We start from the raw sequence: 144,179 nt of genomic DNA, 5'->3' as shown, positions 1-144,179 counted from the left end.
TATTCTCAAGAATCCATAGACAAGTTGAAGTGATAAGAATCCATATCAATGCACACGAGCATCCAACAAAGAGAAGAACATCCCAATGGAAGAAGGCATCAAACCACCTGACCACGTTGAACCATAAGGAGCCACCCCCCATGCTATGGAGAATGACACAAGATACCACACACACTCTAGATCTAGGGTGAAACCTAACAACCCAAAGACAAAACCAATAGCCAACATTAAAAATTGATTCACATGAATAATATTCCAAATCACTTCACAAGGCTTAAATCAAAAGCACAAAACATCTAGAGGCTTTCTAACAAATCAAGGCATAAGGAACTAGGACCTACATGTAGGGAAGAGTGTCATCGCATGTTATCACCACATAACCACAAAGGGGAACTCTGGAACTTTGTCCCAACATTCAGTGATACTCATGCAAAATCATCTCAACCTTGAGGATATCAAGGGATTTTGATTTACCTAGGTCACTAGGGCCTTCCAAAAACCCATCCCAGGTCTGTACTAGCATTCTAGAGCCAAGAGTTGGGGCACCACAAATCCATTTCTTATCTTATTATGGTGAATTACTACTACCCATCCGACCTAGGTTTAATTCATTAAGTTATCGCTTGATTACACAATAAACTCCTAATGAGTTATCCTAGCGGTCTAGACCCCAGGTAATCTAGCTATCTAATCCTCACAACCCCAATCACTCACTTGGAAGCCCACTCCCCCTAATCATGCTCCTATACCTTAGGATAACAACATATACATATGCAAGACAAAATATCTCAATTAAAACATAACCTGGATTGCCAAGGTTCTCAACCAAATGATAATCAATAATTACATGTACAAAAAATGCCAAAATCATTGCCTTACACATGCATCGAGGAAATCACGTAGAATCAAAAAGATTCAATATAATGACATAATCACATATCCAACATGAGATCCAATGAATAATATCGAGGCATAACATCTTGATCAAATCCAATCAAGAACACAATCATTTGATTTTGATCAATAAATCAATCTTGAAACATCTTAGGAACTTGGACAATCCAAAAAGATAGCCTCTAGACAAACAAAATACAAAGCAAAATGCCAAAAATGACCTAGAAAATCAAATACAGTAGTCTGCCACATTCATAGACTATTTTAACAGATTCAATAACTAGTACAATGCATGTATATAACAGATTAGCACATCTAAGCCACAGTTTAGCGTATATAACCACTAGATTTGTGCATCTGAGTACCATACTAGCGCTTTTGCACATTAGAGCAGTGCATATACACATCACTTCAATGCATTCAAAACATGAAGTAGTGCATATAGAGAATTCTGCAACGCATATGGATAATATGACAGTGCATATAAAAGACAGATTAGCAAGTGTATGAAATTAATCAACATGTCTAGGGTAAAGTCTAGTGCATTTACTCAGAGAACTAGCACATATGAAATGGAGCAATAAAAATACTTAGAGACAGAACAGATAAAATCAACTAAGCCATAAAATCGCGCTTAAACCAAAAACATAATTCAACATGAGTTTCCAAGGCACAAAAATGGCCTTACACGAGTCCATAACATTAAAATCACAAATCCAACTCTCAAAACCAAGATGCATATCAATCCAAACACAACACAAAAGATTTACAAAGCATATACTCAGATTGCCAAAACTCATTTCCATTATTACATATAGTATTATAAAATACAAATAATGATAAGCAAATAGTTTCCCTGCATGGGAATGGTAATCAATAGTTCTCAAAGACAATCAATTCAACAAGCCAAAGACTCATGACAATACTCATCCAAAAAAAACTCCAAAATTCCAAATTAATAAAATTATGCCAACATAATAATTTCCCTAAATCATATTATATTACACAGCCATTCCCAAAATTTCTTATCCCACAGACTATCTCTCCAAAATCAAATACAAAGAATGTTAAAAATCCTCCAAATTGGACAATAGAAGTTATGGAATGCAAAATTTGAAGAAGCACAGTCCACTACCAGCAAGAACACAAGCCAAGCTCCCAAGCTAAATCAATTCGTAGAAAATATTCAAAACAATAGAGTATTGAGAAATTTTTCCGCTAAGCAACCCCCTAGCAATCTCAGAAACCCAAATAAATAGATAATTAAACCCAAAACTATAAATCTCCCGACCAATAAAAATAATCCATAATAATATATTTCTTACCTTCCATGTCAAATATTAGGCAAAATAGGATGGCATGCGAGTGCGGGATTCACAAGGGTCGAGCTAGGGCATTTGTGCTCTAGTTTGTGTTTGAGCCTTTCAGCGTGTGCGCGGGGAGGGGGGGGGGGTATGTTCAGTGATGTAGGGTGAGGCATGGATTCGGTGGTGTCATGTGCCAAAGGAGGTGGCTCGGGGGTGGCAGTAGTTATTGCTCCCTAGTTCCGCTTTCTTTGTTCTATTCCGTTTTTCTGCTACGTTTGGTGGTGTCGGCGTGGTTGGGGGGGCTTGCGTTTGGGAGGTGAGTGGGGTGGGTGTTTTTGGGGAGAGAACTTTCTTTCCCTTATACACTTAGGGTGTGGGTTTTATCTCAAGTATAAAGGATGGCTCACGAGAAGTGGCTTCTGAGGCTTCTCCTAGCTTGGATTTTTGAGTAGCTTTGGGTTCACATTCTCTAAATCATGGTGTTAAAACTTTTGATAATAATCTCTTTGCTCCTGACTCGAAGGTTGCTGGTGCTGGGGTGTCCAATCGATCCCATATTTTGAAGTTTAATGATTGTCTTGAGAGATGCAAAGAGAGGTTGAAACTGGTAATTCTACCTAAGATCATTGCTAAGGATGTTGAATATTTTTTAAAGTATTCGCTTTAGTGCAAATTTTTTGGGATGAGGGTTTCTTCACAGTTTCTGTAGAATTGGGCTCAGAGGATTTGGGTGTCAGAAAGGGAAATGGAGATTATGTTGTTGGCAAACAAATACTTCATGGTTACATTCAATTGCATGGAGGATTGCAATAGGGTCTTTGAAGGAGGCCCGTATTTTTATAACCAAGTGGGGTTGTTCATCAAACCTTGGCATGTAGTATTTAACCTTTTGGAGGAGCTCCCGAATAGTGTCCCAGTGTGGTTTCGATTACCTCATTTTTTGGTGGAATCTTGTTAAGAGGATGTGTTGCGGATGCTCGCTTCATTGCTTGGGAAGTCAGTTAGATCTTCAATGCAAACCTTGGGGAGAAAGTTAATGACTTTCACTCGTATTTGTGTTGAAATTGATCTTAGTAAGCATTTGCCAGATGTTATAGATATGTGTGCAAGCTCTTATTCTTGGGTCCAACAGCTGGATTATGAGACTTTACCATTTTGGTGTCGTCCATGTCATGAGTATGGTCATTTGCAATGCAAGTGCCCCAGGTCTAAACTGGTTGTGCATCAACCTCAATAGCCTTCCCGTAACCTAGATGGGGTTGATAAAGGAAAAGATTCCAAGTCTGATGAGGTTGTGGGTGTTGATGGTTTTGTCCCAATTAAGACAAAGAACAGGAATCGAGGTCAAAAGAGGTCTTTACAAGAGAGACATGAGGAGAATACCTTTAACAAATTTGAAGCCTTGGATGATCTTAGCCAACATGAGGTGAATCTAGGGTTGATTCCTTTGGATCAAAGTGCAACAAGGTTGGTTCCTGATAGTGTGAATTAGGATACTACCCAGGTTTAGCAGGTGGTTGGGAGTCAACAAATGGAGATGGATCAGCAAGTAGTGGCTTAGTTGGAACCCATCTCTAGTGTTGAAGTGAAGTTGGGTGGTGGGGATGTTTCTCCTACAGCACAAAAATTGGAATCTGCTAGGGTCAAAAGTAATAAGATCTCCTTACATCTGGGTCTTCTTCAGAAAGACATTTAAAAAGGAGCAACAGAGAAGATTTTGAAGGTTGGCAGAAAGAAGGACTTGGATAAGATCAAATTGATGGGGGAGAATTTGGTTGAGTCAGGGTCAATAAAGACTCTGGATTCTCATTTTTCCAATCCCCCAAAATGATTGTGTTATCATGGAATGTGAGGGGCTTGAACAGTGGCCCTAGATAAAAAGTTGTTCAGGATTTGATAAGGAGTCATTCTCCTGATGTCCTTCTCTTGCAGGAAACTAAATTATCTATGGAAAGTATGTTGGGTCTAGTGTCGAAGCTTTGGGGTAGAGGCGAATGTCAGTGTATTGGGGCATTTAGCTCCTCTGGAGGGGTGGCCTGTCTTTGGAACCCCTTGAGGATTCATCCTATATGGTGGGTTTCTTCCAGATCTTCTTGAGACTGGGGAATATGTCTTGTTTACTAACATTTACACCCCCATTGATCTTTAGGGTAAGCAAAATTTGTGGTCTCATATTTCTTTTATGCGAGGGTTGTTTCCTTTTCATCTGTGGATTATGGCAATTGATTTCAATGCCATCTTAGAGTTGAGTGAGAAGAAGGGTGGTTTCAGGATAGTATATCAACCTTGAAACTTGTTGACATCAAGACCGGTAATGGTCTGTTCACTTGGAACAATAGGAGGGTAGGGGAGAATTGGATTGCGGAGAAGCTGGATCACTTTCTGGTTTCTATTTTTTGGCTTGGTGGGGGGTGGTCCACATGCTCTGAGATTTTAGATTGGAGAGGTTCAGACCACTGGCCCATCAAATTGGTGTCTTCTTCTACTGAGGTCACTCACTTTCCTTCATTCAAAATCCAGCTTATGTGGTTACAGGATCCTTCTTTGCAGGATCATTTTGCAGAGTGGTGGAGGAAAGGGAGGCCAACCTTTGGCACTGCTATGTACACTTTTGCCAAGTAGCTGCAATTTGTTAAGTTTCAACTTAAACGGTGGAATCGTCAGAGTTTCGGTAATATTTTTATGCTAGGATAGCTGCTCAATTAGAGTTGAATGGCATTACCAGAGAAATAAGAGAGCATTGATTGTTAGAAGCCTTGCTTAGGGAGGAAGACAGGGTAGTCAAGGCTTTAGAGGAGTGGGAGCTTAGGGAGGAAATCTACTGGAAACAAAGAGCTCATATTGATTGGCTCCAAGGAGGGGATAAGAATACTATTTTCTTCTTCAATTCGGTGAAAGCAAGAAGACATGGCAATTCCATCCCTGTTCTATCTAATGATAGAGGTGAGTAGTGTATATCCTTGCGGGAGATTTCTAGGGAGTCTATGCAGTATTTCTAATCCCTTTTTAGTGAGGATTCTCTGGGGGAATCTGAAGAGGAGAATCAGGTTCTTGCTTGTATTCCTTCTCTAGTTACTAGGGAGATGAATGAGCAGCTTATGGGTCCTATTTTGCTAGAAGAACTTGAGAGGATTATTTTCCATATGAAGAAGGGGAAAGCTCCTGGACCAGATGGGTTTCCGATTGAGTTCTATCAAGATTTTTGGGATATTATCAAATTGGACTTATTAGAGGTGATCCAAGAGTCTCAGAGGAATAAGTAGATGCCTCAAGCTTTGAATGTGACTTTCATTACGCTCATCCCCAAGTGTGATGGGGCTGACCGGTTAGGCCAGTTCCGTCCTATTTCTTTCTGTAATGTGATTTATAAGATAATTTCTAAGCTGATAGTGGAAAGGTTGAAGAATTGGCTTGGGGATGTCATTTCTGAGGAGCAGAGTGGGTTTGTGGAGGGTCATCAAATCTTAGATGGTGTGGTCATTGCTACTGAGACCATTCATTCTATGGAAACCTCCAAGGAAAAAGCTATGTTTATCAAGTTGGATATGGCAAAAGCTTAAGATAGAGTCCATTGGTCCTTTCTCCAGAAGATTCTTAGGGCTTTTGGTTTTGTTGATGAATGGATCCAATGGGTAATGAGTTGTGTTTTGTCTACCCCATTCTCTATGATAATTAATGAAGATCATACTGAGTTGTTTGGTGAGTCTAGGGGTCTTCGTCAGGGGGACCCTCTTTCCTCGTACTTATTCATTCTTTTAGTTGAGGGTCTAGGGAGGCTAATTAAGTATAATGTGGGTCTGGGTATTATTCATGGTTGGATTTGGGGTAATGACATGTCTCCTCAATCACATTTGTAGTTTGTGGATGATACGGCCCTGACGGGACTAGCTCGGATCAGAGAAGCTATAAATCTGTGTAAAGTCTTGGATGTTTAACTTGCTACTTCTGGCCAATTGATCAATGAGGATAAATCTTCCATTCTCTTCTTCAACACACCTAGAACTATTTAGATGAGGATTGTTCATATCTTGAGATTCCAGGTTGGTTCTCTTCCCTTGACTTGCCAGGGTATTCCTATCTCTACTGGTAATCCTCCTAGGGACTCTTGGTAGGGTATTCTAGATAAATTTCACATGAAGGTTGAACATTGGACACACAGATGGTTATCCTTTGTTGGGCGGGTTCATCTGATCCAACTGGTGGTTCAGGCTCTTCTGATTTATAGGTGTATGCTCCAAGTGGTTTGTGAAGGGATTGGATTCTTTGGCAAGGCAATTCTTATGGGTAGGCAACTTGTCCTCCTATAAATGGTGTCTTGTCAAATGGGACTTGGTGTGCAGCCCGAAACAATCAGGTGGGCTTGGCTTAAGGCAGTCTACTTTATTTGGGGAGGCTTTGGTGGCAAAATTGTACTGGAGGTGGTGTGTTGAATAGGATTGATGTTGGGCTAGGATTTTGTCTTACAAGTATATGCAGAGGATCCCGAAGGAGGAAATCCCAAAATATCCGGTTGTGGGAAAAGGCTATGCGATCTGGAGTACTCTGAAGAAAGGGGTTGCACTCATAAAAGGAATTTTTTGGATCTGTAAGAGGGGGGAAGATGTATTTTTCTGGTTCGATTCTTGGGATGGCTACCCCCCATTATTGATCTATTTCCTAACTTAGGGAATCTTTGTCAGAGGTTCCTGGAGGCAGGGTGGTCTAGAGTGAGGGAATTTAAGTCTGTTTATAGGCATGGGCAATTGGAGATGGTGTGGTGGAAGGTTCCTAATGAATGGTTGGTTGTTGGTATGGTTGAAGACTGCACTGAGTTGCATGGCATTTTGGCGAGTAGACATTATAGCTCCCTTAAGGATAGTGATAGAATTGCTTAGTCCCAAAATCTTAAGGGTGTTTTTACTATTGCCACTGGGTACCAAGAACTGTTGTCCCATAGATTGGAGGGGAGGGAGGTGCACTAGTGAAAATATGTCTGGAACAATTTCTCTTGCCCGAAGTGTAACTATTTTCTTGGACTTTGGCTTTGAATACATGTCTAACCTGGGACAATATTTGCAAGTGTGGGTTCCATGGGCCTTCCATCTATGTTTTGTGTGGTAATGGGGAGGAGAATTCTTCAAACATGTTCTTCAGATGCCCTTTCTCACTGCTAATCTGGTATTACTGGTGGGGGGTGTGGAAGCACCCTTGTGTTCACGTGGATTCTTTGGTGGAGTTTTGGAGCAGTTTGGGCGGGCCTCCTATTTTGTCCTCTTTTCTCCAGACTATCTGGCACATTGGACCCATTTTCATACTTTGGCAGATCTAGCTAGAGAAGAATAGGAGGATCTTTAGGGAAATCAAACTATTAGTTCAGCAAGTGTCGAATAGAATCATTGGAATGATCTAGGAGACAGTGGAAGCTAAATGTGAGGTGAATTTTTCTCTAGATAGAGGAGAGGTTGATATTGTGAGTAGGTTGGGTTTGTAGGAGATGTCTCCTATCTCATCTTATGTTAGGAGAGGTAGATGTGCTATGAAGAAGGTTCAAAGGGTGGGAAGGTGTTTTCCCCCTCGGGATGAGTCCATCAAGATTAACACTGATGGCTCCTCTAAGGGTAATCTACGTCCTACTGGGATTGGTGGTGTTGGTAGGGATCGTATGGGGGATGTTGTTTTCTTCTTTTTAGTGCATAAAGGGCAGAAATCTAATAATTTTATGGAGGGATTAGAAATTTTCTATGCCCTAGAGCATGCTTTGGAGTTGGGGTGGCGTAAGGTTATCTGCGAATCAGATTCGTAGATTATTGTTAAGATGTTGATTGAGCAGAAGGTGAGTGGGATTAATTGGCAGCTGACAGGGATTGTTCACCAGATTTTGCAAATTAGTGCTATGATGGAGAAGGTGTCTTTCATCCACATTCCTCGTGAATGAAATAGAGTAGTTGATTGTTTGGCTAAGTGGGACTCAGAACATGGTGATGATTGAAAAGTTAAGGGTTGGGAGCATCTTTCCCTGGATTACTATCAAGTTTTTTGTAAGATCTTGGCTAAAGATATGGATAGTTATGAAGGTGGTTGATCTTTGGTTGGGCTTGTTGTTCTCTTTTGGAGCTTCGAGGTTTCTTGTTTTCTTATGTAATTCTTGGTTCTGATTATTAATAAAGTTTTTACCCCTATATTCAAAAAAAAAAATTAGGCAAAATATGTCACAACCAATAATGAGAGAGGGTAAGCAAGGTAAATATGTCACAACCCTCCTTTATCACTTTTGATTTGATACAATTCTATTATATTTTTTTTTTTGAGCTATTGAATATGGTTGAATAAATATTATAGAAGGATAGATAATGGACCCACATACACACTTGGAGAATATAATTCAAAAGGCATTATTTATTTTTAATTCCCAATTATGGCACATGTTGTAGGAGAAATTAGAAGCTTCTAGAGGAATCTTCATTCTTTAACCCCTTTGCATGTAACTCCCCCACTAGGATATTAATCAATTTTGCATGGATCCAATATTGGAAAAAGAATCTCATTTTCAATTAATTCCTCTAGATAGTGGAGTTAAGGGGTTTTTCCTATATATTGTATGCAATTTTCAAAAGAAAGGAGTTGATTATTTTTTTGAAGAAAAGTTTTCTCAAGTAATTTTTTTTTGGTAGTCACATTCTTCATTTGGAGAATTGTTAAGTTTGTTTTGAAGAATTTTTTTCCAAGCTTGCAAGGAAGGATCAAGGAAGGCTAGGCTTGAAGATTTGGAGAAGATTCAACATCAAAGGCTTCTCCAGGTTCCCTCCCTTTTTGCATTTTTGCTTATGTAATTTTTTTTTTATTTTCAAAAGGAAACATCTCCTCTTAGATTCTTCTATTCGAATATAATTTTATGAAGGAAATTATTTCTTAATTGTTAGATAGGTTAATTAGAAAGGAAAAATCTATTTTTCATTAAAGAAATGCATTGACAAAAGTTTTCTTTTAAAAAAAGAATGTAAAATGCAGATTTCTCTTTTATTTGTTAATCTATTTAAAAGAAAGAAATCAGATTCTATTTTTTTTTGAAATCTAGAGAAAATCTTAAATTTGGAAAAAAATCATGCTTTTCACCATCTCTATTTTTTTTTTTAAGAACTCAAATTCTTTTATCTCTATAAATAATTTCTTTCTCTATGCATATAATCATTTGTATTAAGAAATCTCGCTATGTAATATAGTATTTCAAATATGAATTCTTCTCAAATTTGTTGTATAAAATCCCTGTGGAAAATATTATCTTGTTATCCATTTCTTTTGAGAATCTCATAAAAAAAAAATTTATCTCAACATAAGGCAAAATTGTTGGATATGATCACTATGAAATCAAAATTTAAACACTTACCTATCTCTGAGGTAATTTAGTTCTCTGTTGTATTACTGAAACAAATTTCTCTATTACCTTTCATTCTTGTGATTAAATTCTTATTCTTATTTTTTTATAATAACATATATATATATATATATATATATATATATATATATATATATATATATATATATATATATATATATATATATATATATATATATATATATATATATATATATATATATATATATATATATATTGCATTATTAAATTTATTCGAAACAAAAAAATATAATAATAAATAAATAAACTAAAGTAAGTTGTAATTTTTTTTTTTGAATGAAATAATTATCAGTCAACACATAGGGGGGAGGCGGAGTTAATGTAACCGCCGGGGAGTGGTACCCTCCACTACCCCTGCAGTCACTGTTACGGCAGTGGCCACAGGGGGAGTGGAGGGGCCCACGATGTCCCCTCATCTCTGCGGGCCTGCACCTGCAGGTCCGCAGGGGTGATGGGACCCATGGCCCCCACTCCCCATTGACATTAAAACTAAATTTCGTATCTTTTTTTATATATTAATTTGCAAATTAGAAATTGTTAATATTTTCTTTAATTTAAATTTTAAGTTAGTAAAATTGAAATTAGAAAAATTTATAAATAATTGGGATCATTGTGTAGTAAATTTATAATTGTAAATTAAAGTATATCAAATTTTATAATTGGAATCTCTCAATCCATTTGAGATTTATTGGGTTACTTAGTTGATAATTTTAGGTTCATTAAAAACAATTAATTCATATTATTATGATTTGATCCAAAATTGTCTAATGTCTAAACTAATTGCTATTTTTGAACTAGTGACTCTATAATTAATTATTCTCGTGGTAGAAATAAAACATTGCTTAATCTTGCATGTAAACTACATTATTTTTGCATCATGTGAATTACTTATACATTATTTGCATTTATTGATGAGTGAGTTACACCTTCATCATCTTCATGCAAGTTACACATTTTAATTATCAATATGTGAGTTTCATAATTGTCATTATTGTCCAAGTTATATTTCAAGTTTGCAATATTAAATAGTTTAGTTGCAGAAGGATGGTATTTTATCAAGTGGCACATGAATCCCATAGAAGTAGTTATTTCAATTAATTAAACTTTGCAATGCCTAATTATGCACGTTCATTTCATAATTGTTCAAGCATGATGCTAATTAAAAGTTTTCATAGCCTCTTAGTTAGAAAACTAAACAAAGGAAGTCAGAAAACCAAAACCTAGCAGCGTTCGGTATTTACGATGCCTCTGGGTCACGCTTACGGGTAATGTTGTCATGTTGAACTACTGCACTTAACGCCTAATAAAGCTGCATCAACGACGTTTGTGGCATCGTCCCTATAAATCGTCCGGGAGTAATAAGGGACACTTGGAAGTTAAAATCCAAGGGGCGGGTAATCCCCCTTGGATCGATAATATAATAAGATAATCCTTAAATGATTTTACATCCGCTGAGTTAAACCATAGTAAACCCCCTTTAGGGTTGATTGAGTGAAATGCTTTTATGAAATTGATTTAATTTTGTAGAGTTGTTGACGATTGACAATTGGGTCAAGGGTGATGCATATGATAGGTATTAGGATCTAGTTGTTTTAGGCCACAAGCAATAGGCCATCTTGAGCCTTTGCTTAAGTGCTACCATCATGGGCAGCAACCGCAGAGAAACTGTCTGGGACATTGACCCTAGAAAGGGTTGCGTACCCACCAAACAGTTTACATTAGACCATAGATTAGAAAATAGAACTACATACTTTACGCCTTGATCCCGTGCCGAAACGGGTATGTAGGCAATCTAGGGATGGAGTTGTCCCTAGTACTTAGGCGTTCGTGGATGGGGTATAGGTTTTGGTAAGAAGAAGGATTGCGAAGAATCCTAATTTGAACTTAAGTGTAATAAAAGAAAAAAGATAATTCAATGCATACTCAGAAGGAATCTCGTATGGATTCGCTTGACTTCCCGAGGCTTTAAGCCAAATTCCAAGGCGGAATTCAAGCTTGTATTATGTTATTTTGATTTCTCCTAAGGACGGCGACCTTGGTGCACTCATATTAGAGGAGTGTAGTACTTAGTGAGTGACTCAGGACGCGAATGGTCCCGATGAGTCTAAGTCTCTAGCCAGAGCACCTCCTATCCCAATTGGATAGATGCCTATCCCGTATTGGATAGATGAAACCTTCTGTTCCGTATGGACATATGCCTAACCCGTATGGTTAGATGCTCATCCCAGATGGATGAATGCCTAATCCAAATGGATGGATGCCCAGAGTATGCGATTGAATCAAACGCAAATGATTAAATTAAGAATTACATAGAAAAAAAAAGAGGTCAAAATTTTGTTGGGTTAAGTATAGTGGATTATTACATGTGGTATTAGAGCAAAGGTTCAAATCTAGGCCTTGTGCTCACTTCAATTTATGCAACTAAGGGAATGTCTTGCAATGGTAGAGATTAAATTATAAAATCTCAAATCAAGAACTAACTACATAATTTAAATTTCAGGTAAAACTTAGATGGCTAGAGGAAGAGGAAGAGGAAGAGGAAGGGGAAGTGGAAGACATGCTACCACTAGGAGACAAAGGGAAGCTAACCATGAGGAAAATCATGAAGAAAACCATGAAGAAAACCATGAGGAAGACCATGAAGGGAACCAACATAACCAAGGGAATAACGAAGATGGGGTCGAGGCTATAATCAACCTGCTAACCGAACAAAGAGATAAGATCAACTTCTTGGAGCAATCAATGCAGGACCTTAGGGTAAGGCAGAATGACATTGAAAATCAAAGTGGAATTGAAAATGGGAACCCTAGTAGCAATCAAGGGAATGTGATGGACTATAGAAAAGAAAATAACATATTGGAACTCTCTACGAATTTGAAAAAAATCACCCCCCCTAAGTTCGATGGGAGGCAAATTGGTGAAGGAGCTGAAAATTTGTTAAATGAAATGGAAAAGTATTTTGAACTAAGAGATTTTAGCGAAACAACCAAGGCCTTATGGGGTTCCTATCAACTCATAGGGGACGCAGCTAGTTGGTGGACCAACACCAAGGAGCAAAATGGGTATAGTAGGGATACGATCACATGGGATCAATTTGTTCACCACTTTCGTAAAAGGTGGCTCCCTCAATTGTTCTTTGATGAGAAGGTGACATAGTTCCATAATCTATGACAAGGGCCCCTATCAGTCCAACAATATTGGGATAAGTTTGCCAAATTGCTTAAGTACGTACCTATGTACCAGAAAGATGAAGAAGGTCAAGCTCGGAAGTTCATTTTGGGACTAAATACCAACATAGGGGCCGAGGTTGACATGCATGGACCCAAAAACATGAATGAAGTACTTGAAAAGTCCCTAAGGCAGGAGAGAAAGATTCAAGCCCTAACAGCAGCAAGGCAAAACTATAATGGGAACCACTCTTTTAAAAGGAAGCAGGAATTCAAGGGGAACACTAACTTCAACAAAAGTCAAAGGAATAATTCTTCTGAAAGAAGGCCACCCCCTAATCAATATCAGAGGAATGGAAATAATAATAATAATAGGGGCAATAATAACAGAGGCAACTATAATAGGAATGACCAATAGAACGGGATAACTTATCCACCCAGGGCCAATGAAACAAGGAATGATCCCCCTAGGAATCAAGGCAGGAGGGGTCCTCCAGGTGGATGTTTTATGTGTGGGGGAAACCATTTTGCTAGAGAATGTCCTAGGATGCAAGGTCAGATTAGGGCCAATCAACCACAACAAGGGCCCCAACAAAGGATTCATGCAGTAGTTAGGAATCGAAGAGCAAGATTCCATAATGTTCCCGTGGAAACTACAGGTACATTATTTGAACAAGCGATTTCAATTATAATTGACACTGGGTCATCTGAATGTTTCATCTCACCTAAATTAGTAAGCAAATATGCATTAAAAGTTAATCAAATGGAGTCATCATGGATGGTGCAATATGGGGATAAGGCAACTAGGGAAGTAACTAAGTGTTTGCCGAGGGCAAGGGTACAATTTCCTGAGTTTGAAACAAGGGTAGATCTCTATGTGGCACCCCTAGGGTCATATGATGTAATTATTGGAATGAGTTGGTTAACAGATCATCAAGATAATGTAGATTGCTATAACAAAGTTGTTGAATGTTTGTATGATGGGGGGAAAAGGGTCAAAATCCAAGTAAAGTTTAACCCTATTAATATAGAAACCATATCAGCCATGCAATTAAAGAAGGAAAGAAGAAGAGGAGGCCTAATCTATATGGTTGAAATTGATGAAGGAGAAGAGGAAAATACCCCAACCTTTGAAAATACCCCTTTCTTACGAGAATTCAAGGATGTATTTCCAGAAGAATTACCTGACTTACCCCATAAAAGGAAGTTTGACTTTTCTATCGACTTACTACTAGGAGCTGAACTAGTATCAAGGGCACCTTACCGAATGAACACAACTAAATTACAAGAGCTCAAAATGCAATTAGAGGAACTCTTAGCTAAGGGATTAATAAGGCCAAGTGTATCACCATGGGGAGCACCAGTATTATTCGTTAAGAAGAAGGATGGAACCTTAAGCCTATGCATCGACTATATGATGTTGAACAAGGTCACAATAAAGAATAGGTATCCCTTACCTCGAATAGAAGATCTTTTTGACCAAATGAAAGGAGCAGCAGTTTTCTCGAAGATAGACCTTCGATCAGGATATCATCAACTCAGAATTAAAGAGGAGGACATTCTGAAGATAGCCTTCAGAACTAGATATGGGCATTATGAATTCACAGTAGTACCTTTTGGTGTAACCAATGCCCCAGCCGCATTTATGAACCTAATGAAAAGTGTACTCCATGACTACTTGGACAAATTTGTTTTGGTATTTATGGATGACATCTTGATTTACTCTAAGAATGAGGAGGAACATTTAGTACACCTACAAATGGTTTTGCAAAGGTTGAGGGAACATAAGTTATATGGGAAACTATCAAAATGTGCCTTCTTCGAGGAAAAGATCACTACCTTGGGCATATAATATCAAAGGAAGGAATAGCAGTTGATCCAGATAAGATAAAGGCAATAGTAGAATGGTCAATCCCTAAAAAAATTTCAGAGGTAAGAAGCTTTATGGGGCTAGCAGGGTACTATAGGAGGTTTGTGGAAGGATTCTCTAAGATAGCAAACCCCATCACCTCATTGCAGAGGAAGGCTAAAAGGTTTGTGTGGACAGAGCAAAGTGATAAGACATTTTAAATTTTGAAGGGGAAACTAACTTTAGCACCCATTCTAAAAGTACCAGATCCGAATGGACACTTCACAGTCATAACAGACACTTCTATTGAAGGTTTAGGAGGAGTACTTATCCAAGATGAAGGGGTAGTAGCTTATGAATCTAGGAAGATGAAGAATCATGAAGTTAATTATGCACCCCATGACTTAGAGTTAGCAGCGATTGTGCATGCCCTACATAAATGGAGACACTTCTTACTAGGGAAGCCCTTTGAGTTAAAGTCAGATAACCAAGGACTAAAGTACATGTTTACCCAACCCCACTTAAATGCTAGACAAAGAAGGTGGTTAGAGTTTCTAAGTGAATATGATTTTGAAATTGAATATATTAAGGGGAAGGAAAATAGGGTGGCAGATGCTTTAAGTAGGAGGAGACACTTGATGATTATAGCAACATTCAAAACTTCTTTCAAAAGGCAAGTAATGGATGAGCAGGGACATGACCCATGGTATGAGCAAGTCAAATTGACTTTAGAATATGATCCAACCAATCCTAAGGTTGAAGGGTATACATTAGATGAAGATGGGTTGCTCTGATACAATAATAGAATCTATGTCCCTAATTCAGGAGGCTTAAGGAAGGTAGTCTTGTCAAAGGCTCATAATGCCCCTTACTCAGGGCACTCGGGGGTTAACAAACTTTATGCAGATCTAAAGAAGTTATACTTTTGGCAAGGGATGAAGAATGACATAGTCAAGTATATGGCTAAATGTTTGGAGTGTCAAAGAGTAAAGGCAGAGCATAGACATCCAACTGGATTATTACAGTTACATGATGTACCTCAACACAAGTGGCAAGTTATTAGCATGGATTTTGTGCATGGGTTTCCCATGTCACCTTCTACGCATGATACAATAATGGTGGTAATTGACAAACTCACTAAGGTGGCATACTTTATACCAGGAAATCTAACGGATGATGCACCTACCTTGGCAAGGCGCTTTGTTAAGGAAATATTTAGGTTGCATGGAATGCCAGAGAAAATCATATCAGATAGAGATGCTAGATTCACTTCAAGGTTTTGGACAACTCTGCAATCAGCTCTAGGAACTCAACTAAATTTTAGTACTGCATACCATCCTGAAACTGACGGTCAAACAGAGAGGACAAATCATATTTTGGAAGACCTACTTCGCATGTGCTGCATGGACCAACAGAAGAAATGGGAAGATTACCTACCTCTGGTAGAGTTTGCTTACAATAATACATATCAAACATCTTTGGGGATGGCACCTTTCGAAGCATTGTATGGTAGGCCATGTCGAACACCTTTGAGTTGGGATAGTCTTGGAGACAGAGTAATTGTTGGACCAGATATGTTGAAGGAAATGGAAAGGAAAACTAAGGAAATTAGGCAAAGATTGAAGGAAGCCTCAGATAGGCAGTAAAGTTATGCAGACAAGAACAGGACACCAAGGGAGTTTGAGGTGGGAGAGAAAGTCTTCCTAAGGGTTAGGCCACACAAGAGTTCCATAAGGTTTGGGAAAAAGACTAAGCTTGCACCTTGTTATGTTGGGCCTTTTGAGATATTGGAAAGGATTAATCGAATTGCATACCGGTTGGCCTTACCTCCCCAGTTCAGCCGAATCCATGATGTCTTCCATGTATCTCTTCTTAAAAAGTATGTACCTGATGAGAAACAAATCTTGAATTGGGATGCTTTACAGGTCCAGGAAATGGGGGGAATACTGATAGAGCCATTCAGAATCTTGGAGAGGTGCCAGTGCCAATTGCCCAACAAAGAGGTTGATCAATGCAAAGTACAATGGAATCAGTATGATGAAAAGAATGCCACATTGGAAGATACCAGGGAAATGCAACAGTTGTTTCCTTTTTTTTTTAAACTAATCATGAACTATAGACTCTGTTTGGATACATTCAATAAGTGCATCGGGACGATGCACAATTTAAGGGGGAGAGGATGTCACAACCCTCCTTTATCACTTTTGATTTGATACAATTCTATTATATCTTTTTTTTGAGCTATTGAATATGGTTGAATAAATATTATAAAAGGATAGATAATGGACCCACATACACACTTGGAGAATATAATTTAAAAGGCATTATTTATTTTTAATTCCCAATTATGGCACATGTTGTAGGAGAAATTAGAAGCTTCTAGAGGAATCTTCATTCTTTAACCCCTTTGCATGTAACTCCCCCACTCGGATATTAATCAATTTTGCATGGATCCAATATTGGAAAAAGAATCTCATTTTCAATTAATTCCTCTAGATGGTGGAGTTAAGGGGTTTTTCCTATATATTGTATGCAATTTTCAAAAGAAAGGAGTTGATTATTTTTTTGAAGAAAAGTTTTCTCAAGTAATTTTTTTTTGGTAGTCACATTCTTCATTTGGAGAATTGTTAAGTTTGTTTTGAAGAATTTTTTTCCAAGCTTGCAAGGAAGGATCAAGGAAGGCTAGGCTTGAAGATTTGGAGAGGATTCAACATCAAAGGCTTCTCCAGGTTCCCTCCCTTTTTGCATTTTTGCTTATGTAATTTTTTTTTTAATTTTCAAAAGGAAATATCTCCTCTTAGATTCTTCTATTCGAATATAATTTTCTGAAGAAAATTATTTCTTAATTGTTAGATAGGTTAATTAGAAAGGAAAAATCTATTTTTCATTAAAGAAATGCATTGACAAAAGTTTTCTTTTAAAAAAAGAATGCAAAATGCAGATTTCTCTTTTATTTGTTAATCTATTTAAAAGAAAGAAATCAGATTCTGTTTTTTTTTAAATCTAGAGAAAATCTTAAATCTGGAAAAAAATCATGCTTTTCACCATCTCTATTTTTTTTTTAAGAACTCAAATTCTTTTATCTCTGTAAATAATTTCTTTCTCTACGCATATAATCATTTGTATTAAGAAATCTCGATATGTGATATAGTATTTCAAATATGAATCCTTCTCAAATTTGTTGTATAAAATCCATGTGGAAAATATTATCTTGTTATCCATTTCTTTTGAGAATCTCAAAAAATTGTTTATCTCAACATAAGGCAAAATTGTTGGATATGATCACTGTGAAATCAAAATTTAAACACTTACCTATCTCTGAGGTAATTTAATTCTCTGTTGTATTGCTGAAACAAATTTCTCTATTACCTTTCATTCCCATGATTAAATTCTTATTCTTATATATATATATATATATATATATATATATATATATATATATATTGCATTATTCAATTTATTCGAAACAAAAAAATATAATAATAAATAAAAAAAATAAAGTAAGTTGTAAATTTTTTTTTGTTGCATGAAATAATTATTGGTCAACGCATAGGGGGGAGGCAGAGTTAATGTAACCATCGGGGAGTGGTACCCTCCACTACCCCTGCGGTCATTGTTACGGCAGTGGCCGCAGGGGGAGTGGAGGGGCCCACGGTGTCCCCTGATCTCTGCGGGCCTGCACCTGCAGGTCTGCAGGGGTGATGGGACCCATGGCCCCCACTACCCATTGACATTAAAACTAAATTTCGCATCTTTTTTTATTTAGATTTTTTTTATATATTGATTTGCAAATTAGAAATTGTTAATATTTTCTTTAATTTAAATTTTAAGTTAGTAAAATTGAACTTAGAAAAATTTATAAATAATTGGGATCATTGTGTAGTAAATTTATAATTGTAAATTAAAGTATATCAAATTTTATAATTGGAATCTCTCAATCCATTTGAGATTTATCAGGTTACTTAGTTGGTAATTTTAGGTTCATTAAAAACAATTAATTCATATTATTATGATTTGATCCAAAATTGTCTAATGTCTAAACTAATTGCTATTTTTGAACTAGTGACTCCATAATTAATTAATCTCGTGGTAGAAATAAAACATTGCTTAATCTTGCATGCAAACTACATTATTTTTGCATCATGCGAATTACTTATACAGTATTTGCATTTATTGATGAGCGAGTTACACCTTCATCATCTTCATGCAAGTTACACGTTTTAATTATCAATATGTGAGTTTCATAATTGTCATTATTGTGCAAGTTATATTTCAAGTTTGCAATATTAAATAGTTTAGTTGCAGAAGGATGGTATTTTTATCAAGTGGCACATGAATCCCATAGAAGTAGTTATTTCAATTAATTAAACTTTATAATGCCTAATTATGCACGTTCATTTCATAATTGTTCAAGCATGATGCTAATTAAAAGTTTTCATAGCCTCTTAGTTAGAAAACTAAACAAAGGAAGTCGGAAAACCAAAACCTAGCAGCGTTCGATATTCACGGTGCCTCTGGGTCACGCTTACGGGTAATGTCATCATGTTGAACTACTGCACTTAACACCTAATAAAGATGCATCAACGACTTTTGTGGCATCGCCCCTATAAATCATCGGGGAGTAATAAGGGACACTTGGAAGTTAAAATCCAAGGGGCTGGTAATCCCCCTTGGATGGATCGATAATCTAATAAGATAATCCTTAAATGATTTTACATCCACTGAGTTAAACCATAGTAAACCCCCTTTAGGGTTGATTGAGTGAAATGCTTTTATGAAATTTATTTAATTTCATAGAGTTGTTGACGATTGACAATTGGGTCAAAGGTGATGCTTATGATAGGTATTAGGATCTAGTTGTTTTAGGCCACAAGCAATAGGCCATCTTGAGCCTTTGCTTAAGTGCTACCATCGTGGGTAGCAACTGCAGAGAAACTATCTGGGACATTGACCCTAGAAAGGGTTGTGTACCCACCAAACAGTTTACATTAAACCATAGATTAGAAAATAGAACTACATACTTTACGCCTTGATCTCGTGCCGAAATGGGTATGTAGGCAGTCTAGGGACGGAGTTGTCCCTAGTACTCAGGTGTTCGTGGATGGGGTCTAGGTTTTGGTAAGAAGAAGGATTACGAAGAATCCTAATTTGAAAGATAAGTGTAATAAAAGAAAAAAAGTAATTCAACGCATACTCGAAAGGAATCCCGTATGGATTCGCTTGACTTCCCGAGGCTTTAAGCCAAATTTCGAGGTAGAATTCAAGCTTGTATTATGTTATTTTGATTTCTCCTAAGGACTGGGACCTCGGTGCACTCCTATTAGAGGAGTGTAGTACTTAGTGAGTGACTCAGGACCCGAATGGTCCCTATGAGTCTAAGTCTTTGGCCAGAGCACCTCCTATCCCAATTGGATAGATGGCTACCCCATTTGGGTAGATGCCTATCCCGTATTGGATAGATGAAACCTTATGTTCCATATGGACAGATGCCTAACCTATATGGTTAGATGCTCATCCCAGATGGATGAATGCCTAATCGAAATGGATGGATGCCCAAAGTATGGGATTGAATCAAACACAAATGATTAAATTAAGAATTAAATAGAAAAAAAAAGAGGTCAAAATTTTGTTGGGTTAAGTATAGTGGGTTATTACAGAATAATTAAATAATAAATAAATGAATTAACCAAATGGGTAAATGGGAAATAAATAAAATAGGAAATCTTTTTAATAAAATAGATAAATCAAAAGCCCAAAAATATAAATGCTCAAATAAATATTAAACCATAAGATAATATAAATAAATAATAACCCTCAACAATTAAATCTATAATAAATATAAATATTAATACCAACCATTAATTTAATTTAACATTATTAAACTATTTAAGTCTGTTAATTAAATAATAATATAATAACCAATAATCTCAACTCCTCAAGACAACCCAACATAGGGTAACATAAAATACCACTTGACGCCACAAGGCAACTATAGCCAAGACACCAAGTTGACAAGATACTAGTTGAACCTAGAGTGTAGAATGGGATCTCATGTTACCTCTAATCAACTTGCAATTGGGATAAAGATGCGCTTAGACCTATAAAACCAGGTGGAGTCGATGTCTAGTACCTGCAAACTTGTCACCACCAATGTACACACAATATACATACATACATACATACACATGCACATGCACATACATATACATACATATATATATATATGCACACACAGATATGTGTGTGTGTGTGTGTGTGCGTGCGTGTATAAGAGAATCGCAACATCATATAATTCTCACGATAAGTGGTATGACATGGTCTCTTCCACAAATGTGGTAATAAAGAATCATGACAACTACTACACCATCATTATCATCATATCTGATATAACCATGAGGTGGGGTTAGTACTATCAAAATACCATCACATCGCCACAAGAAAATATAAACCTCACATATATATAATGAGTACATATAGATCGCCAAATATTTCCATCATCATAATAGTCCCAAATGTATAATCATCCATATAAAACCATAAGGTATCATATGTAGGCATGAGATGTCTAGCATCAACTATAAGCATCGAAATGTAATAGGTCCATAAACATCCATAAAAAGCACCATAATGGAATCTAAGCATAATCCATAAGTCTATCCAAGCATGAAAGAAAAGATGAATTAGGGAGGGGCACTACATCCTCCCCCCCTTGGCCTAGGCTTACTCCTAGAAGCCTCAAAACAAGCAGGGAAACAACTCTCTCATCTGTGCTACATCCTCCCAAGTCATCGAACTCATCATTCGGCTCCCTTTTCACCTTTACTTACTCTATGTCATGACCCCTAAGGGTCAGCCCCCGACATTGCAGAATGTGCACGAGCTCCAAAGAAAACTACCCTTTCTTTACTTGCAATGCATTCCAATCCACATCAGGAAAATATGGCCTCAAAATAGGTACATAAAATACATCATGGATGTGAGACAATCTAGGTGGCAAGGCAAGGTGATAAGCCACATGACCAATCCTCTCCAAAGCCTCAAATGGTCCAAAAAAACAATGTGCCAACTTAGAGCGTTTTTCATGATGGATAGGACTCTTTCATGGAAGAACCATCAAAAACACCTAGTCACCCACTAAAAACTATCAATCCTTACGATGAACATTCACATACTTCTTATGCCTGTCCTACACTACTACCAAATTCTCATGAATGAGAGTCACCTGTTGCTCCATCTCCTACAACATCTCTGATCCCAAGAACACTCTATCCTCCAAATGATCCCAACTCAAGGGCATGCGATAAGGTTTCCCATACAAAGCCTGAAAAGGGGGCATACCAATCGAACTGTAATACACATTATTATAGGAAAACTCCACCAAATATAGATAGTCCTCCCATCAATATTGTTGATCCATAACAGACATCAGAAGCATATCCTCTAAAACCTGATTAACTGTCTCAGTATGCCCATCTGTCTATACATGATATGCTAAACAGAAGTTCAAATAAGCTCCTAAATCATACTAAAAAGAAGTCCACAATGTTGAAGTTAACATTGGATCACGATCTAATATGATTCAATGAGGAATACCATGCAATCTCATTATATCCTGCATGAAAAATCGAGCCACTGTTGCTGTTGTATAGGAAGATCGAATAAGAGAAAAGTGTATCACCTTAGTCAACCTCTCTATGGTGACCATGATAGCATCATGACAACGAGAAGGCATCAACAAGCCAATAATAAAATCCATAGATATGATATCCCATTTCCAATCTAGAACCAAGTTCGAATGCAATAAACCTGCGAGATGTTGATGTTTTGCCTTCACGCTAACACTCCAAACATCGAGACACAAAATTTGTTTTATCATACCTCATACTTGCCCAATGATACAACTGTCGAAGATATGTGTGCATCTTCTTGACACCTGGATGTGTCGAGTAAGGTGCACGATGTGCCTCTGTCAAAATCAAAACTCAAAGTCCATCTGAAGGTGGAATATAAATATGTCCCAAATGATGAAGAAGACCATCTGACTCCAGAGAATAGCCTACAAATATTCCCTCAAGATCTCTTCTTGAAGCAATCTCCACACTAACCTCCTAGTACCAAGCATCTGAAGGAATCGCATTAAGAATCTGACTTTTCAAATCCACAATAAGAGTCATCATTGATACCTCATGCCTCCTACAACTCAAAGCATCGACCATTACATTCTCCTTCCCTTGGATATACTTCACCTCAAAATCATACTCACAAAGGAACTCCATCCATCGTCATTGTCTAGCATTCAAATTCGACTGAGTATAGATTACTGCAAACTACAATATGCAACTCGAATCGATGCCCAAGAAGAAAATGCCTCAATCTCACCAAAGCATGAACAACTGCTACTAACTCCAAGTCATGAGTGGGATAGTTCAGCTCATGGTCCTTGATCTTACATGACTCACATGCAATCATGTGACCATCCTGCATAAGAACTACTCCTAATCCCTCCAAAGAAGCATCCATGCACACAGCAAAATCTTCCAAAGGATCTGGCATTGCTAAAATAGGTGCACTAGCTAGACACTCCTTAAGGATCTAAAAAATTGTCTCACAGTGATCTGACCAAGAAAAATTCTTTTCTTTCCTCTAAAGAGAAGTGATAGGATGAGCAATCTTCAAAAATATCTAAACAAACTAACGATAATAACCTACAAGGCCCATAAAATTGCAAACCTCGCCCACATTAGTAGGCGTTGGCTAATCCACAATTTCCTGAATCTTAGAGGGATCCACTGTGATACCCTTTCCTGAAATAAAATAGCCTAGATACTTAACTCCAGTCTGAAAGAACTCACATGGCGAAAATCATGCTAAGAGAAATAGGTCACTGCACACCCACTATCTCCACATTCTTACCACTATCATCGAGACACCACACCCTCTTACCATGGCAATCAATTTTAGCCTAATGAGCCTCAAGCCAATCCATGCCCAACACAACACCATAGGACCCTAAAGAAAGAACATGAAGGTACGCAATGGTGGAACAAGCTCCTAAACCCAACACACAACCATTCACAAGGGAATCCACTACCACCTTGGAACCCATTGCTAACTCAACCTGCCACCTATCATCTTGTTTTGCCATCGTGAGCCTGCATCACTCTACTAAAGATGGAGAAAATAATTAAGAGTTATAAGCACTAGAATCAAACAATACTGAGCAATAGATACCACCTATCTTACATGTGATCTCTACAACTGTACCCTGATGCTCAACCTAATGGTTATCAACCACTGCAAATACATGATGATGATCTCCCTACATATCCTTCTATAGACTCTGAAGCTATTGGCCTCTGAATAGATATCTAAGTAGATCTCTGAGGACAATTCACTGTAATATGACCTTGTTGGCCACAAGTGAAACAACCTCCTTTGCTAAAGCCACAACTAATTGAAGGTGCACTGGATTGCTAAAAATTGCCTCTATTAGAGTTCAGCTGAGAACTCTGCACTAACTGAGTGACCTAAAAATGAATAACACGTTGCCTGCTATGCTCTCTATCACCCTGTGATCTATATCTGCAAGCAAAACTCTAACTCTGAGAACTCTTCTTCTCCTGAAAACATCCACCCTTAAATGATGGAGGGTAGCTCCTAGAAAATCTCGATGTCTGCGACTGCATACCTCTCACAACTGAAACTTGATATTGGAGCACTAACAATCTACACATCGGGCATACCTCCTAAAGCCAAAGTCAGATTCTCCTCAAACAAGAACGTCTTCTCCATGGCTACCTCCATAGTCTTAGGTTAAAAGACCTAAACTCCTCCACTGATACGGTTATTAAGACCCCTAACAAAATACTACACAAGCATACCTCATCATCCACAATCCCTGCATACTGCTTAACCTTAAAGAACTTACACTCATACTGCTCAACTGTCATGGTCAATTATCGAAATTCATGGAATTCATAAGCCTTCCTCTTCCTCCAAAGATCTAATAAGAAACAAGCACAAAATCACTCTAAGAATAGCTCCCATGAGACCCTTGCACTATCCAAGTGCAGTTTCTGCTCCTCCATACGCCACCAAGAGGAAGCAAAATTGCAAAGATGTGTGATAGAACACCTAGCCTTGGTGTTACTACTATATGGATGCATAGAAAAATAGCTACTCATACCTAAGAGCCAAGTCTCTACCTCCAAACCATTGCTAGATCCATCAAAAGTGGGAGGACGAGATCTAAGAAGATCCCTCATGTGACCTACTACAATTGCATCCTAATTTGGTACTACATCAATTCCCCTCCAAGGTGAACACAAACACTCTCTCTCTCACTCCTGATACTCAACTCTATCTTGATGACCAAAATGACGAGATTCCTCCTACTAATTCTCCTCCTGTCTCGGCCCCAAACAACTAAGAATCTCTTGAAGGACATTAACTAACTGTGGAATTGCATCACCACCCTATTTAACTACTTCTCCTCTTGGTGAGTCTCTTCAAAAACCTATGAATGAGGGTTTTGTCTAGTACCCACACAATGACCACCTCACCCACAGCCTCTACCTCTATGAGGCATCTAGACTAGACAAGATGCAAAACATCTAGAAGATAAAATCTAGGGCTACTACTAACAAGAAAACATACTAGCCAAGGAAGCATAAAACTACTCTACTGATATGCACAATGGGATCACACATGGAACTAGAGGACCCAGTGTATGAACACGGGCTCTGATACCTAATGTAATGCCCACCAATACCCTAGAGAAATATAACCAACTAACATGCAAATAAAGATTTTTTTATTTTTTAAAGATAACTAATGCAACACATATAACTCGAATAACCATAACATTATCTAGCCATGCACATATTTAATTATAAACATGAACATAAGTATGCAAGAGAACATAATAATCATCACATAGATCATCTTTTCCCTAGAGTATCTCAACACCATTACTTAACATATCAATAAGAATGTAACAACATCATATAACTCAATCATGTCATCTTCTACAATATTCCTACAATCATTTCCTCTTAAGAACATAAATTCATTCATTTACTAATCACTATGCAAACACCCTTATTACCCAATTTACTTCTAAGCCATAGGTTCATTTCAATACTCCAAATCCAAATGTTCCTATCACTTATTCCCAATCATTAAATGTCATAATGCTTCCCAGATAACATTTCTAATACATTAATCTTTTCTCATTCTCTAATAAAAGGATCCATACAAGCCTAGAGCATAATTCCCTTTTCAATTACATGTGAAACACATATTACTATACCAATTAACATCTCTATCTAACCATGAATCTCAACCATTAGTTATGAGAATAGGGGAATAACCAAGATATGTTATACTTCTCTCAAGAGTGCTACTACATATGAATATAATGATGTCATCAATGTTACAATATCCTTTTTACATCAAGATACATAGTTCACAAATATACATTTATGATTTCCTCATGATACATATTACATCATTATCTCTAATCCACATAGTACATAACATTTGCTAAAGAATCCATAGACATAATGAAGTGATAAGAATCCATATCCACGCACATGAGCATCCAACAAAGAGAAGAACATCCCAATGGAAGAAGACATCAAACCACCCGACCATGTGGAACCATACGAAACCATCCCTCGTGCTATGGAGAAGGACACAAGGTCCCACACACACTCTAGATCTAGGCTGAAACCTAACAACCCAAGGACATAACCAATAGCCACCATTGAAAACCAATCTACATGAACGATATTCTAAATCACTTCACAAAGCTTAAATCAAAAGCACAAAACATCTAGAGGCTTTCCAACAAATCAAGGCATAAGGAACTAGGACCTACATGTAGGGAAGAGTGTCATCGCATGCTATCACCACATAACCACAAAGGGGAACCTGGGAACTTTGTCCCAACATTCAGTGATACTCATGCAAAATCATCTCAACCTTGAGGATATCAAGGGATTTTGATTTACCTAGGTCACTAGGGCCTTCCAAAAACCCATCCCAGGTCTGTACTAGAATTCCAAGGCCAAGAGTTGGGGCACCACAAATCCTTTTCTTATCTTATTATGGTGAATTAATACTACCCATCCCACCTAGGTTTAATTCATTAGGTTATCAATTGATTACACAATAAACTCCAAATGAGTTATCCTAGTGGTCTAGACCATGGGTAACCAGACTATTTAATCCTCATGACCTTGGTTGCTCACTTGGAAGCCCACTCCCGCTAATCATGCTCCTAGTCCTTAGGGTAACAACATATAAATATGCAAGACAAGGGATCTCAACTAAAACATAACCTATATTGGCAAGGTTCTCAACCAAATCATAATAAACAATTACATGTACAATAAATACCAAAAGCATAGCTTTACACAGGTAATGAGAAAATCACATAGAATCCAAAAGATTCAATATAATGGCATAATCACATATCTAACATGAGCCCCAATGAATAATAGCAAAGCATAACATCTTGATCAAATCTAATCAATAACACAATCATTTGATTTTGATCAATAAATCAATCCTAGAACATGTCAGGAACTCGGACAATCTAAAAAGATAGCCTCTAGAATGACAATATACAAAACAAAATGCCAAAAACAAGCCAAAAAATCAAATACAATAGTCTGGCACATTCACAAACTATTTTAGTGCATTCAATAACTAGTAAAATGCATGTATTTAACAAATTAGCGCATCTAACCCATAGTTTAGTGCATATAACCACTAGATTTGTGCATTTGAGCACCAAACTAGCGCTTTTGCACTTCAGAAACAACACATATACACATTACTTCAACGCATTCAAGGTATGAAGTAGCGCATATAAATATTTCTATAGCGCATACGGATAATGAGACGGTGCATATAAAAGACAAATTAGCGCATGTATGAAATTGAGCAACACATCTAGGATAAAGTCTAGCAAATTTACTCAAAGGACTAGTGCATATGAAACAGAAGTGATACAAATACTCAGAGACAGAATGTAGAAAATAGACTAAGGCATACAATCACTCTTAAACCAAAAAAATCATTCAACATGATTTTCCAAGGCGCAAAAATGGACTTACACAAGTCCATAACATTAAATTCACAAATCCAACTCCCAAAACCAAGACACATATCAATATGACCACATCACAAAAGACTTACACTAGAGAATATACTCGGATTTTCAAAACTCATTTCTAGTATTACATAAAGGATTACAAAATACAAATAAAAGTAAGCAAATAGTTTCCCCGCATGGGAATGGTAATCAATAGTTCCCAAAGATAATCAATTCAATAGGCCAAAGGCTCACGACAATACTCATCTGAAATAAAACTCCAGAATTTCAAATTAATAAAATTATGCCAACATAATAATTTACCCAAATCATATTATATTACACAGTCATTCAAAAAATTATTTTGCCATAGACAATCTTTCCAAAATCAAATACAAAGAAGGTTAAAAAACCTCCAACTTGAACAATAGAAGTTGTGGAATGCAAAATTTGAAGAAGCGCAGTCCACTGCCAGCAAGAACTCAAACCATTCTCTCAAGCCAAATCAATTCGCGGAAAATATTTAAAACAATAGAGTTCGGAGAAATTATTTCGCCAAGCAATCCCCCGACAATCTCAGAAATCCAAATAAATAGAAAATTAAAATAATCCATAATAATATGTTTCTTACCATCCATGCCAAATATTGAGGCAAAATATAATAAAAATAATATTATTTCATTCTCTAAACTCACAGCCCATTAATGAGAGAGGGTAAGTAAGGTGAATAATTAAATAATAAATAAATGAATAAACCAAATGAGTAAATGGTCAATAAATAATAATAACCAATAAATAAAATAGGAAAGGTTATCAATAAAATAGACAAATCAAATAAATCAAAAGCCAAAAAATATAAATGCTCAAATAAATATTAAACAACGAGATAATATAAATAAATAATAACCCTCAGCAATTAAATCCATAATAGATATAAATATTAATACCAACCATTATTTTAATTTAATATTATTATACAATATAAGCCAATTAATTAATTAATAATTTAATTAACCAATAATCTCAACTCCTCAAGACAACCCAACATAGGGTAACATAAAATACCACATGACTCCACAAGGCAACTCTAACCAAGACACCAAACTGACAGGATACTAGTTGAACCTAGAGTGTAGAATGGGATCTCATGTCACCTCCGATCAATTTGCCATTGGGATAAAACATGCTCAAACCTATGAAACCAGATGGAGTCGATGTCTAGTACCTACAAACTTGTCACCACCAATATGCATACAACAACATATAATATGAAGTGATCAAGCAGGTGAAAGAGAATTGCAACGTCATATCATCATGCCCACGATGAGTGGTATGACATCGTCTCTTCCACAAAACGCAGTAATAAACAATCATGACAGCCACATCACCATCATTATGATCATATCCGATATAACCATGAGGTGGGGTTAGTACAATCAAAATACCATCACATCACTACAAGCAAATATAAACCTCACATATATATAATGAGTGCATATAGATCACCAAAAATTAGTCCATCATCATAATATTCCCAAATGTATATTCATCCATATAAAACCATAAGGTATCAAATATAGGCATGATATGTCTAGTATCAACTATAAGCATCAAAACATAATAGGTCCATAAAATCCATCAAAAACACAATTAAAGAGTCTAAGCATAATTCATAAGTCTATCCAAGTATGAAAGAAAAGATGAATCAGGGAGGGGCACTACACATAATTTATGATTTACATGTTCAAATGTAATTTTTACTACAAATCATTGTCATATTTAAAAGCATTAATTGTTCAAAACTATCATTTATATAGCTCATTTGGCTTAAATAAGTAGTTAATTGATCATTCTATTCGTAAATTACATTGTTTAATCACTTTTTTCTATAATTTTTTGCATTATCAATTGTATAAAAGGTATTGTGAGTATCAATCTATTTCATTAGCTTTGCCCTCTTTGTCTGTGAGGTTCATTACCCTTTGCCCCAAATCCAATATCTTGGTGAGAAGAAGTTATAGACTTATGTCTTCCCAAAGTTTAAATACTAAAGGTATTGAAGTTGAGTTGACTAACCTATTCCCCGGGAGCTTGGGTGAATCCTCCTTTCCTACACATGACATGCCTAACACTATTGAGAATCCTTCCCTTCATGCTTCTCATGATGAGGATAGATCTTAACTCAATTGACTATTGAACAATTGAGGAAGCTTGAAAAGCAATTGGAGGATCTTCAACAATTTGTGAGTCAAGAAAACTTAGATGTAGAGGCAATCCCCTTGTTTGAAGCTTAAAGAGGTTGATTCAAAGTGATGACCAAGGTGGGAATGTGTTGCGTAGTATAACTCATATTGTGGATGACAATGTTTTGACATGACAAGTTGTGCTGACGTGCTTAGTCATTCAAATCCTTCAAATCAAGTTATGACTTTCATTCATATTCTTACATATTTTCCTGAATATTCTATCATGGCTACCTCTACACAAAATGTTAATGCTACACATGTTAGTAATGGGGGGGGGTATCCTATCAATCAATACTCCTATATACCTCCTTCAACCAATATTTCATTTGTTTCTCAACCATCTCCTTTACCCACCTATCATAATACTACACCTTCTAATTCTCCATCTCAATCTCACATTTCTCCATCTAATTCATCCACCAAAGCCACCATAAACCATTTGATCCAAAATGTTTAATCTTACAACAACATTTGGCTTCCATAAACCAATCTAAATCCAATAACCTACATGTTTTATTGCTACCCCACTTTCTCATAAAATCCTTCATACTTCTCTCCCACAATGCATTGAGTTTCCCCGTTTGGAGAAATATAATGGACAAGGTGATCCCCAAACTCATGTGAAAACATTTTCAATTTTGTGTAGTGATTTTAATATGACCACAAACTTATGGCAAAACTATTCACTTGTACCTTAAGAGAAGAATCTTTGCAATAGTTTGGCTACTTACCTTCTTATTAAATTAATTCTTTTCAAAAATTGACTAATGCATTTGCTCAACATTTTTTAAATAATATTGGTCCACAAATTACTTTGACTGATTTGATGTATTTTAAACAAGGTGTTAAGGAAAAAGTGATTGACTTAATTGGTAAATATAAAAAATTGCATGCACAAATTGCTTATCATGTGCCTGATGGTGATGTTCAAAGAATTTTCAATAATAATTTGTAAAAGGACATTAGGGATAAGCTTCTTTTCTGATTATGTATCTTTCACACAATTGTGCACAATGCTTCATAATTATCAACTTCAAGTGAGTCAATGTGAACCTTCTTCATTGTTAACTTCGGTTGATAAGAGTGAAGATGCTCATAAAAAAAAGAAAATTAAAATAAATAACTTCATCAAGATCAATACCAACAAAAATTCTTCCAATCATATTGATTCTCAATTGGTATTCACAACCCCCATTGCAGCTTCCTTCTCATCAAAATTTAGACATCGCAACTTCACTCCTCTTGCTGAGTCATTGTATAACATTCATTCTAAAATTGATTAATTCTAATGTGACAAAGCTTCTTCCCATCCATCCCATAGATACTCCCAAGCCTTTGCCACCATCTTTTGATCCTAAAGTCTATTGCTAATACCATCATCAATTTGGCCATGATATTAAGTGTGATATAGATTGAAGCATGGAATTCAAGATTTTATTGATTCTAATACTATAGTAGTGGATGGTATGAATGATAAAGGAAATAAATCCATGGCACCATTATACATCACTACGAAGATTAAAGGAAAGCTCTCACGTGGAATGCTCATAGATCTGATATGTATAGTGAATGTTATCATGGAAGAACATTTCTATACACAACAATTATATCAAGATACATATATAAATTTCATGTTATGATTAAGGTGTGTGATGGTTTCACTTGTCTCACTATAGGCTCCATCACCCTTCTGGTTGAAGTTGGTACTAAGTGCTTAGATGTTACCTTTGTTGTTATCCCTACCATAAACCAATTCCATGTGAAGTTGGGACACCCTTGGCTTGATTCTATGAAGGCTATCCCTTCTACCATTCATAAGTGTTTGAAATTCCTTCACAATGGGCATGTTTTAACACTCAATAATAGTATTAATCAGCCCTTAGCAAAACATGGAAAATTCACCCTTGATTTCTTTTGGCCTCAAATAACTCAACCTTTGCAAACTCATTGAGATGTCCTTTTCTTATCTTATTAAAAGTACAAATCTGAAAGGATATCATCCTTAAGTAAATCAAATGATGATTCACCTATGGATATGGATATTCCGCCTCCACATCTTAGACCTAGATTTCTTTCTACACCTCCCATTTATTCTATATATGTTGTGGCTCCATCTCCTAAATCTTATAAAGGTCTAAGAGAAAAACACCCAACATCTTGTATCTCTCAACCTAGTAAGGTTTTTTTTGTTCCTCCTCCTACAAGGGAAGAAACAAAGTTTATGTTGAGCGATCCCCAACCTTCACAAGATTCAAGTTGTAACAAGAGAAATTGTAGTGAGAGATAACATTGATGAAAACGTTGTGTTGAGGCTCATGAGCATGATTCTAAAAGAATTTCCTAGCCTAACCAGTCAAAGGTTGACTTGGTACCAGATTTCAAACCTTCACCTAATCCTAGGGAGGAGCTTTATCTCGATCATCATCATAAAAATTTTGAGATTTCTATGCAAAATGATTGTTCTTCTTCATCTCCTCCATTCATGATATCTCCCATTGTGATTAATTTGGATGATGATGTTGATATGAATAATATGGATATTAATTATTATGATGATATGTATGAACTTGTTGAGATTAATCATGATATATCTTTGAGATCTTCAAAATCTTTAACTTTAGCTCCTAGTGACACACATAATGATTCATCATTAGAGAATGGTTCTTTTTTGGCACTTGCGATAGCTCCATCTACCATATTTGTTGTGGCTCCTCTTGCATCTTGTCCACAATCTCTAAAAGATGTTAAGCAAGATTGGGAGGTGGATGATTTGCTAGACTAGCTTCACTTGTGTAGTAGATTATTTTCTATATTTTCTTACATGTTATGTGCTCCCTATGAAGTGATGCTTGGCATGTATTTGTGTTATGTTGAGATCTTTTTTGATGATCCTTGTTTCTCTATTAGCACAGGGCAATGAAGGGATCAGATCTATTGTGACATACCTCTATTTGTATCTCACTTATTCTATATGTCCTATTCATGTTGAGTCAAAAATGTTCTCTTGTTGCGAATGTGATTTTGTATTATCTACTTTGTGATGATACAAAGTGTTGAGATCTCTCGTTTTGGTCTCTTCGATGTTGAACCAAAAGGACTTGTATTGATAATCTTATGTTCTCTTCTTCCATTGTGATCGTAGTTCATCTTGGGGCATGAGGTCAATTCAATAAAAATATATTTGATATACATGATTTAGTTGATGCACATACTAACCCTAGATAGTGGATCCCTTGTGTTCTCTCTTTGTGTCTTGTGAACCATCACCTTTAATTTTCCTATGCTTTGGGGCATTTCACTATTGTGATGTGCTAAATGTAGTGTCATAAATTGTATCCTCAAACAATTTCATGCTCATTTGGGCCTCACTTTAGTGTTTTTGCCTTCTATGCACTGATTATGCCTAATTCTACTCAAACTAGTGTCAAATCTTGCTTCTTGACCTTTTTGGAGTCCAAAAGGACTAGACTAGGGTGTTAGGTGCCATATTATAAGCCATAAGGGCCTAAATTTGAATCCTTCAACGATCAGAAAAAGTTCAACAGAAAATGATGTGGTGTCGGTCTTCTTCATAATTTTCAACACATTTCATGAGGATAGGTACAAAAGAAATTATTATCCCCTCATTTGAAATATCTCTCCACAAGTTTCCAATTCAATTCCATTGAGGAACCAATCAAGCATCATAAATAAAGTGAAGGAGAGGTCAAGTAATCAAGTTTTCAAGAATTCAAGATGGCATCCATGATTAAATTTATGTGAAGACATGCATGAGATCCTACATAGCAGCACCAATCTTTCATAAAGGCTTCAAGGAAGGGGAGATTTATTAATGAAGGTATAACATTTCAATTTAGCATTTTATTATAGATCTAGCCTCTACCCTCTAAGGGTAAGTTCTCTTTTCTATGTATTCATCATTATAGGGTTAATTTCAAACCTAGGATTTGACCTAGGCAAACCCCTATCAACTCAACACCATTTTTCCTCTCTTGTGTCTGTAGGTTGCATATTCAATGGAGAAGGAATATAGATTCAAATAGCACAAACTAAGGTAAAGAGAACTAGACTTAGAAGAAGCAGAAAATTCTAGATGCTAGGGAACCCTAGTGTTTGACACTTTTTCTAAGGAAATTTCAGGGAGATATTCAAAGCAACATGCTAGCCTTGAATCTATTTTCAATATTAGCATTTGACACCTTTAGGAATAGGATTCCTATTGGCATAGTCTATCACTCGGGCTCAAATTGTAGACATAGGTTCCTCTCTATTCCTTATTCCCAGATTTTTACTTAGAGTTTGCATATCTAGTCTGTAGCTTACCACTTATGCTTATTACTCTCAATTTTGCATCATTAGCTCTAGTTATTGCATTTAATCATTCTAACTTATCCAATTTACTATTGGTCATTTCCTTAATGTGTATTGATGTGAATGGGTTTGAGTCCTAGTTTACATGCTTAGAGTAGTTAACCCAATTTCCACCATATACACTAACTTATTGATTTTAGATAGTAGAGTACCCACAATAGGTTACCTAAATAATCAAATTCAAGACATATTGAGGGCACTAAATGATAGTTTGTAGGGAGTATAGATTCAACAAAGGACTTATGTAGCTCAAAAAAGGACAAAGGGGACTTTTGAGGTGTGATACTTTGTATTATTGAGATTGTATCCATATATGCATGCTTCTATTAAAAAGAGTGGAGTTGAAAATTTTAAAAAACAATATTATGGACCTTACAAGGATATGAAGAGGATAGATGAAGTAGCCTATGATTTGGAGCTTCTACAAAATATCAAGATTCATGATGTGTTCCAAGTGTCTTTCTTGAAGAAAGCTCTTGGTCAACATATTATGCCCTTAGGAGTTTCCATCCTTATATGAGGAGAGTAGTTTTATTATGATCTTAGAAGAAGTGATGGATACTTGAGTAAAACACTAGATAAATAGGAGTATTACAAATTATATAATTTAATGGTAAATCCTACTTGTTGAAGAAGCCACATGGGAAGGACCTAAGATACTCGAGCATCTTGACTTGCATTACTAGAGGACAAACAATCTTGAGGAGGGAGGACATGTCAAGTCCCCCTTCCAAAAATATATAGAATTATTAAAATGAACTCAAGGAAATATTGTGGATAGGGGATTGGGGATATTTCTTGACATATGGTAGGGAGATGTTGGGAATCAAGGATCACATGTGCTTCTTGATACACGTCCAAGAAATGTTGAGCATTAAGGATTGAAGCTACTACTTCACATAAGTGATAAAAATGTTAAGAATCAAGGATCAAAGATACAATGTAACCTATACCAACTTTAAATATTGGAGAGGACTCATAGAATTGTAGGAGATTAGTTATCAAAAATATCATGTGATCAGTGACAGAGTGGTAGGAAAGAACAAGAAACCCTAAAAAATTGGAAAAAAGACAGACAAGGATTTTGTTGGGCTTTTGAGATTAAAGGCACCAAAGGAAGATGAATCAACTTGGTATTACAGAAGGATAAACCTCAAAACTTTGAATTTTGTAAGGCCTATAGGATAGACATGATATGTAATTTGTAAAATTTGAATTTGGACATTATTACCAATGTAGGATTAGGCTAACTTGTTTTATCTTTCATGTGTAAAATATAAAACTTGGAAAACTTTTCATTTTCAAATCATCCATTAATACATCATTTTGTGTTTGAGATTCCTTTTATGTACAAAAAACCATATGATATTGTGATTAATGGATGAAAATGCATTGGTTATTAAAACCAGAGTATGAAAAAATATATGGTTATTAAGGGAATTCTCACTCAAGGATTGCATTGGAGCTTAATAGATTTGCAAGAAAGTTCATTTGTTCAACATGTTCATTGTTTATTGTAGATTTATAATTGTAATGATTTTCATAATAGTGCATCTTGTTGTACAAATAAAAATTATATCAATAGGAAGTTGTGGGAAATTTTTTAGTCATTTGTGCAAGTTGTCCATGTTATTTTATTTGGTGTTGTTTGACATGTAATTTGCTCAAGTTTATCATTGGTGTTTTCAAATATGTCATTATCATTGAAAATTTTGAGATAAGAAAGTATACTTAATCTCTTGTTATTTTTCACATATGTTCCTCTTATTTGAGATTTGACCAGCTAAGGCTCCATTTATTCCTAATAACAAAGAATTGTACTCCACTATTTTATTTGTGCATTACAATTTTAATTTGAAAGAGAATTAAATGATATTTTTTCTAATGACAGAAGCACAATGCTTTCCTTGGATCCTTCTTTAGAGAAGACATCATAAAAAATAATTTCCCACATGTTATTAGAATAAGGTTCCTCATTTATAAGCATTTCATTGTGATCTATTTTATGTTATCCATGTCATAAGTCCAATAAATTATTTAAATTTGTTATCTATATTGAAATTTTCATTGATTTTACTTGTCGGGTCTTCTGCTACATGCAACCTTTTATGTTCTCCCACAAGCTTGAATCCTTTTGTATTTATTATGATAGTAGCTTAAGAAGAATCCATTTGAATGCTACCCTCAATAGTAGAAAATCGGTTCCTTGACAAGAGCATCCCATATTTAGATGGGTAAACTACAAATGTTATACTATTGTATATGTCATGCTAAGAAAATATGTAAGCTTGAAATCAACTTCACCTACAATCTTGATGTTGGGATATCTCTAAAGTCCATCAAATTTGTTTTCTAAAATATCTTAATATCTTCAATCTCAATTCATTCATAACTTATAATTTAATGGCATTGATACAAGCACTTGAGTCGACCATAAAATTATGAAGCAATTATCCACTTATTCATAAAGACAAATAAGTAAACTTGAATGTCAGTAGTCATCTCTATTGGACCAATTTTTTACTTTCATTTGTGTTCAAAGTATCTATCCACTATGTAGTATGATCACTTAACATTTGAGCTCCATTAGTAAAAGATAGTGTCATGTGCACATGATCTAGAATTCTCATAGCCTATAGCACAAAGGGATCAATATTTTAATTTGACTAGGAACCTAGACCATGTCAAGTGTGGTGTACTTTGGTATTAGAGAATTCAAAGGCATAATAATTACATTTACAATAAGGATAATGAGCTAAGGGATCATGAAAAGATAACTTTTCTTTGTGTTGAGACAATCCATTTTTTAGACTCATCATTCCTAGCTTTTTTTTCATGTTTAGGCATTCAACCTATACTTCTTGGATAATTCTTGCAAGTAGGGTCTAGATAAACTACCTTGACCCCCATGATATACTTATTAACTAGATTGGGAGATTCCATCGCAACAAACTTCTTGTTCTTTAACATTTCTATTGCAAGTTCTTATGGAGCTACACTAGGTTTTATCTTATAATCTTTTATTTCCAGAAAGATCCCTCCAAATTTCTCATTTTTGGGGATCTTTCTACCTTTCTTATTTCTCAAATTACAATCACTTAACCCAAGTGACAATTTTGAAAGTGAGAGCTTTGACTTCCTCATCAATAGGCCTTCCTAATCTATATCTTTAAAAAAAAACAAAAAATAATTGTGAGAAATTAAGATTATTAACATATGGATCTTCCTAATCACTATTAGAGATTTTTTTTAAATGATGATAAGGTTCTTTCAACCTTCTATTGTCACATGAGAATTTTTTTTTATCTAGATGATTATATGTGTGGATCATGTTTATGTCTTGACCATCATGACCATTGTTTTATGTTTCTTCTTTGGCACAATCCTCATAATCTATTTCCCCTTCCGCCATAACTAAATCAACAACGAACTTGAGTAGAATAATGGTATTTGACATGCTTCACACCAAGGAATTTCTTCAATAGAGTTTACATTATATCCTTTTAATTAATAAAGAGCCTTTGGTAAAAAAAATCAGATCAAGTCTTCTTTGACCCAAATTGCTTATGTCTTTAACTGTTTTATCATTTATTATAAGATATATATTTTAAATTTATTGGCCTCTCTTGTCTTGAATGAACTTGACTATCAAGAGAGATTCATCTCTCATTTTTGGCCACTTTATAGTTCAACTCTTTTGAAAGTTTCATTAAATTTATCCAACTTATCTTCGATATGAAGCCTACTTTTTCAAGCCCTTTGCATTAGTCTCAATTTTTTTGGCCATCTAATATTGTTCTTTGATGGTGAGAGGATTTTTATCCCTCAATAATTATTTATCCTATTTTATCATTCTATGCATTTTAATATACACTAAACACAACTTCATTTGGTCATATATTCTAGAGAATTATTAATATTGATCTTAATAAGCTAGCATTTAAGTCAAATATCATCTCTTTACTCCCTTGGTATTGTTGGTGAATTCATATATTATGAACCTTAGGTGTACTATGTCTCTATATTGTTTCTTAAAGATATTTAATTTTTTTCCACATGACAATACTTTGCTTAGTTAAACCTTTATACCACTCTCTAGTGGTATAACCTATGAAATACATGAACCACTTCATCATAATATCTGCATATACATAATTGTGTTGTGGGTGTCTGTGATAAGTACATTCTATCTGTCAATACTGCACATACCTCAACTCCCAACATAATTTCCGAAATGGAGGGTTCATTCCTTTTTTTCTATGTGTTTGTTTCTTGCAATGATATATCTATACATCTTGGTTCCTCATACCCTGGTGTAATAAGTTCCATTGTTACATAATAAGGCTCAATGATGATAATGTATTGCACTAAGCAACAAAGACTTTCTAATCAACGTTTAATCAATCGAGTTGATTTTATCAATTCTATTTCTAGAAAAAATAAAGGTTGGTTCAATTAGTTCATCATTTATTATCTATTTCCATCTAACCACTAACATTTCTTCCAAAATTCACAAATTTTCAACACCTATTTTGACACAACAAAAACATCACAATGTATTTTTATTTAAATCATTTCACATCTACATATAATGTTGCATTAGACCATTTTTGCACATTCACATTTTGCATAACATTTGCATTGTCACAAGCATTTCACTTAGGCAATTTTAGATCATTATCGCACATAGATTCATTCCTCATAAAATAAAGACACATTACATATACCGCATCATATCACATTCACATTAGTCGCATCATCAAATAAGCATAAAAAACAAAAACATTATATCATAGAATGCACCATCAAATAAGGCATAACTCATCACAAAGAATGCATCTCATATATCTCATCAATGTGTCAAAATACATCGTATCTATGATACACCATCAATAACAAAGCATCTCAACCAATGTTGCCCCTATCAGTAGGCATGTCTCACCTAGCACTAGTCTGTCCTGATGACACCCTAGGTGGACCCATCACTCCTCCACTGTTATTCTATCGAGAGGTAGACCTACTCAATCTCCTCCCCATGAAAGCGCTAAAACTAGGCTCTCTTTGGCCTTATGGAATGGCTCTCTCATAAGCCTGCCTATAGTATATAGCCTCCTATGTAGTAGCAAAATATCTATCTGCCTGGCTCCGTGCCTCTATCACTGGCCCAAATAACTTATCATATGCATCCATGGTGATTTGAGTCCGCCCGACTTCCTAGCTCATCCCTCTCTCTATAGTCGATCTCTCTTAGCGGCTATCTGGTCCCTCTCTGTAGTCAACTCCTCCATCGCCCGCCAATACTGATCTCTATCCTCCATCCTTCGTTGCCACAAGGTAGTTACTAAGTCGTCCAAACTCCTAACTAGAGCCCTCATTCCCTCCTCATCATCGTCTCCTTCCTCATCGCCTCCCTCCACACCTCCTATCTCCATGGCCTGGGGCATATCAATATCATGTCCACCATCCCCATCACTGCTTGATGAACCTAATACTGACTCATCACTCCCACTCTCACCAAAACTACTCATAGATGCAGTGTCTCCACCGACATCCACATCCTCCTCTCCACTCTCAACCTTCTCTGCAACTGCTACTATCAGATCTATCTGGCCCCTATCCTGACCTCCATCTCTACCTCCTCTATCCCATCCTCCTCAACCTCCATCTCTCCCTCCTCCATCTATCCCTCCTCCATCTCTACCTCATCCTCTCCCTCTCCCCCTGGGACTCCTGTAATACTTAATCTATTGGGCTCTAATCAGAACTGTATAATATGTTAAAGGTATGAACCTATAGTGTATCTACCATACGCTATATTGTGTTGTAGTCCCTAGATCTACAAAACCAACTAACCAACCCCACTAAACAAGAGAAAGAGCTTCAAACTCTACAGTGGCAACATGAGGTTGCACACATGCACCCCAATCACCAATCTCATGAGTAGTACAAGCAAAAGAGGCTGTGACATTTGGAACACCCTATATCTCCCCAAATTGTCAGAGTACACAGCTAAGAATATACATATCAATAACCCTGTGACCACCAACATCTCGCCCAATAAGGTATCTCTGTTGTCAGCAAAAAGGAAGATGTTGGGCATCATCAGCCCAATGAGGAAAAGTAAGATAAGGTCTCCATGAGAAGCATTGTAATGTATCAATCTAATGAAGCCAATACAAAATGTTACTCGACGCCCTATGTCTCATTCCAATAGTATAGCTATAAGCATATGGTTGCTCTAGCTGTAAATCAACATGTATCATAGGCCAAAATATAGAAATGTGCTCCCATGCCCATATGTGGAGCAAAGTAACACCACATCCAATGGATTTCTGCTGTAAATATACAATCCCATGCATCTGATGATATAAAGTGGCAAGAAGACGGGGACCCCAAGCAAACACTTGTCTATCAATAACCATATCATGAATCACTCGTCCCCATCTAATAGAGAAACCATGGGTACGTCTATCGAGGATCAATAATCCAGCAATAGTGCAACAAAGAATAACAGTGAGATCATCATAATATAAATCATCCCAATGAATCTCATACTGACCTTAGATATGAAGATCATCCTAAAAACACTCAAACAAAGCGCACAAGGCAGATACTCCATCACTACGATCAAATGTAACGTGTGCACCAAATATGGGAATGTATAGAATACACAACACATCCTCAAGTGTGATGGATGCCTCACCTATCGAAAGATGAAATGAGTAAGTCTCTAAATGCCATTGCTCAATCAATGCAGTCATCATGGCCCTGTTGGTCATAACCTCAGGCAAGGGCACTATATGGTATAATACAACCTGTCAAAGCAGAGTTGTATCCTCGACATCTAACTCATGACGTCGATCAAGACCATCTAGCCTCATCTGTCTTGCAACCAAGACTAGATAATTATCCTGCATTTAACAAAGAGGAAAATGAATTAGATACATCATTCGCATCATGAGAAAAAACACAAAGAAATTCACATTACTGCCAATTGCGAATCAAAAATAACAATTGTGAACTATTTAATGCAAGTACATACTGTTAAAAGCAATTGTGAACTAAAAGTTGCAATTGCGAATCAATATTATCAAATGCGAGATAAAAAAGCAATTGTGAATTATTACTATCAAATGCGAACTAATATTATCAATTGCGAATAAAACGACACTCAATTGCGAATTAGCTAATTTTTGCACATTTACACATCGATGAATTTTTTTGGAAAAAACAAACAAAAATGTGCAAAATTTTTGACTCACCATGTTGCCAATGTTGGGAGGTCTCTGATATGGTCACACTCGCTCAAACAAATGCAACCTCACTCTATGACCTGCCATCTCGATCCAAGGACGTTGAAAGCACTAAAATCTCAAAGGACCTACAATGCAAATGAGTACAAATGAGCTAAAATCAAAACCAATTTTCAATTTATAGCTCACAATTAGGGTTTTTGCCACCTTGAAAGTTGTGATCCCCTCCAAATTCAATGCAGTCGTAGCCATATCAAATGAGATCAAAACCTCGCCAAACTTCACACAAACGATAACTATCATATTTTCAAAAAATGGTCTTAATTTCAAAAAAAATCGACCACTTTTTTCAAGGGGGAATATTTACACCCTAAGTGTCAATGGGGCATACGAGCAAATTTTTTTCGTTTTCTTTGAAACAACATTGTTTTGACATTGTGTCAAAGAGGGGCAAATGTAGACACCTAAAAAATGTCTCATTGATCACATACTAATTATTCATCTACTTAATAAGTAATTCTTTAATTATTTGATTAAACTAATTAGTTCTTCTGATTATCACATTCAACATTGCTAATTATTCAATTTTCTATTCTCAAATCAATTTAATCAATTAATACTCTTCTATATATTAATTAAATATTAATTATTTAATTAATGGCGACATTTTCCTTACTAAAATAATCTTTATTATTTAATTAAATTCCATTTCTAATGTTTAAATAATTTCATTTAAATTATTTAAATTAATTAATTATTCCTCTAATTCCCAAAATTCTAATTCCAATTAATTTCATTTCATTTTCCCCAAATTCGAATTTCATATCATTCCAATTAATTTCATTTCTTCCAAATTAACATTTCACCAAATGTGAATTTCAGTTAATTTTATGTGCATTTCAGCATTCGAAAGTCCAAATTCAAATCCAAATTGAAAATGAAAATCAAATTCAATTTCAAAATCCTACAACACATGTTGAAATCAAACTGATTGATAAAATCAATTAACTCCTCAATTTCTCATTTTCACTCAAAATCAGCTTTTTATAACTAATCAATCATTTAAGTCTTCTAATCCATCTAATCAGTTCTCTCTCAATCAATTTAGTCAAGTGACTAGTCTATTCAGTCTACTAGTTAATCAATTGAGTTCACTCTTCAATCAATTGAGTTCACTCTCCAATCAAATGAGTTAACAAATAAATCGATTATGTTAACAGATCAATCTATTGAGTTCACCGATCAATCAATTTCACAACAACTAAGGAGAAGAGCAGTGGAAGCTACAATGCAATTGAGGGGGTTTTCAATTATGTTAATTGTTTAATTATTTCATTTATGCATTTCAATCAATTATGTTAACAGATCAATCTATTGATTTCACCGAGCAATCAATTTTAGTTCACTATCAATCAACACTTGAGTTCAAATGCTCACCTCCTTTGTGTTGAAAATCTATAAATTCAATCCCTTTTCTCATTTTCAAGCAAGATCACAGTCTTCAAAATAGTTGCTAATCTATGCAAGAAATCAGTGCAATACCTGACAGCCATTCAACAACAACTAAGGAGAAGAGCAATGGAAGATACAATGCAATTGAGGGGGTTTTCAATTATGTTAATTGTTTAATTCTTTCGTTTATGTATTTCAATTCATTGATTTGTGTTTGGAATTGCTTTGATAGTTAAGGATCTTGTGATCGTCCTTATTCCCTATTTCAACATTTACGAAATTCAAGCATGGAAACATGGGGTCTACAAATTATTCTTGTGTTTCCGTGATCCATCATATTCATTCTTTCATGACCTATTTTTTTAATTTATCACTTAGTTCAATACTTGAATATGGCTTCTTCTAGTTTGAAGTCTTCTACTACTTCTAATCCAATCTCTTCTTCAAGCAGATTAAGCTCTGTTTCCACCTCAAGCTAGGCATTCTAATACAACAATTCAATATCACACAATCCTTCTTCCTCATTGACATCATTTTCTTCTTAGTTCATAAGGTTTTGACTTTTAAGGTTAACCCTAAGGATAGGGGCAAAAGGTCTAGAATGAGATTGAGGAGAACTAGGTAATTCCAAGACTTATGTTCTCTATCATTTTTAAAATTCCCATCCCTAGATTTGATTCTTTTATAAATTAATCTTTGGAAATTAGAACCACCCACTTAATCATTTATATGTGATTTATCAAAAAAAATATACATCATCAACTAAGTAATATGTTATTCTAGATGTACTTGCCTCAAAGTTATTTTGACAAGGTTTAAGAGGATTACTTGCATCCTATGTCATTATCTTGTATTTTTCACTTCCACCTTTGAGGTCAATTTCAAGTCAAAATTTTCCTTGATTACCTCTTCGATGCATCTTTTTAGTTTTTCTAAGTTATTTTCATAGAGCCACCAACCCACTTATAAATAAGGACAAAATTTTAATACATTGTAAATTTGGTTCCACAAAATATCACCAAAGCAAAAGTGTGCTCCAAAACTTGTAAGTGAATATAAAGATAGAAGAAAACTAAGAACTTGACTAGAACTTGCCAAGATTTATAACCTAACTCCCTCCTTAATTTTTTTGTTTGTTTGTCTACAATTGTCACAAATTTGAGAAGAGATTTTTTGAAATTGAAAGAACCCTTTACATAAATTTTCAAGATGGTGGAAGGGCACTCAAATGGGTTGTGGTTGTTCTCCTTCACCCAAAACACTCTTACACTTTAAGGTCAACTAAGGTTAAAAATCTAACATTTCTTTCTTCCATTTTGTGTTTACTATCATTATTATTGTTACTCATATTGTTTTGTGAAAAGAAAATTGTAAGTACAAATTGCAAATTAAAAAAATCAAATATTTCTTCCTTAAACCTTTGAAAAGAAAAGAAAAAAAACAAAGGAAAGAACTACTTACCTTTAATACTTGTTTTGCTATCTCAATAGTCACTATTCACTAATATTGTCATAGTTTTGATCTATCCATCTACACCTTGAAACCTTGTTCAAAAATTATTTTTTTCTCCAACTTGACAACAATTTATATCTGCATGTAAAAATAAATTGGAATGAAAAAGTGACTGTTCTTATACTAATTGAGTGTTGAGTGTGGTGTGAAGGCCCACAAAAGAAAACAATGAAATACTTTTTAATTCATTTTAATTTTTAAAAAAAATTGAATTTGATTGCACCAATACAACTAGCCATCCTTATGTAGAAGCTTAAGAAGATCACTGACGCCATGATTGAGAGTGAAAAAGAGATGGCTCAGTCTATGAAACTGTTGGACTAGTGTTGGTATTTTGTTGTCCATGTGTAGGTTCTGATTCTGGTTTTGTTGTCTAATTTTATATGTTGGTTTCTGGTTGTTGTTATTCTAGTTTGTTTAGCTCATGCTCCTTCATTGTATTGAGTCTTAATGATGTTCTATGAGGTTGTTTGGATTTTGTGGTCTTTACGGCTTAATGCCTTGTTAAGTCTAGACTTATCTGTGCTTTATTGTTAAAGGGTTTTGAGTCCCTTCAAAACCTGTTTTTGCCTTAATAAAAAACTAGCCATCCTTACACAGTCCCCACATTTATAAAACATTAGCGCAAAAAAATAGTTGATTCAAGACAATGAGGAACAATTCCAAGATGTTGAGACAAAAAATATTAATAAAGGATAATAGAGGACATTTTCTAGGATTCACCAGTATAAGTACGTGTTAAAGAATGTCAACGACATGACTTTGTGGCACATAATTTTGGTACTTACCAATTATCTACAAGTATAAACAAAGATATCTCAAGTGAATTTGACTCTATATTCACTATCCAAGACTCTAAAGGCACCTTTGATTATATTCTTATTAGTTAAAAATCATGTTATATCTAAATTACAATCGGTTAATAAATATGATCAAATGTGCATTTCAATTAATTAATAAACGCATTCAAATTTGAATCCGTTCCATAAATTGTCTTTCTCATAGCATACAATATACGATCTCACATCTCCATATTTCCAATATAAGTATTCTCCAAATAGAAAATTGTCAAGCCTTTCTCCATGGGTTTATTTCCCCCAAATTAACTCTCTTTGAAGACAACTCGTTGGAAGTAGTGGATGAGTACGAATATCTCAAGCTTGATTTCCACAAGAAGCTCAATTGAGAAACATGCAAAGCAAAAATAATTCAAATAGGTTGAAAAGCATTATACACCCTACAAAATAGATGTAGAAATGCAAAGTTATGAGAATGAAAACCAAGAGACCTTTTTAGCTTACTTGTTACTCTAATGGTTTTCTACATATGTGAATTTAGGACAACAACATGTCAAATTAGAAATGGAGACAAGTTGAAAGAATCTAGAAGCATCTAATCATAAGTAGCCTCAAAATTAAGACTGCTATTTCGTATAAAATTTTATTGATTGAGATGGGTACTTTCCCCTTGGGATGCACTAGCAATGGTCCAACTATTAAGTTATCTATAAAAGATTCAAAGTGTGGAAAACCATGGTTGGCCCAAACTAATTATGAAGGAATAGAGCTACTAGAATAAAAATTATATAGATGAAACATAATGACAAATGGATGAACTGGGGAGAAAAACTAGACAAACTGCAAACATCATTATCAAAATTCCTTGCAAAGATAAGATCATAAATTTTATAAGACTTCAAAGCCATGATTGCATTGCAAAGGGCTTTTTCATTCTGGTTAGTCTCTAAAAATGCTTGTGTTTTACCAAAATAAACCAAGTGCAAATGGAAGTGATGCATGAGAATCCCCGGTTCTTGGCAATCTTGCATCAACCAAAAACATTTCCTTTTCAGTTTGTTCATGTTTTGTAGTTTCAACATTTCTTTCTACATTTTCGTGCATTTGCTCACCGAATCTTGCGGAGCTAGATTTTGCTTGTTAACATGATTATCTTCCTTATTCCAAAATTGCAGGACGTTTGGATCATTTTCTGGCAAGTTATCACTTTCGGATTCCGAGATAGTTTTCTGGCTTAGAACCCCAGAACCGCTTGGACCTATTTTCTATTGGAGAACCTTGCCCATCCTTTCCGTAGCTTGAAAAGACCCAGTTCATGGATTCCAATGTTCCTTGGCATATGGCTAACCTTCCCTTTGATCTGCACCTCATCCTTTGGATTTTCTGGAGGACTCTCTTTGGCAGGGGCTAACCTGGTGCTTTTACACATTTTATCATGTTCATCGTTGTTTGATTCTTCTTGGGCCAACTAGATCCCTCTAGACCATATAAATCAATGTAATATAGCATCCTAAATCATCAGAAAGAAAATAGAAGACATATCTTGGGATTTAGAGCTCTGATGTTGACCAATTATGTAATTGAGCATGTTTGTAGTAGGCCAATGAGTCAAATCTTGTAGTGCGGATGTTACTGGCCACTTGTAATCAGTTTTCATGATTTAATTCATTCAGTTTTGCATTGCCTCCATCATCTTGTCTTGATTTCATTGTGTTTACTCTTGCTGACTGGTCCAGATTGATCTCTTTGAGGTCCCTCCTAACTGGTGACTACACCAAGTGGTATCAGAGCGATATTTCATTCTGGATATTGTGTTGTCCTGAAGATTTTGTTGTGGGGTGGCAGATTATGGATCTGACCTAGAGCTGCATGATGGTATGATGAAAGAATAAGTATCTGGTCAACTACTGAGAGGGGGGATGAATCAGTAGATAGAAAAACTAATACAAACTTCACCAATCTCAAAAATCAATCTCTCAAAGTAAACTTAGAACTAACAATGTAATACCTCTGTCAAGATAAAAACTCAAAAGATAAACCGGTTGACTATTACAACCAATTAACAATAAACAACTTCTTCATTTCTCAATACTTCCGGTTATCATGACTTATCAAAGTAGTTAAGTAGTTAAGTAAATCAACCATGAAAACATAACCACAAAAAAAATACACCACTTGACACATATTTTTTGACGTGGAAACCCAAATAGGTAAAAACCATGGTGAGATAAGACTCACAAGATAACTATCTGAACTCTTATGAAGTTCACCCTGTTAGGAGCCTAGATTGTTAAAGCTTTAAAAAAAGTCCTGTTAAGAACTGATCCCGTTAGGAATCACCCAGTTAAGGGATTGACTACAAATGCCTTGTTAGAAGCAATACCCAGTAAGGAGTAACTTCAATAGAGTATTTGAAAATCCAAGCTAATGGATCACCTTGTTAGAGGATTTGAATAGCACCAAGCTTGTTAGAGCTTACCCAGTTAGGGGATTTCAATTATGTTGTAATTGTTAGAAAACAAAAGGAGTGTGTTGATCTGTCTGAATAGCACTACACTTTCTTGATCAGATCCATTTCATGCTCCTATCTGCCTTTACTCAAACTGCAGATACATCATATGGTTCAACAACCACACACTCAACTGATTTGTGTTCACTCTTTGCCAACTCATTAAAATAAACAACTTCATCGACCTTATAAACAAATCAATCAGGTCGGTAACACAACAAAAACCTAATTCTCATAGAGATTACAAACAAATTGGTTCAAGTATGACCATTGGATTACATAGCAATATTTGCACATCAACCAAGAAAACCTTGATCGCTCCTTGATCACCGCTTCATCAAACTTAGTAACTCATTACGCACTTTGCATTAGATGCAATACATTTGCTCATTCCCTAGACAAAAATTGTTACACCAACTCGCCAAAATCTCTTAAAATTATCTTCATACAATAATCATACATATCATAATCATTACCGCTCATCATCAGATCATAAACCAATATAACCAATTCACCAAACTTAATCGGTTAGGGTTTATCAAAAACAACAGGTAGGGTTTACCAGTTACATCAATAGATAAGGTTTACACCGGTTACCGGTTCACTCCACAAATTCTTCCTACCAGTTACAGTAAAAATATTACAACAATATCATCAATATCATTACCGGTTAATTGACATCAATGACAAGATAACATATCATTAATGCAATCTTCATGCAAATGCCAACACTACAGAGGACTAGCATAAAGATGGGGCAAAGAGAAAATAGGAATGGTGGAGCGCGTGGGAATGTAGACCCTACTGTAATGGAAATGTTGAGAGGAATTGCAGCCCGATTGGAAGCTATTGAGACCCAGAGAAGAGGTTGACACATTGAAGATGTGAGAAAAGATAAAGAAGAAGAAGCACCGACAAAACAAGTAGCAAATCCACCGGCGATTGATCCAGATGAAGAGAGGTTCCTGAAGGTTTTGAGTAGAGAAAACACTAAACCACATTTTATCCCACTGGAGTATGATGGAAAGTTGGATTCAACTGAATTAATGGATTGGATCTCAGAGATGGAAAAGTTTTTTGATTTTGAGAACACCACAGAAAAAATAAAGGTTAAATATGCATGTACCCGATTGAAAGGCCATTCATCTCTTTGGTGGGAACATTTGCAGGTTAATAGATAGAGAAGAGGTAAAGAGAAGATCAAGTCATGGGATCGTATGGTTGTCAAGTTAAAATCAAAGTTTGTGCTAGCTGATTACCAAGTAAATATGTTCCAGAAGTTGCAGAACTTGAAGCAGAAAGAATCCAGTGTGAAGGAGTATACCGAAGCATTCTACAAGTTAAATATTAGATCCGGACATGTCGATGATGAGGTTTAACAAGTTGTGAGATATTTGAAAGGATTATAGATGTCTATACAAGACAAACTCAATTTGATCAAGTTGCAGAGTGTTGAAGAAGCTTACCAATGTGCCTTGAAAGCATAAGAGAAGTTGAACAAAAGACATGAGCAGAGACAGAGAGGTAGAGGTGGAAGGTTTTTCCGAGGAATATTTCAAGGAGAAAGAGGATAATTCGGAGGAAGAGTAACCTATATAGATCAGAACAAGGACAAGGAAGTAAGCAAAGATGGTAGTTCATATTGAAAGGATGACATAAATTTCTACCAGAGGAGAGAACCTGATGGTTACCAGAATGAAAGTTTTGGAAAAGATGACAGAAGCCAAGATAAGAAAGTGTTTAGAGGAACTTGCTTTAAGTGTGGAGGCGAAGGACATCATGCGAAGGACAGAAAACACTGGGAGAACAACACTGGTGGAAGAAAGTGTTGGTGTAAATAATTATTCATCATGGATATTATTACACTTACTTAAGTTTACTTAGGATAATGCATTTTCATAGTAGTTTGGGTATGAGACACTTGGGTGTTTGTGCCACATTGGGATAGTGTGTGTAGGAGAAATTCCACCTTTTATGGTGTTGATCTTGTTGTTACACTCCACTCTTGTTGTTACACTCCACATTCAGTGGGTGATCCACCTCATGTGGACTATTATATTATTTCTCCTACCTACCCACACCTATTTCCTACCTACCCTTGTTTCTTATTGAGCCACATGTCATGTTTGTGTGCTCACATATCCCTAGCCTTGCCTATATAAGCAGGCTCATCTACATTGTATGTAACAATTGAATCATTGTTATTGATCATTTTCTATTGATGAGAATACAGTTTATTCTTGTCCCATATCATGTCTCTATTTTGTACATTTCATTGAGCTCTTGATCTTGGAAAAATCTCACAAAAAGCCCCACCGGATCAACTAACAAACTGGAAGATGGCAAACTGTTAATGATGAGGAGAGTTTTGTGTCATACAAGAGAGGACAAAGAACCCTTGCAGAGGAGAAATTTGTTCAAGACCAGATGTAAGGTATCTAGTAAGTGTTGTAAAGTTGTTATTGATAGTGGTAGTTCAGATAATCTTGTTTCAAAAGAAATGGTGAATAAATTGAAGTTGGAAAGATTGAAACACCCTAAGCCTTATCAGATAGCATGGATTCAGGATGATCAAAAGTTGTTAGTAAGTGATAAATTCTTGGTGAAATTGAAAATCGGAAATTATCATGATGAAGTTTTGTGTGATATTATGCCTATGGACATTTGTCACCTTTTGTTGGGTAGACCTTCGCAGTTTGATAGACAGGCAATACATGATGGGAGAAAGAATATATACACTATTGTAGAAAATGGGATGAAACAAACCTTGTTACCCTTGGAGGAGCCTTTGAAGAGTGAAGTCTATACAAATGCTAAAATCTATTTGGTGGATGGAAGGAAATTTCTAGATGGAATGAGACATGAGAATGTGTGTTTTTCCTTAGTTCCTAAGAAGACTGAGAATCCAGAGCATGATGAAGAACAACCGAAAGAGATAAAGGAATTGTTGACAGAGTATGAGGACATCATTTCAGATAATGTGCCTGATGGATTACCACCTGTGAGGAGTATCAGTCATTGCATGGACCTGATTCCCGGGGCGAGTTTACTTAACAAAGCTACACACGGGATGACACCGACAAATAATGAAGAGTTGAATAGACAAGTGTAGGAATTGTTGAAGAAAGGTTTAATCAGAGAAAGTCTAAGTCCTTGTGCAATACCAGTAGTGTTAGCACCTAAGAAGAATGGAGTATGGAGAATGTGTACCGATTTCAAAGCAATAAACAAGATCACAGTGAAGTACCGATTTCCTTTACCTAGGATGGATGACATAATGGATTGTTTGAGTGGAGCTAAATACTACACAAAGATAGACTTGAAGAGTGGATATCATCAAATCAGAATCAGAGAAGGAGATGAGTGGAAGACAACAATCAAGACAAATGAGGGATTGTATGAATGGTTGGTGATGCCTTTTGGGTTGACTAATGTACCAAGTACTTTCACAAGATTGATGAATGAGGTATTGAAGAAATTATTGGGTAAGTTTGTTATTGTATATTTGGATGATATTCTGATTTTTAGTAAGACAAAAGAAGAGCATTTGTTGCATTTAAGACAGGTTTTGTAGAGGTTGAGAGAAGAGAAGTTGTTGATAAATCTTAAGAAATTTACTTTCATGAAGGAAGAGTTGGTCTATTTGGGATTTGTAATATCTTAGGATGGATTGAAGATTGATCCTGAGAAGGTAAGAGAAATTGTTGAATGGCCTACACCGGAAAGCATTGGAGAGGTAAGATCACTTCATGGATTGGCTAGTTTCTACCAGAAGTTTATCAGAAATTTTTGTTCAGTTTGCATCCCTATGACTGAGACAATGGGAGGAGATAGGAAATAATTCAAATGGGCAGGTGAAGCAAACAAGAGTTTTGAATTATTGAAGCAAAAGGTCACTAAGCAGCTTGTGTTAGCTTTACTGGATTTCAACAAAGTATTTCAAGTAGACAATGATGCAAGTGGGAATATAATTGGAGCCGTGTTAATTTAGGAAGGGAGAGCAGTAGCTTATTTCAGTGAGAAGTTGAATGATGCAAGAAGGAGATATTTGGTGTATGATCAGGAATTTTATGCCATAGTTCAAGCCTTGAAGAAGTGGAGACATTACCTATTGCCTAAGGAGTTTGTCTTGTATACTGATCATCAAGCCTTACAGTATTTGAATAGTCAGAGTAAGTTAAATCAGAGACATATGAGATGGGTAGAATTTTTGCAGAGTTACACCTTTGTGTTGAAGCATAGAAGTGGGAAATCAAACAAAGTTGTTGATGCATTAAGTAGAAGAAGGAATTTGCTAACTGAGATGAGAGTGACAGTATTAGGATTTGAGGAGTTGAAGACCTTGTATGATGATGACCTGAATTTTGTAGAACCTTGGAAAGCATGTAGAGAACTAGTTATGGTGGACATAAGTAAGTGGTTGGATTATTTCATTCGGGATGGGATGTTATTCAAAGGAATTCAGTTGTGTATACCTAAGAGTTTTATGAGGGAGAATCTCATAAAGGAGAAGCATAGTGGAGGATTAGTCGGACACTTTGGTGTTGACAAAACAATAGCATTGGTGAGTGAACATTACTTTTGGCCTCAAATTCATAAGGATGTTAGGAAATTTGTGCAGAGTTGTACAATTTGTCAAATTGCAAAAGGCAGTAGTCAAAATGTGGGATTGTATAAACCTTTGACAGTACCAGAGAGACCTTGGGAGGATATAAGCATGGATTTCATACTTGGATTACCTAAGAAATAGAGAGGGAATGATTCTATATTTTTGGTGGTGGATAGATTCTCAAAGATGGCTCATTTCATACCTTGTAAGAAGACATCAAATGCAGTGCATGTAGTTGACTTATTTTTAAAGGAGGTTGTGAGATTACATGGATTACCTAAGAGCATAGTTTCATATCGAGACACTAAGTTTGTTGGTTATTTCTTTAGAACACTTTGGAAGAAGATAAAGACAGATCTGAAATTCAATTCTACTTTTCACCCACAAACTAATGGATAGACAGAGGTAGTAAACCGGAATTTGGGAAATTTGTTGAGATGCTAAGTTGGAGAGAAGACTAGAAGTTGGGACTTGATTCTTACACAAGCAAAGTTTGCATACAATAATTTGGTGAACAGAAGTACTGGAAGGACTGGAAGGACACCTTTTGAGATTGTTACCGGAGCACACCCTAGAGGTATATTGGATTGAGAGATATCAGTAATGAAGGAAAGAGGAGTGTTGAGGTAGAATAATTTAAAGATCACATGACGACCTTACATACTCAGGTTAAGAAGCATTTGGAGGATATGAACAACAAGTATAAGGAGAAGGAAGATGAGAAGAGAAGACATAAGGAATTTGAAATTGGTGATGAAGTGATGGTGTATCTAAGAAAAGAAAGATTTCCAGTTGGAACCTATAACAAGTTGCAGATGAGGAAGTTTGGACCTTGTAAGATCTTGAAGAAATTCAGTTCCATAAATACATATGAAGCAGAGCTTCCAGATAATTTGAATATTTCACCTATATTCAACATTGCAGACCTACATCAGTACTATGAATCAGTATTCAGTGAAGACAATATTGCAGACTTGGAGAAACAGTTGCCCCAGATGGAACTAGAGCAGATTGAAAATATTTTGGATAGTAGGATTGGGCGTAATACTTGGAGCAGTCAGTACAAGGAGTGTCTTGTGAAATGGAAAGGCGGACCCATTGGAGATTCAAATTGGATTTCTCAGGTAGAGGTGGTCTGTCTTGGTTTTCCTCTAACCCCAGCAAAGTGAGGGACTCACCTTTTCAACAACCCTGGATGTCTGATGCAAGAGCATCCCTGCTTCTTCACAATCTTGTATCAACCAAAAACATTTCCTTTTCAGTTTGTTCATGTTTTGTAGTTTCAAAATTTCTTTCTACATTTTCTTGCATTTGCTCACCGGAGCTGGATTTTTCTTGTGAACATGATTATATTCCTTATTCCAAAATTGAGGGACGTTTGGATCATTTTTCGACAAGTTATCACTTCTGGATTCCGAGACAATTTTCTGGCTTAGAACCTCAGAACCGCTTAGACCTATTTTCTATTGGAGAATCTTGCGGATCCTTTTTGTAGCTTGCAGAGCCCCAGTTCATGGATTCCAATGTTCCTTGGTGTGTGGCCAACCTTCACTTTGATCTGCACTTCATCCTTTGGATTTTTCGAAGGATTATCTTTGGCGGAGGCCGACCTGGTGGTTTTACATGTTTTATCATGTTCATCATTGTTTGATTCTTCTTGGGCTGACCGGATCCCTCTAGACCATATAAATTAATGTAATTTAGCATCCTAAATCATCAAAAAGAAAATAGAAGACATATGTTAGGATTTAGAGGTCCGAAGTTGACCGATTTTGTAATTGAGCATGTTTGTAGCAAGTTAGTGAGCCGAACCTTGTAGCCCGGATGTTACCGACCGTTTGTAATCAGTTTTCATGATTTAATTCATTCAGTTTTGCATTGCCTCCATCATCTTGTCTTGCTTTAGTTGTGTTTACTCTTGCTACTCGGTTCAGATTTATCTCTTTGAGGTCCCTCCTAATTGGTGACTGCACCAGGAAGGGTGAGGATTGTAGATATTGTTTGAATTCATTGCTTTTAAGCTCATTGGTACTTTTAGCAGAAGCCAAAATTGCACCTGGTTGGTACTGTTGTTTTATGTTTCTTCTTTGGCACAATCCTCATAATCTATTTCACCTTCCACCATAACTAAATCAACAACGTACTTCAGTAGAAGTATGGGATTTGACATGCTTCACACCAAGGAATTTCTTCAATAAAGTTTACATTATATCCTTTTAATTAATAAACAGACTTTGGTAAAAAAAAATTGATCGTCTTCTTTGACACAAATTGCTTATGTCTTTAATTGTTTTTCATTCTTATAAGATATATATGGTAAATTCATTGGACTCTCTTGTCTTGAATGAACTTGACTATCATGAGAGATTCATTTCTCATTTTTGGCCACTTTATAGCTCAACTCTTTCGAAAGTTTCATTAAATTTATCCAGCTTATCTTTGATAGGAAGCATATTGGATTTAATCATATCATCATAATGTGGTCTCAACTCCCCTATAATTGGCACTTTTTCAATCCCTTCTCATTAGTCTCAATGTTTTTAGCCATCTAATATGGATCTTTGATGGTGAGAGGATTTTTATCCCTCAATAATTATTTATCCTATTTTATCATTCTATGCATTTTAATATACACTAAACACATCTTCTTTTGGTCATATATTCTAGAGAATTATTAGCATTGATCTTAATAAGATAGCATTTAAGTCGAATACCATCTGATTACTCCATTGGTTATGTTGGTGAATTCATATATTGTGAACCTTAGGTGTACTATGTCTCTATATTGTTTCTTAAAGATATTAAAAACAAATCACATGAGAATACTTTGCTTAGTTAAACCTTTATACCACTCTCTAGTGGTATAATCTAAGGAATACATGAACCACTTCATTATAATATCCTCATATACATAATTAAAACTATCAAAAAGTTTGGTAAATTCTCTCAAATGGTATTCCCTAAAAATTTCATTGTTCCCCCAAAACTAAGTGAGCCTTCCTTCAACATCATTAGGAACCAGATTTTGACAACCTAGGATTCCTTCAAAATTAATTTGATTATATTTCTCTAAACCTAAAGGATACCTTGATGGATCATATCTTGAATTGTTAATTGGGGTTTAAAAATTCTTCTTATGTTCTTATGATCCATCATATTCATTCTTTCATGACCTTTTTTTTTATCGCTTAGTTCAATACTTGAATATGGCTTCTTCTAGTTTGAAGTCTTCTACTACTTCTAATCCAATCTCTTCTTCAAGCGGATTAAACTCTTTTTCCACCTCAAGCTAGGTATTCTAATACTCCAATTCAATCTCACACAATCCTTCTTCCTCATTGACATCATTTTCTTCTTAGTTCAGAAGGTTTTGAATTTTAGGGTTAACCCTAAGGATAGGGGCAAAAGGTCTAGAAAGAGATAAAGGAGCACTAGGTAATTCCAAGACTTATGTTCTCTATCATTTTTGGAAATGAGAAACACCCACTTCATAATTTATATGTGATTATCAAAAAAAATATACATCACCAACTAAGCAATATGTTATTCTAGATGTACTTGCCTCAAAGTTATTTTGACAAGGTTTAGGAAAATTACTTGCATCCTATGTCATCATCTTGTATTTTTCATTTCCACCTTTGAGGCCAATTTCATGTCAAGATTGTCATTGATTACCTCTTCGATGCATCTTCATAGTTTTTCTAAGTTATTTTCATAGAGCCACCAACCTACTTATAAATAAGGACAAAATTTGAATACAGTGTAAATTTGGTTCCGCAAAATATCACCAAAGCAAAACTGTGCTCCAAAACTTGCAAGTAAATATAAAGATAGAAGAAAACTAAGAATTGGACTAGTTCTTGCCAATATTTATAACCTAACTCAATTTTTTTGTTTGTTTGTCTACAATTGTCACATATTTGAGAAGAGATTTTTTGAAATTGAAAGAACCCTTTGCATAAGTTTTCAAGATGGTGGAAGGGCACTCAAATGGGTTGTGGTTGTTCTCCTTCACCCAAAACAATTTTACACTTTAAAGTTCAACTAAGGCTAAAACTCTAACATTTCTTTCTTCCATTTCATGTTTACTATCGTCATTATTGTTACTCATGTTGTTTTGTTAAAAGAAAATTGTAAGTACAAATTACAAATTTAAAAAATCAAATATTTCTTCTTAAAACTTTGAAAAGAAAAAAAAAAAACAAAGAAAAGAACTACCTTTAATACTTGTTTTGTTATCTCGATATTTTTTACTCACTAATATTGTCATAGTTTTGATCTACTCATCTACACCTTGAAACTTTGTTCAAAATGTTTTTTTTCTCCAACTTGACAACAATTTGTATTGGCATGTACAAATAAACCGGAATAAAAAAAGTGATTGTTCTTATACTAATTTAGTGTTGAGTGTGGTGTGAAGGCCCACAAAAGAAAACAATGAAATACTTTTTAATTCATTTTTTTTTTTTAAGCTGAATCTAATTGCACCAATACAATTAGCCATCCTTACGTAGTCCACACATTTATGAAACATTAGGGCAAAAAAAAAAGTTGATTCAAGACAATGAGGGGCGCTTCCAAGATGTTGAGACAAAAAAAAAATTGATCAAGGATAGTGGGGGACATTTTCCAGGCTTCACTAGTATAAGTACATGTTGAAAAATGTCAACGAAATGACTTAGTGGCACATAATTTTTGTACTTACCGTTTTATTTACAAGTATAAACAAAGATATGTCAAGTGACTTTGACTTTATATTCACTATCCAAGACTCTAATATATTCATATTAGTTAATTAAAATTTAAAATCATGTTATACGTCTGAATTTCAATTAGTAAATAAATATAGTCAAATGTGCATTTCAATTAATTAATAAACACATTCAAATTTGAATTCTCCATGGGTTTCTTTCCCCAAATTAACTCTCTTTGAAAGCAACCCATTGGAAGTAGTGGATCAGTACGAATATCTCAAGCTTGATCTCCACAAGAAGTTCAATTGAGAAACGTGCAAAGCAAAAATAATTCGAATAGATTGACAAGCATTCTACTCCCTACAAAATACATGTAGAAATACAAAGTTATGAGATTGGAAAACCAAGAGACCTTTTTAGCTTACTTGTTACTCCAATGATTTTCTACAAATTTGAGAGAACAACATGTCAAATTAGAAATAGAGAGAATATAGAAGCATCTAATCATAAGTAGCCTCAAAATTAAGACTGCTATTTCGTATAAAAATTTATTGTTTGAGATAGGTACTTTCCCTTTGGAATGCATTGACAATGGTCCAACTATTAAGTTACTTATAGAAGATCCAAAGTACGAAGAACCATCATTGGCTTGGAAGAATAGCTACTAGAATAAAAAACACAGATAAAATATAATGACAAATGAATGAAGTGGGAGGCAAGGCTGGACAAACTACAAACATCAATATCAAAATTCCCTGCAAAGAGAAGATCACAAATTTTATAAGACTTCTATAAGAAATTCGTGTGCTGCTCTTATATCCCATAGGCTGCTTTGGCCTGAGGACATTATTTTCAATGGCGATTCTTGTTTTTATTCTCCTCATTCAAGCTCTCGGCCTTTTCCAACTCTCACAAATTTTCAAAACATAGTATTAGCTTCTCTGAACTGGTGCAGGTCGAGAAGAGTTTTGCCCTCTCCGAAAATACTCTTCACATGGCTCGAATCGATCTCCAAAGCCATGATTGTGGTTCAAAGGGTTTTTTCATTCTGTTTGGTCTCTAAAAATGCTTGTGTTTTATCAGAATAAGCCAAGTGCAAATGGAAGGGTGAGGATTGTAGATACTGTTTGAATCCATTGCTTTTAAGCTCATTGGTCCTTTTAGTAGAAGCCAAAGTCGCACCTGGTTGATCACCAGTTATCATTTTTATCTTACTTTCCATCCAATACGTCATTACATTTTCAAGTGGCATAGGGGAAGAGTACCGTTGTAGCTAACTTCGCACATCTACAGATTTTAAACGGTATATCGGATTTTTATTTTTTATTTTTAGTTGTTTTCGTATGCGACTTAACTGCTTATAGCTATTGATCTGGCTTCTGGGTAGTAACGATACACGTTGTGGAATAAGTTAAGCGCACAAAGGTCAAAAAGTACACATTTCAAATTGTCGCTTGATACCTAACTAAAGATGTTCCGGTAACCGTCAACTCAAAATCGCTAGTACTTGTTGACAAATGTCCCAATAGTGGTGCACAAATGGGACAAATGTTCCAATAGTTGCACACAAATGGGCCAATTAATTACAAAAAATGATCGGCTATTAGTACAAAACAAATTTATTAATGGTGTTTTCACTATGACGGCTATTGGGGGGTCAACATGACAATAAGGTGACAGATATTGGAACTATGTTATCTATTAGTGCTCTTCCCCTAGTGTCCATCGAAAGCGGAGCAGCTACTTGTATGGAGGGGGGATTAATGACATTAAGCACATGGCAACCATCTAAAGCTATCATAAGGTGGGGTTATCTCATTTCCACACTAACTCCTATGTTGAACACCCTTCTAGCCGCCTCTGCATTGTACAATGATGCATAATTAAACTCACACTAAAGGTTGGCGATAAAAAGATAACATTAATGGCAAGTGCAATGGCTGCAGATAAATGTGATTGTATTAAACATCTATAATGCAGGCTGTTGCAATGGCTAATATAATGGTGATTGCATTTGCACATAAATAAATAAATAAAATTAAAAAATTGTTCAAATCTGGTAGGGATTGTTAAGGATATAACTTCATTCGGATTGAAGCAAGTAATATATAACAACATTGAATGAAGGGTCATGTCCCCGTAGGGTCATGACTCTACATGGCATAAGCCACGTAGAAGTCATGCCCCTACGTGGACATGACTTTTCATCCTTTTATTTATAGGCATCGACACTTGCTGTGAACTGAAACCAACAATTGTGGCATTTTCATGAACCAACAAGCTGTCGATATTATCATAGAAGATTAATAGTTAGAGTTATATATACACACACACACACACATCGGAGGTAAAACATATTCATTGCAGTGATCTTATTAAAGTCTATCCTCACTACATATTACCAGATTATTGTATTCTCTATCTCTGATCTAAATTCCTTAACATGGTATCAGAGCCACGTTGATAGAGAAATAATAAAATAGTGACACCTCTTTTCTATAAAAAAATTCAAACTTGCACTCAGAATCAAAGGAAAATCAATCATGGTGAACAGTGTTAGAGTGGAGGATAGACTCGAAGGTGCATCCAACTTCGTCTCATGGAGAATTCGAATAACAACAATTCTTTAAGAACTCGAACTAGATGCATACATAGAAGAAGATACTAAGATACCCGAAGACGAGCCAGAGAAAACAACCTGGAAAAGACACAACAACAAGGCTAAGAAAATCATAATTGATGCTGTTAAAGATCATATTCTCCCAACCATCTCAAAACTAACTACAACTTATGATATGTTCAAGACCATTCAAAACTCATATGAAATAAATAATGCAAGCAGATTGCTCACTTTAAAACAACAATTAATGCATATCTACATGAACAAAGGAGAAACAATCACATCCTATTTCATGAGGATTTCAGAATTAAAAGACCAATTGTCAACTATTGGGAATAATATAGATGATATGGAGCTATCTCTAATAGCACTTAAGGGATTACCATCCAGTTGGGAATCCTTTATTCAAGGCATTAGTGCTCGTCTGACACTACCAAAATTTGATCAACTCAAGAATGATTGTACTCAAGAAGAATCTCGACTAATCACAAGAGAATTGGGTCCAAACAAAGGGGGAGAAATTCAAGCACTACATGCTAACACAAGCAACAAAGAGAAGAAAAGGAAGTTCAAATGGAAGAGAGGAAATAATCACAAAAGCAAAGACTTCTCAAAGATTCAATGCTACAAGTGTGATAAATTTGGACACACTCACAGGTTCTGCCTAGAAAGAAAGAAAGCTCAAGGAACCATAGTTGAACTCAAGGAAGTAGAGAATCCTCTATTTTTCTTAGCCTTATCAAGCAAACTAAACTCAAACAAACATATGTGGATAATCGATAGTGGATCATCTCGACACATAACCAGTTTTAGAGATCAATTTGAAACCTTTGAAGGCCACTCAACTAAAGAAGTTACAATAGGAGACAATTCTACCTATCTAGTGAAAGGAATTAGGACTTGCTCAATTCAATTAAAAACAGGAGTTACATTACAATTCAAAGATGTTCTCTTTGTATCAGGTATCAAAAGGAATTTGGTCTCTATTTCAGAACTAGCTGATCAAGGATATCATGTCACCTTCCATGAAGATAAAGTTCTACTCCAGGGCCTAAAAACTCTAACATAAAGAATGTTATTCCTATAGGATCTAGAGATGGTAGTTTATACAAATTATGTAATACTCAAAAACAAGCACTAAATCATGAAGTATCAAACTCTAATGAAATTTGGCATAGAAGATTAGGACATCTTCGATTTAGTGCCCTACCTTCTATAGGAAAAATTACCACAGGATTACCCAATCCAAAATCTGATCATGTTGGAACTTGTAAAGGATGTGCTCTAGGGAAGAACTCAAAAGGGTCATTTCCCTCAAGTGAACACAAATCAAAAGTTGTACTAGAACTTGTCCACACTGTTTGTATGGTCCAATGTCATTACCATCACTAGGGGGATTCTTGTATTACGTGATATTTGTTGATGATTACTCTAGGAAAACTTGGGTCTATTTCATAAAACTCAAAGAATCAAATGAAGTGTTATTGAAATTTAAAGAATTTAAGGCCCTAGTGGAAAATCAAACTGGGAAGAAAATAAAGACTCTAAGATCAAATAATGGGGGTGAATATATCTCTGAAAATTTTAAAGAATTCTGCATTTCTGTTGGGATTAAGAGGGAGTGTATTGTACCTTATAATCCTCAACAAAATGGAGTTGCAGAAAGAAAAAACAAAACCATCATCGAAGCTGCTAAAGCCATGATGCATGATCAAAATCTACATATCTCATTTTGGGTTGAAGCCACAAATACAGTTGTGTACATTCAAAATAGATGCCCTCATTCAATCCTAGAGAAAATAACACCTGAAGAAGCCTTTACAAGAAATAAACCAGATTTAAGCCATCTAAGAATCTTTGGTTGCCACGTGTATATTCAAGTTCCTAAAGAAAAGAGAACCAAACTAGAACCCTCTGGGAAGAAAGGCATATTTGTTGGCTACAGTGAAACCACTAAAGGATACAGAGTCTATATTCCTGGACGAAGATCCATTGAAATCAGTAGAGATGTCAAATTTGAAGAAGATGCTCCTTATAAACTATCTCTAAGTGCAAAATATGATCTAACCGCATAATCGGATGAAAATCCTACAATTGAAAATCAGAGGGAGAATGGCATAGAAAATCATGAACTTCAATCACCTAATTTCGAGAATGCTAAAAATCCTAACAACAAGAAAAGACCACTATGGACAAGAAAGATGATTGAAGAAAATAATGTGGAACCCGATGAAATCTTCAAAGAGAATAAGAAAATAAGAAGTCAATCATGCTATGTTGCCCTCATGATCGAACTTGCAAAATCTGAACCATCAAATGTTGAAGAGGCTTCAACATGTCAAGCTCGGAAATATGCAATGATTGAGGAATACCAATCTATCTTTAAAAATGATGTCTGGGACATTGTACCTAGACCAAAAGACAAATCAGTTGTCTCATTAAAGTGGTTATTCAAAATCAAATATGCACCAGATGGTAGTATTGAAAAACACAAAGCCAGATTCGTTGCTAGGGGGTTCTCTCAAAAGGCTGGAATTGATTACGAAGAGACATTTGCTCTAGTTGCCCGATATACTTCTGTAAGAACCATCATTGCCATTGCAGCTTCCAAAGGGTGGAAGATACACCAAATGGACGTGAAGACTGCATTTTTGAATGGTGTTATTGAGGAAGAAGTATATATAGAACAACCTGAAGGCTTTGCTACACATGATATAAATCTCTATGTGTGTAGACTAAAAAAAGCTCTCTACGGCCTTAAGCAAGCTCCTAGGGCATGGTACCAAAGGATAGATAGTTATCTCTCCAAACTAGGATATTCCAAAAATGAAGCAGACTCTAAAATATACTTCAAAATATCGGATGGTGACATGTTAATACTTGTTCTCTATGTTGATGACTTGTTGATAACAGGAGAAGATCACCACATTGCAAAATGGAAACAAAACCTTGTGGCTGAATTTGATATGAAGGATCTAGGTCTACTACACTATTTTATGGGCCTAGAAGTATGGCAAAAAGAGAATTATATTTTCCTAAATCAAGGAAAATACACCTCTGATATCCTGACCAGATTTGGTATGATAGATTGTAAGCTTCTATCCATTCCAATGGAAACAAATCTTCATAAGCTCAAAAGTGAAGCAGTAGATTCGGAACCTACATATCCTACATACTATAGACAAATTATTGGATCTCTTATGTACCTAGTAAACACTCGCCCTGGTATTTGTTACGCTACCAATATGTTAAGTCATTTCATGTGCGAACCTAAGAAGATTCACCTAATGGTTGTTAAGCATATTCTGAGATACTTGCGTGGCACTATTGGACTTGGTCTAAAGTATAAAAATGTTGAGATACAACTCCAAGGGTATTCTGATTCCGACTGGGCAGGAAGTTCCATTGATCGTAAAAGTACAATGGGGTGTTGCTTTAGTCTTGCATCAACTATGATATCCTGGTTTAGCAGAAAACAATCAGTAGTTTCTCAGAGTTCCATTGAAGCTGAATATATGGTTGCCTCCATGGGAGCACGTGAGGCAGTATGGTTAAGGAAATTGCTAGTTGGACTATTTGGGAAGCCCCTAAACCCCACTATGATTTACTGTGATAATCAAAGCTGCATCAAAATTTCTGTAAATCCAGTTTTTCATAATCGATCCAAGCATATAGAAATCCCATACCATTACATAAGAGATATGGTAGACAGAGATGTTGTCAAATTGACCTACATCAGCACTGAAGAGCAAAGTGTCGACATATTCACCAAACCTCTTGCAAAGTTGAAAGTGGAGTACTTTAGAGGTAAACTTGGTATGACTAAATTATGATGAAAATTTCTAATATTAATCTTAATCATATGTAATTGATATATTCATGAATATCTTGAATGCAATATTGCATGTATGTGTTATGTCATGGAAGGTGACGATCTTTCATGTGGTGTAAGTGTAAGATCACTATTGTAAGGTGACGACTTTCACAATAGCCTGATTTGTTATCAAGATTGACTACATTAAGTTCTTGTCCTGGAATGTGCTGGAAATCTTGATACTAAATTTGCTATGATGAGTTATTGAATTGTTATCATTAAATGATTGTTCTGAAATATGACAAAAATTATGATAACAATCATACATGATTGACTACATTAATTTGTTATCCTAGAATGTGTCGGATATCATGATACTAAAATTATTTCACCTGTGATAATGACAATGTTACAATTGTCACTAGAATCAAGGTTGTAATCTGATAAGACTTCAAGTAGTTGTCCCAGAGTGTTGGATATTAGATAATCCATATCTCTCTAAGATATGAAGTATTTCACTAGTAAGTGTTACTAAGTGAATGATCATGTCAAATAAATGTGTATATCTAGAATGTTGTTCCTTAAAACTTAATTATGAAATTCAATCCTCTTTTGCCAAGAGGGAGTGTTAAGGATATAGCTTCATTCAGATTGAAGCAAGTAATATATAACAACATTGAATGAAGGGTCATGTCCCCGTAGGGTCATGACTCTACGTGGCATAAGCCACATAAAAGTCATGCCCCTACGTGGACACGACTCTTCATCCTTTTATTTATAGGCATCGACACTTGCTGTGAACTGAAACCAACAACTGTGGCAGTTTCACGAACCAGCAAGTTGTCGATATTATCACAGAATATATATATATATATATATATATATATATATATATATATATATATATATATATATATATATATATATATATATATATATATATATATATATATATATATATCAGAGGTAAAACATATTCATTACAGTGATCTTATTAAAGTCTATCCTCACTACATATTACCAGACTATTGTATTCTCTATCTCTGATCTAAATTCCTTAACAAGGATGGTATTAAACCATCTCTAGATTCAAAAATAGATCATCTAATCTCTTAGATTGTAAAAAAAATATTTTCATTTTTCATAATAGATCATCTAATTTCATAGATTATAAAAAAATCTATTTTTATTTTTCATAATCCCCTATACTCAATCTACTAGACATTCATTACTTCAAATTTTCAAGTTGGGCTCAGAGAAAAATATTTGCCTTTATGCCACATTAAATTGTAGTTCATGAGTACAAAGGCCATCTAATCTCATAAATTATAAAAAATCTATTTTCATTTTCATTTTCCATTTTCCCCTATATGACAATTTACTCAATCTACTCAGACATTCATTACTTCAAATTTTCAAGTTGGACTCAGATAAAAATATTTGCCTTTGTGCCATGTTATATTGTAGTTCATGACTACAAAGGCATCACTTATGCATGTTTAGTACGATTAATGTGGTTTAATTATAAGTAGAATCCAATAAATAAAATTAAAATTTTGAAGTATACAAGGGTTGCTAGGAAAATAGCAAAATAAACAGTAAAAACTTAAATTGCGTTTTTTATGTTTTTATTTTTTTTAATAATATAAGTATTATAATTACAGAAGAAAAATATTATATTGTAATTAATTGATTAAAATTAATAATTTATTTTTATTTAAAGGTAAAATAAGTTTTGAAGAGCACCCAAAATCTTTTGTAAAATGTTGTAAAACAGAAATAACAAAATTAAATAACACAATCAGAAAGCCTTCAACAAACCACCAACAAGAACAAATCTTAAAAAACAAAAAAGGGCCCAACAAAACCACACAACTGAACAACAACAACCAAAAAAAAACAGCTTCAAGAAGGTTTGAAGCTAAGCCTGAAACATCAGAAAATCAAACTCACCCACATTTCTATCCTCGAGGGGGGCTCCGCGTAGGACCTCAACGGAATCCTCAACAATCATTTTATTCATAGGGGGTTCTCCTCAGGGCCTCAACCGATTCTTGAACATTATGAACCACAGCTTCTAGCTTGTGCCTAAAGAAGAAGCCATTTGTTTATAATGATGAATTAATACCGTTTCAATTCAATGTAATAATCTCTCCTACATAAATATATATAATACTGCTTCAAGATATCCTGTCTCGTTTCTAAGTCAAATAATCATTTATAATTAAAAGACAAAATATTAAATGAAACTCAAACAAATATATTATGCTTTAATTAACATTGTTAACAGCTGAATTTTATAACAAATAATTTTCTTAGTCACTTTATCTACCTTTCTTCATTAACTTATAATTAAGGGAAAAATAAATAAATATACACAGTTGAGCATACAATAACATTAGCTTATCATTGTAATCTATTTCAAATTGCAGTATGACGGTCCCAGAATAAGCACTAATTTCTTTAAAAATTTAACCACTCTAAAGCTCGAAGGACTAAGACCTTAAATAATAGATGAACAAACAAAGAAATCTAGGGACAACATATTATCTCAATTGTGGAGCTTCATCAAGACAAAGACCAAATTTCATCTTTGCAAATTTTATTTAAATAAGGAGTTCGGCACGCCATCCAACTAGGTATTTGTTTTTTTCCAATATGTAGCCTTTCAGACTAAGTAGTATCTCGTACAAATTCTTGGATAAATACATGTCATTTGTGCTCTGTTGAAATGCTCATCACTTCAATGGGATTATTAGACTGCTTAGAAAATCGGTGGATTTGAGATTATTTTGAAGCTGCTGTAAATTCTTTCTTTGTACTCTTCACATCATCACAATCAATAGGAACATCAGTACGAGGAGGAAAGGCTAGCGCATGTTCATCCTCTGTATTCTTTACACCATCATAATCTTTAGAGACATTAAGACAAGAAGGAATGTACCCTGGAAAATCGGTTATACGCAAACTAGTACTGATTCCACTGTAAATCACACAAGTCATGTCAAAACAATGCAAATCCCAATAAAAAATGACAACTGAATGGAAGAACTTGTAGAGCACTTAATATGAGTTAAAAAGGAAATCTGAGTCATAAGAAATGTAAACTTGTTCACCTTCTGTCAGCAATAACAAAAGAACGAAGTTCACAGTTAGCAAGTCTGCATGGATTGAAAGTATTATCCTATAAGCAATCATGAGAAATGTAATCAACAAATACATATTAAAAAATCACTTAACTAATGTATTGCATCGAAAATAAATGTTGGTAAGCATTAAAGTAGCATGCCAAAATCAATCTCATAAAGAAGGATTTACAAAGAATTATTACTGTTAGCATTAGTTGGTTGTGTGGCTAATGGGCCATCTCTTGGTCAAAACTCTGTCAATGTAAGATAAAGAGCTCCCAGTGAGCAAGGAGACATGTTTGTAAACTAATTTTGTATTATGAGAGGATATAGAAAATTGAATACAGAATTCAGTTGCCTTGTCCGTGAAAGAAGACTTTGCTGCCAGAATGTATAACAAAAAGGCAGTAGAGATTTTTGCAATCCAAAAGAATAACTAAACATCATAGAAAGCTATGGTTTGCACATCTTAAATGGAAATATAGAAAACTATGGTTAAACAATGCCAATTGTTCGACTGTATTCAATACTAACTCAACAATTTCAATTTTGCTAGAAGCCTCGTAATTGCTTAAGTCCTCCTTAACACTTTGATAAAATGTATATGGGTGAACTAAAATTAGGATATTTTAATGATATGATACATAAGCATCCACATACCAAATCTCTCCATCAAACAAGGAAAAACTCATCAGAAATCTCGCTGAAATTGAGAACATTTTGCAGTGAGAAAACCACCAGGTACAACAATAGCAATTGTATTATTGTTATGGTTGTTTCACACGTGATAGTGGCGGCTGTGAATGTGTCATGATGATTTCATTAGTGGCATGTTAGTTTTTTTCTCAGTACTCATGGCAGTTTTCAAGAAAAGTAACAAATGTGAAGATGATTTTGTGTTCCTCAGCTCTTTTAAGTTCTTTAGTGCACAAAATTATGCTTCCAATAGAATATCCGTAAGAGGAATAAGGGCTTGGAGGCAAGGGAGTGTAAGAGTGAGAATTAGAAATTAAAATTTTGAGCAAAATTTGCTAGTACAAAAGTAGCTGAATTACTGTGAGTAAGAAGAATGTTGTATATTCTCTATTTGAGTTCTTTGTAACTACTTTTTTGACCAAAGGAAGGGAGGAAGTTGAGCATCTCCCACTTCCGGCTGATTCTCCTTACATAGATTTCAGAATAAAATATGTCGATTGTCTTATAGTTCTTTGATTGTTTCATCTTTCCATAATGTTAGATTTGTTAAACTTTTGGATTAAACTGTGTGCAATATATTTCATCATCTCAACGTTTTGGATCATACTTCATGATCCATTGAAATATCCCGGACTCGGATAATGCTTCAAATCTGATTTGAATTTTCGTTTTTACTCATGTTTTGTTTCTTCATAATGTAATATTGCGACATTTAAACATGCAGATTGAACATGCAAGATGAACAATATAGATTTTCAAGGAAATCAATCAATGAAATACAGAGAATCTAAATAAGCCAATGGTATTCTTTTGATATAGAAATGTATTGCTGTTTACAAACACATGCTGCTGTTAAAAATCAGAAAATGCCTAATGCCATCAAGTAACACATACCCGGAATGCCTCCATAAATAAAATAACAAACCCTCTGAAAATCTGCAAGATAGATCATCAAATCTCTATGAAAACTGATAAATGATGTGCAATTGTGAATCTTCAGATGAATTCACCAAGTGGGCTGATCTGAATTTCCGTCTTGTTGTGATGTTTCACACATCTCCCCATTGCAAATGGGGACCCCCACTTTTTACTTTGCCTTGGTGTTTTGCTTGGCAATAGTTTCTTAGTTGTTAACCTTTACTTGTGAGTGGAGGTTGGTTTTGTCAATCCAGGATGACGAGTTGAGGTTAGGTCACAAGAAGTTGTCAAGTTGCAAGGAAAGATGTTAAGTTACCAAGGTTTGTCATGGTCAGTGTGTCTAGATGAGATCAAGTAACCCAACGATCATTGAAAGCTTAACGAGCAAGATTGTCTAGGTATGCATGTCATTTGGCATTTTGTGCAAACTAGGTTAGATGTTGCACCCTAGGAACTGTGACCTTAGGCTTACAAAATTGCCTTCAAATGATGAAATACATCGAAATAGCAAAAAATGAAGGCAATGAACTCATGGAAGTTTGAAGAGGAAAAATTTGACTAGGTCAAAATTTTGTTTAAGTCATAGTCCTTATCCTAGCTTGCTCACCAAGAGCAATTTGTGCAATTGGACCTAGGATTTGCGCCCTCCCTTTGAGAGCATCTAACAACGCAATCAACTTCCTCATATGAGTAAATGAGCATATAAAGTGTGCTTTGAGTCTTGGTCAAGCAAATATCATCTTTGCGTCTTGGTAGGCAAGACAAAAATTTGTGCGAATGGACCCTAAAAGTGCGCCCATGCTAGAAAGGCAAGAATCACAAGATAATTTAAGTCAATGCTAGTAAGGGATCAAGATTGAAGAATTTGGGTGCGCAGACAAAATTTGGCTATCAAGATTTTCCTCAAGCCAAGGACCTTGCCTTGAGCAACGAATTTGTGCAAATGAAGCAAGAAATGAGCCCAAGCAAGAGAGGCTTTGACCAAAGGCAACATCAATGTGGAAATTTAAATGAATGATTATGCAAGTAAAGGAAGAAATAGTGACCATTTTGTTCAAACAAACCCCTATTTGGTGCCCAAGTTGTGCGAATGCATGGTCAAAATGTGCCCTCATTTTGTGCAATCAACACTCCAAAGTGTGCCTTCTTGTTTGTGCAATTGAAGATCAAAAAGCCACCCAACATATACCTAACATGAAACGAGAAAGATAAACACTCAACATTTTGCGTGAATGAAAGACTTGAAAATCAAGACACGTGCAAATAAGGGGTCAATTTGTGCCCTTGCTTAAATACTTGTGCAATTTAAGATAGACATTGCGCCATCCCTCGTGTAAATAAACATGAAGAATGCGCTCACTAATGGGAACTTGTGCAATTGCATGCTCATTTTGCGCCCTAGCAACTCATGAACTTGTGCAAACGGAGGTGTAAAATGCACCTTGGCAAGATCAAGGCAATGTGTGCAAACCAACATGAGAAGTGCACTATACATTCAAGCTTGCTTACCAAGATAGAATTGTGCAAAGGGGGCTTGAAAATGTGCCTAGGCAAGAAAGGGAATAATTCTTGATCAGTTCATCAATTTATGCAAATGAAACTTAAATTTGTGCCTTGCCTTGGGGCTTGTGCAATTGAACATGATTTTGTGCCCATCTTTGTGCATATAGAGTATGAAAATGGGCCCGAGCAAGGAGGTCAACTCAAGCATAATGTAATATGTTGGAGAGCATGAGATGAAGTGTGTGAAGTTGAATTTGAACCTAGACCTAAATGCAACATACATGTCACGCTTGAGTTTGTGATCAATTTTAAATTTGCATCTTTGATTCGTAGTGTTTTGATTCAAGTTTATCTCTTTTGCAAGTCTGATTGCACGTGGATATGAAGGAATGCACAAGGATGTGAAACAAGTGTAAAAGGACTTCATCAAAGGCTATCAATGCAGTTAGCACCAAGCGGTCAAACCGGGGCTAGCATCAAGTGAACAACATTAAAATATCATACAAACAAGATGATAGACTTCGCAGCTTCAGCTAAACAATTGCAACGGGATGAGGCTCTCAACATCTCAAAAGATAAAAAGATTTGCTTAAGCAAGGCAATTTAAACAATCAAAGCTAGAGGGTTGACTTGATCGTGACAATGCCATCATCACACCAAGCTTAGAGATGTTGAGTATCAAGAGATACCGCTCAACTACATACGCATGTGATGAGGTATCAAGTCTACAATGCAAACTGAGGTGTCATCCTTGTCATCACTGACCAATCAAAGGATTCTACGTCAGCATGTCCAAATGCAATGTACCTAACTCATTCAATGGAGGCACAAAATTCAAGATACCTAACCTCATTTTATATTGGTACACATTCAATGTGGAACATAAGTCAAATCAAATGTAATTCTCATGGGCTGAAAAGGATTTTTTTGTAACAAACCCTAATTAGGGTTTTCATCTTGTAATCTTAGCCATTGATTGTGAATCAATCTAAGCCACTCATTGTAAAGAGCTATCTATATAAGGCTCAATTTTCTCATTTGTAAAGGTTAAATAGAGAATAATAGGTAGTTAATAGTTGATCAATAGACATTAGATAGCAAGTAGCTAGAGTAGAGTAGGAGAAACAAAGTTTGTTGCTAAGACTTTGTTGCAAGAAATATATTATTTTCATTGAAGATATGGTGAATTTCATGTGTTGATTCAACATTTTGCATGGTCTCTACCTCTCATTTGTTTTGATGTTGATTAAATGGATGGAAGTTATTGTGGATGATTAAAGGTGAAATTCAGATGTTCATACTAGTATTTTGCTGATTGCTAAATACGTTGCATGGTCAACTGAACTCTTCACATGAGCTTAACTTTGAATGCTATTCACTCACTGATATGCATTACATTGATGGTGTCTATGTTGTTGGTAGTAATTTGAACATCATTAGCTCTCCTTAGAAGATCGCACCAGCTTTTCCTAGTTGTTCCTTGCATGGTGAAACAAAGCATGGTTGAATTTCACTAAGTCATTCATAGTCTCTTACATTCTAGGAATAGACTAGTCTCTCTAGACCTTTTCTTCTTTTATCCTTTTTTTACATTTGAGTTCAAATAAGTCTTCATGTTCCAGCAACATTTATGTTCAATGTGAATCCCCCTTGTGATTCCAGCAAAATCATATCATATCACTAAGTCTATATCCAATATGAAGTCAAGACCTAACTATCGAAACCTTGGAGTCATCTCGTTTGATCACATAGTTTAGCATCTGAGAGGTCTTTGTTCAAGAGAGAATAAGATACTTAGTATTTTATTCTGTGTTTGAAGGTGTCATAAAAAACACATCAACAGAATTGGCGCTAGAAGGAGGGCATGAATGCAAACTCTTGAATAGGTGAATCCAGTGGAAGATCAGTGGAGAGTCATCCCCAACTCTCGACAAAATTTGCACAAGAAAGGAAGGTGATCGTTGGTCTATCAACTGGGCTTGCAAAGGGAAGAGGCATTTCAATGCTCAAATCAACTGTAGCTCGAGCCAATTGAGCTTTCAAAGCCAAATTTAAGATTTGCTAGATCTCTCTTATTCAAAAATCCAAAAAAGCAAAAAAATCAAAAATCAAAAATCAAAAAATTCAAAAAAGAAAGATTTCTCAATGGACGGGCGGCAGCATCACCAAGATGATTAGCAGGTTGATTTCTTTCAACTTTGGTGGACTTTGAATGCGCAACTACACCCACACAACTTGTCAAAATTTGCAATGCCAAGACAATGCAGGATTCACAAGACTCTCGAACATGATGAAATATATTGCAACAATCTTTGTCTTCTCCTCCTACTCTACTGCTAATTGCTAACTAACTGTGAACTTCTAACTATTAACTTATACAAATGAGAAGGTAATGCCTTATATAGACACCCCAATCACAATGAATGGCCCAGATTGATTTCAGATCAATGGCCGAGATTACATGATGAAACCCTAATTAGGGTTAGTTATAACTAACTTCCCTTCGACCAATGAGAAAATTACATCATTTAGGACACATGTCCTTTGAATTCATACCAATGAAAAATGAGGTTTGGTATGTTGAACTCAATGCCTCTACGTGTGTAGTTGTAAATGAGTCATGCACAGTGAACATGGACATGTTGTCTTGTCATGACTTGATCAAGTTGATGATGACTAAGAACCAACTCAGTTTGTTCTTTGTAGGTCAGCACAAAGAAATCTTTATGTCTCAAGCAATATCTCTTGATACTCAACATTTCCAATTGCTCGATGTGATGATGATGGGTCATATTCCCAAATTGTATCATCTTGGTGATCAAGTTTCTAACTTTGATTAACTCTTCTGAAACTATCTCCATTCCTTGATCACTCTTGCATTTCATCCTCTTGTTCAGGAATTCACCTTGTTCCCTTTAATGATATTCAATCCTGAATTCATGATGTCTACACTTGATCCTCTTGTGCATGATGTCCTTGATCAGGATTACCTCCTTTTGATGATGCCATGTTGATTTCTCTACATCATTTTTAATCAAATCCCATATTAGGTGGTGAATCTCCTTCAATCAGGTTTCTAGATGCATATAAGTGGTATGATCCACCTCTCCCAGGTCTGATTTGCCTCCTATCTTTCCTTATGTCAAACCTGCAAAACACACAAATACTGAATCAATCATATAACATCAATCTTCTCACAAACCCCATCATTCAAAACCCTTGCAAATTGATGAATGCTGATGAAATTCTCCTCCAAAGTCTACAAACAGAATTGTCTCAGGTCTGCCATTTGATCTTTGGCTTGAAATGGATTGGTTTGAAGTTTGAAATGAAAATTTGATCCCTAATTTATATCAACCCTCAAACCTGGACTTGCAATCCCTCACTAGGCTGACATGCATTTTATTGATTTTCTCTCATTTCATTTCTCACTAGGCCGACATGAGAGTCAAGCCTGCATTGGCAGGTTTGAGGTGGTTGCTTGCACTACTCATAGGTGGGCGGATTTGAAGCCCTTATTGCACGAACCTAAGTGCATTTGACATGTTGACTTGCACAAATTCCACAAGGGCGAATTTGAGGTGTTGATGCACAAAAATTATTGTGGGTTTAAAGTAGTTGCTTACACAATGTGTGCTTGAGGGGATATGAGACCTAGACTTGCACTAATGCAAGTGGAGACCACTTAAAGGTGTCACTTAGACAATCACAATTTACCTCACGAGGTCGGTTTTGGGGTCGTGGGGAGGTCTATTGCACAACAAGGGCAGATCTTAGGGTGCAATAGCACAATTTTGTGCAAGAATCTTGTTCATGCAAATTAGGTGTTGCAAGGTCAGATTTAACAGACTAGCATGCACAACCTAGGGCGGGTTTGGAAGGTTGAACTGCACAACCTCCTCTTGGCACAGGTTTAAAGGGTTGGCTTGCACATACATGGTGCATGGGGGTTGACTCCAGACAGTCAAATTTTCCATACTTTTCCCCACCTAGATCTTGCACAAAGGCAAATTGGAAGTTACTGAATCTAAGGCATTGTGCTTGCAATTGTTGACAGAATTACAAGCAAACTTACCACTTCTCACTCTTCTATCCTTTCCTAACAACATCTAGCACCTTGACAACTACGACCAAATTGACAAATTAACAACATTGACAAGATTTTACAACTTTTGACAAGATTTGACCTCAATTAATGCCCATTCATGAATCTTGGACTCGAAAATTGAGTTCCCAACTTGATCACAACATCGCATTTCCTAAGACATACCAAGGGATACTCAACACACTTAACCCAAACCAAGAAGACTAAACCTTTCTCACAAACAAAGGTTAAAAACTATGACTATTGCCTAGCTAAAACAAAACTAAGTTAGAACACCTAAGCTACAAAGCATAACGTGGGGGTCCCCATTATCAATGGGGCGATGTGTGAAAATGTCACAACACTATCATCACTGGAATGTGATAAGAGATTGTCACTATGATCTGGCTTGGAATCTTCAATAACCCCACCTTTAACATGCTAAACATCTGAAGATACATTTGTGAACTAATTGCTTAAATCTACCCCACTAGAATCATCAAGGAAGTCAATAATCTCAGAAACATTGCCTGATAAATCTGAATTCGAAACCAAAGTTGTTTTGTTTATTCCCTCATTCACAATCTTATCAATGCTAACTACATGCATGTCTAGTGGGTCATCCTAGGGCTCAATCAAACACTCCTCATGATGTGAGGCAATCTCTCCATCCAAATGCTCTTCTATGAATTCCTTTTCATCTACCTGCTCCTCATTGACCCAATAATGTTTCAGCTTTTCCTCACATTGTTTGATCATGCTGTTGACCAACTCATATGCAGTTGAAGAAGTAACTTGTTCTTGCTTCGAAACAACCAATAACATAGATAAAATGGGTTGGGAGATAGCATCACTTTTGTTAATAATTAAGGCCATAATGGTTTGCCTACAAGAAGATATAATTTCTTCATGCTCCTCAGTGATTGAAAATATGAAACAATGAAAACAAGATCTGACCTTTGTCATAACTTCCAATCTTAACTCTCTTACCAAAGGAAGGACTTTTGATGTCATCTAACCCATGAAAGCTCTCAACAATCAGCCATAGTACCTCCCTCGTAATCTTGTTATTGTAGAGTGCTTTAGGGGTTGAGATTCTCATAATTTCATTGAGGCAATAAGTCACAACAAGTCTTACCTCTTTATCAGGATGTCTCATGAACATTGACTTAATCAAAGAAGCCATTGATGGCTTCATTGCCCAAATCATTTTATTGAAATCAGATTGATTTATCATAGACAAACCATCCCCTACCACCTCCAACATACTGAGAAAAAGCTCCTTTCACTGATGTAGAAACTCAAGATTTCCACCTGCAATATACAACAATGGTTTTTAACCATGAAATGATATAATATTTCTTTACTTTGCTAATAAGATACAATAAGAGAGAACTAAGCTAGTTCATCTTTGAACCAGCGACTCGCCCACATGCCTATGGTATATGCATTAAGTAATTAATTTGTTTCTATTCCAAAAAGAAATGCACAATGAAATTTTCTTATATAACTAGATCAGTCCAATAACTGCAATTGAAGATGCAAAATTATTGAAGCAATTTTATTGTCTCCACATTCATGTTATTCATGGAGTAACCTACTCTTTGTGGATCTCATTTCTAACCAATGGATGACAATCCTTCCCAAAGAGGGCCATTGTGTGTTTTAAAAAGCCCTTATGTGAAACGATAGCTATTTCCTTTTCCATTCGTGTCAATAACCTGTACAAACAAGTGCTCCTCTTAGTTGGCACATAATTAATCTTGCAATATTGATCTTTTTCATAATAATGAAAGTCGAAAAGAATGAATTAATTATTTATAAACTGATAGGCAATAAAATCAAGGAATAAATTTAAACATAGTAGATCTTATCAGATTAATAATCTAGGTGGTATGTTCTTGATGTTTTACTTGTTCAACTATAGAATAATCCATAGTTATTTTGGTGTTTGATAGATAGAAAACCAATATTTTTTTCTAGACTTTAATCTAATTAAACTTGGAATAGTTGAATTCTATTTATACTTTTGATTTGTCAAATCAATTCAGATTTTGAGTAAAACTACTACATAAACCATTTTGAAAGAATTTGGTATTTTCTTCAATTGATCGTCTGTTAATTTACATAAATAAAAAATTACAAATTTTAATAAGTTATTTCTCAAATATTATATATTATGTTAACTAGGCCATCCCTTTACCATCGACAAATTTTGCCTTCCCAAAAATCCATCCATTTGTCTCTATCTCTCACTATTTTGAGACTCCATGGAACACTAGTTTGAATTGACACACTCCAATTTAGATAGTAAAGATCTAATGAATCTTCTACTCAACCATTAAACGTCTTAAGCCAATTTTAGTTGGACATCTCATGAGAAAATGTTATGATCTCCTTGAAAGTACATTTAGCTCCTCGATTTAGAAATTTTGATGCATGTTCTACTTAACTCTTAAAACATGATACTAGTAAAATAATAAAGTAACATAAAATGGCACCAAGGAGGAGATCATTACAGGGCACCAAATCAAGACGGATATTTGCAAGAGGGGGATTTAGAGGAAATTTTTTAGATGTGATAAAGAAGGGCATAGAGAATATGACTACCAAGGAAATCAAGAAGGGACAAACAAAAAGACCATAGGGTAATGCTAGAGTTGCCTATGTAGATGAAGAGAATAGTACTAAACATTCAAAAGAAGTTGAAAGAGGAGAAACTTTTGTAGCCATGTTGAAGAAAGAATGACACAAAGAACCAGCCCAATGAAAGAGGTTGTTCAGAATAAAGTATAAGTCAGGAGTTAAATGTTGTAATGTAATCATTGATAGAAGTACAAATAATCTAGTTTCTGAAGAATGGTTACAAAGTTGAATTTGGTAAGAATAGAGCATCCACATCAATATAGGATTGCTTAGTTATAAAACAACCATAAGCCTTAGGTTAATGAATAGTGTTTGGTAAAACTAAAGATTAAAGATTATTATGATGGAGTGTTAAGTGACATTATGCCAATGGATTTATGTCACTTGCTATTGGGAAGGTTGCGATCAAAGTTCTGTGACTCGCAGCGAGTCACGCGAGTCAGCGGGCCGGGTGACCCCTGTCGGGTCACAGTGACCCTGACCCGAGCTCGGACAAGTCAGGGGGCGTGACTCGCCTGACTCACCGAGTCAGTGAGTCACTCCCTAACTCACCAAGTCCGAGGGTCGTGACCTGGCCGATGTCACTTAAAAGAGTGCAGTCAAAAAAACAAAAAAAACTTAACATTTTTTAATGAGGAAGTCGACCCCGAGTTCGATTGGCTCACTGAGTCCACCAATCCAGTCTTCACTGATGAGGACCTTGAGTGGGTTGACCAAGCAGACAGAGAGGCTGAGGTTGTGGCTATGGCAAAGGAGGAGGATAGAGCACGATCAGGCACAGCACCTATGGCTACTCAGACTGGCACATCACAAGCAGAGACTATGGCTACTCAGTCATCCAGGACCTACCTTAGACGCCTTTCTAGGAGGCAGATAGACGAGGCTGAGCCAGAGCCTGAGCCATAGACTTGTTTTTGTTTACACTTTACAGTTACATATATGTTTGGGAACATTTGAAGTCATGGATTTTATATACATTAGACAACACTTATAACTCTATATATCTATGTTTTCTAATTCCTTCAGCTACAATTTACATTTCTACGCATGTGATGAATGTATGTGTAGCGTCCTAAAATTGCGACACTTGCAATTTCGACTGCATTTGGGTCTTCACGATGGCGACGCAACACCGAACCTGAATGGAGACCCCGAAACTTGTCCATGACATCAAAAACTGCATTTTCCAACACCCTGGCCTGATCCTCCTTGCACCCTGCTGTCCCTGGAGATGGGACCATGGCGCCCAGCGCCCTGGTCCTTCAAGACTAGGGCGCCCAGCGCCCTGGTCCCCCAGGACCATGGCGCCCAGCGCCCTGGTCCCTGGCCCTATTTTGGGCCCGGTCTCTTTTGGGGCCTCGGGTCTTTAGGTTTGCAAATTGGAAAATAACCTTTCCTGGTCGGCCAAAGGTCGGAAAAATCAATCTATCAATCCTAATTGACAAGTATATAAACTACATTTCCTCTCCCATTTTGGAGAGGAGGGACATATGTGTACAAGACGTGGAAACGATATTCAAACATTCAAGCATTCAAGCATTCCTTCAAGCAATTGATCATTCTAAGTCTCCATTCAAGGCTAAGTGTTGCATTCAAGACAAGGATTCAACCATTGAAGAGGAGATCACATACAACAACATTTACACCTTCGCATGTAAGAATACAAACATTCTTACAACAAGGTATCAAGTACTTGTTTACATTACAATCATTTACATTTACAGCATTTCTCATTTCTTGGTTAATTCCAAAACCGGGGTTTGACCTAAGGGCAAACCCCTAATCCCTAACCCCCCAATCGTCTTCGCTTTTCTGTGTGTAGGTTGCAGGTACGCGGCTGTAATTGAAGATCTGGAATCCTTGTGCAGAGACGAACAGATCCCCCTTCGTTTCGCGGATTTTTCGGAGGACCGTGTGCACGCCGGGCGCCATCGTCCCGTCAACTTTTGCTCAAATTTGCAGGACAGCGCCGTCTCGATATTTTACTGCTAATTCCAGGTCCGCAGCTTCATCCTATATTCCTATCGCTGTTTATAAGTGAATCTTTCTCACTTTTCATGCATTCTTAGCTTAATCATTCTATCTACATTCTTTACAAAAGAGGGTAGCCTTGCTATCTTAACCCTTGAAACTCATTTAGAATCCAATCTTGCATTGTGTGGGATTGGATCTTGTGGGTTTCAACCCCTCTTTTAAATGTAAAGTCTCCCCTAAGTGAAAACCGTCAATCCTAGTGACCCCCTTTCTCCTTGGAGTGGGGGAGAACACCTAGGGTTCGATTTTCCGCTTTACATTTTGGTGAACTCGACGTGAACATCCTTTCTGATTATTCATGGTTAGATCTGAAAATTGGATGCCTTGATTACATTTCCATGTTTGATCTTTTGCAAATTTTAGAGGTTAATTGCATGAAAACCCTAAATTTTCTTTTTAGTAATTGAGCTTGCGAAATGTTTAATTGTTAATGCTTGTTTCAGATCTACCCTTCTATTACAAATTGTCAATTCATATTTGTGCTTTAATTTTGAAAATTAAGTGGTTAAGTGTCAAAACCCTAATTTTTAAAACCTTCTTGATTCAACCTTTGACTAATAATTTCACTGATCAAAACATCTCCAAATCGGCTGTAACTTTGGATTCCGCAACAAAATCATAATATCTTTCATCCTTGAAAATTTGGAAAAAAGTTGCGAGGACCGTGTGCACCCCGAGCGCCATCGTCCCCGACATTTTTTCCGAAATTTTGGGAGCTAGATCTTACTGTATTTTTCTGCTAAAATCCAGAATTTTGGCTGATTTCATCAATTCTGACACTTTTAAAATTACAGTCAAAGTTAGTCTAGGGATTGCTTGGATTAAGGCTTCTAATCATTCAAAAATTGTTGAAACTGAAATTCATGTCAAAATTGTGTTTCTTACTGTCCTAAATCTGAAAAGTGTGTTGGCATTCATTCAAAATTTCAGTGCTTTATTCAAATTTTTGCAATTTGTGACTTTTGAAATTAAGTGTTTAATTACACCAACTTTGATTCCCGCTTTCAAAATCAAATTTTGCATGAAATTGAGTCAACTTTTAAATTTCAAAGCTTGCATTGCTCTTAGTATTCCCTCTAAAATCATAAAATTCAAAATTTCAGTTTCCCTCTCTTTTTCAAAAATTCAAATTTTGCATTTTTCGACAATCTTGGTAGGGTTCAATTTTGAGATTGCAACTTTAATTTGGCCTATCTACAGATCGTAAAATCACTCAATTTTTTTAGGTTAGCTGTAAAATCATCATAACTTTCATCCCTGAAAATTTCGAAAAAAGTTGCGAGGACCGTGTGCACTCCGTTCGCCACGGTCCCAGACATTTTTTCCGAAATTTCGGGAGATTGTCCTGATTGCATTTAACAGCTTAAATCTAGGAGATTGGCTGATTTTACTGAAATTTGCTACCTCTAAAATTCAAAATCTTCTCTCTCTTTAGTGCATGAGTTTTACAACAATAAGCCCTACTTACACTATTCCCGTTAGACGAAGCCTTAGAATTAAGTCTTTCCAAGGTTTAATTACTGAGGAGATGGAACCTAATTTGAATGGCCTTTTTAACGAGGACACGGGTTATTCCTCTAATCCCCTTAATGATGAAGAAGCTCTCCATGAGGTTTCTGAAGAACAACTTTCGAAATTGGATAACCAATTTGACGATTTTCGACAGTGGATGTCTCAAGAATACCCCGATAGTCAAGCTCTTCCTTTAATTGAGGGTCTAAAACGTATGCTTCAAAGTGATAAGAATGGAATTGATATTTTGCGTGGTATTGCACACATTGTGGATTCAAATGTGATGCCTATGAAGAGTTGTGCTGAAACTTTGGGTTATACACAACCTCCTACTCAAGTCAATCATTCTATTCCTTTGACAACTTCTATTGCTAGTATACCTACTTTTACATCAAACATAATGACTACTTCAATACAAGACATTCCTCCTATGATCACCAGTCATGGGGGCAACCCTTCTTCTTCAATTAACCCTCTTCCTTCATTTAATCCGACTTCTTCATTCATTCCTTCAATGAGTGTTCCTATTACATCTCCACAAATGAACCAGGCGCAAGGGGGCAATTCATTTAATCATTCCATTCCTCCTTGTAGTGTTCTTCCTTTCCAATCATCTCCTATGACTAACTATCATAGTGTCCCGCCACCTTACTCTCTACCTTCTTTCAATAACATAACACCTCCATCACAATCTAACTCTTCGACTGAAGCGACCATTAACAATCTTGCACAAACTGTCTCTTCCTTACAGCAACAAATTGCCTCTATGAATCAATCTAAGATTAGTGTGCCCACATTTGATGTTGCGAGCCCACTTTCTCTTGACATTGTTCGAGCTATTCCCCCTAAGCATGTTGAAATTCCGCATTTGGAGCTTTATAATGGTAAGGGTGATCCTTTAACACATGTTAAGACTTTTCAAACAATATGTACTGATTTTGCTTATGACCAAAGGTTGCTTGCAAAACTGTTTACTAGAACATTAAGAGACAAAGCCCTACAATGGTATTGCTCGTTGCCTTCTTATTCTATTACTTCTTTCGAACAACTTGCAAATGTTTTCATTCAACAATTTCAAAACAATATAAGTCCTAAAGTTACTTTGATTGATTTAATGCATTGTAAACAAGGTGTTAAAGAAAAAGTGACTGATTTCATTGGTAGATATAAGCATTTGTATGCTCAAATTTCTTTTCCAGTGCCTGACAATGATATTCAAAGAATCTTTATTTCTAATTTACAAAAAGATATTCGAGAAAAACTCCTGTTTTTTGAGTTTACTTCTTTCCAACAGTTGTGTGCAACTCTTCACAATTATCAACTGACTGTGAGTCAAATGGAACAATCACATCCTATGGCTCCAAGTGATAAGGGTGATAGTAGTCAACAACCATTTGGGAAGTTTAAACCGAACAGAGAGTCCATTAAATTCAATGAAAACATCATCAACAACAATGTGAATGCAGCATCAGGTGTGCCTCCTATTTCTAAGTTTTTCAGGAAAGAAACTTTACTCCTTTGAATGAATCATTGCATAGTATTATGAATAAATTATTGGAACAAAATGTGCTCACTCTTCCTCCTATAAGGCAAATAGATCCTGCAAAGATTAATTCACCCTATTTTGATAACAAATCTTTTTGTCAATTTCATCATCAACCTGGGCATGATACTGAAAAATGTTTTGCTTTAAAGGGTAAAATTCAAGATTTGATTGATGATAATACTATCTCTGTTTCTGGTGTGAATGATAAAGGCAACACATCTGTAGCTCCTCCTAACCAAAATCTTAAGATTTCTACTGATCCATTACCTTCTCATACCTCTAATGCGATTGATACTAATGATTCCTCTGTCTCACCCAATGATCTTGTGTCTATGACTCCGAATGTGATTAACTTTGTAGAGCAACAGAAAATCCCTAAAGAACCTTCCATCACCTTTGATTCTAGTGAAACTATCAGAGCACCTGATGGTCCTTTATATATAGTTGCAAAAGTCAAGAATACACCTTGTCGTGGAGTGCTTATTGATCCTTCTTGCATGGTTAATATCATTACTGAAGAATTTCTTTTTACTTTGCAATTGAATCAAGTGATTTATGACAAAACAGATGTGATTGTGAAATTATTTGATGCATTTTCTTCTCCTGCAATTGGTTCTATTACATTACCTATTGAGGTCCATAACAAATCCCTTGATGTGAACTTTGCTATTATTCCTTCATCCGAACAATTTCGTGTGAAGCTAAGCTATCCTTGGCTATCTTCCATGAAAGCTATTGCTTCTCCTATTCACAAGTGTTTGAAATTTCCCCATAATGGTGAAGTTGTTACTGTTAATCATAGTCTCTTTAAACCAGCTGAAAGAACTTATAGCGTTCCTATTGATTACTTTTGGCCTAAACAATTCCAATCTCTTCCTCCGCGAAGTGATCATCTTTTCAAATCGTATCAAAAGTGGAAAAAAGATATGATCCTATCTCTAAGTGAACCTAGAACAACCAAACTTGAATTTCCTATCATTCTTGAGAAGGAAGTTCTTCCTTTGAAAGATAAAACTAATGTCTTTCCTCAAGAAGATTCCCAACCCATCCCCATGGATGTGACTATGTCTATGTCTAATAAACTTCCTAAAAGTAGACCTATACCTCCTCGTCATGATGGACTTGGTCTCCTTCCTAAACCAAATATTCTTCCTTTATATGGAGCAGTTCCTCCTCCTTCCTTTTATAGAGAGAAGAGACCTTCTTCTTCTCCTATTATCCAGCCTAAGAGACCACAACCTAAACACCCAAGTGATAAGGATGAGAACATTCCTCCTCAATTTTCTCCACTTCCTACTAAGACTAGATGAAATCGTTCTGCGCATGAACGCCGACGAAAGCGTTGTCTTAGAGCTCAGGCAGCTGCTTCTCAAACTTTACAATCTCCAAAAACACCTTCAACAAGCATTATTCCATCTCCAAAATCTCCAAAACATAAGGTGCATGATGGTCTTGATCCTGTGCGAGTTAAAGATCCTATTTTTATAAATCTTGATGATGATATAGATGAAAATGTTATTCATGATGAAAATGTTACTTCTTTTCATTCTGATAGTGAATATGAATATGTTGATGTGGATAACAATTTATCTAACGAATTTTCTAAAGCACTTATCCTAGCTCCTACACAAGAACAACGTGGCTTGGAACATGAACATAGCCCTTGTTTGGATCTTGTGATAGCTCCATCTGTTGTGTTGGATGTTCCTCCTCTAGCGTGTTCCCTACCTTCCCGAAACATTGATCAGCAAGATCAGGGGGTAGATGACGTGCTAGACTAGTTTCATTAGCATAGCAGATTCTCTCCTCCTCTCTTGTGTTACTTCTTCTATGTGTTATTCTCATTCTTCTATTTGTTGTCCTTAGTGTTGTCTACTTGAGGACGATGCAAAGCATTGAGATCTCTTTTGGTCTCTCTCATGTTGACTCAAAAGACACATGTGTTCCCTTCTTCTAGGTGACCTTCCTTGATTGGGGAATGAAGAACAATTATGCATACATACGTATGATATAAATGAATTATCATACAGCATACTGACCCCAAGGAAAGCGAAGTCACCTTGTGCTTTGTGTTTTGTGTCTAGTATCCTTGGGCTTATCTCACACTTGGGGGCTAAATCCTTGTGATAACGTGCTCCTTTTCCTTCTCATTTCCTATATGTATCACTACCTTAAAGCAATCACCCCCGTTGAGGCGTGTGCGATCGCTTTAACGTAGGGGGGCATACACCCCATCTATCTCTTCAAGATACTTGAAAATTTCTTGGCGAATTTAGCTTTGCCTTGAAAATTTTTGATATCTTTCTTGCATGACTCATAATGAGGGAACCTTACTACTGACAGTCATGGTTCTCCCTCGTGATCTTCCCTTTTACTTTGTCAATCGAAGTCGTAAGATCCTTAGTCCACTGGGGGCTTGGTGTATCTTGCCTTCTTGACGTGGTGAAAGTCTTTCAATGTTGTTTCCTTGTACTTTATCGGAAGTATGAGTGTACGCTTATACTCCCGCTAAAGTGGGGGCTAAATGTAGCGTCCTAAAATTGCGACACTTGCAATTTCGACTGCATTTGGGTCTTCACGATGGCGACGCAACACCGAACCTAAATGGAGACCCCGAAACTTGTCCATGACATCAAAAACTGCATTTTCCAGCACCCTGGCCTGATCCTCCTTGCACCCTGCTGTCCCTGGAGATGGGACCATGGCGCCCAGCGCCCTGGTCCCTGGCCCTATTTTGGGCCCGGTCTCTTTTGGGGCCTCGGGTCTTTAAGTTTGCAAATTGGAAAATAACCTTTCCTGGTCGGCCAAAGGTCGGAAAAATCAGTCTATCAACCCTAATTAACAAGTATATAAACTACATTTCCTCTCCCATTTTGGAGAGGAGGGACATATGTGTACAAGACGTGGAAACGATATTCAAACATTCAAGCATTCAAGCATTCCTTCAAGCAATTGATCATTCTAAGTCTCCATTCAAGGCTAAGTGTTGCATTCAAGACAAGGATTCAACCATTGAAGAGGAGATCACATACAACAACATTTACACCTTCGCATGTAAGAATACAAACATTCTTACAACAAGGTATCAAGTACTTGTTTACATTACAATCATTTACATTTACAGCATTTCTCATTTCTTGGTTAATTCCAAAACCGGGGTTTGACCTAAGGGCAAACCCCTAATCCCTAACCCCCCAATCGTCTTCGCTTTTCTGTGTGTAGGTTGCAGGTACGCGGCTGTAATTGAAGATCTGGAATCCTTGTGCAGAGACGAACAGATCCCCCTTCGTTTCGCAGATTTTTCGGAGGACCGTGTGCACGCCGGGCGCCATCGTCCCGTCAACTTTTGCTCAAATTTGCAGGACAGCGCCGTCTCGATATTTTACTGCTAATTCCAGGTCCGCAGCTTCATCCTATATTCCTATCTCTGTTTATAAGTGAATCTTTCTCACTTTTCATGCATTCTTAGCTTAATCATTCTATCTACATTCTTTACAAAAGAGGGTAGCCTTGCTATCTTAACCCTTGAAACTCATTTAGAATCCAATCTTGCATTGTGTGGGATTGGATCTTGTGGGTTTCAACCCCTCTTTTGAATGTAAAGTCTCCCCTAAGTGAAAACCGTCAATCCTAGTGACCCCCTTTCTCCTTGGAGTGGGGGAGAACACCTAGGGTTCGATTTTCCGCTTTACAGTATGTTTACGTATGTGATCAAATTAGCTTCTATTTGATGATATTATAATGTCTTTAAGCTTAATTCAATAATGGGTGTATGAAACAAGTTTTAAATTGTCAAAAATTTCTAAATTTCAAGGGTTTTCTTATTTTGCCAAGTCCGAGCCGAGTCACGAACCGAGTCAGAGCCGAGTCCGAGCCGAGTCACGAGCCGAGTCAAAGCCGAGTCCGAGTCTGGGAACTTTGGTTGTGATAGTATGATAGGTGTGCAATCCATGATCACCATGCTAACACCCACTCTTTGACAAAAGAGGGAGTGAGACATAACCTTAAATTTATAAGAGAAGAAGAAGAAGAAAAGGTGTGTAGCAATGCTAGAATTTGTTTAGTAAATGGTAGAAATCTTTTGGATGGAATGAAGCACAAACATATGGGCTTTACCTTGAAAATATGTATATGTAGAAATTTCTAATTTGTTGGATGAATTTCAAGATATTGTTTCAAACAATGTACTTGAAGGTTCATCACCAATGAGAACATAAGTCATCAAATGGACTTGATACCAAGAGTTACTTTTCCTAACAAGGCAACTCATAGAATGACTCCTACAAAAAATGAGGAGCTGAATAGACAAGTTTACAAATTGTTAAGGGAGGGGCTAATTAAAAAAATCTTGAGTCCATGTGTAGTACCTGAAATACTAGCACCCAAGAAGGATGGAGAATGGAGGATTGTCATATCCTCATCTGAGATCAAATCACAGCTTCTATTAACATTGAACTGAGGCAACAATAACAATGGAGGCTAACTAGGGTAAATGTTAAATAATTCCTACGTAGCAAATTTAGAAACGGCTGACTAAGTTAAATATATAATAACTACAAGATGGCAAATCCTAGGAGACGCAGACCCAAAGAATATGAATACTAAAATATATAAATAATTGCTGGTCAGCTATTCCCCTTTACTAATAATAAATATCTTTTTATCTTTCCTTAATAGCTGCGATCATGAAAGGGTAGCAATTGTAAAGTGAAAGGACAGCAATTGCCAAAACAGCTGTATCTTTTCATACCCAAAGCGTATGACCCTTTTACCATGAAGAGTATAAAGTGAAGGAAACATAATTTGAAGGCATCCAAAAAGGATCAAGATGGAATGATCAAGAAGATAAGTAAGAAATGAATTAAGATCAGAACTGAGTAAGAGCAGAAAATAATTATATTATAACAGCAATCAGATCAAAGATGATCTATGAATATGAAACAATTATAGGCATATTTAATGTCCATGCTATAGTAATGTTGGCAGTACTTCCTTGCAAGTAATCTATATGTTTCCATTTATTATATATGATAAGGGATTCATTTATAAATCTATTTGAAAATTAGAGAAATGGATTGCAAAACAGGAAAGTCGATCAACCTTTCCAATTCATGAGAGCTGAAGACCCAACATACCCTCCATCAAGCACACCACCCTGAGATGGAGCGTTCGTGAGCCGGGATGCATATGTGTGCTCCCAGGCTTGGTGGAGGGAGGTAGTCTTCACACTCTTATCAAGCACACCACCCATCAAGAATTAAGCCTCATGTGCTGGGAGGCTGATTAGTGCTCCTGGGCTTGATCGAGGAGGATGGAGCGCCTCCAAGGTGAACTGAGAGATGGAAGGCTGGCCCACTTTCCATGCTCATAGTACAAGGGCAACCAACATTTAGACTATGTTTGCAAATGTTTTAACGGATTCCTAATGAGGTTATTATGAGAATCCATATTGGAATGGATAATGCCTTAATTAGATCTTATCATGAGAATGTTATATGACTTTACGACGGATACTAATAATTAGACGAAAAAGATGTTATCTTGACTTGTGTGCAGGTTCTGGACCAAGTTTCCTCTTATAGAAGGTGTTTCAATTGAAAAAATTGTATTCTTAAATGTTCTTTATTTCTTATTCTAATGGAAATTGTTGTTTTAGGGAAAAATACAATAATATCCCCGAAAAGGATATTACAAGAATGTGTACGATTTCCAAATCCATCAACAAAATCAATACGGAGTACAATTTCCTTTACCAATGGTGAATAATATCATTAATTGTCTAATTGAAGCAGAGTATTTCACAAACATAGATTTGAACAGTGGGTATCACCAAAGCAAGATATGGGAAGGAGATGAATGGGAGACAACATTCAAGACAAAAGAAGGATTGTATGAGCGTTTGGTAATACCATTTGAACTAACCAATGCATTGAGCACTTTCATGAGGATCATGAATGAAGTACTCAAGGGGTTTTTGCATAAGTTTTTTTAATGTATATTTAGATGGTACTCTAATTTTTATTATTACCTTGGGAAAACATATGATGCATGTTCATAGAGTTTTTTGAAAGGTTGAGAGAAAAGAAGTTGATAAATTTGAAGAATTCCAACATTGTGAAAAAAGAGTTGGTGTACCTAGATGCACCAACATACTCAAAAGCTCATTGCAAATCCAACTTAATTAAAATCAATACTATAGAAAATTCATCCAAGAAGTTTGCAATGCACCCAAAACGATGAAACTTTCCTTAAAAAGCATCAACAAACTCATCTTGATCCCCTAAACCCATAATTAGCTAGACTCCATATTAAAGTAATATTTTAATATTTAGTTTATAATGGTCAATTAAGTTGTGAGAATAGACTTTACGAATATTCTTTATTTTTTTAGATGTCATTTTCTTTCTTAGTTGTTGATCTTATTCTTGTCGAATAGATCTTTTGTATCTCTTATTTAAGGAGCTTTTTGCTCCTTTGTTAATATCAAGTAACTTGGTAATCATTCTCTATTTCATTACCTCCATTATATGGTATCATAGCTTGGATTTTTGTGAAACCTCAAGATTGGTGAATGAGATTGTGTTCGTGTTTGTGGAAGAGAATTTACCAAAGGATGTACAATTTTGTACAAAAGTTTTTGTCGATTTGTTTTGTTTTCAACAAATTTGTGGGTTTTTATATGTGGATTTTTTTTTTATAAATTTGTGGGTTTTCCTTTTCCAAAAATCATCACATCATTATAGCAAAAAAGATTGTTGGTTTTTTTGGTTGAATCACACAATTCTTGATCTGTAAAATAGCACCAGGGTTGTTTCTGTTCATGTGCCTATTTATTCTTTATTTTGGTAGCAATTTCAGTTTTTTTTGCGCGCTTTTTATGTAGAATTGAGGGCAATTATATTATAGAGCTTTTTCAACGATTTTGTTCAAAATTGGTATTTTTCCTACTTTAACAAGTGCTATGGATTGTTTTTCTATAAGCCAAAATTGGAAGTACATTTTTGGCAAATATTTTCACTAATGTCTAGAGTTCACCAATGGGATTTTCCAAGCTTTTTAGGCGATTTCTCTAAAAAAGTGGGTTTAATCTCCCTTTTTCAATCATGGACTAGGGCACACCCAAAGGATATCACAGCAATTTATTTCGTTTTGCGATTTAGTATTACAAGAGTAATGGATTCATTGCCCAACATCACATTGGAAGTTCGCTAGAAAGAATTACAACACCTAGAAACAAAGAATGCTCACGAACTTCAAGTACAAGTGTGTTAACAAGATTGTCCTCGGTACTGAAACTCAACCAATAGTTGTCGATAAATATTAGGGCAAGTTTGATGAATGTAATCGTGAAGTCGTTATGCTGATTAAATTATATGTAATAGATAAGATGCTTCTAGAGGTTCCATCAAAGGAAACTTCTACAAAGATTTGGAAACACTTAAGTAAAAGGTTGATGGTTGTCATGTCCCCTCTTTAGCTCTGTCTAGCAGAGACATGTGAGTTAACCTATTATGGAGTCTTGTAGGTTGGCAATGGTGGATAGAGACTCAGTCGGGATATTCAGTGTTTGGATTTGGTGTTTCTGGCAGTAGTAGATCAGTTTGGAGTAGTTCCTTGATTTTAGGAGGCAGTTCCTACTTTTTAGGAGGTTGTGACAGCGTCCAGGGTTGGGGTTCCATGAGACCATTCCTTGGTTTCAGTTTCAGGAGATTTGGGTGCATTTCCTAGTTTCTAGGAGCATCCCTAGATTTTAGGGATGAGACTGCCAGTTGATCCATGATTTCCGACATCAGTCACAGACAGGTGACAGGTTCCGTTTCAGACTTTTGGAGTCATTTGAGCCTTCTGCAGCAATTTGAGTTATATTTTTAATATATTTAAATATTTCCTAAGTTAGCATTTAATTAATTAAATAAGGCTATGTTTATAGCCATTTTGGAGTAATAAGGGGTTTTTGGCTTCATCTGGATGCATATGCCCATGTGTTATAGCTCGTTGGAAAGGTCTTGAACTTTTCTAAATGTTTCCCATTTGTCAGGGACCCTTTTGATGAACAGAATTCTTTTATATTAAAAAAGTGGCGTTTTCTCTATACTTGGCGACTAAAAATGAGAAATAAGACTTTATAAACCTAAGCGCACTTTTCATACACTTTTAGGGTTCGAGCTAGAGGGAAGGAGTTATAAGGAGATGGTAACCTAATTATCAAGTATCTTTTACACATTTCATCTTTGATTTGGAGAATTTGCTCTGGAGAGCGATTCAGCATCTGGGACGAAAACCCCAGGGTCTTGCCTGTCTGGGATGTAGCCCCCAGCACAATGGTTATTTGGTTCTTGCATTCAGTTTTTAGTGCCTTAGAGTTGGTACGACATCTTTTCTGGAGAATTCAGTGAACAAAGTTAGGGTTCAGCGTGGAGATTGGGGTTTCCATCTTGGCATCACCTAACAGTCGTACGGCTGTACTTTGCAGCCATTTCTCTTCCCATGTGGAGCTATGTAAGAGCTTTGGATGTTTGCCGCAGCTTCCTTCTTGATTTCAGTATCACTCTTCATTCAGGTTGGACTCATTGCTTATTGTAATCTTCCTGGAATTGTTTGGAATCACTATCTGGACAATTATTTGATTTAAATAAATCAGAAATCTGCTTGGTACGATTCTGATTTGGCTGTGTATGAACATTTATTTCCAGTACTCTTTTCATGTACTTGTTCTTCAATTATTACTTGCTGAAAAACTATCAAAAACACAAAAATAAACAAACCATCTGCAACTTCTATCTATTCTTTAAAACCATCAAAGGAAACACGGGAAAATATAGTTTATTAATTTAAAAACTACAGCAGATCAGCAAGGGGATCCATCAGGGATCTTTCAGTGGTATCAGAGCCTGCATCCTGCCAGCCTATAGGGTTTATGAGAAATTGTCACATCTGGGTACTGAATAAAAAGTTTTGATAATTCATTTCAGCATCTGGATACTGGATAAAAGGTTTTGATAATTCATATCAGCAACTGGGTAGTTGTCAGCCTACACATTTATGCTTACAGTTGATAGCTGGTAAGACAATACGCTGGCCAAAGTCCCAAAATTGTTGAGAACAAACTTTTATTTCGACCTCCGGGATCCGTTGGGATATTAGTTTAGTTACAGGAAAATACCATGGCTAGAACTAAAATTGTGCACTCAAAAGTTTCATCTTCTCCAGCATGTAAAAGTAGGATGCCTCCTGCCAAGATATTTAATGATACAATTATGAGCAGCTATCATCAATTTTGTTCTCTTCCTGAGATGATACGTGAGGTCCTTTCCTTCACACAATTTATGGGTGTACCCGGAGCAGACAAAGATAACTTGGTAGCTACAAGTTCAGATCAGTGGCAAAGAAGGAAAGAAGAATCAAGGGTGCAAGAATCAGGAATGGACAGAGAACTTTCATTTAGGGGTAATATACCTCTACATAAGAATGTTTTGGTGCCCTCAAGTTCCGATGAGTGGGACAAGAATTTATGTGATGGTTTTGTTAGACATGTGGATTCAACTCAAGGAGACATTAGGACAGCTTTGGATAATGAATTGTCCTCACCTTCCGTGCAGGGGATTTCCCAAGAGGCAACTGATTTAGAGGTTAGCAATTCTGATTTTTATGACAGCAGTGAGGTACCTTTGCATCAGCTTGAGGTATCAATGTCTACACTTGTACAAGATGGTGCCAATGGGCTGTCAGATGAAGGTATTCAAAATTCGGGTACCAATGATGCTTGGAATGTTGAGAACTCATATCATCATGATTCTGATTTTATAGATCAGACCTTAGAATCTAGCCCAGTATGTTCTCTTAGTAGCATTGGACCCCAGGATCATGAGCCAATGGGTTGTGCGGACACATGGGATGCAGAAGAGAGTGATGACAGTGCATTTTCAGCAATATCATCATTGACAGATGTGGTGTTCTTAGAGGCACAGAGTAGCAGTACTTTGGATGAGGTTGTATCCATGGCCGAGTGCATACACGATGTTGACTACAGAGAGGTACAAGATACAGATACAACTTCTTTCCACAATGTAGATTTTGAGTTTTTACAGTTACAGGAGAGCCAATATTCTCGGACTCCTCATCACCTGATTGGACAACTCAAGGTTGATGACAGGCGTATAGACACAGTTATTGAGCATTTCGATGTCGCTCGCCAGTTGTTGGCTACACATAGTTGGAGCACCCTCATGATTGATGAGCAGGGCAGCAGTGATTTTTCCTTACCAGAGTTTCATGCTCTTTATGGAGCCATTGGGATATTGAAGCATGAGTATTTACAATTAGTGGCTGACCGAGATTATCTCCTTCAAAGGGATTTTATTAGTTATGGTGCTTTGTTGAGGGAAGAGGAGGAAGTTGATATCCTCTCTCAGGAGCTTGAGGCGACTGTTGTTGCATGGGAGGATACCCAGTTGTCCCTTCAGGAAGCGAACTCCAGATTGGAGGAGCTTTCTGATAGATTGAGAGTGGCACAGACATCATCAGCGACAGATACAGTACAGTGTTCTACTGTGACACTGCGAGATTCACCAGAGAGTTGTGATTTGACTCGCGATATTACTCCATCATTGTTTTCATAGGCGACTAGCAGTTTGTCAGCTGGTTGGGAGTATGATACTCCTGTTGACTTGTTTCCTTCTCTAGAAAGCAAATCTTCTTTTATACCTCTTACAGCTGACGAGGGAAACCAGTATGTTTCACTGCAAAGCCACAGTGCTCAGTTGAGGTGTATTATGGATTTTGGATCTCAGACATATGAGTTGTCTTCGGATTCATGGTTTGAGAGCAGTGGGAGTGATGATGAGTTTGATGGACAAGATTATGACACAGAGCCATTGAGTGAGCCTACGAGAGTCCATTTAGATTACCTCGCGAGGAGTGCACTTCATTTCTCTTTTAGTCCGATTGTAGATGATTGGATGGCTCGCAGATGTGAGTTGGTTCGAGACTTATACTATCCGTGTTGCGATAGTGCTCTCCCATCTTCAGAGGATAGAGTTATTGATTGCAAGCACCTGATCCAGTAGTTTGGGATGGATTGTTTGCGGGATCAGCAAAAACCGTTATGATGAGTAGCAACCGTCAGAGTTTTTCATCTCCTTGACACACAGACTTCATCCAGGATCATGGGGGAAGGATGATGCATGGATTAGCAAGTGTGTTGTTGTGGATGGTTATCACAAGTGTGAGAGTTTCACAGTGGTTGTAGAGAGACACGGTATCGAGGATGCCTCTTACTGTCATTGTCTCTTCATGACAGACGGATGTGGATTTAGTTTTATTTGGGATCCAGGTGTTGATTCATTTGATACAACATCTTATAGGGATTATAGTATGTTGCTCCAGCTATTAAGATTATATGGCACTTATATCAGAGGAGAGCAGCAGGAGCAGTTTATGTCTTACAGGTGGTTTGTGTGGGATCGTGGTATAGACATGTGTAATACCTTTCTTTCGTGGATCCTACATGGGTTGCTTCACTTCAGATGTATAGATGTAGTCGTGGGTGTACAGTGGTTGTTGACACTTGGACGGTATGTTCGGAATTTCATGAGGATGGAGCTGGAGTTTACCCACTATCCATCTCAGTTTATCGAGCAGAGTGGGACGACAGTTGATCCACAGGTTGATTGTCATCAGATAGCTAACGTGGATGAGTTATGTGATGTTACTCCTAGTGAGTACTTTGAGCCAGTTGATGTGGCAGTTTCACCTGATTCACTAGACAGGGTGATTGTTTCATTGCTGGTTGGTGATTACATATTTTTAGATGCCAGCCTGGACAGTGATGATTTTAGTCAGTATTATATATTGTCTAGTGAGTTGGCATTAGATCTTCCGGCACATCAGCAACAGTGTGTGGCAGTTGTGTGTCAGATGGGGTCAGATCACAGAGGGTCTTCCATGGATTGGCATTCATTAGATATTATGACGGATGTTATGCATGTTGGTGATCACCGACACACTAGTGATCTTGGCATTTATGGATATTTGATCTATGGAGATGATATAGTTTTCCATTGCTCACTTGAGGTATTCAGCAGGAGCTATGCTTCGCTCTGGGACCCAAGCAGTGTTGATTTGACAGAACAGGTGCTTCAGCGTTTTGAGGAGCCATTCCAGACCGGGGTATTGCATGTTGTTTATATCAGAGATGAGCAGCGGTTACATGCAATGATTTCTTTACGTCTTATTTGGGATGGTGGAGGATTGGTGTTTCAGTTGCTTGTGGGCAAGCATCTCTAAGAGGGGAGGACTGTCATGTCCCCTCTTTAGCTCTGTCTAGCAGAGACATGTGAGTTAGCCTATTATGGAGTCTTGTAGGTTGGCAATGGTGGATAGAGACTCAGTCAAGATATTCAGTGTTTGGATTTGGTGTTTTTGGCAGTAGTAGACCAATTTGGAGCAGTTCCTTGATTTAAGGAGGCAATTCCTACATTTTAGGAGGCAGTTCCTACTTTTTAGGAGGTTGTGACAGCGTCCAAGGTTGGGGTTCCATGAGACCATTCCTTGGTTTCAGTTTCAAGAGATTTGGGTGGGTTTCCTAGTTTCTAGAAGCATCCCTAGATTTTAGGGATGAGACTGCCAGTTGATCCATGATTTCCGACATCAGTCACAGACAGGTGACAGGTTCCGTTTCAGACTTTTGGAGTCATTTGAGCCTTCTACAGCTATTTGGGTTATATTTTTAATATATTTAAATATTTCCTAAGTTAGCATTTAATTAATTAAATAAGGCTATGTTTATAGCCATTTTGGAGTAATAAGGGGTTTTTGGCTTCATCTGGATGCATATGCCCATGTGTTATAGCTCGTTGGAAAGGTCTTGAACTTTTCTAAATGTTTCCCATTTGTCAGGGACCCTTTTGATGAACGGAATTCTTTTATATTAAAAAAGTGACGTTTTCTCTATACTTGGCGACTAAAACTAAGAAATAAGACTTTATAAGCCTAAGCGCACTTTTCATACACTTTTAGGGTTCGAGCTAGAGGGAAGGAGTTATAAGGAGATGGTAACCTAATTATCAAGTATCTTTTACACATTTCATCTTTGATTTGGAGAATTTGCTCTGGAGAGCGATTCAGCATCTGGAACGAAAACCCCAGGATCTTGCCTGTCTGGGACGTAGCCCCCAGCACAGTGGTTATTTGGTTCTTGCATTCAGTTTTCAGTGCCTTAGAGTTGGTACGACATCTTTTATGGAGGATTCAATGAACAAAGTTAGGGTTCAGCATGGAGATTGGGGTTTCCATCTTGGCATCACCTAACAGTCGTACGGCTGTACTTTGCAGCCATTTCTCTTCCCATGTGGAGCTATGTAAGAGCTTTGGATGTTTGCCGCAGCTTCCTTCTTGATTTCAGTATTCACTCTTCATTCAGGTTGGACTCATTGCTTATTGTAATCTTCCTAGAATTGTTTGGAATCACTATCTGGACAATTATTTGATTTAAATAAATCAGAAATCTGCTTGGTACGATTCTGATTTGGCTATGTATGAACATTTATTTCCAATACTCTTTTCATGTACTTGTTCTTCAATTATTACTTGCTGAAAAACTATCAAAAACACAAAAATAAACAAAGCTTCTGCAACTTTTGTCTATTCTCTAAAACCATCAAAGGAAACACGAGAAAATATAGTTTATTAATTTAAAAACTACAGCAGATCAGCAAGGGGATCCATCAGGGATCTTTCAGTGGTACACTTGACAAGTACAAAGCATGGTTGGTGGCTAGAGGATTCTTGTAGGGAAGAGGTATTGACTATTAGGAGGACATTTGTTCCTAGAACAAAAATGAGCACCATCAATCTCATTTTGGCCATTCAATGGACATTAAGAGTGCCTTCCTCAATGACAACTTGGAGGAAGAAGCATACATGACTCGGCCTAAAGGTTTTCAGATTGCAAGAAAGGAGCATCATGTATGTAGATTGATGAAGGCTTTTTATCACTTGAAGTAGGCACCCATAGCATGGTACATAAAGATTCATAGGTATTTGGTTCAACAAGGATTCCAGTGAAGTCCTTAAAATCAAAGTTAGCCCGAGTTTCCGAGACGGAGACGGCAGAGGACGGTGGGATGCGTTTCCGGGACGGCAAATTGTTTTGCCAAATTTGGGGACGGCGGGGGATGGCAAAGGGACGGCTATATAAAATATAGGAAAAATTTAAAATATATAGGAAAATTTCAAAATTCTAAATGTTCATATGAAAACATGGATAAAGCATGCATACATACATTATATTCATATGAAAACAATACAACATGGATATAGCATGTGTATGATACTATGAAAAGTTGAAAACATTTTAGAATGTAAATTTTGAACATACAACATTGTTAATACTCAATAGACAATATGCAATTATGCATTCATAAATCAGAATTTTAATTCATTCACATTGTCAATATGCATATCAATAGACTCAGAAGTTAAATTTTCCCTACTTCTAACGACGCAATTTCCCCCCATATTTTTCAAAGGGGGTTTGGGGGCAGCGCCCCCAAGGTGGGGTCAAGGGGCATCGCCCCTTGCGGGGCCAAAAAAACTTATTCTTTAATAAAGGCGTTGGGTGTTATTTTTCTATTGATTCGCCGAGTTTGGCGATTTTCTAATCTCTATGTCAAAATGCCCAAAGGCTACACTGCTGCCATATAGTTTCATTGTCAAAATTATGAATTAAATTAATAGATTTAAAATTTAATTAATGTTATCTTTTAATTATTTTTATTTTTAATAACAATTTGAATTAATAAGGGGCCTATATTAAAAAATTTAAATAAAAAATTGAAAATACAACTTTGTTAATTTTTTTAATATTTTTTAAGGGCCTTAGATATGGGGGACGTATGGCCGTCCCCGGGACGGATTGGGGACGTCCCAGCCGTCCCCAACCGTCCCCGGGACGTACGGACGTCCCCCAGAGCTAGGGCATGCGTCCCCCGTTTCGGGGATGTCCCCTCAAAATACAGGGCAATTTGGGGACAGGGGGAAACGTCCCCTAGCCATCCCCAAGTCCCCGAAACGTCCCTGGGACGGGGATGGTGGTTTTCAGGTCGGGGACGCGTCCTCGGGTAACTCTGCTTAAAATCCAAATTTATACATGAAAAGTGTTGCCAATGATATCACTCCATTAATCATTTACGTAGATGATATCATCAATATAGGCAGTGAAGCACATTTGATTGAACAAATCAAATGTAATTTAAGTATAACTTTTGACATGGCAACTTTAGGCCTCCTACAATACTATCTAGGTGTAGAGGTTTGGCAAAGAAGCGGTGGTATTTTTATTTATCAATCTAAATATGCCAAGAGCTTGCTTGACAAGTTCAAAATGATTGATTGTGAAATCTCGTCTACACCTTGGAGATAGGGCTAAAGCTTTCAGCCAAAACAATAAGTCTAGACAGTGCTAATGGTAGTACATTGGGTTGAAATGAAGAAGGTGTTGAGATATGTGAAAGGGACACTTGACTTTGGCATTTTGTGTGGTAGAAGCAAAGATCCTAGGTTGGTTGGGTTCACAGGTTTAGATTGGGCGGGTTTTATTGACAACAATAAGTCCACTTCTAGCTATTTTTTCAATTTTGGGGATAGGTGTAGTCATCTTGACCAATAAGAAGCAACAGGCAATAAGATCATTCCAACATCAAGAAGTCAAGTAGCATGTGAGGCAATATTTCTAAGGAGGATGCTTTCAAACATTGACATGTCTCAAGTAGAGCCTTCACCCTTGTTTTCTGACAATCAATGGCTTTTAAAGCTTGCCACAAATCCAATCTTCCTCGAGCGTATTAAACATGTGAAGCTTCATTTTAATTTCATACAACAACTTGTAGAAGATGGATCAATGATGTTTGTTGCAATATTGTACAATTGAGGACCAGACTGTAGACATTATAAAATTGGTGTACTTAGTGGGTTGACCATTAAGGGAGGGTATTAAAGTAATATGATCATATTTAGTTTATGATAGTCAATTGAGTCATTAGGATAGACTTTAAGAATATTCTTTGTTCTTTTAGTTGTCATTTTCTTTCTTAGTTGTCAATCTTATCCTTAGTGGATAGATCTTTTGTCTCTCCTATTTAAGGAGACTTGTCCTCCTTTGTTAATATTTAATTTCTTGGTAATTATTCTTTGTTTCATTACTTTTTGTAATAACCTATTCCAACAAGGATGGCACTTTCCAAGAAAGTTGGACCTTTAGATGATATTGGAAGGGCCACAAAAAGGGGAAATTACAATCCTCCCTACCCAAAGATACCTTGTGCTCAAACAATCTCCACTCACTCACTAAATAGTCTTGGACAAAATTCTTTGAGATATCAAAATCCCAAATAAGCCTAGGAGGTTTGTGAATCTTCATGTTTGATATGCTATGCTATGTCAAACCTATAAATGAAGCCTCCTTCAAATGTTTGACCAAATTTGTAACAATCTTCTACAAGTATGTATCAAAATCCCCAAACATCGACTTCGCTCTCCTTCCCACTATCCCCCCCCCATCTTGGAGATGCCACAAAAAATGACAAATGCACTTGGACGTTGTAATGTCCCCTTCCTAAAAGAAAATGGTTTCTAGCAATGTTAGCCTATCATCAGGGTTCCAATAGGCTAATGCAATGGATAGCGAGCTCATTCAAGAGGCGGGTGACCTTTGGTGAGGTTTGTGAGGTGTTTCAAGAGCTCAAAGCCAGTCTCCTATTTTTTAGGAGGGGTCCCTATTTTCTAGGAGGGGACTAGTAGTTCACCTCTTGACCACCCAGAGCTTATGGAGCCTTGCAAGGGGCTTGATGGGCCATTTCAGGTGTCAAGGGATACTTTCCTATTTTTAGGGAGAGTTCTTAAATTTTAGGAGACTGGGAGTTGGCCTACTGTTGTTAGACATCACCAAGAGAGCAAGGTTATCATCAGTTTTAGTTGGGGAGGCTTCGTGTATGATTTCAGAATAAAAATTTAAATATTGAAGTATTAACTTTGATGTTATAATTAAATGAAATAAAGTTCTTTATTATAAAGTACCTTGTAATAATTTAATAAAGTGATTAATTAAAGTGGGCCACCAAAGGGGTACGACTTCCCTAGTTGACTTAATGTTGTTTTAAAAGCCAAAGATGAAATAAAGGGGCTCATGAAGGTTGGCGCTACCCTTGGAGGGAAAGAAATAAATTTTAAGTCATGAAAACCCTAAAAAAGGATTGATTAGGGTTTATGGAGAATTGATTAACTTTGGGAGCCACCATTTGGTCATTCTTGGCATCATTTTAATAGATGAGAATTGGAAATTCAGAGCTTTAACAAATAGGGTAAGATTCATAGGTTGTAGGGATGAAAATTCTTGCAATTTTGAGGGCCTACAGGTGGTGCAAGAGCACCGACTTGTCATCATTTGGGTTTAAGTGTGGTTTAGGAGTTTAGGGGTTTTGATTTATTTGTTTTGGTTTGAATAAAGGTCCATGATGACCGTTTTGTATTTATCTCTAGTAAGCTTCTTGTAGGGTCGGTTTTGTGTCAATGATTCTAAAATGGAATAAAATGATGCTCAGTTGTAACTGGAACACCAACAGTCATGGTATTATTGTTGGTGTCCAGAATTATGATGTTTTATATGCCTCAAAAGCTATGAGGCAAGAGTTAGTTTTTGTTACATTGTTGTTGAAAGATTGGAAGGGAGAACAAATAGAAACTATTCATTTTCTATTGCTAAAATTGTTTTCTTCTGTATTCTTTTCTTTGGTTTTGCACGACCTGTACAATCTGTTACAGTCTTGAATTGCAGTTTGTTAATTATGTGATAGTTTAGTGTTCATTTTGAATCTGCAGGAGTTCAGGTGGTAAGGAGGATTGTAATTACTGTCATTTCTATGACAGGAAGAGTTTGTAGCCAGGAACTTAAGTGGTTTGTAAGTCCATAACATGAATGACCACTATTCCACCATACTATAGATATTTTCAGGTGGAATGGGTCGTGTTAGGATTAGTTTAATGGTAGAATTAGGCACTATAGCAGAGGGTGGAGAGAGGATTGACTCTCTTCAAAATTGAACCTAGCATCTTCATGTGCTAGGTCAGGGAGTTACTGCTGACTATTAAGTCTGAAGACCCTATGAGAAGGATAGGGAAATGGTGAGTGAAGATTAATTCCATCCTCTATTACATCAAGTGGTATCAAAGCACGGCTGTAGATCAAGAGGAAGAAGTGAATGAAACTAGGTGCTAGTAAGTTGAAGTCAGAGATGCCTCCGAAAGGTTATTCTGCAACTAGGGAGATTCGGGAGTTGAAAGATCAGCTGCTCTCGAAGGAAAAACTTTTCAAAGAATCTCAAGAAGCAACCTTGGCTCGGTTAACAGCTTTGGAGAAGAATCAGAGAAGAGGAATGGTCAGTGGTGATCAAAGTGACGAGGAAGAGAAAGGGGGTGATGGTAACAACCCTCCTGATGCAGTTCAGCAGGTGCCAAAGCCACCAATGGACCCTAAAGAGTTGAGAATGGTAAGGATGCACAAGGCTGTGAAAGGGTATAGTGTTTCCATGGCAAAGGTTGAAGTGCCCATGTATGGAGGAAAAAGAGATAGTGAAGAGCTCCTAGCATGGATAGATGCACTTGACAACTTCTTTGAATTTGAGGAGGTAGAGGATACCAAGACAGTAAGGTATGCCAAAACAAAACTGAAAGGTCTAGCACTCACTTGGTGGAATTTTGTTCAAGAAGAGAGGGTGAAAGGAGGTAAAACAAAGATAGTGTCGTAGGATAGAATGGTCTCAAAACTCAGGCTCAGTTCCTACTAGTTGATTATGTTGTGCTAACATTTAGGAAACTTCAAAATCTGAAGCACAAGGATATGGATGTTATGTCCTATACTGAAGAATTCCACAAATTGACTTTAAGATCCACACACCATAAAGATGAGGCAAAGAAGATTGCAAGGTATCTCAATGGGTTGAGATTCAATATACAAGATGAATTGAGCTTGGCCACCCCGAGGACTATGGAAGAATTTTATCAACTCGCTTGTAAGGTTGAAGAAAAGATTAAGAGAAAGCAAGAACAGCATGGAAGAGGTAGGGGAAGAAATTTTAGAGGCGGAGGAAGTCATAGTGGAAGAGGACCACAAAAGGACCTAGGTGAGCAGAATACAAACCAAGAGTCTAATGGTGATACAAGAGGAAGTTTGAGAGGTAGGAGACCAGGAGGCAGAGGAAGATTCAATGGAATAGGAAGGGGTTCTAATACTTTCTCAAGAAAGTGCTATAACTGCAATCAAATTGGACATCCAGCATGGAAGTGTCCTGATAAAGTTGGTGCAAGTTCTTATAGTGGAGAGAAGAGGAATCAATTAGTGCGGGAGGAGGATGAAGGGAGTGTGAACTCTCCTTTTGTTCATGTCACTCCGGAGACAGGAGAATCTCTAATGATTAAAAGGACTCTAATAAAAGTACCAACCATCAAGGAGCCTCCTCAAAGGAAAGCTTTGTTCTGAATAGCTTGCAAATCTCAAGGCAAGGTATGCAAAGTTATAGTTGATTCAGGTTCAACAAATAATATAGTGTCTTTAGAAATGGTAGAAAAACTTAAGCTGAAGAGAATCCCTCATCAAAATCCTTATAAGATATCATGGCTTAATAAGGGACAACAGGTACTTGTGAATGAGCAAGCATGGGTAGAGTTTAATATGGGTCCTTACAAGGATAAAGTTCTTTGTGATATTGTTCCAATGGATGTGTGCCACCTTCTTCGTGGAAGGCCTTGGCAATTTGACAAGAGAGCCCAACATGATGGGCATAAAAACACTTATGTTATTGAGAAGGATGGAGTGTCTTATACTCTTGAATCACTGCAAGAAGGTATGGGTACAGCTCATGAGGGACCTAGTGTCATGATAGTGAAGGAGAAGGAGTTTTTGAAGGATCTTGAGGAGGAAGGATGTGGATATGCCATTGTAGCTAAGCCAATTTGTAATACTGCAGCTAATGACAAGGAAGAAGTCCCAAATGAAGTGCAGGGTCTACTTGACAAGTATGAGAATATAGTAGTGGAGGAGTTGCCAAATGCTTTGCCCCCAGTTCGGGATGTAAGTCATCACATAGACTTGATACTTGGTGCAAGTCTGCCGAATAAGGCAACATATAAGATGACACCTCAACAAAATGAGGAGATCAAAAATCAGGTGCAGGAGTTGCTAGATAAAGGTTTAGTAAGAAAGAGCCTAAGTCCATGTGTTGTGCCAACTGTATTGGCACCCAAAAAAGATGGGAAGTGGAGACTTTGCACGGGCTCCAGAGCTATAAACAAAATCACAATTAGGTACAGATTTCCTATACCTCAAATAGAAGACCTCATGGACAGCCTAGCAAGTGCAAGGTACATTTCAAAGATAGATTTAAGTAGTGGTTATCATCAAATAAGGGTAAGAGAAGGTGATGAGTGGAAAACAGCATTTAAAACCAATGAAGGCCTCTATGAATGGTTAGTGATGCCCTTTGGGTTATCTAATGCCCCTAGTACATTCATGAGACTCATGAATGAAGTCTTGAGGGATTTTATCAATAAATTTGTAGTAGTATAGCTGGATGAAATCTTAGTCTACAGCAAGATAAAAGAAGAACACTTGGAACACTTGGACAGGGTGTTAAGGAGATTGAATGAGGAAAGGCTAATGATCAACCTCAAGAAGTGTGTGTGGATGAAGGAGGAACTTGTCTATTTAGGATTTGTGGTCTCCCAAGGAACTTTGAAAATGGATCCCACCAAAGTGGAAGCAATAATCAGTTGGCCTACAGCTAAGACAAATGGAGAAGTTAGGGGTTTACATGGTTTGGCAAATTTTTACCGCAAATTTATCAGAAATTTCAATCATATTGTTGCACCAATGATTGATACCATTAAGGGGGAGAAAAAGATTAGGTTTCAATGGACAAAGGAAGCAGATCAAAGTTTTGAATTCTTGAAGAAAAAGGTATCACAACAGCCAATCCTTACTCTTCTTGATTTTGGTAAAGTATTTACTATTGAGTGTGATGCTAGTGGGTTTGCAATAGGTGCAGTATTAAGTCAGGAAGGAAAACCAATTGCTTTCTTTAGTGAAAAACTAAATGAAGCTTAAAAGAGATATTCATCATATGATTTGGAGCTTTATGCCATGGTCCAAGCACTTAAAAAATGGAGACATTACCTTCTACCTAAGGAATTTGTAGTATTCACTGATAATCATGCTTTGAGTTTTCTTAACAATCAAGAGAAATTAAGTCATCAACACATGAAATGGGTAGAATATATTTAGGCTTATACATTCACCATCAAACATAAGAAAGGACAAGCCAACAAAGTAGCCGATGCATTGAGTAGGAGAGCAGGACTAGTGCAAGAAGTGCAGCTCCAAAGTGTGCGAATAGACAGTTTTAGAGGTATGTATGCTACTGATGCAGATTTCAATGATGCTTTTCATGCATGCCAGCAATTTCAAGGTTCATTTCATAAAGACTATGAGGATTTTGTGATACAATACGGGTTACTTTTCAAGGGAGCCCAGCTGTGTGTGCCTAAATGCTCAATGAGGGAGAATTTGGTGAAGGAAAACCACTGTGGTACTTTAGGGGGACATTTTGGCTTGATAAAACTTTAAAACAGGTCAAGAGGTTTTACTAATGGCAAAAGATGCACTTAGATGTGAAAAAACTTGTTGATAGTTGTATGATATGTCAAAGAGCTAAGGGTTCAAGTTCCAATGCCGGTTTGTATCAACCTTTACCCATACCAAGCAGACCATGGGAGTCAATAAGTATGGATTTTGTGTTGGGACTACCAAGGACTTCAAGGGGGTTTGATAGTGTTTAAGTAGTAGTGGATAGATTTAGTAAGATGGCACATTTCATTGCATGTAAGGCAACTAATGATGTTTTTCATATTGCACATTTGTTCTTTAGAGAGATTGTCAGGATTCATGGTTTGCCATTGTCAATAGTATCAGATAGAGATCCCAACTTTATTGGTCATTTTTGGAGATCCCTGAGGAGGAAGCTAGGGACTAATTTAAACTTCAATTCTGTTTACCATCCTCAAACAGATGGGCAAACTGAGGTTGTGAATAGATCTTTGGGCAATTTGTTAAGGTGTTTGACAAAGGAACATAAGGAAGCTTGGGATTTGATTTTGTCACAGGCTAAATATGCCTATAATGACTCAGTCAACCGTAGTATTGGTAAAAGTCCATTTGAGGTTGTTTATGGAATGCATCCAAGGGGAGTCTATGAGCTGAGAGATATAAGTGGATTGAACAAAAGAAGTGCACAAGGTGAAGATTTTGCTGTAACCATGAAAGATATCCATGAGCAGGTCAAAGAACCTTTAAAGAAGAGTTTGGGAAAGTATAAGGAAAGTGCAGATTTGAGAAAGAAAGATGTCCAATACAAGGTTGGGGATATGGTGTTTGCTTATCTCAGAAAGGAGAGGCTTCCCAAAGGCGAATACAGCAAGTTGATGATGAAAAAGATTGGTCCTTGTAGGATTGTACACAAGTTCGGTCACAATGCATATGAGATTGAACTCCCAAAAGGAGTTTCCATCTCACCAATCTTTAATGTGGGTCATTTATACCCTTTCAAGAGATCTGTTGTTGCAGGTCAGGAAGCAGGTGAACTTGAGGATGCTGATGTGGATTGGATCAAAAATCTTCCACCCATAGAAATGAGACTCGGACTTGGTGCGGACTCGGCAAGGCTGACCCAACTCAGGACTCGGCAAAAACTCGACAGGACTCTACAAAAAAAACCAATATCTAGTGACTTTTTCCTAGAGCGAGTCCTGGAGAGTCATGAGTCCCTGAGACTCGGCTAGGGTCACTCGGCTCCGAGTCCTGGAACTATGCTTCCACCGAATCAACCTATGCAATTTGAAGCTATCCTAGATTCCAAAGTGGTGAAGAGAACAAGAAGGAAGGAGTATAAAGTGTACTTGGACAAATGGCTTGGTTTACCAAATGAGGATGCAATTTGGATGTCTAAAGAAGACATTAATCAGCATGGAGTCAAAGTTGAAGACCTCATTTCATCAGGAGGATGAAATCTTTTCCTCTCTGGGTGTATGGCGCGGGAGCACCAACTTGTCATCATTTTGGTTTAAGTGTGGTTAGGAGTTTAGTGGTTTTGATTTATTTGTTTTGGTTTGAATAAAGGTCCATGATGATCGTTTTGTATTTACCTCTAGTAAGCTTCTTGTAGGGTCGGTTTTGTGTCAATGATTATAAATGGAATAAAATGATGCTTGATTTTAACTGGAACACCAACAGTCATGGTATGACTATTGGTGTGCAGAATTCTGATGTTTTATATGCCTCGAAAGCTATGAGGCAGGAGTTAGTTTTTGTTACATTGATGTTGAAAGATTGGAAGGGAGAACAAATAGAAACTATTCATTTTATGCTGCTAAAACTGTTTTCTTTTGTATTCTTTTCTTTGGTTTTGCACGACCTGTACGGTTTGTTATAGTCTTGAATTGCAGTATGTTAATTATGTGATAGTTTAGTGTTCATTTTGAATCTGCAAGAGTTCGGGTGGTAAGGAAGATTGTAATTACTGTCATTTCTGTGATAGGAAGAGTTCATAGCCAGGAACTTAAGTGGTTTGTAAGTCCATAACATGAACGACCACCATTCCACCATACTGTAGATATTTTCAAGTGGAATGGGTCGTGTTAGGGTTAGTTTAATGATAGAATTAGGCACTGCAGCAGAGGGTGGAGAGAGGATTGACTCTCTTCAAAATTGAACGTAGCATCTTCATGTGCTAGGTCAGGGAGTTACTGTTGACTGTTAAGTCTGAAGACCCTATGAGAAGGATAGGGAAATGGTAAGTGAAGATTAATTCCACCCTATGTTACATCAACAGGAGTGGAAGATCTCCCAAGGGTCTGAATCAGCATTTTCATTCAGAGAAGATTGAAGAAGAAATTCAATTTCAGCTTGCAGCAGTACACAGAACTAAGAATTGTTGAAGTTTTCTATCCAAGGGCAGATCTGGACCATCTTGGATGCCACTCATCATCCCTCCAATCATTTGCAACAAACTGTACAATTCCTCTAGCCAAAACACAACAACCCTAGCTCGGACATGAGCGTTTGGTGAGCTACAAAAGACAGATAAGATTTGAAATAGGTCTGAAAATAAGGATCAGGCCAAGAGGAAACATTCATTGGTGAAAATTCACGGCTACTGGGCAAATTTCAGCATGTTATAATCTCAATCAGTTTTTATACCCAATTGCCTGGTATGTAATTGCCAAATTGATTACAAATAAAGTACAAATTTGGTCCTTTGTTGCATGCATTGGTTGTATTGTTTTTTCCAGCATTCCATATTTTGTCATTTTCAATTGTTTTCCAAAAAATCAGAAAATTGCAAAATGTAATGTCCCCTCTTTCCTAGTGGTCACTCAGGAGATAGAGATTCACCTGTTACCCATCTCCGCAGGTGAATTTAGTGGATAGGAGATGTTTGGCTAGCAAAGGGGATTCATACTTAGCCAATTTTCGCCTTGAACAACTTAATTTATAAGCACTTTATGTTATTTTAGTTTCTAAGTCACTTTTTTCTAAAAATAGATATATTTATAAAGTGACTTATAAGAGGAGATTATAAAGTTAAAAAGAAACATCAAGTTGTTCCCCTTGGCACGCCTACTTGACAAATTATTATAAAATAAAGTGGGCCACATTAATAATGAAATAAGACCCTCAAACTTGTACGCCCAAGTGAGGAGTATATTCTTTTGGTATCTTGGCATTTGGAAACCTAAATGTAGTGTCTAGGTTTGGAGATGGATAAAAAAGATTTGAAGGCTTCATTTTGGCATTCACAACTATTATTTTTCAACTTCTATTTGGAATTGAGCTCTGCAAATGCATACCAGCAGCAAATCAGCCTTGGGAAATAAAAACTTCTCAAAGGTGGATGAGTTTGGACGCAACTCCAACTCATATGACTGAAGAACTCCTCCAAAAGTCTTGCTTGTGCTTCAAAATCAGACCTGTAGTGGCATTATCAGATTGGTGACAGCGCATTTATCAGGGATTATAGGCTATTGAAGGCTGCCATATCCATTTCCAGCTCCCACATGGCTTCCTAGGGCAGGTCATACACCTTGGAGGCACCTGGGGTGTCAAAAAAATAAATCAGCAACAGGGTTTGAAATTGGTAGGAAATTCATTCTTAGAAGTAGCAAGCAGTAAATAAATCATTTCTTCGGGCTTAATACAGCAAATGTGGACAATATGAGCAAATTGGTGAGGAAACTTGGCTAAATTCAGTGATCTTGCCTAGGAGCCTGAAGGAATCAACAACAGACTTGTCAATTCTTGCAATAATTGTTATTGATAATTATAGTTAATGCAAATAAACCCCATTAGAGGCATTGGTCTACCTTGAACACCATTATATTGCAGCTTATCAATAAAACACTTCATTCCAGGCTAGGCATGGGACCCTTTGTATGTTATTTGTCCTTCTATTAGAATAGATCTTTCCAAAATTGCATTTGTTGTTTGTTACAATAAAAATCAGAATTCTGATTTCCTGAACAGTCAATTATATGATAATAGAAAAGGTCCAAAAAAGTGTCAATGTTGTGTTTATTTCCTTTTCAAGCATTGTATTACCATTTGGCATTAGAAACTCAATAATACAAACCAAACCAAACACTTCCCTTCACTGGTCAAAGAAAAATCAGACAAGAAAACAAACCAACAGAATAGTGCAAGCTCCAAAGGGAATAAAAGGATTTGCAGACTATGAAAATTCATTTAGATACCCAATTTTGGTGCAATCTGAAACAATCATAGTTGAATTAAGAGCAACAGTAGGCTTAGACTAACCATGCACAGTGACTTACAATCAGTAAGCCTTCAATGGTATGAACCTGAAATCAAATCAAAAACCCTCATACTTCACCATTAAGGTTACTGAACTTCAACTAACTTGATGAAAAGAAACCATGCAAACAGATTAGGGCAAAAAGCAAAAAGCCATGCTTCAATGCTTTATTCATTTGTTCTAATTGCAATTACAACAAGTCCTTCCCAACAATTCCTACTCTATTCTACTTCTACTTCTTCTATTTTCTAAAATTCTAACTGTCTAACCCATCTTTTCTAACCCCCTACAATGAGAGAGGCACTAACCTTTTATAGATTTTACATTCTGAATCAATGGTCAGGATTCCATCCATCCAATGGCTTTGATTTGCCTTCTAGAAGTCCTAACAGCTTTTTGCTTAATGATCTCAACAACCATCAACCACCTCTTTAACTACTTTCAACTGTTTTCAATTAATCCCACTAGAAGACAAAATTTCACAGGGCTCAAGGCACAAAAAGGTAAATTTGGTAGCTAGAAATTAACTAACTTGTGGCCCCCTTTTGAATTGCATTAAATTGGGCCAACAAGTAGTCATTTTACAATAAAATAATTGCTATTACAATAAATTTATTTTCTCTCATCTCCAGTTGTTCTCCATTTTGCTTTTGCATGTCCGGTAGCAATCTATGCATGCACTTGTCGCTGTTTTCCAGAGTTCTAGAAATGGCACCAATTGGCCCTACAACACACCATTTTGCAACTCTTCCTTCAATCTTATGCCCTGGCTCTTAACTTGTTGTAATGTCCCCACTTTGAAATAGAATTTAATAATAAATAATAATAATAAAATTTAAATATTAAAAATTACTTTAAAATATAAAAGAATATAATTAAATATAATTAATTAAAATTTGATTAAGTTAATGAATGGTCAAAAGACATGGAAGAAAAAGTTGTGACTCCCTCAACAATGAGATATAAAAGGGAGAAGAGAACCTCATTTAAGAGGGGGATAATTTGGAAATGAGAAGTGCACATCTGATTAAAATAAGAAGCATAGACCTGACTATGAAAGGTTATGTCCCTTTCAAAGGGCAAAAATAATGAAGAGTTGCACTCTTTCAAAAGAAGCTAATGGTGAAAGGGTGTGTCTCTTGCCAAAGGGCATGCATGATGAAGAGGTGTAACCTCTCCCTCACATTGAGAGATATAAAGGAAAGGAATCAAAGCATCCAACAACATCACCATGGATTGGATCAGATCAGAATTGTTATTAAGTTATAGGCAGTAGCATCTTCTTGGTGCTATGCATGGGGATGTGCTGAATATGTTGTTAGACACAATGCATCACTGAGAGGGGGGATGAATCAGTGGTTCTCAAACTTTTCCCTTTAACTATCCCTATGCAAGCATACCGATTAACAGATCTAGTTGAATGCAAACTTACCGGTTTGTGAGGAGACAAGACACAAATGCATTCACACAAAGGGACATCACATAACACCAGTATGTATGAGGAAAACCCAAGATGGGAAAAACCTCGGTGAGCAATGTTGCTAGAGTCTACTACTCCAATCCAGCCTCACAATCAAACTCAGTTACAATGTTTAGGGCACCAACCCAAGGAGCTACAACCCCTAACTGATTTATGGGCTACAACCCAAAGGAGCTACAACCCCTGCACCAAGCTACAACTCAGTGATCTCAATGATAACTTTCATATACAAAATTAATCAACTGTTACAAGTGAATCTTGTAACCCTTTCATATACCTCACTCTGTCGGTGAGACACCTTCTCTGCTACGCCAGTACACCTCTCTCTCTGTTGCTGCTACTTTACCGGCTCACCTCTCTCTCTGTTGGTTTTCATTTCCTTCAGTTGCTTTGCTTCTCTCCACCCATACTCCACTCAATCGGTTCTTTGCCTGCCTTCTCTGCAGTTACCTTTTCTTCTTCTCTGCCGGTATAAACACTGCCGGTTCTGTACTTCTACCGGTTGAACTCTTCAACCTAGTTCTCCCTCACACTTAATCCCTTCTCTATTTTCTTTATGAGTACTTGATTGATCTTCTCTCACATGCAGCACTCAATCACCTCGCAGGAGTTCTATCATCCTCTCTTTAGCAGCAACCTTCAATGATTTTGGCTTGTATATTTATAACCTGGTTTTCTCGCCACAAACCAATTCAAAAACACGGGTGGTTAGAGTTTCCTCATCAACCTCGAGGCAAACCAAATCCTATCAGATCTTGTCCAATCTGATCGCCCAGACAATAGTTTCATCATCACTGCCATTGATGTGCCTTCTTGATCACACCTTTTATCTTTGGCAATCTACTTTTTACCCTGTCGGCTGATCTCTTGGTCAAACACCGAGATTGGTCTTGCGGTTTCCTTCATCCACCTCGATCTTCTCAATCACTCTGAGCTGGCCCTCAGTTGTTCTCCAGACCTCGAGCTGCAAACCTCTGCAACACGTTCCGTGATTTGTGGGATCTGCGATTAATGTTGACCAACTCTGCAACAACCTTGTCGGTGCACACTCCATCTACCGCTGCAGCAAGTCCGCCACCTTGACTCCATGTGGCATTCATGTCGACCATCTGCCAGCTTGGATCTTCATGTCAGTCCAGATAGGATCATCGATCAAACACTCTGTCGGTTCCTCTTTTCTACTGGTTTACTAACCCTGTCGGTATCTTACACTGTATCGGTTAACTCCTCATGTCTGCACTTTGTTGAACTGTCGGTGGAACTCCTTAACCGGTCATCAAACATGTCTATCTAAAGCATGCTCATCTTCATCAAGTAGAGAGTCTTCTTCATATGCACCTTGTCCATATTAGCGGTGACCATTCATACTAGTGAAACCTCTTGATGACACCATGTCATCAACCTTCCACAGACTCCATCTTTAAACAGGCCAATCTTCCTCTATCTGCATCTGCTCAGCCATGCCTTCTTCCTGATCAAATCTAATCATATCCCAACCAGTTTGTCAAAGTGACAAACTCACTACTCTTCATCTATATCGGTGGAGTAACACCTTGTCCTCTGCATCCTGCAATGTACTTATGTGACTTCCCTGTTTGTGCAGCAAACCTTCAAATAGGCACATGTGATCCAGTGTGGGCACATTCACTGTTAGTCATTGCTTCTCATGATGATTGCATCTTCATCTGGTGGGAGTCCTGTTGTTCTGCAACCTCACAGCATATCGGTGACCTGTTCATGCTTCTCCTCCTATGTTGATGTGATTTAGCTAGCATTCTGCCTCTTTATCACAAACAGTAGCTCAAGAACCTTGCTTATCCTACTTGTACATTGGTCGTCATCTTGCCGGTTGACAACCACTCACTTGGTTCATCTAAGTACTCTATGTCAACACATCACTTACCTGTTGACATCCTTTCCTTACCAATGATACACTATGTCGATAACCTATTCCTTTCATCCACACAAGTTAGGCACTAACTTGTGTACTGGTAACATCAGTGGTCATCCATCTGAATGACATTCTCTTCCTTACTTGTTGGCGTCATGCATCCTTACCTTACCAGTGTCCTGCAACACAAGGCGATATCAAAGATATCTCATCCTGTACTCCTCCATGACAGTGTTGCACATACATCTCTTATATCGGTAGTCATCCCATACCGGTTGACATCAATGACAACACAATGCCAACATATGCATGCTTAATATATGAAGCCTAATAATGTTGTTATGCAGAATTTAGTAGTAGTAATATTAATATAGGCTGCAATATGTATGACAGTCATACTTAATTTCATATATATTCATAATACACGAGAAGTTAGTATACTTATAGTTTGAATCATGTTATTACTGTCAGTATTTAAGAAGATGGGGATGAGATGTTCCAAAGAGGGGCAGTCTAAATCCAAGCAATAGGTTAAGTCCCAAGATAGGGTGGGGATCAATGACCCATAACCCTTGAGGGTATAGACCCAAGATAGGTAAGGGCTTGGATCTGTGAACTTTGAGGGAACCTATTGTATTTGGTCTCTAAGCGCTATGGTAACATACATAGACCCTTCTCCCTTAAAACTGAAGTAGTAGCAAGGTCTGATATCTATTTTAAGAACTATGAATAATGGAATTAATCATCTAATGAGGAAAATAAATAAGCATGTGTTAATAACTATTAAAAATGAAGAATATCAATTACTAACTTCATGATTAGTCTCTCAATCAATTTAGTATATTGAAATAGATTAATTATGTTAATCGGGTAGGGGACATTACACTTGTTGCCATGATGATGGTGGTAGGGGTCCTTGTTCATCCAACCCTTCTTACTTTGTCCTCAACTCTACTCACTGACATCTTCAGGGTGTTGGCATGGAATTCTCGCTTTGGCTCTATCTTGGGAATCCTCCATAGGGTAGTGTCACAGAGCCCTCTTTGTCCCAAACATCACCACATGATCTCCTTATGTTCTTTGTTGTCTTAATTTTTGAATTTTCAAAATTTGACAACCTCCTACCAATTTTTTGCTTAAAATTTGTAGTTTTCATTTCTAAGGCACCTTTTACGAGGTTTAAAAACTCATATTTGTTTGTGCCTTATTGCTAGTGTGTGTTTTTGCCTTCTATTTCCAAGTTGAGTCATTTTTGGATGTTCTTTTTCATTCGTTTTGTGCAATTTCAGATTTTAAGTAGCTAATTTCAAGTTATAGGAACTTTTAGATGCGATTCCAAGTAAATACATTTACTTGTATCGGGTCTCTAAGACCCGATTACAAGTTGGTTCATTGTTTTTATGTCATTATTCACTTGTAATCGGGGGTTTAGAACCCAACTACAAGTTAGTTTATTATTCTAAAAAAAATGCGGGGGTTTAAGACCCAATTACAAGTGAATACTTGCAAAGGCCAACTGAAATGTTTCTTGCATTTGCGTTGGGCTTTTTAGGACCCAATTCCCCTTTTTGCATCTCCATTAGCTTGCATTTTGAAAAAGAGTCTCATTAATATGGCAGACATTGCATTGCAAAAGGAATGTTCCTTCGGAAACACCTAAATGAATCTTTGAATGAGATGTTCTTGATTCATTTTGCTCTTTGAAATCGTGTTTGAGAGATGGGCATTTCCTTTCTTTTTCACCTCATTTCCAGGTATGTTTCTTGTTTTGCTTTCTTTTGTTACTTTTCTTGATCTTTCTTGTTCCTAGTAAGTCTACCTTTGCCATGTGTTCTTGTTTCTGCGTTTTTTCAGATGCTTTGGGTGAGGGTTTTTGCAACCCAGCCACGCATCGCATCCCCTATTACTAAGTGCGTATGGTTGTGTATTCTCCTTGCAATTTTCCGATTGCAAGTGTTGATTCCTTTCAAAGCATGCTTACCAAATTCATTGCTTTCATTGCTCGATTGCATGTTTGTGCTTATTTATCTTTTACTTGCAATCGGGTTTGGGAACCTTGACTGCAAGCGTTCAAGCATTAGCCAATATCGTAGGTTCATATACTTGCAATCGGGTCTTAAGGCCCAATCGCAAGCCCTTCATGTAATACGCTTATCTTATACTTGCATTCGGGCCTTGAGACCTCGATTGCAAGCATGCTTACCAAATTTGTTGCTTGTGTTACTTGCTTGCACTTGCAATTGGGGTTCCAAGACTCGATTGCAAGTTACCATTATATGAGTTTTCCATTATGTGCTTACTTGCAATCGGGTCTTAGAACCCCGATTGCAAGTTTACTAAGCCTCTTTTATATGCAATCGGATCTTAAGGTTCCTACTGCAAGCTTGTCCCAACCATTCTTTTGCAATTCCTGCACACTTACAATTAGGTCTCCAAGACTCGATTGCAAGTACGAGTTTCAACATATTTTCCCCAACTTGTGCTCTTCCACTTGCACATTCCAAGTTCACACTCTTACACTTGCAATCCACCCCTTGAGATCCAAAATGTTGTCATTATCATTATCATTATGCACCATCCAAATTTGTTCATTTATTTTTCCTTTCTTCATGATAAATATAATGATAAGTCTAAAGTTGGACATTGTTTTTCCAAAAGGAAGATATCATGGCTTCTCCAATAGCTTGTGAAGATGTTTTAACTCTTTGGAGTTTTCATCGCAGTGTTGCAAATTCTTGTTCAATAACAGAAGAGCCAGCATCTCCTTCCAACAAGAAGATGAAATACAAGTATGATAAGTATCACTATATCAGAATGAAATTGCTCCTTCTCAAGTGGTTTCTCTTGTGGATGAGATTAAGGACACAGAGATTGGACATGTTGATATGTCTGAGTTTCTTGAAAGAGTGGAAGGATCGCCAAGTCATGGCATGCAGTTGCTCCTAAATAGTCATATCCACTTGGTTTCTACTTTCCCAGTGGCAGCCTTGGAGCCAAAATTTGTTCTTGCCTGTGCTTCTCATTTTGACAGTGGATCCAGAACAATCAAAGATGATGATGGTAATCCTATCATCAAATTGGATGCAAAAAACATCGATAAGATCTTCAAGGTTCCGGCTACTCCAGTATATGTAGGTGTTTCCATGAAAAGTGCTCTAGATCACTACAACTAGAAAAAGTCAGATTGCATAAGGCATATAAATTCAAAGTGGGTTAAGACTCCTAGAACTTGTTTCTCTAGATGGCTCAAATTGTATCGATTTGATTTCATTGAGGAAGTCAGTGATATGATCACACTTCTCAGTAGGATAGTGGGGTTGAAGCAGTCCAATGTATTTGAGATATGGATGTATAAATACATTGTAGTCATAAGGAAGGGTGAGTCTTATATCTTTTGGGGTGAAGTCATTAGTGATAATTTGTGTGAGCAGCTGTCACAAGTTTCAACCACCCTCACCTTATAGATGAATTCCTACTTAGTGTACATAGAAGCGTCACTTAGGCAATTTCCTAGTCTTTCTACCAAAGGTGACAGGTCACCGGTACCGGTATGGAAATATTACGAGCAACTCACTTTGAGACCCAATAGGATTCACTATAGGAGGTGCAGGATGCCTTCTTTGGTCACTTCATGTGTTTGTTTGCTAGAACACTTAAGAACAAGAGAGTGTCTGAGGCAGCTTGGAAGAAGGTGAATGAGTATGAATGCTTGTTTCTTCAGTTCCCAACTTTAACTTACATGAGAGTTGGATGCTTTGAAGATCAACCATATATGCCTCCATGATATCCTACTAACAAGAACATCCTGATCGAGTTGGCTAGACAAATGATGATAGTTCATGCAGTCCAGTTAGCTAACCATACGTTAGGCATCAACATATCCTCTCACAATCCACTGCAGATTGGTCGATATTCCTTGACAACCTTAGCAAGAGCCAAAGGCGTGCAAAATTGTGGTTTCAGCCATTGCGTGTGAGTTAAAACTCTCCTAATTTTAAGAGAAGGCTCCCCCATTTCTACTATTACAAATTAACTAAAAGACCAATCTAATTTGGGTGAAACAACATCCTTTTCTCTTTCTTCAGAAAAGATGATTTTCTTTTCTCTTTTTAGAAAAGAAACTGCAACTAATCAAACACATACAACAACTTAAGAAATTTTAACAACTACAAAGATTTTTATACAAAAAGGAAGTGAAGTTTCCATGAATGCTCAAAGACTTATGTCACTTCCCCGGACAAGAAAATAGAAACAAAGCTCAAAGTCTTTACTTTCCACTATTTTATCTACCTTTCAAAACGATTAGAATAAGAACAACGTACAACATACATCAGCACAAAGTCTCCTAATATAGGTGCACTTCTAAACTACTACAAATGGGAGCAACAACAAGCACAAAGTCTTACAATTCCTCTCTACTATGAACACTTAGCTGTAATGATTCAATCCTTAATACTCGTAGCACAAAAGCTACAAGAAAACAGATCAAAGCTCCTTTCAACAATCTTGTAATCTGATTTCATTGAGGAAGTCAGTGATATGATCACACTTCTCAGCAGGATAATGGGGTTGAAGCAGTCCAATGTATTTGAGATCTAGATGTATAAATACATTGTAGTCATGAGGAAGGGATAGTCTCATATCTTGTGGGGTGAAGTCATCAATGATAACCTGTGTGAGCAGCTGTCACAAGTTTCAACCACCCTCACCTTCTACATGAATTCCTACTTAGTGTACATAGCAACGTCACTTAGGCAGATTCCTGGTCTTTCTACCAAAGGTGACAGCTCGTTGATACCGATATGGAAATATTATGAGCAACTCACTTTGAGACCCAGTAGGATTCACTATAGGAGGGTGGAGAATGCCTTATTTGGTCAATTCATGTGCTTGTTTGATAAAATACTTAAGAACAAGAGAGTGTTTGAAGCAACTTGGAAGAAGGTGAATGAGTATGGATGCTTGTTTCTTCAGTTCCCAACTTTGACTACATAAGAGTTGGATGCTTTGAATATTAGCCATATATGCTTCTGAGATATCCTACTGACAAGATCATCTTGATGGAGTTGGCTATTACTACATCCTCTCTTTCACGAACTACCAGCTTCCCACCATCCAAGAAGAAAAAGCCTATCCCAAGTGAACCCTCACCTTTCCTTTTCAAGCCATTAATTCCTTCCATTCCTATTATTCCCAAGATGGTCGTTGTTGTAGGTCCTTAGGGGGGCATCTTTTGGTCCATTGGCCTTAACTCCACCTCTTCATCTTCTTCCACAAGGCTCACGAAAGATAATCAAAGATACTGAGGCTACTCTAGAAATGAGTATTGAAGTGGAGCAAGATATTATCTCCAACTTTGAGAGAATGTCTTGCAAGATGGTAAGTCAAAATGAAGAGTTGCTTCCTGAGGATGTGATACTTTATGAGTTGGTGTCAAGGCTTCATCAAGAATTGGAATCTGAGTGATTTACAGTGACCTCAATCAATAGGTTTGTGGATTTCCAAGTTTTCCTTAACAAGATGCAAACTCTTCTTGAGGAACACAAAGTAGTGATACTAAGATATTCTGATGTCATTATCAAAATTGTTGTTGTTGCAAGGAATACAACAGGACCAAATCCTAATGAATTGCAGGAATCAATTGACAGGTTTCAAGCTTTCATAGCCAGGGAGAGAGAAGAACAAGAATTGTCTCATGACACTTGAGTTTTATTTTTGTTTATGTATTTTCTTTTTGACAAATTACATGTAATGTGAAAACTTATGATCACAAGTAGTCTCATCACTTGTAATCTTGTAACTTGTAATTATGTGTAAACAAATTACAAGTTGAATAGCAATAGCACTATAATTTGAATAAGTCATGGTCAGTTATAGTTGCTTGTGGAAAAAGTCTTAGTTAGAATTCTCCCACTTTTTGCTCTTAGCCCCTCACCTATATATACAAGAGGGCGCTCTTTGTAATTTTTATCTTTTTAGCAAGCAAGAAAACTCTGCAGAAATTTATAGTGCTAAAAACTTTGTGCTTCATACTTGTAAATTGATTTTCTCAAGAAAGATCAAGAAAGCATTTGAGTTTCAAACTTTGTGTTGAAGCCTTGCTCTTATATCCATTGTGTTCTTCTGTCATAGTGGTGTTTTTTTTGTATTTGCTTGAGGTTCTAACAAGATTGTTGAAAGGAGAGTTGATCTAACTTCTTGTAGACTTTGTGCTACAAGTATTAAAGATTAAATTATTACAGCTAAGTGTTCGTAGTAGAGAGGAATTGTAAGACTTTGTGCTTGTAGTTGCTCCCATTTGTAGTAGTTTAGAAGTGCATTATATCAGCAGGCTTTGTGTTGTTGTATGTTGTACATTGTTCTTACTCTAATCATTTTGAAAGGTAGATAAGATAGTGGAAAGTAAAGACTTTGAGCTTTGTTTCTATTTTCTTGTCCCGGGGAAGCGACGGAAGTCGTTGAGCTTTCACAGAAACTTTACTTCCTTTTTGTGTAAGAATCTTTGTAGTTGTTAAATTTTCTTAAGTTGTTGTATTTGTTTGATTAGCTGCAATTTCTTTTCTAAAATCTAAAAAGAGAAAAGAAACTCATCTTTTTTGAAGAAAGAGAAAAGGATGTTGTTCCACCCAAATTAGATTAGTCTATTAGTTCATTTGTAATAGTAGAAAAGGGGGAGCCTTCCCTTAAAATTAGGAATTTTAACTCGCTGTGGCTGAAACCACAATTTTGCACACCTCCCGAGGTGTACAAAATTTTCAACCAACATTCTTCACCTTGCATGGACACATAAGTCAAAGATCAATCATTGTTTCATTTAGTTATTCATTCTCACCATCACATTCTATCCTATGTCATCACCCATTTCTTACTCATCCCCCAAGGGATTTCAACATTACCATTGTATCTACGAGGGTCTTTCGGCTTTGAGAAAGTGATCTGGGAAGAGCCAAGGATCAAACTTGGTATAATGAAGTCTTGCAAGGGTAAAGTCAAACCAGGTTCTACACTCTTACCTCAAATTTGGAGAGCTTGTTCAATAGTTCAGTTTGAATTTAGGCACTGGTAAGCACTACGAAACAAGGCATCATCTGATTGAACATGAAAATGTCGAATCCTGGGAGACAAGGCCAGAAGTTCGGCCTAAAGTTTGACCTTGGCAGCACCTTTAGAAGGAGGACTAAATCCTCACTTCATTGTTAACACCAAAGTTTTCTAGGGGAGGTGAAAGCTTGAACCCTTTCTTAGCATTGGAAGAAGTTTTAGGAGTAAGGTCATTTCTCTAGCAAATACCAAATTTTGGTCTACATTTCATTTCCTTATTCTATAGCCTCCTAAACACATATGTGCTCCAACCCCTTTGCTTATGTTCATGAGGAGTCATTGATGCCTTGGATTGAAGTTTGATGGTGGGAAGGCACAAAAAGTCTAGAGCTCATCCCTTTTTCCCACTGCAAACATCGAGACTTGGAGGGAATTATGTGATCTTCAGCCATAACCTCAACCTTAGAAAGCAAAAAGTCCTGCAAACACCAAAGTTGCTGAGTTTTGGCTGAACTTCAACATTTTCAAGGGGATGGGAATGACAAAAGTTCAAAAAACGTTGATCATTTCTTAGGAAAAGGTGAACTTTGGCCTGAACTTCGACCTTTTCAAGTATTTTGGACATAAAACTTGTTACCTTTTCACTGGCATACACCGAATCATGGGAGGATTAGATAAACTTTGGCCTTAAGCTCAGCATTTTCAAACAAAAAAGAACATGACTTAATCCTCCCTTACTGCAAATAGCAAACTTTGCAAGGAAGAGAGGAACTTCATCCTAAAGTTTGGCCTTGGAAGGTTGAAAAGAACAAGTCACAGTCTGAATTTTACCGAATGAACTTTAGTGTTTTCAAAGGAATTTGCAAGGAAAGAATGAACTTTAGTGTTTTCAGAGGCATTTGCAAGCACCTTTAGGGACAAGTTTCATTCCTTGTGCCAATGAAAATATCGAACTTTGGTCTGAAGCTCAAGTTTCAAGGAAAATCAAACTTGCTTGTAATCACTCTCCTTGGCTTCTAGCCCTCTAAGCTCATAGGTTTGATGTTGTACATCATTTCTTTTAGCATGCAATCTTTCTATCAATGTTTATGATTGCTTAAATTTGATCCTAGAAACAAAGTTGAGACAAACCTCGGAGGAAGGAGGGTCAAAAGATTAAGGCCTATTCCCTATGCTTTCCCTTGGATCATGTTGGGTTCTTCAATGGTCATATTTTCTTTCTTACTCCATGGCCTAAATCTTTCATGTTTCAATTTCACCCTATCCCCATGCTTGGACTTGATTCTCTAATGTATATACCCCAGAGCTCTCTTTATCTCTCTCATGGCTAGCAATGCAAAAAAAGGAAAGGGGATCCCTATTGGAGATAGGGAGTGTGTGCATAGCACAACAAGTTGCACCTCAAACATCAACTCAAGACTATCAGCATCAAAATTGCATATCACCCAATTCTTTGAAGACATGATGTGCTTAGTACTAGACTCATAGTGTTGAGCATGTGCCATTACCAACTACAAGAATTGAAAAGTAACTAGAGATTAAGTTGCTTGGATCAATCCACTACTAACAAACTTTCTCGCCAAGTTATTTCTTGTTTTTATTTTTTTTCTAATCTTTAAACCAATAATATTGATGTGACTGAAAATACTATATGTGACTATGTGATGAATTTAACAAAATCGTCTTGGACTCTAGCACATCTTCATTCAACTCAATTTATGAGAAAATGTACTTTTTATAGATTGAACCTCTAAAAAACTTAAAAGTGGGAACATTTCCTTATTGCAAATAAAAACTATAATCTAGAAATTGGAGTGATAAACAAGATATACACACTAAATAATAAAAAATAGAGAATGTCAAACTTTTTAAAAAAATCAGTCCTAGTTGCAACAACTGAAAAAAATATTCCATAATGCTTGGAATCAATCTTGAAACCTTCAAAAATAACAAACGACACACTATATATTTACTCATGAACAACAAAAATTAATTTACTTGAAAATAAAAAATATTGGCTTTTCTATAGACTTTTTACGTTTCTTTTATATTTGCATATCAATTTTTATTTATATAAGAATAATAATTATTGATTCGTAATAAAAAATTATTAATCAATAATTAATATTTTATAAATAAAAAATGAATAGACACACTTTGATAGGCTTATTGTTTTCAAGATAATAAACAACAGATGTAAAAAGGTGTCCAAAGAAAAAATTGATACACTTAATGAAAGTAGGTCGATGCCTTTTAAAACAAGAGGCTGAAGCACTAATAATATTTGCTACCAAAAAAATAGTTTTTTTATTGTTTTCAAGTTTAATTTTTTAGAATTAATACTTAATAATATAAAAATAATTCATTTTAATTTTATTTTTTTTAAATAATACTAATTTTTAAAATAATTAAAATTAATAATTTTTTAATTAAACATGAAAATTGATTTATTTTAGTATTTTTAACAATAATAATAATTTTAAAAATGATTTAATAGTTGATAATTTTAAATTAAAACAAACCAACAATAATTATATTCATAAGTAATAATGGGTTGTCCTTGTATCACAGCGGGTGTAGGCTGTGCACCTCCGGGTGGAGGTCTCGGGGTCGAAACCCCCGAGCCTCACGCCGTGTCGTCCAAGCTGGGCGGTAAGGTGAGGTGGAGGTTTATCCTGCCCCCTGCTAACTGTAACTATCCATAGGTCCCCCATCCCAGAAAAACATCTGCTCCGCCCCGCTAGTACCAACGGACCAATCTAGTAGCGCGTACCGCGAGGAAGGCCTAGCATAGATGTGGGGTAAAGTTTGATGTCGGCTCTCACTGTCAGCGGCTCGATCAATGGTTTGTCTTTGTTCATTGGCCAATGGAAATGATGGCTGGTGTTGTCAAGCCGTACAGGTGCTTCATCAAGGATGCCTTGGCTCACGACATGGAGATGAGGTCCTCCCATGTGATCTCACTGGTTCATAGCTCTAGTCAAAAGTGCTTACCCTTAAAAAAATATATATATTCATAAGTAATAATAAATTATTAATTAAAAATGGATGAAATATAATAAAAAAAATGAACAACACAATTTGTAATATAATAAAAAAATGACTTTTTAACTTAGACATTTGACAAACAAACTCACTTGATGATGGCAAAGAAGCTTCTTGTAGCACAAATAAGTTTCAAATTGGGTACAACATGATGTCGAAAATGGATGAAAGACACCTAGAGAGTGTAAAGAAACCTCACACTCTTCAAGCTTCAAGATTAATCTAAAAGTGTGATGCTTGCTGGTATAAATAGTTGTAATATGTTGTAGTCAATATTTCGTTTCCAAACAAATGTCATCCCTAGGTTCAGGCCCGGAATCCCAACCATGGATGATGCTTCCTCGAGTGAGACCTTAAATAGATACCCATTCTATTAAATCATTTATTGTTGTGTTAGTATACTGATCGATACCTGAACAAAGTTCTTATAAATAATTAAACACAATTATGTTTACTAGCATCTCAATGAGCGAAAGTTGAGAATTATGCCTTGGAATTTACAATTTGAAAGATGTCAGCAGGTGTTAAGTGGTATGGCTGTAACCTGACAGTGCATCTAAACTCTAAAGGCAATCTTGAAAGAAAACTTCTACTATTGGCTACATATTATTTTGTCATAAACATACAAAAGATAGCAAAATGTTATGTGTAGCAATGCAATATCCTGTAAGGAAGCAGGGTTATCTTCAAAGATCTGTTTAAATTCTAACATACATCTATGTGAATAACTTTTCAAAACTAATTTGAATAACATCTGAATTAACTTGCCTCAATTATTCAATACTTTAATCATAATATGTTGTCATGACTCAGAAGGCCAAAGGAAAAATAAATACTCTGCATAATATCATGTGTACTACTGCTGAATTTCTATAATGCTAAGTCATACAATTACATTCATGGGAAAATCTTGACAAGAAATTTCAATAATGCATACCAGTTAAGAAATGCTACTCCACGAGCTGCAATATCATATTCTTTTTCTCTAGCATCTGGCTTCCACAAAACATCCTCATCTGTTTCTACCTATATATAGGAAGAGCCTGATTTCAAATCTCATGGTTATGATTAACAATAACATGCAACAAATAAGAATGCTAAATCATCGAGCCAAGGACAGGCACAACCAATGGTCAATGCAAAACAAAGAGAAGTCATACATAAACAAGAAATCATTTTTGAGGTTTGAACAAAACAAGTCAAACTTGACAATCCTTTATAAATGTTCACCTTGATATCTTACCAGTGAAAAATCAATAGCAGGGAAAAGGGTCTGACACTCGCTGATGCTTTTTCTCTGGTCACAAGGATGTAGCCCCTGCAAAGAATTTTTTTGTTATAAAACAATAGTAGCTATATGAAAAACCACAACTTGTCCTTTTGAGCCCTATTTTATAATGGAGAGTCCCAACTGTCCCTTATAGCAATATAACCAACACATTATAAAAAGAGTATGCAGCTAAGAAATTGAGTCAGTGTGCGAACACCAAAATGAGGTTATGAACTTGTATTTATATCCTCTTGCAGTTTACAATGACTAGTCTGGATCTCTCTTCAAGATTAGGATTCGCAATCATAACATCATCAATTATTAACTTTGCCATACCAAAATAAACAGTAACTAAAATACTCGACACACCAAAGTCATATGAGTAACCAGGACTTGCTGAAAATTGAGAACTTGAGTTTGCCTTGACCCTTTGCTGTCTGAATGTCTATAGGGCTTGATATGAAAAATACAAAGCAGTAGACTTTCTTTATTAATTGAATAAAAATTTGTTTCCCTTCCCTTTCTTAGGGTCTTCAAAGGCCTGACACTGATCCATAGATCAGGGAAAATGTAATCAAGAAATAGCAGGAAATTGAAAAAAATTGGATTTATTCAAAAGAATTATTTGTTTTTGCTCTTTGTGCAAATTCTTTATTTCTTAGACAGTGAATATGCATTCACTGCAGCAATCCCAGAATTCATCACAGTGATTTCACAATTGTGGCAAAATTTTAATTAAACTCCCTGGCAATCACATGTTTGCCACAATGTCAGAAGAATTGATTTCGTGACTAGCACAGCAAGTTGAGAACCAGAAATGAACTGAAACTTTTGGGGTTCAAATTTTCATGATTTTTTTCTTGTAACCTGACCTCAGTAGAAAGTTCTCTCCATTTTTTTTGTGTAAATAGACTTGGGAGCGTGATTTTCTATTGCACAGAGCACTACTTTTTTTCCTTCTAAATGGAACTTCAGCTACATGGTCTAATAGATTTGAGTGAACACCTCGACTGAATGTAAAATTGATTTCCCAATACCATATTAGTATCTCTCATGCCAACAACATAGAAGTGATCAGTCCTAAGGTTATTCTCAATTGTAGAATCTTCTTCATGCAATGAATGGTGCATCCATCCACTAAAGTCTTTTGTCCATGGACCTCTCTTTACCAACAATCCTTCACCAAAAAACTTGTGCGTTGTCCCACTATCAAATAGTACCGTGACCCTTTGCCCATGCAACACTCTAACTCTAAAGGGGTTGTACTGGAATATTGAAGAGGGTGGCCAAAGTAGCCCCAAAATTAATTATTTCTGTGTTTTAGGATATAGCTCCTCTCTAGATTGAAGCTCCTCAATTTGAAGTTCTAAATCTGAAACCACTTCAATGTAATGTAATTGCCCACAACCAAGACATCTATTTCCTTGTTCCAATGGCTCTCTATAGTTGACGCATATCTTCTTTCTCCTCAATTCATTCTTGTTTCTTTTGTCCTTTCTAGATGACAAATTCTTTGATTGTGTAATCCCTTTCCTAAAAGGTTTCTTTGGAGGAAGTTTTGGCAGGTATCTACACTTACGAACTAAAGTATTTAATGTCAGGGCCCTCTTAATTGCCTTTTTTAAAGAAGGTGGTTTGAAAGCCTTCACCAAATCCTTGAGAGGTTCAGATAGGCCCTCCATCAAAAGCACAGTAAGACTCCTTTCGGAGACATCAAGAACCATCATCGACAATTTTTGAAATTTCCCCAGAATTATCCACAAAGTTGTACTATTTGAGCTGGGAAAACTCCCTAAAACGGTCCTCAAACTCTTTTTGGTTTATCAATCTTATGTTGAATTCATCATATGTGTTGATGAGTCTATGATCCTAGGTGAGCAGCCCATGGTACCACCATTCATGAGCATGTCTTCCAAATGAAGGGTGGCAAACTTAATGGCTTATTCAAACATGGGTTTAGGTGACAAGCATATTTCTAACTTTTGGATCCAAGAACAAGCTAGACACTTATTTGATCCATCAAAAGTAGGAAGTGGTGGCTTTCTAGTGTATTTTGTAAATCCCTATTATGCTAATTTGTCACAGGCCTTCATTTCTTGGTCCATTTCTCATCCATAGAGATTTGCATGGGACATTTATAACTAGATATTTGGTGCAAGAGAGTTATATTTATCATGACCCTATCGTTTTTATTAATGTTTGCTAAAGTAAACTCCTCACCAATATGATTCTAGGCTACTCTAGGAATACTCAAGTTTTGTCCTTGGTTACAGAATCAGGTATGGGTACGGTTACACAGGTATGAAATGCTGGTATGGCAGAAATTTTCTTTTTCTATTTTTTTTTGGTTTTTTTTGGGGGGGGGAGAGGGGTGTTCATACAAAAATATAATTATATATATATACATACATATATATACATACATATATATATACATTTATATGTATATATATATATATATATACATATATATATATGCATACATATATATATACATATGGATTCGTGAGTCCTAGATGAGTTTTCAAATATATATATATATATATATATATATATATATATATATATATGTATGTATGTAGAGACATATATACATACATACATACATGCATGCATATATATATATACATACATACATACATACATATATACATACATATACATATACACATATATGTATATACATATATGTGTATATGTATATGTATGTATATATGTATGTATGTATGTATATATATGTGTGGATATGTATATGTATATATATATATATATACATATACATATGTATATATATATATATATACATATACATATGTATATATATATATATATACATATACATATGTATATATATATGTATGTATATATGTTTGAAAACTCATCTAGGACTCACGAGTCCATATGTATATGTATATATATATATATACATGCATACATACATACATACATATATATATGTATGTATGTATGTATGTATATGTATATGTATATATGTCTCTACAATGCTACATACATACATACATACATACATACATATACATATACATATACATACATACATACATACATACATACATATATATATATATATATATATGTTTGAAAACTCATCTAGGACTCACGAGTCCATTGGCTCGCCGAGTCAACTCACCACGAACTCACAAGCCACATCCTGCTGAGTCACCCCAAAAAATGCCCGATTTTTTGCAAAGGACTCGTGGTCGGACTCGCGAGTCCCAACCTACGACTCTCACGCCTATTTAGAAACACCCAAACAGCTAAAAAAGACATTTTTTGGTTTTTTCTTCATTTCATTTTGTTGTTTGGGGCCCAAAATAGGTCTGCAAGAGTCCATTTCTTCATATTTTGGTTCAAAATCGTCCATTTTCAATCATCTAAAAAACAAATTCGGGGGCATAGCCCCCGAACCCCCACTTTCAGTCCACGGGGAAATGCAAGAGCATTTCCCTGCAACCCTTCTATCATTGGGTTTTTCTCATATCTAACAACTTATCATTGCTGCCCCTCAAACCCATTACGGTCTCCACTCCCAAACCCTCACTAGTTATTGAGTATGAATCATGAAATTTCATATATTAAGTGTTTAAAGACCATATGACATGTGCAATATTTGAATTATGACCAATTGATAGTCAAAATAGGCTTTTATGTTCTCTAAATGCATTAATTTCTTTTTGTTTTTTGTAAAATAATGGGTTTTTTTTTGGCAAAGTCCTAATTGAGTTTTTTGTCGAGTCCTATTTTGGGCTTCCAAGTCATTGTTGTGTCCAAGTTTTCAAACTTTCACACACACACACATATATATGTATATAGCTAAAAAAACAGAATTAAGATTAGAATGTCATATACCAATACATATGCTAAACAAAACCATTATAAATTTCAAATTTTGAAACACAACATACTAATTTCAATTTGTTTTCAATATCTAAAAGATCAAACTAGAATCACTAATCAATTCCGAGTTCACTAATCAACACCATATGAGTCATCATCAATATCAAGATTGTCATCAACATTAACATTAGATGATGGTACCCAACTGCCACTTGCACTAAAAGTATGTTGGCTACTTGATTCCTCAATAACTGAAGATTGTGCAACAATAGAAAGATCCAAGTCAGTATGCTCCAGTTCTACATCCCACAACTTTGTTGCCCCTTCCTTGTACTCATTATATTTGTGGGTAAGAAGGTGCAAGTTGGAATGCACATAGGCTAGATCCTCTTATTTGCTTGATGCCAATCAATTGGACTTCACTAAGTACATGGACTATGTACTCCAATTCCATTCAGCTGAAGAAGAACTAGCAACTTATTGAAGCAAAGGGATCTCTCGTTAGAGCCTTTAAATTAACAATTTTGTACATCAAACATCAACTTTGGAAATATTAATTTTTAAATGAACAATGAGAAGGCAAGAAGATGGAGTGGGGTGGTTTGTTCCATTTCTCAACACAAATTGATTACATCTCTTTCAAGAAGGTTTCTTAAGGGTCTTGTTCTTTTTCATTTATGATGAATTTTATTTTCTCAATCATTGAGTCTATTCCACCATAAACCTCCCCCATGAATTGGAGACATCACATCATGACCATCATATAACTATCTCAAGTGCTTCAAAAGACCTATGCCTTCACCAAACCTTTTGAGGCATACACTCCTTTTTCTCTTGACGAAAATCTGAAAGTTCTTGGGGATACTAAATCACTAAAGGCACCCGTAAAGTCCAATGACAAATATTCTGCGTTGGTTGTTTATGCAATGCATGTATTCCAGCCTCCAATTGTATCTTCTCTCAGATCCTTTGTGGCTAGGGAGGCTTCTCCTTTAGCAAGGTTGATTGTGAGCTCTCCCATTGATTCCTCAAAGCTAATTTATGCTAGTGAAAACAATCTTTTAGATTCATCAGAAAGATGAGCCTTACTAACAAAAGAAAAGAAGACATCCTCTGCAAATGACACTCAAGTCACTTGCAAGATGTCTCTTTGTTCTCATTTTAAGAAAGGCTAGCATGTTTTAGTCAAGCATACAGTGGCATCCATATACTCAATTATATATAGGTCTTTTAATTCAGCCTTTTATAATTTCCATCTCAGTATTCATGGAGATGTCTTATTATACACCCCTATTATTAAGGTGTGGTTTTGAATGTAATCATTTTTGGTGTTTAACATATATTAAAATGGGAGCGGGCCCAACTCCTCACTCAACTGACCAAAAGAAGAATGCGAACCTAACCCTAAATCCCCATTTAAGACTACAAGCATTTAAAAATTTATTTGTTAAAGTTGTTAGAACCTCCATCTCTTAACTAAGGAACAAACATGTGCACGACCTCCTATTCAAAAATCACAAATTTGACCAGTTAAAAACATACAACTACATAGCTAAAGAAAGAGTTTCTACAATTGAAATTTGAAAACAAACCAGATATAAATAGTTAATTTTTTTTCTCCAAGGAATTACCTTTAAGTACATTGGGTTTTCTTTTACTAGCTCCACCAAAACTGAAAAACTTTGCATGCGTTGTTGATTATATTGGAACTACATTTAGTCAAACTTTAAATATGGCAACATCGTAGGTCAAGATGCAAGTGCACAGTTGCATGCATGGAAAGGAACATAGAGCTCTTGATGATGTGATCATACAAAGACCAAATTCAAACTCATGATAAGAAGAGTGAGGTTGGGTTTGCTAAATAAAATTAAGAAGACAAGAGTTGGTTGATAAAAAGGGATTGTGCAAGCAAAGCATAGAAGAAAAATGACACGCAATTATGAAGAAGAAATGTAAATAAGCAACTAACAACAGATAATACACAAGTTACAAGATGAGCAAGATAGTGTGCATTCATCACCACATATTATCAACTCATTTAGAGAAGTGTCAAGGTTGATATGAATGTCCAAGGATATAACCACTCCAACAGTGCTTTTCTATCAACTTTGCCACTTAACTTGACAAACAACCAAGAGTTCTTTTTTTCACCTCTGCCACTCAAATAAGGAAAAAGCCGCGAAAAAACTGTCACCTTTGCCACTGAAATTGGCAGACAGAAGCCAGAAGTGCTCAAGGAACAATTTGCCAGTTACAGTTAATTTAAATGAGTGATTCTGGAGGTTTTTTGCTACTTATAAGGGTTGAAACATGTTGAAAGTCCTTATAGAGATTGTCAACTACTTAAACAATGATATTAACCTGCTAGGCGCAGCTCTTTCCTTCATTGCCACTTCTCCAACATTTCAACGAATTTATCATTTCTTGCTTTTACATATGATCTGACTAGACAAAAAAACTTTAGAAATGACACATCTTGCTTAGGACAGAACAAGCAAGTAAAACATCACAGCTAAATCACAATACTTGGATTTTAATTTGTATCAAATTGACAAATGACCATGATGGAACATGCAAAAGAGAGTTTTACATTCAAAGTTTTATAGGGATGTAATAGGGATTACTGACTTACATACAATTGGGGCACGCCCCTTTAGCAAGTGACCTAAGAGAAGCTAACTTTTACCAATCACCTTGATAAAAGGAATCATCAATTTTGAACAACTCTGCCAGACAAAGGGGAGAAAATGGAGAATGACCCTAAAGTCATAATGTTTAAGATAGTTTGGTGAGAATCAGTCTGATAGGGTGAAGCAACAAAAGGCAAAGAGTCCTACATCTGATCATAGCTTTGAATGGTCTCAATAGAAAGAGAGCAGTTAGGAAATATCCATGTCTTTATACACAAAGTTACTGGTTTCCAGTTACACAAGCAGTTTTAATATTTTCTTTACACACATCTTCTGTCATAAATTGGTAATTAGCACTCTTTGAATGGCATCACATGACCCTGACATATCTTGGAGAATACAAAAAAGTTCTTGTAAGGGAATGTTTTAGAGGCAATTGTGAACAGTAATATACAGATGATCTGGAAGGCCTGGAAAAGTATAATTTTTGCTTGTGCTAAGCAACAGGGACTTCTGTATTTGTTTTAACTAGCCCTGACAAGACAGAAAGTTTTACTTTTGAGACAGGTGATGTCTAAACAGCAGATGGTTTCTGATTTGTGTATGAAATTTGAATAAGTTTTTAGGGCAAAGGCTCTTGTGGAAGGATGTGAAGAAGCATCTGACGTGTATATGTAACTCTCTGGGGACTTGGATTGGTATCCGATCCCTGGACTATAAAATGTTGTGACAGCGATGGTAAACAATTTTTTCCAAGAATATATATTGAGATATGGGGCAGCTTCTAAGTCAAACTAAATATTAACTGAAAGCTATTAGATTTCCACAATCAATATAAAAATTGTATGATTAGATTGTGTATGCAATTTTTATCATCAACGTTTCGGATCACACTCCATGATCCATCATCAAAATGCAAGAGAGTTCAAGGAGTGAAAAATGATGAGCTGCAAACCAAGGTTCTAATATAAAGAATGGAGAGAGGAGAGAATAGGCACGAGGACCAAGGATGATGAAAAGAACCAAAGAACCCAAAAAAAATTATAAAATAAACAAAAAAAGGTGAAAACTAATAACAATAAGAACAAAGAAAAGCCAAAAGAGATATATATATATAAAATCAGAACACAAAATTGATAAAAAAACAGATAAAGAGCAAGCTCACAAAACACTTGAAGTAAAATGCAATATAAATAAGTAAAAGAAAAGGGAAGAAAAACAAATAGAAAAACAAAAAATGAAAGAACTAAATAAACATTAACAATAAGACCAAACAAATTAAAAATAAGCCAAAGAAAGAAAAAAAATAATATATATATATATATAAATATATACACAAAAGAAGATCAAAATACACTTAAGGAAAAAAATAAGCATATCAATAACAAATAAAGAGCAAGCCCACAATGCACGCAAACAAGATGTGTACTTATAATTAAATGTAATTTAAATATAAGAAAAAGAAAAAGAACAAGGCTAGAGAGACAAATAAAAATAAAGACTAAAAATATGAAAGAAAATGAACTGACGAGATACAAACAATTAAGAAAAGAAAAAGAAAAAAGAAAAATTAAAAATTAAAATAAATAAATATATATATATACACATGTATGCACATATATATATATATATATATATATATATATATATATATGTATGTATATGTGTATATATATATATATATATATATATGTATGTATATGTGTATATATATATACATACATACATATGTGTATAAATATATATGTATATACATATATATATGAACTAAAGGGATACAAACAATTAAGAAAAGAAAAAGAAAAATTAAAAATTAAAAATAAAAATAAATATATATATATATATATACACATACGTATGCATATATATATATATGTGTATATGTGTATATATATATACATACATGCATATATGTGTGTGTATGTAAATATATATGTATATACATATATATATGAAAATTTTTGTAAACATATAAATATGTACGTGTATATATGTATGTACGTGTATATATGTATGTATGTGTATATGCATATGTATGTACGTATGTACGTGTATATGTATGTACGTATGTATGTATGTATATATAGCAAAAGAACACAAACAAAAGAGCACACTAATGAGATACTAAAACATGAAAACAAAATTAGCACTTTAAAAACAAATTAAAAGACACATAATAATAAAAAGAAGAAAAAGGAAATAAAAACAAAAAGAAGAACAAAGTAGTCAACAATTCATTAATTCTTTATTTATTCTTATATTTGTAATGTGCTATAAATATAAGATTGAATAAAAGGGAAAAATGAAATAAGAAACAAAAAGAAAGAACTAAATGAAGAAAAGAGATAAAAAATAACCACACAAGAAAGAAAGAACAACAAAAAGAACAAAAAAAAAAGGGGAGTAAAATAGCTAGAAAGAGGAACAACTTAAAAGAAAAAAGATAAAAAAGAAGAACAAAAGAAGAAGAAGCCAAATAAAAATAATAAAAATGAAACCTAGAAGGGAAAGAAGAAAAAAAAAAGTAAACATAAGAATATATGAATGAATAAAAATACTAAGAACAAAATAATATGAAACCAAAACAATAAGCCCTAATAAATACACAAATTAGAAATAACAAGAAGGAAAAAGACAACTCCTAAGCCAAAAGAAAGAAAGAACCTAAAACGCTCAAATAAACAAACCAAAAGAACCCCCTCCAAAAAATTGAAAAGGAGAAAGAGAAAGAAGTCGAAGAAGAAAGACACGAAGGGAGGGTGGAGGGGTTCGGGAGGTAAGGCCACTATGAAAGGACCAAGAAGAGAGAGGTCAAGAAGGGGGAAGATGGAGGCCACTAAGAAATGACAACAAAGGTTGCCAAGGACTTAAGCTCCACCCGTCATCTTGATTGAGATTGGGGGGGTTATTATTGATTTCAATGACCTCCTTAAGTTTCCTTTTAAAAAAGTTGTCCTCCTTAAACACAATTTGAGTGTCCTCTAAAAGGATGTGGTGCTTAGTGGCTAAAGAATGCTCTGCTAAAGCCGATTTTATATTACGCTCATGTTTAATGTCAGCACCATGCTCTTTGATTCTCGTGTTAAAGGAGTGGCCTATTTCACCAACATAAGGGGTGCCACGGGAGCAAACAACCTTATAGACCTCAAATTCTAAAAAGACATCCCTAGAGTCTTTGAGCAAGGGAATGCGACTTTTAAGGTGGACAAGGGTTTGAAGGAACAATGCACACCTTTTTTGAGATCTTGTGGGAGATGCCTTCAATATAAGGGAGAGAAACAAACGGGAGAACCTCGGGTTGAGAGCAAAGAGGATTGGAAATGGAATGAAAGAAAGATTTAGCTTGGTGGAAGGCTTTGGAGATTTGCTTGTTTGAATACCCAGTCCATTTGAAAACTTGCCACAAATGGGAAAGCTCCTAGTTTAAGTATTCGTCGTCACAAATACGATAGGCTCTCAAGGCCAAAGTTTTAAGGATCCCAACTTTTTGGCTAGGGTGGTGGTGAGAAGAGGCATGGAGATAAAGGTCAATGTGGGTAGCCTTGCGAAACACTCAACGCCCAAGGGAGCCATCGAGTTTTCTAAGGATTACAACATTCAAGAAAGGTAAGTGGTTATCTGATTCTAGCTCTTTGGTGAAAGAAATGCACGGGGCTATACTATTGAGGTGTGCATGAAACTCTTCTAAGCTATCAAGACCATGGGGCCAACACACATTGGTGTCATCTACATATTGCTTCCACCACTTAGGAGTAAGGGGGAAAGAGTGTTATATATATATATATATGTGTGTGTGTGTGTGTATACATACATATATATATATATATAGATTTTTATTTTTTCTTTTCCTCCTCATTTTATTTTCTTAGTTGTTTGGGTTTTATTGTTTGTGTCTATTCAGTTCATTTTCTCTCATTTTTCTAGTCTTTATTTTTATTTCTCTCTAGCCTTGTTCTTTTACTTTTTTCTTATATTTAAATTACATTTAATTATAAGTACGTATCTTGTTTGAAAGCATTGTGCGCTTGCTCTTTATTTGTTAAGGTATTCTTATTTTTTCCTTAATGTATTTTGATCTTCTTACATGCATGCGTGTGTATATATATATGTTTTTCTTTCTTTGGCTTATTTTTTATTTGTTTGGTCTTATTGTTTCATTTTTTGTTTTTATATTTGTTTTTCCTCCCTTTTCTTATACTTATTTATATTGCATTTTAGTTTAAGTGTTTTGTGAGCTTGCTCTTTATCTGTTTTTTATCAATTTAATGTTCTGATTTTATATATATATAGTGTCCCCTACTAGATATAGGCCTTATATTGGATAAGTGTAGTTTGGGAAGGAGAACCTACACCCAAAAAGAAAGGGAAACACCTACAAGCATATCCATTCTTAAAAAGTTATAATCTATTCTAAGGTAACAACAGCAAGAGTGGGTATATGAGACATGAAAGGGTTGCTTGGGTCCATTGTCTACCAAGTCCAAAGAATGGTTGCTTCTAACCTCCTTGCTAGACTTGGCGGCCCATGTTGCTTTCCGTTCATGTCCATTACCCATGCACGCTTCACCTTGTGAGTTTGGCATAGTGTGCAAACTGGTTCCTTGACTCCCAGAGTCCTTATGACCACTGGTGAGCCCCCGTTACCACTGGATTACACCTCTAACCTTCTCCCACAAGATACGACAGTAGATTGCATACATTTTATATGAAAATAGATTAATAATGCTTCTGTATTGCAAACAGTTTCAATCTGATATTCATTGGCAATTTGAATTAAATACTTAATTGTATAAGCCTAATTCACACACACGTGCAGATCTAATGGTGTTACCAGACCTGAATATTAGTTATTTATAAGCTTATCATGTTGTGAAGTTATATCAAGATATCATGTTACATTTATATTATATTAATAGCATTATATTATATTATTCTTATTATTTTTTATTTTTTTTTGATAAAAGTGGATGAACCACTGAAATTATATTAAATTTTATATTTTTTTTTACATGGTGTCTGGTTCAATGAGCACTGAAGGGAAAGAACCAGTAAGAAAACCCTTCAGTATAGCTCAAAAGAATAGAAGCCTATCTACCCATTACAATAGCCCATAGGCAACCCACAAAAAACCCCAGATTACATCCCCAATCGCATTAGATATAAAGGAAGCTTGAGAGAAGCTTGTAGGATCCAGTGAAGAAGATAACATCCAAAAAGAAGCCACCATATCCTGAACAAAATCAGTGCCAACACCCAAAAACCCATCTGTCTATGCCCCACATGTAACCAAGGCCCTGCAGAGAACAAAACACAAAGCCAGAAGGGAACCAAGTAAAAGCAAACTTGTCAGCATAAGAATGGTTAGCAAACAAATGCCCATCCATATAAGGAGCGGAGAAGGATGAAGAAAACCCTCAGGAATCAAAATGAGGCCGATCCACAAAATAGTCCATAGTAAAAGCCATAGTATCAACAGCAGGATAAGGAGCCATCTACACCACCATATTAACTGTACTTTCCAGTTCCTCAGAAGAAGCCAATAGCCATCAATTTTGCCAAGAACTCTCCAAATAAAGCAGAGCATTATGTATTTGGAAAAAAACACAAAACAAGAATGAATACCATACCTGCTCCCCATCCTGAATTTAACAAGGGAAAGGATAACCGCTACATGATTATCTTATCATCATAAGAAAATGCCGAACAAGAAACCTCAAACCAAAAGGTGAAATTTCCTCATACCTTTCAACAGATCCAATCATTAAGGCAACTTCCAACAGAACGAGCACAAGGCGTAATGATTCAAAAGGACCAATTCCACATAATGTGAAATGAAAGCTCATTGCAAAGTTGCCCACATCCAACCGCAAAGAAAAATGATCAAAAAAGCAGAAGATCAAAATCAATGTAGTTTAACAAATCCAGCCACGAAAACTAATGATTTGCATGGGAGATCCGATACCAAGTCAGTCCCCAAAATATCCAATGGAATACTCATCAACCGTGATGATATCCCATAAACCCATCATGTAGCTTCATGGAACCAAACAGTGCCAATCAAGAAGTCCCAGAGATACCAAAATTGCCAATCGTTCATAAGATGTCCCAAAATAAAAAATAATTACACACAGATCATACGATTTCATTCGTATAGATTGGCCAGCAACTTACCAAAAAGCTGAAGAAAGTAAAATAGAGAAAGACAACCAGCAATCTCCGAAATATCAAAAGAAGATAAGGAGATAGCCTATTAACAGAGGTATCCATAATATTCCAAAAATGCAATCAAGGAACAACATGGGAGACAACTCAAAACCTAATCACTATCAAAAAAGTCAGCCGAGCATAGTTTGCCCCTCCACCCTCCATACTTAATAAGGAGCTACTACCAAAAATAGCTACAACAGAGATGCTGCCATAAGGCAAAACAGCATCCCCCCTATAGCCATCCAAGGAAGTGAAGCACCCCATAAAGCAAGGAGATGAGAGAGGACACTTCGAACAAAAGGCAGCTCACCCCAAAAACTAGAAACCACAACAAACACTCTCCTTAATGAAGAAATTCCCCCAATAAATGTCAACAACAAAGATATTGCCCAAAAGACCAACACCTTCATTATAGACACTTATGAAAGAACACCCACACCAGGAGTAGGGAATGAGGGATTTCTGAATGGAAGAACTATTAAGAGAGAAGCTTCATGGAGGAGATAGGAATGTCCGAAGGGGCAAGTTCTATATAGTCAGCACCCTCAACAACAGCCTTGTTAGCTATAATATTATTCTTATTATTAACAGCATCCTATTACATTTATCTTATTGCATTATTAACAGTACCATATTATATTTATCTTATTAACCATTTTTAATTATCATAACATTATCAATATTAATAAAACCATCTTTTATTGTTAGTTGGGTTGTTAATACTTATACTAAATTAGTAATGCACTTCTCTATATACTTATCACTGTCCCAATGACCATACCGTGCGATTTCTAACAGTCAATTTGACAGGTTGCTTTCTTTTCTGCTGTATTCCCTTGCTCTGCGTGTGAGTCTCCTATCCCATATCCCCCCACAAGGAAGGCAGGGGTTGATGGCAATAAACCCATCGAATGGCTACGTCTCCTCCAAAGGGTCCCGTCTCTCATTTCAAAAGTCAGATTGGTGCATTGACCAAAACCATTCATAAGTTAAAAACATGGACCGTCGTGGGTAAGGGATGGGTGATAAATATGAAGTGTGGACATTCATTCACACATAAATATGAATATTAATAATGACATCAATAAATAAATATTAATAAATTGTGGATATTTATTCACTCATTAATAATAAATACGATTATTAATAATAATGAACATTAATAAACATGAATATTAATGATAAGAATTAATAATCGATGATATTAATAATAATCAATGGTGTTAATAACAAACACTGATAAGCAGGGATATCAATATTTAATTATATTATTTTATATTTTAAATTTTATTTTTATTTTTTTGTATTTTAATATTATTATTTATTATTAAATTCTATTTCAAAATGGGGACATTACAATATAATTCTTTAGGCTTTTCTTTGTTCTTATTGTAATTAGTTTTCAATTGTGAGTTCTAATTTTGTTATTTTTGTTTATTTTATGGGTGTTTTGAGGTTCTTTGGTTCTTTTCATCATCCTTGGTCCTCATGCCTATTCCCTCCTCTCCCCATTCTTTATATTGGAACCTGAGTTTGCAGCTCATCATTTTTCACTTCTTGAACTCTTTTGCATTCTGATGATGGATCACGGAGTGTGATCCGAAACATTGATGATAAAAATTGCAATCACGATCTACTCCAGAAACTACATACAATAAATATTAACTTTTGAAAAAAGAGACATTATTCAAAACAGCAGAAAAGCCAGCTCTGAGATCATTTCCTACCAACAATACAGAACTTTTAAAATGACCTTATTAAACTTACCATGCGTTCTCGACACAATTCCATGGCTAAAAAGGGTGGGCATTTTGAACTTGAAATTGCAGCACGATCACTCCTACCAGCACCAGCCACCATTAATGGGGGAGATGGATCACTGTCATTGTAATATCCACCACCAAAAACACCTACTGCTGTTTGTATAGTCCTGGGATGAAAACTCACACAAAGTACAAAGTGTGAAAGACAATGATCCAGGTAAAAGGAAGCCAACTGTGGCCTTAAATAGTATAAGAAATTTGACAAAATTTCTTTCACTTTTTGGCAGACATAAATGTATGCCTTATGAAACTACATTTCAAGATCATGTAAAACCGGTTCTTTTAGGTTGAATGTGAGGCCTTCGACAAAGGAATTAGTCATAAGAAGAATAGAAAAATTGATGTGTCAATAATCTTGGTACCTTGTCAATGGGGATGTCACAACCAACTCAACCCTAGAAGCAATGCCAATAATTGCCACTTGCTTGCGAAGAATATCAACCTGTTGGATACAGTAGCTTAGATTTTTTTGACTCAAAGCATCATATATGGGCACAGAGGAAATTTAAACTCCAATAAAACGCCAATATGCAAACAAACAGAATCTCTCCCGATATTTTTAACATATTGTATATTTTAGACTTCTGTCAAGACTTTATTTAATACAGATGATATAAAGATGACGAACCCTGCTGACAAGACTTAGCATAGAAAAGATAAGTTGCCTATGGCATGTTAATTAAGTGAACCGTGCTCATCATAAAAGGGAATATTTTAATGAGATGCAAATGATAAGGCTCTAGTGTCTGTAAGAAGACAGACCATGTCTTAAACTAATTATTTTGCACTATACTTGACAAACACAAAAGTGGGTTGTGCAATTCAGACGTGGTTGCCATTCATCTTGGAACTGCAGTAATATTTATCTAAGAAGAAAAGATATTCTTGTGTCTTATAGCTGTCTTTGAGAAGACGAGTGACAAAGATAACTACCATATGGACGAAAACTATTAAATAATTGTTGATTAATACACATTTTCTCAAATATGAAGGCTGTTACCTTGCTTCCCAAAACCTTGGAAAGCATGTCGAACTTGCACTCACACTTTGATGCTTGAGCTAATTTAGTTCTCTCAAATATCTCTAAATAAAATGCACGTACCTGTTGCCATCCCAAAGGAGTGAGGCTTGCATCAGCTAGTTCATGGGACAACAAAACTGTCCGGTCTATATCTCCAGTCACATTGTGGTAGCCTTGTGCATGCCTTACCTTTATAAAATAGTGAATCCACATCAGTTAATAAAAAACAGATATCTTCCGTTGATTCTAGAGAGTTTCTTCATTTATCACATATGTCTCTTGTAGACTGAATTACCAGCATATAACATAAGACATACTATGTGCAGAGTTTTGCAACGATGCAAAGGGTATAAGCTGGAATTTCGAGTTTCAAACATATCTGCAGAGACAGAATTAAATTAAAAAGCATATGATCAGATATCTCTATTAAAGATCATATTTAGTAACCAAATAGACATTGTTGATACAAAAGCCCTAGCAATCCTATTTTTTTCAAAAGAATCTATGCTTCAGTGATTATAACTACAGAGAACTTAACTTCTTAGTCTCCAATCAGATTCCTTTGTTTCCCTCAATTAAATTAGAAATAATTTAAAATCACAAAAAAGCCTTATGGCACTTCAGAAGACGACCAAGAACTTCAATGGCTAATCATTGGATGTAGTCCAATAATTCCTATGAACACAACAGACAAAAGTCAAACAAGGCCATTGAGGGTTAAATACTAACTCAGATTGCAAGCAAATTTGCTGAAGACTTGCACAATAAATTTGATCAAATAGGTAGCAATGAGTAAGAATGGGCTAAAGATCCAAAGTGGAAATGAAGACTTACGAACAGTCCATCCAAACTATACGAATAGATATATAAAAGTAAAATCCATTGCAATCTTTCTAGATTAAGAGTAAAATCCATTGCAATCTTTGACCTATATCATGTAAGGAAATGTTCGAACTTGGCACTTTTTCATACCCTGTGGGTGTAGTCTTGCACTATAGTTTATTAGCATTTTAATTTGCACCTTCTGGTGCAACACAAAATGAAACAAATACGTAGTGGAACTGTTCTTCAAATTAGAAGGGGAAGCTCTTTGTAAATAAAAACCCAACCTAATCTATACAATATGTACTTATTATTTATTATCTTTATAGTGTTTTCTAGGGTCGTTCAAGGACCTCTACAATGTAAGGATTGCATCTTTTTCATGGTGGATAGAATAAGCCCACTTCTACACTATATCTTTCGAGTTTAAGGCAACTAAAATTGCCGAATAGTTTTTTATGAGAGGTGTTCAAAATCCATGATCTCCCAAGAACATTGTTAGTGATCGAGATAGCCAGTTTCTCAGAATGTTTTGGCAAGGGTTTTTCAGATTGACAGGTACGGAGTTGACTCCAAGCACTAGCTACCACCCACAAACAGATGAGCAAACTAAGATTGCCAATAAGTGGGTAGAGAGATATTTGAGGAACTATGTAGCACACGACAAAAAAAAGTTTGGACTAGGTGGTTAAATTTGGATGAGCATTGTTACAATACCACATACCACATGTTCATAGACATAACTCCATTTAGAGCATTGTATGAGTATGATGTCGCATGTTTTGTGGATTTGATCATTGGTGAAAGAGTCTTCAAAAGGCCAAGGATTGGGTCCAAGAGAGCTAAAACATCCTAAAGTCACTTAAGGAAAATCTCCAACAAGCTCAAAATCAAAAAAAGATTTATGCAATTGACACAAGATAGAGAGATCTTTTGAGATTGACGACTTAGTTTTCTTGCGATTACAATCTTATAGGTAGTTCTCCTTGAAGAAGAGTGAAGCATAGAAGCTGAAACCAACAATTTTATGGACCCTATAGGATAGTGAGGAAGACAGGCGAGGTTGCTTATGAGTTAGAACAGCTACAGAACAACAAGATCCACAAAATGTTTCATATTTTGTGCCTCATAAAAGCATTTGGACATCATATTTACCCCTCCTAAACTACCACCATTTGATGAGGAAGGTAAATTAATTTTGGTACCAAAGGCTATTGTAGTTGAATGGGAGAGAAAATTAAGAAATAGAAACATTAAAGAATATTTGGTTCATTGGAAAGAATTCCATGCCCTTTGGGAAGGAGAACAAATACTACAACATCCAAATCTACAATTGCTCGAGGCAAGTAGTTTTGGGGAGGGAGGACTGTAAATTACCCTTCATAAACTTAGTGATTGGCAGAGACTCTAGCCTATTTTAATTCCTATGGACTATTTGGGATGTAAAATGGGAATAATTATTAATTAATTAATATTAAGTGTCTAAATAAAATCATTTTTTGGATGGCTTATATTTAATCATTTTTTTTAATTAAATTGAACAATTTAATTAAAAAGTGACTTTCATTATAGAGCCCAAAATATGAAGTTAAATTATACCCTTCATAAACTTAGTGATTGGCAGAGACTCTAGCCTATTTTAATTCCTATGGACTATTTGGGATGTAAAATGGGAATAATTATTAATTAATTAATATTAAGTGTCTAAATAAAATCATTTTTTGGATGGCTTATATTTAATCAATTTTTTTTATTAAATTGAACAATTTAATTAAAAAGTGACTTTCATTATAGAGCCCAAAATATGAAGTTAAATTATAAAGTCTCTTTCGCAGGAAAAATAAAATATTATAAGAAATAATATTTAATTATTTTTGAAAAATGTATAAAAGGGAAAAAAGGAGGTGAGAAAGTTCATTCTTCGCATTTTCATTTTTTAAATCCCACTATCGTGATTGAGCTTGTTCAACTTGTACCCTAGGAACAAAACCGTACAAAAAAGATTGGTACCGAGAATGAAAACCCTCCTAGCCAATTTGTAGTGGATTCACGCAGGATTCGTGGGTGTGCTTCATATTTGGAATTCGTGTAGATTTGTGTTGAAGTATTGAAATGATATTTTCATTAGTTCGTGGCCATGTTTGAAGAGTTAGTTTGAAATTTATTTCCAATATTAGTTGCAAGCAAATCTTAATTGATTGTTTGGAGAGATTCTTGTGACTGATTACCAACAAGTTGGACATATTGGTACCCAAAAGGTATGGAATATATGACAAATTTGAGGCAGATTATGTTATATATTGGGTAGTCCTTCCAGTTTGCAGGCCACCACAAGTCCAGCAGGGATTTGAGACTAAAGGAGGATCACTGGAAGTGAGTCACCAGTGCCGCAATCTGCGCATCTAGCCGATGCAATTATTAAAGGGAATACCTTCCAAAATCTAGACACTCTTGACTCCACTATATATCATCAGTTGTTCCTACAGCTAAGCCTATACAAGCTTTTGTAAGCTTCAAACAGCTATTCAATTAGAGTTTCCAACCATATAGAGTGGAATTGGTGTTATCCCAGCCTACAATGATTATATCACAACTACTGGACATGACTGTAGAAGAAAAATTGAGAGTACACGTCTGAGAGGAGGAGCAGATTAGTCTATCTATTTGGCAAAGACAATCAACAGCAGTTCACTGTATGATTCATCAATTTGAAGGTCAAATTACTTCCTATTAACCTCTATATGTAATGCATTCATTCTCATCAATGATGTTAATAAATTATATGTGCAAATCTATGGCTGTATTCTGTTGAAAGGAACATGTATATCATTTTGTTTCAGTTTGATTATTATAGAACTCGTTTTTCAATTGGTAAATCAAGACGAGTTATACACGCTCTTGAGATAATTCATACTTCTTTATGTGGTACCATGGAAAGACGTTCTTTGGACAAAAAGTATTTCCTAACCTTCTTGAGTATATTGTTTGGCCTCAAAACAAATTTAAAAAATGAGAAGTTTGTAGATTTTAAGAGGATGGTTGAAAAATGCTAACTCCATCAAAGTAATCAAGTCATATAATGGACGTGAGTACAAATCAAACCAGCCTTTAGATTTGTGTTAAAAACAATGCAAACAAGAGAGATCGCTGCTTCCTACATTCCACAACAAAACGAAATTGTGAAAAGGAAGAATAGAACCATTGTCTATATGACAAGGAGTATGATGAATGTAAAGAATAAAGCAATATTTACAATTTTCTATCTTCTAAATAGGTGTCTTACAAAACTAGTTAAAGGAGTGACTATTAAATAGTCCTGATCTAAATTAAAGCCAAAAGTTAATCATTTGAGGTTGTTTGGATGTGTTGCCTATGCACACATGCAAAAATAAAAAAGGATCTAAGTAAGAAGGTAAAGGCATAAAATTCATTTTAATTGCAGATCAAACAATAATACATATAGATTGTACGATTTAACAGGAAAGGAGCTGGTGATAATTGCGGATCTGATTTAACGAAGAAGAATATATGAAGGAAAATAGAATTGTAATCAATGAACTTGAAGAAAAAGACCTGAATCCTTGAGTAAGGGAATTAAGAAAAAATCAAAAATATCAAAGGGGACAAACAAAATCATCCATCAACTCTTATATTGAACTCTAATTTTAAGAAAATGACAACAAAATCACAATCAAAAGTGACTTATGTCTTGATGACTCAAATCATGAAAAATAAAGAATCGCAAGCTTTACAAGCTCAAGAAGAAGATGAATGGGTTGAAGCAATAATTTAGCAAACAAAAACAATCAAAAGAAATGGCACAAGATTTGGTCCAATTGCCTCCTACAAAGAACCACAAAGCTTTACAATCTCAAGAAAAAGATGAGTGGGTTGAAGCAATGAATTATTAAAACAAAAACAATTGAAAGAAATGACACAAGATTTGTTCCAATTACCTCCTAGCAAAAGAGTTATGGTACCAGGTGGGTACAAAACTGAGTCTAAACCTAATTAAAATATTGACGAAAAGGTTTGTGACACAACCTAATGGCTTTGGAATACTTTTTAAAAGAAAGTCTTGTATGGTCTTAAGCAAGTATAAGAGTGTGGTATTCTAAAATTAATTCATACTGACAGTAGAAAAGTTTTAGAAAAAGTTGGTAGAATCTCAATCATTGTATTAAAAACTCAGTAGATGATATATACCAAAAAAGCCACATAAATAAATAAATACAATTCTCAGCTACTCGCACACAAATCAGAAAATGGAAATGTAAGTAAAACAGGGTCAACAATGAAACATAAGATTAACAAGTTTTTATTCTTAAACAGTATGACAAATTAATAAAAAATCTAGCCAAGTTTAATTACTCAGGAGCCAGAACTATTAATAAAATTGAACACATAAATTTAGAAAAGCAAATTTGGAAATGATAACAAACAACTTCAAACTGAGACTAAAATCTTAACTCTCTATATAAATGGCCTTATCTACATTGAAAACAATTCAATTTATTTGCAGAATTTAGAGCAGTCAGCTCTTGAAAACCCTCGAGAAGAATTTGACAGGCAATAGGCAATATTACAATAAACTCACACATTAATTACAAAGCATTTATGGTAATCAAATACATTAAGATTTTAACAAACAATGGCGGAATTCAGATAGAGAGCAGGCAGCACAATAAAATATGTAAATCGTAATTCAACCTCTGTCAAATGGTGAAGGAAAAAGAATTCATAAACCAGGAAAACGAACAGATAAATCATTACACTAACCTCCAATAACGAACTTACAGTGTAAGAAATCTGCCCTGAAGCTACAAGGAAAGAATGAATTGGAGGAAAGAGCGAGTGAAATGAAGTGGGCATCGTTTGAAAATTCGAATCCTAACGGGAATGTGCCGCGGTAAAGGGCCGCCCATGTAAAGCCGCACAGTTCAAATTGGAAGAAAGGACGAATGAAATGAAGAGGGCATCTTTTGAAAATTCGAATTCTAATGGGAAATTATCCTGGTGAAGGGACAGCAACTGTAATAAAAAAGTAAAGTTATTAAATCTGTGTTTTATTTTTGTAAGAGTGAAAATTAATTCTAATGCTTATATTTATATTAATTTTTTAAAAATTTATGATAAAAATTAAAATATATAGACTAAAATTAATTAGAAAAAAGAATGTGAATAAAAAAATATTTTTAATAAGACTATCCTAAGATATTCTATCTTGTTTCTTAAATTTCAAAAAGGAAAAAGTAACTATTAGTAAATTAAAAAAAGCTTTAATCTAATTTTTTTTATTCTTTTTCTTTTTAAGATTAATTTTTCATTAAATTTAAAACTTATTTAGAAGTAATAATTACAAAGTTATTAAAATTAAATTAATTTATAATTTTTTAACACTTATGAATGAGAGGAACCCAAACAGCTGCGTCTATTCTGGCTTCAAAACGGATCTTTCGTATAGCGTGTTAGCGACAGGTGACAGGTTAGTCAATCGCAGTCGTTAATTGCAAAATTGA

General features: G+C 36.0%; 1 protein-coding gene across 11 annotated transcripts; it reads right to left on the bottom strand.

Moving 5' to 3' along the window:
- Window positions 1–66,159: 66,159 nt before the first annotated feature.
- Window positions 66,160–143,677, bottom strand: LOC131074818 (phosphoglycerate mutase-like protein). Of its 11 annotated transcripts, none has more exons than XM_058011515.2 (11): window positions 143,440–143,677; window positions 138,377–138,513; window positions 138,156–138,217; window positions 137,920–138,027; window positions 137,180–137,259; window positions 136,762–136,924; window positions 122,270–122,344; window positions 121,964–122,052; window positions 75,520–75,639; window positions 66,706–66,750; window positions 66,160–66,572 (listed from the first exon to the last, which is right to left on the bottom strand). In XM_058011515.2, the coding sequence occupies exons 3-11, from the start codon at window positions 138,213–138,215 to the stop codon at window positions 66,377–66,379; spliced, it is 936 nt and encodes a 311-aa protein (XP_057867498.1). In that variant the 5' UTR covers window positions 138,216–138,217; window positions 138,377–138,513; window positions 143,440–143,677; the 3' UTR covers window positions 66,160–66,376. The 11 variants fall into 11 exon arrangements, with proteins under 11 accessions (XP_057867498.1, XP_057867501.1, XP_057867500.1 ...); XM_058011518.2 differs by having other exon boundaries at window positions 138,156–138,219; window positions 138,378–138,513; window positions 143,458–143,677; XM_058011517.2 differs by lacking the exon at window positions 143,440–143,677 and adding an exon at window positions 138,811–139,261 and having other exon boundaries at window positions 138,156–138,219; window positions 138,378–138,513.
- Window positions 143,678–144,179: the final 502 nt, after the last annotated feature.

Source organism: Cryptomeria japonica, chromosome 6, assembly GCF_030272615.1.
Source record: "Cryptomeria japonica chromosome 6, Sugi_1.0, whole genome shotgun sequence".
Lineage (NCBI taxonomy): Eukaryota > Viridiplantae > Streptophyta > Pinopsida > Cupressales > Cupressaceae > Cryptomeria > Cryptomeria japonica.
Note: the sequence above shows the minus strand (reverse complement) of the source record. Positions and strands in the feature narration are given on the sequence as shown.

Coding starts and splice junctions, on each gene's coding strand:
- LOC131074818 (XM_058011513.2), bottom strand. CDS start 138,847: ATGCTAATAAACTATAGTGCAAGACTACACCCACAGG. Junction 138,218..138,810: donor TGCAAGACTACACCCACAGG/GTATGAAAAAGT, acceptor CTGTCTCTGCAG/ATATGTTTGAAACTCGAAAT. Junction 66,573..66,705: donor TTTGTTATTGCTGACAGAAG/GTGAACAAGTTT, acceptor TGTGATTTACAG/TGGAATCAGTACTAGTTTGC.